At 42.3% G+C, this 116,557-nt stretch overlaps 1 protein-coding gene across 4 annotated transcripts; it reads right to left on the bottom strand.

Moving 5' to 3' along the window:
- Window positions 1-12,920: 12,920 nt before the first annotated feature.
- On the bottom strand, window positions 12,921-114,976 carry MAP3K13 (mitogen-activated protein kinase kinase kinase 13). 4 transcript variants are annotated; one of them, XM_063429882.1, is made up of 13 exons: window positions 114,683-114,976; window positions 38,506-39,063; window positions 32,493-32,676; window positions 27,359-27,550; window positions 25,530-25,688; window positions 24,702-24,860; window positions 21,731-21,839; window positions 20,300-20,409; window positions 19,680-19,796; window positions 18,859-18,996; window positions 17,909-18,677; window positions 17,078-17,446; window positions 12,921-16,844 (listed from the first exon to the last, which is right to left on the bottom strand). In XM_063429882.1, exons 2-13 carry the CDS (start codon window positions 38,963-38,965, stop codon window positions 16,743-16,745), a joined length of 2,868 nt encoding a protein of 955 aa, XP_063285952.1. In that variant the 5' UTR covers window positions 38,966-39,063; window positions 114,683-114,976; the 3' UTR covers window positions 12,921-16,742. The 4 variants fall into 4 exon arrangements, with proteins under 4 accessions (XP_063285952.1, XP_063285953.1, XP_063285951.1 ...); XM_063429883.1 differs by lacking the exon at window positions 114,683-114,976 and adding an exon at window positions 108,425-108,469; XM_063429881.1 differs by lacking the exon at window positions 114,683-114,976 and adding an exon at window positions 91,179-91,391.
- Between the last annotated feature and the right edge of the window lie 1,581 nt (window positions 114,977-116,557).

Here is a 116,557-nt window from a genome sequence, read left to right as displayed (position 1 = left end):
AAAACCAACAACACTGTGAAAAACAGGAGAGCGCAATCTTAAAAAGTAAATATAAATATAAATAAAAAAATTATTATACTACCAATATATTACCAAGCAGCTAGACATAAAGCAAAATTCCTTAAAGATCTTGCCCTAAATATCGTTTAGAAAATATATGAATAAAATGTCAGCGCTACATACGGTAGCCTTGCAATAAGGCAACCTATGAAAGATGTGTAAAAAATCAAACTGGTCTCTGTAAATTAGTGGTATACATATAACAACACCTGTATCCCACAGTAAGTTAGATTATACACAAAAAAATGAAAAACTTGCTTAAGAGTCCATAAAGTACTACAAGGGAGTCTTGAAGGGGTTAATCTTGTGTTGTAGTTGGAGATGTAACATCAAAAGATACACTGTAGCCTTTTCCGTAAGTAGTACCTTAAAAGGATACAAAAAAGTCTTGCATATTGTAAAACTGTTTTAATAATAAAAAGATACCCTTCCCCCCAAATAGAAACACTTACATTAGCAAGTGGTGATACTTGTCTCCAAGATATCACAAACACACATTGTTAAGTCAGAGGCTGAACAGCCGTTTACTGTCCGCTGCTCTCAGTAATTCAAAATTCCCGCCCGATCTCAGCGCTGATACGGTGGGGTATAGCATGCAGAATAGGAACGTCAGCGTGTGATCGATTCCAAGCCGGTTGCTTTCATCAGACCTCTGTATCCGATAGCACTTCAACGCGTTTCGCCCGCTCTGCCGGGCTTTTTCAAGATAGTGTATCGGCTGCAAGAAAGGGCAGAAGCCTTGAGGAGCTGCCTGCAGGAACTCTGAAACAAAGGGAATGATGGAAAACAAAATGCTGACAATTGCACTGGCTGCACTAATCCCAGGCACCATCGTAAAGTGACTCACACATCAGAGTATGGGACTGGAAAAAAAGGATAATCTGGTGAAAGGGAAGAAGTCCACATGAAGGCTGCTACATACCCTTTCTTTAAAAGCCTTTAACTTTAATCAAGTAAACATATATTTAAATGTGCAGTGCCAAGTCGGTTGGGGGATCCATTTTGCTCTGCAAAAAGCAAATATCGTCAGACCCTTTGAATTGACCTTGAAATGAACAGTCTTAAATCAATTCTCTGTGAACTTTTTAAGAAGTCTTTTTCTATGGTGTTTGGGAAGAGTCCACAATTTTGTTTGTGGTAAAGTTTATATTTCTAATGTATTTGTAATCTGTGCGTTTAGTGACCTTGATGTTGCTATGCTATTTAAAGGATCATGTAAAACATTTTCACAAACAGGAGGTGAGACACTGAGCAAGCTCTAAACACATCTTATTACACTTCTTAATTTTGAAATCGATATGATATTCTCCATTCATTCAGTCCGTCTATTGCAGTAAGAGAAATGTAACCCTTCTGAGTGATTTATTATGTATCGGATCATCGCTCCAAAGTAAAGGAGTTAATTAGTCATGATCATATGCTGCCTTAAAAAAAATAAAAAATAAAAAAAAAAATATATATATATATATATATATATTATAAATATAATTCTTTTTGTATAAATTGTTTGACATGTTGATCCAGCAATCACTGTCTTTGCCAGCAAAAGTGTGTGGTCCTTTACATAGTCATACAGTAAATACAACCTCAGATGAACAACACGTGACATATTACACTGTGTCATGATTTTTTTTACTCAAATTAAGCGCCATGTGTGAAAAGCTAAGTACACCTTACGATTCATTGTCTTTAGCAACAATAACTTAAAGTAATCGTTTTCTGTATGACTTTATCAGTCTCTCACATAATTGTGGAGGCATTTTGGCCCACTCTTCTTTAAAACATTCTTTACTTCAGTTCATTAAGGTTTGCTGGCATTCGTTTATGCACAGCTCTCGTTCCGCCACAGCATTTCATTAGGGTTGAGGTCGGAACTTTGACTGGGTTGTTGCAATACTTTGATTCTTTTGTTTTTCAGCCATTCTGTTGTAGATGAGCTTGGGATCATTGTCCTGTTGCATGACCCAATTTTGGCCAAACTTTAGCTGTCTGACAGATGGCCTCACATTTTACTCTAGAATTGCTTTGCAGAGGAGTTAATAGTCAACTCAATGACTGCACGCTTCTCCGGTCCTGTGACTGCAAAACAAGCAGAGATCACCCCCCACACCACACCACCATGCTTGACATTTGGCATGAGGAGTTTGCTGATATGCTGTGTTTGGTTTTTCGCCAAACGTGGGGCTGTACATTATGTCCAAACATCTGCACTTTGGTCTTGTCTGTCCAAAGAACATGGTTTCAGATGTTTTGTGGTTTGTTCAGATGCAACTTTGCAAACTTAATTAGTGCTCTAATGTTCTTATTGTAGAAGAGTCTTTCTCCTTGCAACCCTTTCAAACAAACCATACTTGTTCAGTCTTTTTCTAATTGTACTGTCATGAACTTTAACATTGAGCATGCTAACGGAGGCCTGTAGAGTCTGTGAATTAACTCTTTTGTTTTTTGCAATTTCCCTGTCAGGATCTAATCCTGACAACCAAAATTATGTTTCTTTTATCTGTTTCATTACAACAATTCCAACTTTCCACCTCTAGTGGCCTCCGTAACCACTAGGACTGAACTTTTCTTCACTCTACCTCACCTGCCTGGGCTGATTACTTTTCCTACAAAAGGCCACACCCAGCTCAAAACTGGGCCCTTACAATGAAGTTGATGGTCTACCTAAAAGACTTCTGTTCCTGACTCCTATAAACTTTGTTACCAGCCTGTTGAATACCAACCTGATCTACACTACCAAGCTTCTTTACACCAACCTGATCTATACAACCAACCTGCATTGTTACCCAACTGAACTACGCTACCAACCTGCTTTATATTACCAGCCTGCATTATACCTACCTGAACTACGCTACTAACCAATATTGCAAAGAGTAATTTACCTGCATGATCAATGCTCCTTCTAAACAAGGGGGCTGATTCTCTAAACGTCTATTTTACTTGACCTTACTGTTCTGTTTTTCTTGACTCTCTATATAACCTATACTTTCATCTATAGGTTTTCTTACTATCAGATTGTATCCTGTTAATAACCTCTCTGGAGTTTATTGCCTAAACTCTTTCTGTTATTTCTCCTCTCTCTTGCCTATGATTTCACTTATAGGTTCTCCTTCTACCTATTGCCTATCATTTTACTTATTGGTTCTCCTATCTGTACTTTCTTTTTTCCCCATGACTGTATAGTAACTAACACAACTTGGTTTGGCACTAATGGAATTAACCAAACATTCCCAGTGCCTGTGCGGGTATTTGGAGGTATTCTGGCCTATTCCTCTTTACAGAATTGCTTCAGCTCTGTTATTTTGGAAACTTTTACACCAACAGATTTGTTCAGGTAATGTTTTAGGGGTTTGATTGGGTTAAGATCAGGATTTTTATATGGCATTAAAAAAATAAAATCTCCTTAGACCGTTTTATTTTAAATGTACTTGCCATCATTATGTAGCTTGGCCCACTCTTTATGAAACCACTTACATGACATAATAGATTTAAACATAGTTTAAAATGAAAGTCATATATATTATGCTAACAAACGGATTTGTGATAGTTATACTCTTCACAAAACAGTGAATTACATACTCACAAAACCAGTGAATGTTGGATTGGTGTTTTCTGTAAACACATGAAAATGTAAGAATGTTTGTTTAATCAGATTTTTATTAGTAGAACTTAGATGACAATCAGATTATATTTTGGTCAAATGTTATGACGGAATACAGGGAATTGTGAAATGTTCAAGAATGATCCTTTACCACTGTATAACGAAATATCTCTGTTTATCTGAGCTCTGGAAACGTTGTTTGTGTTTTATTTATTAAATGGACCTGGCTTGGCTTACCTCCCAAACTACAAGCACAATCAAACCACAAGTACTAACTACAACCATTACCCCCAGAAATGAAACTAATAAATGGGGTGCAGTTACTATTTAGCCATCTCTAGTCTGCTTGTTCGCAGATCCCTTAAATAATGTCTATAACTAGAAATATCCAGTGTGTTGTAAGACATTTCAAAACATTTATATCTGCCTCTTATAAAGGGATTTTAAAACATATATGTTATACTATTTTTAAATAGCGAGTAATTGACTGAAATTTGACATGCTTTGTTTTATTTTTCAAACTGATCATCCCGGCACATCAGAATTCATCAGGACTTTATTTCTGTACAAATCACAATTTAAGATGTTTCCCAGCAAGAGCCGAATGTTAGTAAAACTAAAAACGGCTATTACTTCTTTTACAGGGTACATTAACCCCTTAAGGACACATGCCATGTGTGATATGTCATGATTCCCTTTTATTCCAGAAGTTTGGTCCTTAAGGGGTTAAAGGTGCATCATGACTTATTCAGGAACATCTGAAAAGTCTTTTTTTTTTATCATTCTGATAGGTTTTTAGCCTTGCTTCAAGAGCCATATGTGATCTCCTCATTGAGACAGGCCTTTCCGTGTTTTTTTTTTTGTGTTCTCCGGATATTTTGTTTTGCTTTTCTTCCCCAACTGAAATGTTTAAAAGCCATGCAATTATGTGAAATGAAGAATGGTTAACATTGTATTTTTTTCTGCTGTCTTCCTGCTTCACTGTGAAGCACGCTGGCAGTTCCAAAGTCACATGTTGCTTCCATAGTGAGGCTTTTCACAATCTGCTCTTTATCAATTCTTACAGAAACAGTGACTTTTTTTTTTTTTTTTTTAAATTCTTTATTTTTCTGGTGCGTGAGTTAATAACAAGCAGTTGAGAGGTACCCCAAAGGCCTTCCTCCAACGTAATGTCATATGAACATAGAGGTACATGTGAAAATAAGCACAATTTTTGTATTTAAGGATTCTCGTTATAGTTTAAGCAGGCTAGGGTTGCCACAGTAGTTTGTGATATCTAGCAAATTATTAGTTAAACGTTTACTTGGCAATAGTAAATTAATTGAAACGTGCTTGGCTCCGGTCTAAACATACAGTCTAAGTTAGTGCAGGTGTGTTTTAAGAAAAATATATGACAGGCTTAAGGCACAGTGGAGTAGAAATAGTGCTATGTAACATTAGCTCGTGGTATTACTGCCATTGACGCCCCAGTGTGTGTGGGGGGCCTAAGGCCATGTCAGGCTCTGTGCTTGTGGCTAACCGATGCCCATCTGTGGCTGTACATAGTCCGGGTCTGTGGAGTGTCCAACCTTTATAATGCCTTTGTGCTGACAAGCCCAAAGCCCTGTGCCTCGCTGTAACATGGCTACCGTCGGGCATGGAGGCTCTTGTCCTGGGCCTTGGAGACTTTTTTTTTAATTCCTCATGACTGCTTGATTTGGAACACTGCTCCCCACGCCTTTTCATTTTTTGATTCTTGTGACCCTCTACAAGGTACACCAAAAGACTCCCCAAAGTACAGTTGTGTGTCCCTGAATTAGCTCACCCAACTCTTACAATCCTTCTGTAAGAGTACGCTACGAGAATGCTTCCACAAACCTCTGTGCAATGGCAGCCGCAGTTGGCTGGGTGGGAGGGCAATTCCAGCTTCCACATGACGCCACTGACATCGTTTTGATCACCAGAATGCCTCACACTGTCCTGTACGAACCTCTTCCAATTTTATACATTCCAGTGTTGGAGGTTATCAGTGTCTCACCAGCAACAGGCCGGCTTTGCAGCCATATTCACACATACCCATCCTGATCCTCTGGAACAGGGGAAGACAATATTTGTCACTCCAGAAGTTTCAGACTAAATCTCTCATAATTCTCGTACAGTCATAATGCTGACAAGCATCATGGGAGATGTAGTCCGTAACATCTGAAACGCCAAAGGTTGCACACCCCTGCTCTAGAAGAACCTTGTCTGTGTAAAATGGTAAATATCTGCAAAGAGACCTACCTGTTTTATACTGGTGCAGCAGTGTGCTTAACATTTGCTTTTGTTTCTAGCGTAATAACCTGTATTTCTGTTCAAAGCCAATGTAACTATAACTCCCTAACAACCGTGCTTTGTCTGTGTGTCTGCTGGATAGGGAGTTCTAAAATACAGTTGCAAGCACGATTTATTTTTAAAACGTTTCCAGATCTTTTCAAAACACGAAGCTGAACAGGCTCTTTCGTAAACCTCCAAGCAATATATCATATTCTGCAATGTATAATAATAATAATAATAATAATGACTATCCAGGTTCTGGTGACTGTGGATGCTGCTAATGCGCCTGTTTTTGTAGTGGTCTTTCCGTTTAGAACCTAAATTGTATTGTAATATTTTATCTGTATGGGTGAGATATTTAATAAAACATTCAGAGATTTGTGTTTTTATAGCTAATGTGTACATCCACTTGCAATGCTGGGTGCCATGTGATAATTGATAGACCGCCAATGTGGATTTCTGTGCTGTTGGATTAATCAGAATAATGACCGCTCAAATCATAAGAATGACCAATTCAGGCAAGTGTTCGAGTTCCTACCTGCACCATTGATACGTGGCACATTTTTAGAAAGGTGGACTATTGTAAAGAAGAGGAATTTAAAGCTTCATTACCCAGTTTGAAGCTATAGGATTCATATATTCTGTGAGTCAGTCACCAAAGAATCTGTCCAATTGCTTAGACCAGAAGGATTTCTTGGAACATGGAACACACAAGGATCTTTCTCCTTTCTGCTCCCTCTGACTGTAAAATCACTGATAATGGGTAATTCATTGCAATATAATAGAAGTGAAGGTTTGTGCTATACCTAAAAGTGATCGACCTCTCATGCAACTCACTCAGCTTTTTTTTTTTTTCTTTTTCTTAGAGCAATTAGAATATCCTCCCATCAGTCGTAACACAAAACTAGAGCCTGTTAACCCCTTCAGTGCCAATGATTTCTCATTACAATTGAAAAGGGATTCACCAAACCTTAGCACTGCATGGTGTTAAAAGAAAAAAAAATTTAAATGGAGTGGTTGTTTAGGACCCCGACTCCCATCAGATTGAGGTGGAAAGGTGAGTTCACTCACCTTTTCTTCCTCCCTGCTCCGATTATGCTGCGGCTGGCCCTGCTTCCATGGTTGAGATCGTAGGAAAGTATTAGGAGGCTATTGCAGATGCACAGCAAAACACTGCGCCAATCAGCATCTCCTAATAGAGATGCATTGAATCAATGCATCTATATGGGGGACAGTCAGCGTCTCCATGCAGCGCACTGAGATAGGAAGCACGTCTAGTAGCTGTCTGCGTGACTGCCACTAGAGGTGTTCCTAGGCAGAAATGTAAACACTGCCTTTTCTCTGAACATTAAAACGCCTGCAGGGACAGGCTATAAACACCAGAACCACTACGTTAAGCTGTAGCGGCTCTGGTGACTATATAGTGTCCCTTTAAGTAAATAATTTAATTTTCAAATATATTTTAATAGCCAATTGCAATTATTGTACAAGTCATTTTTATTGTATCTATTGATCTGTTCATCATGCTGTTCACACATGTATAATAAATATGTTTTCTTATATATTACAAAATACTGTTACTTTATGACGCTGAGAAGCTGTCCCTGAAAAATCGTATTTTGAATCTAACAGCACCATAACCACTACACTAATCTGCAATGCTTATAATTGCTGACTGCAATCAACTGACCACACTCATACAATGAGCTAAGGCCTACACTGCAGGGTTTAGCTCAGGAGACCTAAGAGCAGTTCCTGCTTAGAAGCTTCAGGCTCTCTGGCGTTAGTGGTGGAGGTGGGCAGCAGTGCCTGGCAGTCCCCAAATAAGATGTCAAACCAATCTAAAATGGTAGTGCTTACAATAGGTAGGGTCCCAGTGTACTGCGGACACCACGAACTACAGATTGCTGTAGTGGTTATGGTACTTTTATGTTTCTTTAAATTCTTCCAGTGTTAGAGGTGTCTCTACACCATGTACAATGGAAGGAAAAGCTGCTAAAATAAACAATTTATTGTGGATGGTTGCCTGTGCTTTAAAGAATATGATGTACCTGTTCCAATCAATGGGAATTCAGTGAAGCATAGAGACAAAAATTAGACTCCCATTCAAGGGGTTAAGAAGCTTGTCGTGACGGTCGTGGAAAGATAACAGTGCTTCTTTTATTGGTAATATTAGATCTGTACATTATGCCAACCACATTGCAAATGTAACGTTTGTTGTCATTTATGTTTTAATGTAATTGTAAGAGATGCTGCATGTATAGGGGGAGGGGAGGTGGAACTAATTTGGAGATGGATATTCTTCCTTGGTAATAGGGAATTATCATTTCCTAGGAATTTGTTATGTTTACTTCCCCCTATATATAACAAATTGGTATTTATCAGGTATGAAAATCATCTTCCAAGTAGAATTCTGTGTGATTTTGGGAAGCAGATCCGCACATTCTATATGTGGAATGTTGAGACACACCATGCTAGTCACTATTTTAAATCATGGAGGACGTTTCAATATATAGAGGTCCTACAGCAGGGATGATTACCGTATATACCATCTGTGATAGGAGTCATTAATATACTGCATACAATTTGGACAGAACATCCTATCGTTTGCGAGAGCTTTCTAGTTATGCAGTACCTAACCTAAAAGAGCATAAGCACTAAATAAGCAGATTTTATAGTTGACCTATTTTGCATTTTCTTGGACTGTGTCCATTTCACAATGGAAAAGATTAACTACATATAGAAAAAAGAGCTGACAGAGCAGACGTGTATTCTATTAGAATTCATTTTATTGCTGTCCATTGAGACTGATGGCAAAGCATCCTAAGACTTTTAGTTCTGAAACATATGCTGAGCTTTTTCGGCTATAAAGATAATTCATGGAAAACTGTAGTACTTAACACATGAAATCCAAATCAGATCCATCAACTGGCTGCGTGTTCAGTGTCTAAATGTGTTTTTCATAGGATTCCATAAGTCAATGCATATTATAGGAGTTATTCGCTAGATAGAGAATCCAAGGGGAATACAAAATATATATTTTTTTTAAAAGGGAGACTATAGTCACCAAAACAACTTTAGATTAATTAAGTAGTTTTGGTGTATAGATCATGCCTCTGAAATCTCTCTGCTCAATTATCTGCCATTTAAGAGTTAAACTTTTGTTTCTCTTTATGCAGCCCTAGCACCTCCCCTAGCTGTGACTGACGCAGGCTGCATGATAAAAAAAAAAAAAAAAAACGGTTTTCAATCAGACATAACTTAATTTAAACGTTTTTTTCTCTTGAGCTTTAATTACATACAGGAGTCTCCTGCAGGGTCTAGCAAGCCAACAGAGCAAGAGATAAAAACAAATTCTTACATACATAAATTGCAATAAAGAAAGTGTAAACTGCAATTACTCTTTACAGGAAGTGTTTAGGAAGGCACATGCAAGTAGGTGTGACTAGGGCAGCACAAACTATGTGATCTAACTCCTAAATGGCAGTGAGACTTCAGCGCCATAATCTATACACCAAAATGACTTCATTAAGTTACATTTGTTTTTGTGACTATAGTGTCCCTTTAAGGTTAAAGTATAAGTCAGCTAAGTTTTCAGTTCGGCTACTCTGTCCTTAAATTTGAAATTCACGTAGAATTGACTTTGAATTCTAAATTTAGTAAATAACACTGAGGATGTGTTTTGGGACTTCCTTGTTTAGTCGAAAGCCAACAAGTTTTGGGTGGACAATATTGAGCAACCATTGCTAGGAATCGGGTCACCTTTCAATTAGCAAGTTAAACAAAGAAGACTATGTACCAGTACCTAGGTGAAAATTTTAAGTTAAGTCCTATGAATTTTATCGGATCTGAAATGATCTAATGCAATTTAACCTACTTCGCAACCAGAAATGGGAAACTGTGAATTCCTTGTTTATTTAAAACCATCATCAGCCCAATGATAACAATCTGAATAAAGAAATATTCTGCTGAAAGTATATATTGAGTAAAAATAAAAATAATAAAAAAATAATCGTACAACGTTATAAGGTACACTGGCTTTTAATTCCATGCATTTGTTTGCTTTGATATTCATTCTGATTTCCCTTTCCCATACAAACACAGTAAATGTCAGGCTCGTACCAGAACAGAGAAACAGGAAACTTAAGGAGTCGGGGAAAACATAACATTGATAGAAAATACATTGTATGGGATTTTGTTAAATTTGGAGGATTCACATTAGGTATCATAAAAATTACGAAGTGTGTTGCTTTAACCCCTTAAGGACCAAACTTCTGGAATAAAAGGGAATCATGACATGTCACACATGTCATGTGTCCTTAAGGGGTTAAGACACACTCTTTCAGTGCCAGAAATTGGCCCACAATTTTCAGAGTTGTAATGCAGGTTGTTCTGGCCCTGAAAGAGTCCTCAAACTATATCAGGGATATGCAACCTTCAGCATTGCAGTTTTATTTGCTGGATTCCAACTCCCATCATGCTTAGTTATAATTGCTGTCGATCACAGCAGATGAAATGTCACAAGTTGCGTACCCATCACTTTTATTAAACATACTTCTTAACAAATACATGCTGCTGGCCCTACTTCATTCGGTACATCCCTTCAGCTTGATAATTTAAAAGGCATACAGGTCACAAATTCTTCATACCAGTGCCTACAGTCTATACACATCTAATACAGCAGTTGTGCACATTTCAGATTTCCAGTACATTAGCAAATTATGGATGCAGGACAAACAGAGACAGACTGAGCGTCACAGTACAAGAATGAATGCGGGATGAACAGCAGGGTTAAGTTTGGATTGGTTGGTTATTGCCAGCTATGAGCATACTTTCACAAATAAAAAAAATTAAAAGATAGGAGACGTGAATGCAGATTTTTTTTTTTTTTTTTTACAATTGGTAGATCAGTAGAAAGCAGCCATGCAGCAATGGTTAGACAAACACTGAGCGGAGAGGAGCCAGCAACTGGGTGACGGAGTTTAGTGCAATATAAATATTTTTCCCAACTCTGCTATTTTGGCCTTACGCTCTGCAAGTGACTGCCAACTCAACTCAACACAACTTACTGTTAAGGAGAAACCAGGTTTGTTCCTCCATCTCACAGACTTCATTCGTGGCTTCATCCCTGCATTACGGAGATGCTGCATAGGGCACTTTGCAGAAGTCAATCAGGTCCGTTAATTGATAAAATATGCAAATTGAGGATATTAATGTAGTCTCCTTTGAACTAGTGGGAGAAACATGGGACTCTCTTTAACAGAGTTTGCAATGACATAAGTGTCAACTTTTCAAAAGTTCCACAGCTTGTTTTACATGGTTATTCCTTCCTATATTTTTATATTTGTATATCATTTTTGTTAGATTCAGTATCATATTATTGATATATGCTTGCTCTGCAAAGTGCATCACATTCTAATTTGTATACTTGGAATTTCCATCAGATTTCTGGGTCAGTATCCCTACCTGCTAGTGTTTCTCTTTAATGCTGTCCAATGACGGACGTAAGTTACAGGAGAATCTCAGTATTCCTACTAATCAATAGGATTGCCAGGAGCTATTAACTTTTATTCATTTATTATATAAACGACATCATTACATAAGGAGCTGCCATAAACTGGAATACTGACGCAGTGGCAGTCTAACCATGCTATGGCCCTAAAATAAATAACTTTTCAGAGCATTGTCAGAACAACTGCTGCATGGCGTATAGCATAGGAAGCAGAAATGAGAATGTGGCCGTGGAATATCAAAGTTATCTCCTAAACAAATATATAAGCCTTAAATTCACCTCATTAATTGCATCATAAATTCATCACAAAATCGTTTTGTTCACCTTCTGAATAAAGGAATCATTGTGCCAACAGTAAACAGAACATAACATTCCGATCTACAGAAATCAAAGTATTACAGAAATAATAATTAGAATGAGTCATAACTTAAAATCATGATGTAGTCCTGCTACAAGAACAAAACAAACAAAAAAATAATCAAATAATTTAAATTTCAGACAATACTGCTTCCCATAACAAGAAGACATTTCCCTTCATTCGTCCTAAGGTGCTACACAAGGTTTAACCCATTTTCTACTTGGTAGGATAGTGCAGCCCACCTTATAATAGGGTTACGTCAAGGTCTAACCTGTTTGCTACTGGAAAGGTATGGCAGGGAGATAACGTATACCAGCGATATGATGAAAAGGGTTTACATTGAGTTGGAGAAAGCCGATGTGAACTGTAGAGTTTATGTTAAGATTTAATATGTCCAAAACACATCACAACTCCCAGTTTACTGAAAAAACTAAATAAAGTACCAAGATCTACCCTTTTTGGTGTGTCTGAAGGCAGGGGTGTGAAAGGGGTGGTTAGAGAATGTATGGTACAATGCATTAAAAGGCATGCGATGCTCCTCACCCCAGCTGAAAGGGTAAAAAAAAAAAAAAAAAAAACTTACTAATCCGTACTAATCGAAATCTGCACAAAAAAATTGTGAAAAGAGGACACACACTTCACACCTACAGCATTTCAGCAAGCTAAAGTGCATTATGGGTCTGGAATGTCTGTTCAACTTTTCAGGTTTAGCTTTTTAAACTAATTGGTTTTTTTTTGTGTGTCCCTCGATCTCCCCTATAACTATAGAGTCAGCTGAAATCTTATAAATGGGGTTCAATTCTGCCTTTTCCTATCTTCTGAAGTTAATAATGAAAGTACCTGTGAGTTGGGTAATAAGATCAATTAAATAGCTGCTGATTTGCTTACTTCCCATTGCAAAGAAAAGTTTAATGTAAATTACATTTGAATCGTTACGAATAACGGGTTTCTGTCTGGATATTCGTGTTTGTTATAGAAAATTAGATGGTCTAATTCAGGGATAGGCATCCTTCGGCTCTCCAGATGTTTTGGACTACACCTCCCATGATGCTTTGCCAGCATTATGTGTGTAAGAGCATTATGGGGGATGTAGTCCACAACATCTGGAGAGCCGAAGGTTGCCTATCCCTGGTCTAATTGCATGCTAACACTGTGACAGAAGAAAAATGAATTGTATAGATATGCTAAATATTTTCTTATAAAATTTGACCAATGCCCTGTTCCTCCCAGCAGCAGACAGGTTAAATTCACAGAAATGTGTAAACATTTTAAAAAAAGATGTGCCAGATTCACAGTCATTTAGTAGACACTATATACTGGACGAAGCAATTCTTTGCCATAGCCCCCATGATTAAATATCATTCTAATTGAATCTGGACTGAGGTTTTCAGGGAAATAAATTACTTGTCATACAAAATACACAACTGAAAACATAAGTAAAAACACACAAGCAATATACATAAAAATACAAACTAAGTGTAAGAGTGGTCCATTCTATGGTGAATTCAGATTGGCTAATGGAGAAGTCGCCCTACTAATACCACAATGCTTTGACAACTGCTTGGGATCTACCTTTTGGCCACTCCTAGACTAAAATGACCGTTTATGGTTTAATTCACTCCAGTTTTTAATATCACAAAGAAAGCACTACTGTTTAACTTCTCGGCCATCAAAAAGAATTGAAAGGGACACTCCAGGCACCATAACCACTACAGTGTTATGAAATGGTCATGGTGTCAGAAATGCCCTGGAGACCACCACTGTAGGTAGTCAGATTGATTTAGAACAATTTGATTTCTTACCTGGCATCCACTGGGCCTCCCAGTAAAAGGAGACCGTAAAAAAAAAGGATGACAGTAAAAGGAGCTTCCACTAGCTCTCTTGAGCCAAGCCGTGCAGTTCAGGGATAGCTCATTGACAGAGTATCAACTGACAGATCTCGGCCAGGTAGGTAAACCCTGCACCACCCCAGCTTAGCTCAGTGAAGAGAGCTTCCGACTACAATGGATTAAGGGAAAGCAGCTCTTGGCGGAACCCAAGTAAGAAGTCAAACTATTTTAAAACAAGTTGACTAGTTACAATGGGGGCATTTGTACTCTCCTAGCACCCTAACCACTATAGCATGCTGTAGTAGCTATGGTTCTTGGAGTGTTCATTTAACCTGATAATCAATGGCATTCTCACAATATCATCTCTAAATACCATTTAACCGTATACGCATGGCAGAGTAAGATCTCTAAGGCAGTGGAGGCTCATCCATAGGGGCAGCACCGCACCAGTTTTTCTTTAAATTTAAAAAAAACAAACAAAAAAAATAACCCAATATAATTGGGGGGGGGGTTCTGTTGGGTTTTTAACTTTTTGGGGGTAAACTTACACCTCGGATATATGCCTATGTGATAAAAATATGTTCTGTTCCTTTAAATATAAGTGCTGCAGTTCCCATTGTCATTGCTCTCTGTTGCTGCTAGGTAGAATTTAAAAAAAAATAAAATAAAAACCTAATCAGATTGTTAGATAACATCCCACAAATTTAATTAAACTCCATGGGAAGTGCTCTACTCCACTATCATTGGCTGCCTGGCAGCCTCTATGGTTTCCTAATGGAGCTCATTAGGGCAGCAAATATGCGAGACAAAAATAGCCCTTAGTAGGCAGACCTTCCTACTGGGATCTGATTGGCTGTTTGCACCAGAGGGTGGGGTTGTCAGAACTCCACTTCCCCTTGTGTAGTTGGATGCTTGAAGTATGTGTCTGCTCTCTCCTCCCCTACAAGCTCTTCAAAACTAGCTCCAGCTCCTCCCCGGTAATCCGTTGGCGACATCTTGTGGCTAAAGTCTGTATTACACTTGTAATATGAATTAAGCCTCAAAATTGCCAACTTTTATAATTAATTAACAGAAAAATATCTGTATGGTTTATTCCCTATATATGGGATCATCCACATATTTTGGAGGTAATAGAGTCATATATAGATATTCCTATTCAAGCTTTAACACTTTTAGGGGCAGAATAAAATCTCCAGTCTGACGCCCCACCAACTTGAAATGTCACCAGCCTCCACTGCTCTAAGGATTAGACCGATATGTGGATGTAAACCATCATTAATCCTGAAATAGATAACCACAATAATTTTTCCATTAGCCAATATGAGACACTATTCCCTGCATGCCAGTTTGACATAGTCTTACGTTTTGGTAAAGGGATCACCAGTTTAAGTTAATTGACATGCAGTTCACAATATGTAAGGAAAGGCTGAAGACTGATATGTTCTTTATCACACCATTATTCCTAGCTTTTACCAATGGCATTCACCTTGGTACAATCCTACATTATATGTTTAAAATTGTAATCCCACTGAGTAAGATACATTTAATAACCTCCATGAAAGAAAGGACCATACCCTGAAACGAAAGACTTAGATGTATAGAACTACCCCATAGAGTATCTCTGGAATGAGCCTATTACGCCCAATTACCTGAATTCTGACCTTAAGGTCATCTCTAATGCCATAAGCATACAAAGGGAAAGTTAGGTTTCCTTCGTATGACATGAGAGTACACTCTCAATCTAATTTACGGCGTTCTCCTTTACATTGTGTGCTTTAAGTAGGTTACAGTACCGGATAAAAGGGCATTTTATTCTGCTCACATGGACAACAGGGGGAATGGGCGGTATTTGGAAAGAAGGGAAACGTTACAATCATTACACAAAAATATATATGGCTGGGATTGCTCCTGAGTGGGAAGGTGAGTCAACATTCGACTTCCTCAAGTCCGGTCTGTAGCCATGAAAAACAAAAACATAAATACACATCATGGGACATGTTTACAAGTGCTGGTGTCTGGAGTCTTCAAACAAAGTCTTTAAAAGCTTTTCCAAAAATATTTGCTCAGTTTTCTGGCCACCTTCTTCCTGTTCTAAGGTTTATTCTAAGGACAGAGCAGAGATTCCAAAAGCTAAAGCCAATTGACATTGATCTTTAGGGAGCTTAGGGCTAATGTGTGTTTTTGTTTTTCAAACACACACGGCCATTGATGATCTTAAGCATCATCAAACTATCTTGTTTTAAAAAAAAAAAAAAAAAAATTACATAAACATTGCCATGGTAAATCTCTGACACAATTCAGTTGATCTTTTTTGTTGTAAGACGACAAAATAATACAATTTTGTTATTCACCACAAATTCAATACCCTTCTTTGTGCAACGTTCCTTCATTTCACTTTGCAGTGGCCTTCCACTTCTAAGATGAGATGAGAACACTGTAGAAAGAAGTGGTCATACTGTGTATCCACACAAATGTTCTACAAGTTCCTGTTTTCAAACGCTTTGTTGTGAAATACACTTCTCTTTCAATATCGACATACAGAAAGCCTATTTTAAAAATCATAATTTTTTTTTTAATTACTATTTGGTCCCTAAAATAACAGCAGCAAAAACGTTCATATATCTGTGAGTCCATCGCCATCTTTTTTTACTTGATCCATCCTGTTAGTGCTTAAATTTAAGTCTGTACTTTTCACCAGTAAAAAGGGACCAAACACAAATAAAAGTAATAATAAATATGGAATTTTTACAGTACCTAGATTTTTTTTTAGTGAAAATATTTATCCCTGCCATTCTTTAAAATGCTTCCTTTAAGAAGCTTGTTCGTTTTGGGAGGATATTCCCATGAGTCTTTGGGCCCTCTTTATTGCAAACATAATATCAGTTAACCCTATTCCTGGGCATGGAGGGAAGGGAGTCAAGGACCAACAATGTATTGTTTTGCAGTGCATTGCTGTCCCTTGTATAGCATTGGAAGGGTTAAATATAAAGATGACGGACTATACAGGGTTTAAAGGGGAAATCGGGTCAGCGCCATTGGAATATGAAGGGGAAACGGAATACTGATCCTGGCCGACTGGTGTTTTTGTTACCAGTTGGTGGAGTTGCCAGGATGGTTGGTTCTTACAGTTGCATCAGAGCACTCTCCATCTGATGTATCACAGTCTGACCCCGGAAAGTTTCCACCGTTCTAAAAATGAAGAAGAAAATATTAGCTTAATATGAAAAGGATCCCAGTAATATCTACATAGTTATAAGAATTCTTGTTAATAGAATAGTCCAGGAGGCTGTATGTATTCCATAGTTTTCCCATATAACTATTTAATTGAACAAGTTGTAGGTTTGTAACCATATATGCCTGTGATGAAGACACAAGGTTAGAAATTGAAGATATTTTATTGGCATCTGTCATGCTGAACTCACCTCATAGTTGCGTTCCTCTGAGCAAAGTTTGCCCAAAGACATCTGAGTCTTGACTCGCCTCACTGCACACTCTTTGTCAGAAAGACCATCAGACTGCGTGGAAATCTCAATGGGAATCTCTGGAGTCTGGGACAACATGTCCTCCAATTTGTCGCCCAAGTGGTCTTTGTTGCATCCAGCCATATCATCTGGGCTGTTGGAATGGTCGCTGGTGTTTCCTTCTTCACCATCCGACACGGAGAAATTTTCTGAACTGAATGTTGAATACGACTGGCAGGTAACCATGCCTCTGGGAGGCCTGTGTCTTCTAGGGAACTCCACCTCACTGTCCACTTCTCCTTCCTCTTCTTCAGATGATTCATCACCATCCTGTGAAAAAGAAGATATTTTTATGTTACATCAAGGAACAATCCCTGCACTGCAGGGTGTAGCTTGGGAGAGCTCTTAAAAGGAGCTTCTGGCTTTTACTGCTACCTGCATAAGGGGAAGCTTGGCGGGCCTCAGCTAAGAAATCAAATCATTCTAAATCAGTTTTTACGTATCTCACATACACATAGTTTGTCAAGAAAAGGGGATCAGTAAACATAATATTACAAATCCTGGGTTGTGATGGGTCCATTTTAATTATATATGCCAAATTGATTTCTGTTTTTTTTTTTTAGACAAAATAAATTGCCACTGAAATTATATATCAAGCTCATTTAGAGTTTTTAATATTTTAAGTAACTGGTTTGGGTATTTTAGAAAAGATTGTAAGTTGTGTTTTTCTCAACAATGTATCTAAATTATATAACATAGTAGATACCAAAACTTGATATGCATTTTAAGTACCTTTCGCAGGGCTTGTATCCTGCGTGGCAGTGCAGGAGGGGTTGGTGCTGTCAGTGCAACCACACCCACAGTTGCCCTAATGTTGGTAAACTGATCGCCATCGCCTTCCAGAGTCTCAGGTAGATCTTGCATGTGGTTGTGCCTTGGAGAGTCTGGTGGATTTCCATCCAATCCCATCTCCATGCGCCCAATACTAGAATTGTCCCAATTTCCAGAGTCCAAGTTTTGATGAGCAGACACCTCAGCACAGCCAGGGCAGGGGTTATAAGTATCTTGTTGGCAATATTCCCAGTCATTTACAGAACTAATACGACTGTCTGCTTCCAGGGTACTGGAGAGGAGATCAGGGCTAGATCCAGACATACATCGTTGTGCATGACTGCTTAGGGGGCTCCTTAGTGCAGCTGCAGGGCCAAAGTAGCGCAGATTGTTGGCACATAAAGCAATGTTCTGGCCATGCACATTAAGAGTTTGTTGACGGGATGGTGTGGGTGGGGTATGTTCATTGTGAGTGCTGCTAGGAGTAAAAAGAGGAGAAGGAGGAGGATGATGATGAGTGGAAGGAAGAGAATGAGACTGAGAATCCTGCTGTTTCAGGATAGCTAGGAAGTCACTGTGACTTCCTTTACTGTTGCCTCTCCGGTGACGTGGCTTACTGCGGTACCGGTTTTTCCCTCCTGCTGTGATCTTTGGACTTCCAGAAATGGGTGATCCACTTGGTGCAGTCCCCTCTACACTGGCAATGCCATCTGACTTGAGGAGATCTGGTCTGCAAGTGAAAAAAGTAGTGTTAGACTGCAATTGAGCACATTAAGCAGTTTAGCGAGTCCCACCATGCTTAAGAATGTGTTAATAGGTAGATGTCAATAAGTAATTAGAAGCTTAATAACTGCAAGACAGAGGAACAAAAATGGTCAATGTTGCAGTATGGGTAGTGAGACGTAACTTACCTCTTAGTCTGTGAAACGGTCTTACAGGAAGCACCTTTCTTTTTGATAAGTTTCTCAACAGCATTGGGATGGACAATGGGTCGGACAGGATGGCGTTTATATGTCCCCGGATATTTCTTCTCTACTGCCTGTTCACGTCTGGTACAGGAAAGCCAGAAACACGTATTAATCCCCTACACCACTGATCGTTACTGACTATTGCTACAGCAGTTTCCAAATATCCCCACAGCTTTAAATATATCCACACATTCATAGATGTCGCTGAAGAATCTTTTGCTGTCTCTATCCAAACTACTTTTACGATGTGTGATCTGTAGACAGGCACATATTATAAGAGTCATAGGACTTTTAACTGGCTCCTTCACAGCTGTCTATGAGGATTCCGAGCCACGACCAAGCCACTGCAACTACTATCAGCTTAATCAACATGCCCACTCATCTCAACTATATTTTGCGTTGGTTTATGGAATATGTTTAATGCCTTAATTTTGCCCTTTTAATTTCCATTTGGTACCATTTGGAGTTTAGTGAATAACCCTAACAGTGTCTGCTTGGTGTGCTGAGCTGCTTCCTTGACTTTTTGGACGAGTAGCTAGATGTGTGGAATTATTGTGCTTATTTACTAAACTGGGAAGCAGGGAGAACTAAAAAGGAAAATACAACTCTTAGGTAAAACTAACCAAACTGGAAACTTTCTCACTCAGCTATTTTTCAAGCTCATCTATTTGGCCTAAAACTTGCTATTCCCTCGTCTTTTCTACTTAATACCCGATTCTGTGATTTGACGCCAGTGATGGCTAGATCTATATAAGCATACATACCTGACCAGCTCCTTCTCCCGCACCTCCAGCTGAAGCATGATAGCACTGAGCTCCATGTACAAGTTGTTAGCTCTCTCCAGTTTGCGTTCATAATGCTCGCGGATATCCAGTGCATGCCTGAAAAAGAGAACACCATTTACACAGTTTATTAAAAGAAAAATCCATAGTTCAGTAAGCATCATGATAAGTATGATAAATATAGCTGGCACTGATTCCACCATCATGTTTATGACTGCTGTGCTCAAATCCTGTATTCTTTATATGGAATTCCAATTAACAACACCCAACAGTTACAGTTACAAACCGTCATGTTTATTCACAAACCTGAGAATCGTAATGACTTGAGCAGAAAACTACAAATTTTAGGTTGAACTAACAGAATGGAAAAACATACCTAAGACTTGGTTAATTGTTATGAGATCATCAAAAGAGAGTTCACAAATAAACAGTCTACTCAACAACTATTAATGGCTTACATTAGCCCTGGAATATTACTCAATTTTATTAGGTAACCGATGTGGTGTGTTCCTTGCCATTTCAAGTCATATTGGGGTAGATCTTATACCATTACAAGGAACAATAAATGTTTTAATTCGACCTGAGAAGGATTAAGAACCCACCTCAGTTCTTCTCTACGCCTACGGATTAGCTCCTCATCTAGGCGATGAATGCAGGTTCCTTCACTTTTTATCTTCTCAAAGTGCTTTTTCACCTCTTCCCTCCACTCAGCCTAAGAATAGGATGACAGACCAAAAATATAAAGAACCACCTATACAAGAATAGAAGTCAAAACAAGAGGTTGACAAGTCAACATCATTCCAAATGCTTCTTTTTTTAAAATTTACATTTTGTTACGCAATTGTAAGAAAAGGTTCAACAATTCTTTCATCAATAATGTCAGTGACAAAATAAATACCCGTCTGCTATGTTATAATATATATATTTAGCAAGGGCCAAAGTTCTCCATTTGACCACCCCATAAATGTGTTAAAAAAATTTAAAAGCCCAAATCAACAGTTCTTAAGTAACACCACTAATGACCTCTGCTTCACAAATATGGCCCTTTCAACAAAAAAATCCTCGTTTGTGGAAACACAAAATGCAAGTAGTTTGACGGACACAGTTTGGAATGGTGTCTTCCTGCTAACATCTCTAACATTTTAAGTAAGACAGTAGAGCTTTATCAGTACTTTACGCTACAGTCAGGGTTAAAAGAATCTGCGAATTACTATGATCCTTTGTATTCATGGAGGACTGTAAATGGAAAGTGGATGTCGATGTCAAGAAATACTGAAAGTGTAGAACAAAAAAAATAATCTAAGGCATTGATTTAATAAGGCAGATAGGAGAGTGGGAGGGAGGCGGGAGTCTGCACAGAACGGAAGTACTCTAACATTAGAAAAGCCATTAAAGGCTCTTAGAGGAGCTGGCAATACTATACAGGTCATAATACGCTCACAAATGCTTTGGCCATTTGAGTCGTTATCAGAAAAAAATTAGCTATTTTTGGGCTCAGCTAAAAACCTCTGAGTCATGTTCATCAGAAGGAGGGTGGCTGCACTCTTCCATTATCTTGAACGCTGAAGATATGTGTTGAATCACCTGGGAAATTACGGCGGACGGCAAAGTAATTGCTACTCGTAATATCCACCCACCTTACCTGTAGCCTGCTGACAGTTTACTCACATTGTGAGCTCGGAATGAGGAGTGTCATTCTGATGGCTGTCAGTGTTCTACACGCACTCAGGAATAAACGCGAACAATACAAATTGGTAAACAAACAGCATCATGGCACTATCTAACTATGGCTGTTCATGGCCTCACTAGGGTAACATTATTTTGCTTACAATGCAAGAATAATGCAATTTCTGCTCCAATAGGTTCCTTGAACTTTAACTAGGAACATAATGTGGCATTTAGAATAAAACTTGCAGTAAGAAAGATGCTTTTGCCATTTATTATTAGACTCTATAAAGGTGTTTTTGCTAAATGGATGGTTTACTTGTGGATAAACTGGTGAACTGAGTAGGCAGATCAGGCACTACTCCTACCTGCGATTTAAAGTAGGTCTCCTGGGGAGTTCCCAGGACGTCAGAAGAGGCGATATCCAGGTGCATGAGAATCTGTCTGAATGATGGTCGGTTGCGGGGTTTGCTCTGCCTGTACAGAAGAATGAGCACAATACTTTGATACACTTATACCAGCAGCATCAATGAAAAAGTCTAATGTTTATATTCAACATATCCAGAACATTGAAACAGTTTTTTGGTTGGCAAAATAAAATGTTATTTGATAAAAATATTTATGTTATTAAATTTTTCATGAAAAAGTTATCTTACTTATAGTAAGAGTAAATAAATATAAAGAGGAACTTTATTCCAACTATTTTAACGACACCTGAGTGTTTCTGACAGGCTTCAATGTTTAGTGATGGACAGGATGCTGCTCGGGGCTTAGTGATGGACAGAGCGCTGCTCGGGGTTTAGTGATGGACAGGACGCTGCTCGGGATTTAGTGATGGACAGGATGCTGCTCGGGATTTAGTGATGGACAGGACGCTGCTCGGGATTTAGTGATGGACAGGACGCTGATCGGGATTTAGTGATGGACAGGACGCTGATCGGGATTTAGTGATGGACAGGACGCTGATCGGGATTTAGTGATGGACAGGACGCTGATCGGGATTTAGTGATGGACAGGTGGCTGCTTGGGGCTTAGTGATGGACAGGACGCGGCTCGGGGCTTAGTGATTGACAGGACGCTGCTCGGGTTTTGAGATGGACAAAGCGCTGCTCGGGATTTAGTGATGGACAGAGCGCTGCTCGGGGTTCAGTGATGGACAGAGCGCTGCTCGGGGTTCAGTGATGGACAGAGCGCTGCTCGGGGTTCAGTGATGGACAGAGCGCTGCTCGGGGTTCAGTGATGGACAGAGCGCTGCTCGGGGTTCAGTGATGGACAGAGCGCTGCTCGGGGTTCAGTGATAGACAGAGCGCTGCTCGGGGTTCAGTGATAGACAGAGCGCTGCTCGGGGTTCAGTGATGGACAGAGCGCTGCTCGGGGTTCAGTGATGGACAGAGCGCTGCTCGGGGTTCAGTGATGGACAGAGCGCTGCTCGGGGTTCAGTGATGGACAGAGCGCTGCTCGGGGTTCAGTGATGGACAGAGCGCTGCTCGGGGTTCAGTGATGGACAGAGCGCTGCTCGGGGTTCAGTGATGGACAGAGCGCTGCTCGGGGTTCAGTGATGGACAGAGCGCTGCTCGGGGTTCAGTGATGGACAGAGCGCTGCTCGGGGTTCAGTGATGGACAGAGCGCTGCTCGGGGTTCAGTGATGGACAGAGCGCTGCTCGGGGTTCAGTGATGGACAGAGCGCTGCTCGGGGTTCAGTGATGGACAGAGCGCTGCTCGGGGTTCAGTGATGGACAGAGCGCTGCTCGGGGTTTAGTGATGGACAGGATGCTGCTTGGGGCTTAGTGATGGAAGAGAATGCTTCATGGGGTTTAGTGATGGACAGAACGCTCCTCAGTCTTGAGAAAGATCCCTTGTGGGATCAAAACGCTGCACTTTGTTCCAATAAAGCTGCTGAATTGATCCTTGAGTGCCCGGAATACAACTTTTGTTCAACGATAGCCTCCCCAGGTCTGGTTGAACAAGGATTGTAAGTGTGCGGTATTCCTCTCTTTATTTGTTTATACACTGCTCAGGTTTTTAGTAATGGACATGACACTGCTTGGGTTTTAGTTATGGACAGGTTGCTGCTTGGTTTTTTAGTGATGGACATGACACTGCTCGGGGTTAGGTGATGGACAGGACGCTGCTTGGGGTGTAGTGATGGACAGGACGCTGCTCGGGGTTAAGTGATGGACAGGACGCTGCTTGGGGTGTAGTGATGGACAGGATGATGCTCAGGTTATAGTGATGGACAGGACACTGCTTGGGGATTAGTGATGGACAGGACATTGCTCTGGGTTTAGTGCTGGACAGGAATACCTCCAGGTTTAGTGATGGACAGGGCGCTGCTTGGGGTTTAGTGATGGACAGGGCACTGCTTGGGGTTTAGTGATGGACAGGGCGCTGCTTGGGGTTTAGTAATGGACAGGATGCTTCTCAGGGTTTATTGATGGATAGGACACTGCATTAGGTACATTAGTCTATACCTAACCAGCACAAACAATATAATGGGAGCATACATACATACACATTCACTGAGTTCTTCTTTGACTGGATCCACTCATTTAATAATCCTTGACTTTTGAAATTTGGGAAGTGAATAAAACCTAGATTGCTTTACTGACTCTGGTAGCAAATGGGATTTGCCATCCCTTACATACATTCTCGACATTCATAAACAAATGTCTGATATATGTCCCCACCATATTTAACAGCTGTCAATAGAAAGATAAGGCCCACTGAAAAAATCATTAGATTTTCTGAGAAAGAAAACCTATTGGTATCTAAATAAATATAGAGTAAAGGTTTCACCCACTAGCCTGCTTTCTGGATTTCTATACTTATGTTTTAGTGCTGGATACAAGCCATATCCAAATGGTGGATGTGTCACAAATTGTAGCTTGGTGAAGACCATGGCGTACAATGTTTGTTGAGATTCTATTACAAAGGCGTGAATTCAATTCTTTGTCAATATTTTGGGTTGTACTTTTTGTGTTATGTAGTAACAATTCTGTGAAATATCTGTTTATCACTAATATCATTAAGGATCAACCATTGTTCTTCACAGATTCAAAATGTCCATTAGTGACATTAGCTGCCATTATTTTTTTAGACAATTCTTTAGGGGTATCCCAATCCTTGGCAGGCAGACGGGACGATTCTTACACAACTGTATTGTTCATAGAATATGAGTTCACATGCAGTAACTAAGAAGAAAAGCCACCTCTATGAAAACAGTGTGTGATATTCAATCTATTCTACACAAGGTATGGACCATCTAATGATTGCATACCACCAAAAACATTGTACATTTCCACTTAATGACACCAACAGCCCCAGAATAGATCCTCTTACCATGTCTGCTTCATGAGGAGTTTGAAGCCATCGGGACAGGTTGATGGAACAGGTAGGTGGAGGCTGTTGCTGCCAACACCCCAAATTATGGCCGAGGAGTCTACATCCTTATAAGGAATCTCTCCAGTTAGAAGCTCCCACAGCAAGACACCAAAGGACCTGCAGAACAGTAAATATAAAAATGGATTCATATTGTATCAGTAGAGTACAAAGGCAAATAAAGGTGGTGTTCTAGATAAAAAGTGCCACATTTTTTAGTCATTTGACTGTGTTCTATGGTATATAGTCCCAGAAATACCACATGCCAGCTTTATTTCTTTGAAGTACTTGTAGCGTTGGCAAATAAGTAGAACCTACTTGTTACTGAAGATGTTTTAAAGATTGACTGCTTTCACAGAGCAAGGGAACCCTCAAGATGCACTGATAAAAAATATTAATGTATGTGTATACATTGCAAATGAACACAAGCAGGATATATTGCATGTAATATTTTATATTAAATACTAATTTATTATTTATTATTAAATCTAACGTCATCACTATGCATCCAAAGCAATCTCACTTGACAGATATCCACAAATGAAAAAAATCAGGATAGCCTACGTATCGCAAAGAGGTAGAACTCCATTATTGAACAATAGCTCTCATAACTCTCAGCTGGTCAAAAGCTACCAGCTTACCACCCCTAGGTTACACTCTGAAATTGTACACGGTGTTAAAATAAATGCTATGGCAGGTGCTTTATAACAAGCAGGAATGGAACATGCAGTAAAGTAACATATGATGCAGTATACAGACATTTATACAATAACGTGTATAAAGACTCACCAGATGTCTACTTTCTCAGAGACAGGTTCATTGCGTATAACTTCAGGTGCCATCCAGGCCACAGTGCCCGCAAAAGACATCTTGGTACTCTTATCACTAAGCTCTTTGGATGTGCCAAAGTCTGAGATCTTCACTGTATCTGTGTGGGTGACCAGTACACTGAAGGGAGAACGCAAAGACCAGCATATCAATGGCTAGTGGGCTTTTTAACACCTTGTAGCATTAAAACCATAATAATTAAGCCGACCTATTTATCCAGCTGTTTAAAGGAACACTATAGTCACCTAAATTTCTTTAGCTAAATAAAGCAGTTTTAGTGTATAGATCCTTCCCCTGCAATTTCACTGCTCAATTCACTGTCATTTAGGAGTTAAATCACTTTGTTTCTGTTTATGCAGCCCTAGCCACACCTCCCCTGGCTATGATTGACAGAGCCTGCATGAAAAAAAAACTGGTTTCACTTTCAAACAGATGTAATTTACCTTAAATAATTGTATCTCAATCTCTAAATTGAACTTTAATCACATACAGGAGGCTCTGGCAGGGTCTAGCAAGCTATTAACATAGCAGGGGATAAGAAAATCTTAATTAAACAGAACTTGCAATAAAGAAAGCCTAAATAGGGCTCTCTTTACAGGAAGTGTTTATGGAAGGCTGTGCAAGTCACATGCAGGGAGGTGTGACTAGGGTTCATAAACAAAGGGATTTAACTCCTAAATGGCAGAGGATTGAGCAGTGAGGCTGCAGGGGCATGTTCTATACACCAAAGCTGCTTGATTAAGCTAAAGTTGTTCAGGTGACTATAGGGTCCCTTTAAGCCTACATTTTACAAATTCACTCTACGTTCCCCAAAACTTATTGTAGAGTGAACAAATATATTTGTTGTATTCTTTCCAGCACCTATAGCAACAGGAACTAGCTGTATTACTGTACTAAGCTTTCTTACAACCGATAATAGTGATTTCTACAGCAACTGCATTGTGCTTTGCATAATTAATCCACATGACATAGATTTTGCCATTTAGATAAAAGCGTGGCAAATCCATGTTATTACTGTTTATTATATTCTATTAAAATGATTTTTATTAAACAGTTTTCAATATAATTTTTAAACAAAAACAATTAAGGAAGGGAAGAGTAGGGTAGGAAAGGGGAGGGGAGTCAATCAACAAATATACAAATTTGAAGTATGATAACTTTACATAATATGTATATAATAATGTAACTCATTGTGCCCTGTACTGTATTATCCTAAAAATAGGAAATTCTATTACTAGAAAATGAGTGTCATCCGTGTAAATGGACATTAAAGGCCACGGGTGGATGGCCATATTGGTAAACACAATGTGAAAATCTCAATATGGGTATGGCTTTAGCCCATTATTTGAACCTTAGAAGATTTTTCCTTTTTAAACACAAAACAGTCTCTTGTTTTTCTAACTTGCTTAATGGGTTTCATACCAATCTGCCGCATGCTTTTTAAGCCTGGCTCTGCAATCCATCACGTAAGAGCAATAAGCATTTGACATCATGTCATGGCAGGTGTGGAGATGTGTGTTTTACACGGATGTTGACGAGGAGAAATTAAAGTGAATGAATCAATTTGATAAAGCTAATGTGAGCAGCTTACTGTATTTAAATTGTCAACTAGGACCTTATGCATGTTATACTCTTAAAATAACCCCCCCCCCCCCAAAAAAAAAAAAAAAACAACAAAGAATCCAGGCATGATGCTGAAAAGCTACTGATCAATCTAATATGGAGACTGAACTTCATTGGAGTACAGTGAGGACACTTTCCAGAGTAGAACCAGCTAAAGTAGAACTTACTTGGGTGATTTGAGGTCCCTGTGGATGATCTTGTGCAGGTGGAGGTAGTTCATGCCCCCAGCTATGCCAGTTGACCAGTCCACTAGTAGCCTGGGGGTTACTTTTCGTCCTGCCCTGAGCACCTCATAGAGTTGTCCATGGGCACAGTACTCCATGATAAGGCAGTAACAGGGGGCCTGTGTGCAAACACCTCTGTAAGAGAGAAATAATTCATTATTTAATAGGAAGGCTTTCTGCAGGACAAGTGGAAGCGGTCAGGGTATTCTAGAGCAAAAACAACCATCCTGGGGCTCATCAGCCATTTTAGACTACTCCTCCCATCAGTAGCATCTGTAGCAGGAATGGTTGACATACAAGAACATCCACAAAGCCACAGGTTCTCAATATCTGCATTACTATTTCAAACAGGTATAGTCTACAAATATTTTGAATGATCTTACAACATTCAATCCATAAGAAATGAATGGTTTGCCAAAACGTATAAAATATATATGTTGCCAGCCATAAACCCATTACTTTTAACCCTCCTCAATTTATGCTCTTACACTTTGATAGACAAACAAATCTTATACACATTACTTCTGGCAGAAAAGGCAGTGAAGGAGTTAGACATCTAGCTCGGCTGTGTTCTACTGTGCAGTTCAATGATTCCTAAAATAAAACCAGGCAGCCTGTAATCTTCTTGTTATACTTTCATTTCATAGGACAGATAGTGGTGCATGCAAAAAGGTATATTTTGGTTTAGGTAAAGAGAATGAGTATTGCTATTCTACTGCCACGGGTACAGACACTGATTGATTCTGGAAATGTTAGGTTTTTATTTTCTTCATTTTAAGAGATTTGTTTTTGCCAATGTTCGATGGGGAAGACAATAAAATTCATAAGGTTTGCAATAAAAAAAAGTAGCATAGTTTTGCAGAGGTTGTTAGATGGAGCTGGGGATGATGCAGTACACACCTCCGTACATATTTTCACTAAAATATCTGGCTTGACTCGTCAACCTCTCACCTTAAATGAACCAAATACGTGTCATTTGTTGTTTACTGTTGAAGAGGCATGTACAAATCATACAGAACGAGAGGAGGGAGAGTGGAATGAGTGGAAAAACGAAACAGGAAGAGGGAGAAAAAATGTGCGAGAGAGACCTGAATCAGGCATGCAAGAGAGAACAAAAAAGGAGCTCAGAAAGGGAGGATATAGTATGAGACTAGAGAGAGAGTTAGAGACAATAAGGCAGAGCAATAAGGGGAGTTTAGCAGCTGTAGAGACAGCAACATCACAGAGATGGGCATGTAATAACTGCATGCATACAGCTCACCATGCAGTTGCTTAGTGATGTATTGTTAACTCACTGAGAGCCTGTAAGGACTGTCATGATAACAAGAAGGTCTCAAAATCCTGGACCTGATAGGGTTAACACTTGAGATCTACTAACAGCACATACCATAAGCAGGAAGAGCTTTTCATGTAACCCGTGGATCCTACAAGTTCAAAACCCACTGCAATAAACCTATTAAAGGACATTTCTGACCTTCAAACACACAACACAAAATATGGTACGGTTCTAACTGCCTGCATGATTCCATGGTAAATAGAGTTAGGCAGGTATCTATCCCAGCATAACTGCTGTGGCATCCTGGTCAATGTGCATGCATGCCTTTAATGCCCTTTTAAGGAATTGGCTCACAAAGTGACTACTACAGCAGGTGATGAATAGACCACAAAACGTCCAGACATTTATGCCCAAACACTTCTAGCCTTTGGCTCTTACACACATACTTGGTGGGACTGGCTTCTCATATCACTGCTCTACATAGGAACTGCCTTCTCCTTCCCATTGTTTTATAGATCAGCCTGATTCCTGCGCATTGGATCACTCTAATAAAGATGATCAGATTAATTTAGCTCATCAATAAAACTGCCTCGTTACTCAAACATATGGGGTCAAACACATGTCAACAGAGTTCAGCCCCCATGTCTTAGATTACAAAGAACATGACAGAGTGGGGGAGATTTTCCAAGGCAAAATGGGTGGTAATTGTTGATTATCATACTATTGATATCCAAGATGCTCCTTGCTCACCCCATTGCCTCACAATTCCGCTTGTTCTTGTCTTAAAAAATTCTCCCCACTTTGCCTATTAAAAAGACAATGGCATACTTACGGACACTACGGACAAGTTCTACAAAATTAGGTCACTTGGCTATATAAACATTCTGGTTCCAGCTTTGTCACAATCTTCACTACACCGTAGGATCCAACAATCTGTTCTTGCCATAACCAATTTCCTGTAGGCTTCTACTCAAGTACATTACATGGCACTCACATGAATCGTTTTCTATGCCCAGGTGCAATTCAGTGTAACTGAATTTGTGAAATGGGGGCATTATTCTTTATTTGGGTGGGAATAAACAGGATCAACGCGCTCATCTTCACCTAGCATTTTCCAGACACAGTAAAACTTCCATTTACAGCAATCATTTCGTAAGTGCTCAGTTAGTAACGGCATGTGATGTACATTTTGCAATGAATCAGGAGCACTCACAAACTATTTTATAACACATTTGTGTCCCCTAAGCTCTATTTGCAAGAGTAGACCACTGCAGTGAATGTTTCAAGGGGTCTGCTCTCAAAGGAAAAGTCTGCATGCCACTGGTGCATCATAAAAGATTCTGCAAGAATTCCTTGTTAGATTTTAGAAGATACAACGTTTAGAATATATCCACCAGTAGAAACAATAAAGGAATAATGAATATTATTGCAGGATTGTAAAGGTTTCAGTGTTATTACACATTCTCTGATTTTAGTTAGTAGTGGGAGTATGTCACTTATGAATCATCCACTTTCATGCCCACTGCAAGGTTTACGTATCACAGGAATAGACATCTCAAAGAAGGAGGGATGGAGGAATACAAGAAAAGAGAGAAAGATGGATGGATTTCCGAGATGCTGGACCTGGATTAGATGTTTAGACAGCAATTGGATAAATCTAGGGAAATGGTGAAGCGCTATATTTATATATAAGGTAAGGAAAATACAGAGAATCTTTGGGAATAAGTGGATATACCTTAAATATCCTTTTTCTCTCTCTTTTGAGATCTTAACCTTGATATACGGTTCCTTAAAAGTATAAACATAAAGAATATATCATAGTATAACACTGTAAGGTATATTTTCAAGTATGTATATAAGATTATTCCCACTCACACTTTAAAGAGCCAAAATGTTTTAGCTCAGTTCATGCGCTTATAGGGTCCGTAAAGGCGACCCTCTCCCTTCTTGGGCGGCTTTTGTTCTTCCTTTTTCCAATCTAGGACATAAAGTGCATATAGTGTAGTACCTTTGGTAAATGGCTTATATAAGTGTAATTCAGAATGGGGTACTCACAAAACCAGAGCCTTCAACTAGGCTCAATGGTACAGCATATGTGGTTAAGGACCACAATCCTTCTTTTTGGTAGCAGGAACGAGATTTTGCCAGATAGTGTCTCAGTAAAAATAGTAATTTTATTTGACTATCACTTTTTTAAAAAATATATCAGTATAAAAGTATCAAACAGTAAATATAAATACACACTATAAAGGCAAAAAATAAAAAGTCCAATAGTTACAGTCTTTTCCAGGACGCGTTTCGCCAAATAGGCTTCCTCAGCTGGATAAAAAGTCTTTGCAATATTCTTTGGATCCAAGACTTTTTATCCAGCTGAGGAAGCCTATTTGGCGAAACGCGTCCTGGAAAAGACTAACTATTGGACTTTTTATTTTTTGCCTTTATAGTGTGTATTTATATTTACTGTTTGATACTTTTATACTGATATATTTTTTAAAAAAGTGATAGTCAAATAAAATTACTATTTTTACTGAGACACTATCTGGCAAAATCTCGTTCCTGCTACCAAAAAGAAGGATTGTGGTCCTTAACCACATATGCTGTACCATTGAGCCTAGTTGAAGGCTCTGGTTTTGTGAGTACCCCATTCTGAATTACACTTATATAAGCCATTTACCAAAGGTACTACACTATATGCACTTTATGTCCTAGATTGGAAAAAGGAAGAACAAAAGCCGCCCAAGAAGGGAGAGGGTCGCCTTTACGGACCCTATAAGCGCATGAACTGAGCTAAAACATTTTGGCTCTTTAAAGTGTGAGTGGGAATAATCTTATATACATACTTGAAAATATACCTTACAGTGTTATACTATGATATATTCTTTATGTTTATACTTTTAAGGAACCGTATATCAAGGTTAAGATCTCAAAAGAGAGAGAAAAAGGATATTTAAGGTATATCCACTTATTCCCAAAGATTCTCTGTATTTTCCTTACCTTATATATAAATATAGCGCTTCACCATTTCCCTAGATTGTATTCCTTGGTGTTAAGATAAGATTTTGGTGTTTAAGCAGCTACAATTGTATGATATTGTAACCAATTGGTGTATATTGTGATTCTCCAAATTAGCGCTGGTACATCCATCCATCTTTTGATTACCAGCAATTGGATAAATACTTGCAAAAAGATAATATGCAGGGATTTAATTATTAATTAGTGGGGTAATAGCTGTTTGATCCAAGGAGAGATCGGACTGCCATTCTGGGGTCAAGAAGGAATTTTCTTCCTAGTTTGTTGCAAAATTGTTGCTTCCAACTGTGTTTTTTGCCTTCTTTTGGATCAACAGCAAAATAAATGTGAGAAAGGCTGAATTTGATAGACGCATGTCCCTTTTCAGCTATTGTAGCTCCAATTTACAATAGGCTTGGAACTGTCTCTTTGTGCCTAAATATGGCATTGAAGAATTTTGAAGGATTTTGTTGGAGCAGTAAAACCTAAAAAAGTCACATTAGCATCCATGTGCTCTACCTGTGACGTCATAGGTTTCACAATTAAATATCATAGAGATAGAGGACTGGTGTGCCCCATGACAAATAAGCAAATTATTGAACCCAAAATTATAATTTACATAATTTAGGACAAACAAATTAGTATCCATTGTTCCCTCAATTCATTTGCAATTCTCTATGCTTGAGGCAGGTTTGGAAGTACGTGTAAGCTGACAATCATTGAACAGTCAAGTAACAATCTTGTAACACTGCAACAAGGCGAAACCTTTCGGTGCACATCAATGATACATACTTAAATGCAATGACGTTGGGATGCTTTAACTTTCGTAGATGCTTTATGTCTGTTTCCTTCTGCTCCCTCACTTTCTTGATGGCAACTTCCTCCCCATGGAACTTGCCAAGGAAAACCGCACCTTGAGCTCCACTTCCCAGCCACTGCAGCTCTGAAATCTCTTCAAATGGGACTTCCCAGGTGTCTAAGGTAGAATACAAAACAGGGGTTAGACGCAGGGACTCCATACAGGCTAGCACAGTTGCATAGATATTTATATAGGTTAAGGCAGCATGGGATGGGTGGAGGGCAGCCAGGTTACCATATGCAGAAAAGGAATCACACAGACATGAACACATACGAAATACACATCCTTGCCTTAAAATATGTAATAAGCTTAATGATTTTTTAAATATATATATATATAGAATTTAAAAAAAAAAAACAGTTTTATTGCTCCTCAATTCGAAGCATTATGTTTTGATGAAAACAGGCCCCACTCATTACTTGCGCAAAACCATACCAACAGTGACGTGTGGTGGTAGCATCATGATTTGAGATATGTTTTCAGGAACTGGGAGACCGGTCAGGGTTGAGGGAAAGCTATACATAGCAAAATACAGAGATCATTTAATGGAACCTGGTCCAGAGCCTCACAAAATGGGGCAAAGGTGCCCCTTCTAACAGGACAATGACCCTAAGCACTAACACAAGATAATGTGAGAGTGGCTTACGGACACATGTTCTTGAGTGGCCCAGCCAGAGCACGAAACTGAAACCAATTGAACATCTCTGAAGCGACCACCAATGGTCCCCATCCAACCTAACAGAACCTGAGAGGATCTGCAGATATGAATGTCGGAAACACCAGATGTGCAATGCTTACCCTTTTCAGACCCAAAAAGACATGAGGCTGTAATCGATACCAAAGGTGCTTCGATGAAGTACTGAGTAAAGGGTCTGAATACTTATGTCAATGTGATATTTTGGCAATTGTAGCAGAAGGATGAAGCATAAAAACGTGAAAAAAAAAAAAATGAAGTGGTCTGAATACTCTCTGAATGCACTGTATGTAACGTTGTTTAACCCACTCCAAACTAACATTCAAGGAAAATTTTCTCAAGCCATTTAAATCATAATGAGCCACAAAAAATGAATCAAACTCCAGATTATGTCCAAGTCGTTTCTAATTTCTACAAATATGTGTATTGACTGGGCTATTTATATTCAATCAATTGAATCATTCAGATGTGATCGAAGTCCAGAATAAAGCTGTAATGTCATCTAGCATTAAACCTTGAAGCTAACAAAATCTGGGGACTAATAATTACTTGAAATAAACTGGATGTAAAATGTAAAAAGGTCCATTAATCATTAAATAAAATGCCAGAATCTGTTAACAAGCTTGGCCAGTATTAGACTCCTGGATAAGGATTTTGGCTTTCAACTTCCCACCTACTGAGTAGACAAACATGTATTTTCTGTCTTCCTCCACAATCCTATTAGACTAAATCCGCTCTATGTCAGCAATGCAAAGAAGAATATGAACAGCACCACTTCTCAAAAAGAAATGTAAAAAATAGGACAAACTACCAAACCAATATAAAACACGTATTACTGTAACACGATACTGTTGTTCAAAAATGAACTCCTATGTTTTTAATTCATTTATAAATAAGGTATCAAAACTAAATATGAAAATACAATGATAAAAAAAGTTTTGTGCAACGATTGGTAGTGCATCCGACTTTGCAATAACAATTCTGTCCTGTGTGGTGAGCGCTGATACACTGAGATATTCCCTAAGCTCTCTCGGCCTTTAACCAACATCTAGGTCGGACAAAGTGGATAATAAAAATTCTTCGTGGCACTGTTTGCATTCAGTATCAGACAGATCAGACTTTCATTTTTCTTGTTGGAATTTAACAGCTCATCTGTTATAATCTCTGGTTCTGAGTGGCTGCTTACATCACGCACGATCAGCATTTTATTTTAAACACCTTTTACTGCTTAAAAAATCTTGGTGCCACCTCCACACCAACAAACCACCAGTTCTCAAATGGCAATAACCGATCAACTTACAACTGTTTGGTTTAAACAAAATTCATTTGTTGGTATAATTTTTAAAACGTATTTCTGTAAAAAAAAAATTCAGGTCAGCTTTAATAATTCCCTTGGTAATATTCTACACAATTCCCACAGTACACACTATAAGCACACCATTAGAAAAGGAATGGCTTTGGCAATAAACTATGATCAGCTGTTGTTTGCATTGGTCCCACACACCCACCTTTCCCCCACTGGCCTTGCCCTGCACATGACCATCTGACACAGACAGAGGCTGACACGCACGCTGCTCACTCACTGACAGACAATAAACACTGTAATGTCAGACCTCCCGCAGCAGACAATGGAGATTGTGAGGGAGGGGATTTTTAACCATCTGTCCTGTGGCTGATTAAGAAAGCCTTAATAATAAACACTATAAATCATGAATCCTCCCAGCAGGTCTTAACGTTAAAAGGGGAAATGCTGAAATTAATATTAATACTGAAAACCAGCATTATCCCAGGATTTTGATTTTTAACATCATTTTGATTTTTAACATTTTCCTTTTTTTCTGTTTTTTTTTTATCAAGCTAGTGTTTTGTCAATATTTATTTATTAATTTATAAAATATTTTACCAGGAAAGATGCATTGAGATTTCTCTTGTTTCCAAGCATGTCCTGGGTCCACAAAACATTGCATTGATGCAATAGGGTACAATAAAATACAAAAACAATATTAATACACAATACAAAATTTAACATAGAACAGGTAGGACAGGGGTAGGCAACCTTTTAGCAGCACTGTGCCGATATAGGATTGTGATGTCCCGTAGTGTGCCGATCCTCAGGCCCGTCGCTACCAGGCAAGCTAACCAAGCAATTGCTTGGGGCCCCGAGCTGGCCTGGGCCCCCAAGCAGGGCCGGCCATTTCTATAAGGCTGCAGCCGCCTGAGCGCTCTAAAGAGAGCCTCAGGCGGCTGCAGCACTGCCTCTCTCGTCATCTCCCCTTCCCTGTAGCGTGGTCGAGCTCCTCTTCCTCCTGTCAGTCTGGCTGGGTACCACGCGGTACAGGAGATTTAGTTTCCTGTTCCCGGCCGGACTGACAGGAAGTGCACCCTGAGCTCGGCCACGCTACAGGGAAGGGGAGGTGAGAAGAACATAGGGAGGGAGGGGGGGGGGGGGAGTAAAAAGAACATAGGCGGGGGAGTAAGAAGGACACGGGGGAGGGGAGTAAAAAGGACACAGGGGGAGGGGAATAAGAAGGACACATGGGGAGGGGAATAAGAAGGACACAGGGAGGGTGGGAGGGGAGTAAGAAGAACATGGGGAGGGGGGAGAGTAGTAAGAAGAACATGGGGGGAGTAGTAAGAAGAACATAGGGGGGGGAGTAGTAAGAAGAACATAGGGAGGGGGAGGAGTAAGAAGAACATGGGGGCAGAAAGAAGAACATAGGGAGGGGGGAAGGAGTAAGAAGAACACAGAGGGGGGAGGAGTAAGAAGAACACGGGGGGTGAGGAGATGAGAACACAGGGAGGGGGTGAGGAGAAGGGGAGATGAGGAGAACACAGGGAGGGGGTGAGGAGAAGGGGAGATGAGGAGAACACAGGGAGGGGGTGAGGAGAAGGGGAGATGAGGAGAACACAGGGAGGGGGTGAGGAGAAGGGGAGATGGAGAGAACACAGGGAGGGGAGTGAGGAGAACACAGGGAGGGGGTGAGGAGAAGGGGAGATGAGGAGAACACAGGGAGGGGGTGAGGAGAAGGGGAAATGAGGAGAACACAGGAAGGGGGTGAGGAAAAGGGGAGATGAGGAGAACCCAGGGAGGGGGGGTGAGGAGAAGGGGAGATGAGGAGAACACAGGGAGGGGGGATGAGGAGAAGGGGAGATGAGGAGAACACAGGGAGGAGGGGTGAGTAGAAGGGGAGATGAGGAAAACACAGGGAGGGTGGGGTGAGGAGAACACAGGGAGGGGGTTGAGGAGAAGGGGAGATGAGGAGAACACAGGGAATTTTCAATTGTTGAAAATGTTCAAGTTTTATGCACATTATATGCAACAGCAGTATTTGCACTGTAAACCTTTATTATTTATATAAAGTGTGGGTGAACTTAAACTGTATGGCTATGCTGTGGTTCCTGTAGGCTTTGCGTGCGGGGGGGAGGGGGGGCACCATGTCCATTTTGCTTGGGGCCCCCAAATTCCATCAAATGGCCCTGCCGATCCTATTTTTTTAAATTGAGGTGTGTGTGCTGCCGTATTCTGCTTGTATTATTTATACTGTAATTGCTTTGTATCGTTGTATTTGTGCGTATATGAGCTATTATATTGTATATGTTCATTAGTAGTTTATGGTATCGTGTATGATACACATGAATGTGGGCTGTGTATGAGGGCTGCTTGTGGAATTGTGTGTAGATGGATATGTCACATTGTGTGTTAGGTAGTGTATGGGGGCTGTTTGGGGTTTTGCACGTGAGAGGCTGCATGTGGGATTGTGTGCATGTATGTAGATTGTTAGTGATGTTGCGTTTGTGGGGATTGTGTGTATGTTTGTGTGTGGGCTGTTCGTATTATTTGTATGAGGGGAGGCTTATTCTGCAGGTCTGTGTATATCTAGCAGTGTGGATGGCTTCCCTGGGTTCCAGTGGGGACCAGCCTGGGCAGGTACAGGTCAAGGACAGGAGCTGCAACATCAGCTGCGGGCTGCTCTACTACAGTGTGCATTCCCATTCACAAGTGCTGGGAGGAAGTGATCTGAGATCACTTCCTCTTAGTGCTGCAATGCATAAATTGAGGATTGTCCTTCACTACCTCTTTGTATTAGCAGATATCTGAAGTTTCACTGAGACTCCTGATAGGCCAGACCCTGTTTGGCTCTAGCAGCCTTGAGTGCCGTGGAAAGACACCTCGAGTGCCGTGTATGGCACTAGTGCCGTAGATTGCCTACCCCTGAGGTAGGAAATGAATAATCAACCATGACATGTCTATTAACTTAATATGAATTTGAAAATAAATTACAAAATGTAGAGACATTTTCCAACACAGGAACGTGAACAGTTGGCTAATATAACCTGAATTTTGCACGTTAAATTTCAATTCAGTACAATTAACTGTTTACAGAGATTGTCTTTGTGTAATCTTCTCTCCTATTTTGACACTAGAAAGTTTTGCTGCTACTGACGGCAAATGTCAGCGAATTAAGCAGCTGAAACTTTAGAGACTTTATGATTTATACAAAAACGCTTTCATTCACCTAAAGTTGTTTTGGTGACTAAAGTGTACCTTTATAGCCAAAATAACTGAAATGTAAAAATTCTCTGCTTCAGTCTTACATTTGAAATTTGCATTAAATTCTCAACAATTCCCACTTTAGTAAAAAACCCTGAAGCATACCTCACAACATTGGGAGGCATGGATTTGGGATGTAATTGGGCCCTGGGGGCGCTGTCAGTGATGCAACTTGCTTCATAATAACAAGAACAAAGGTCGAGTGGTTCATAAATATTTCTTACATTTCAAAACGGCATTACTGACCACTAACATACACTTCCTTGTTAGGTATAATTTATATTACATGATAGTTTTTGGCAAGGATTAAGGTTTTCGTGTTAGGGTAGTGTATAGATTGATGGTAAGTGTAGTCATGTTAGAGCTGTGTATGGGCTAAGGGGTGCTCATATGGCAGACAATGTGATCCCAATGTGGGCAAGGTTGCTAACTGAGGCAGTAAAAAGTGACTGTATCATACTCACCTTGCAATCACATTATAAGCCCTACTCATCTGACACACACCACTCTTTGAGGGATCTCTATTAAAAAAAAGTGATCTTCACTCAAAACTTGTGAGTACAAGGCAAAAAGAAAACCACATACTTGTAGGTGATACACATGCAAACATAATTAGCATATCATTGAATGATCAGAAAAAAAAAACTGGACGCATTTTGCGTCTACACCAACGCTTTCTCACTAGCTAACACCTACTCACCTTGCTGTTGTAGTTTGTAGTCCGTAGAATATGCTTTTCCAATGATATTCCACACAGGCCTTAAACAACCAAAAAGCCCCTCTAAGAAGCCTCCATTTCCACTCCCAGACCGGCTGAAATGTATCCTGATATCTTCTGCCCCACTGTTGCTTCCTCCGTCTCCTGAGTGACTACTTCCCTGAGGTGGGACATTCTCAGCCTCATCCTGGTCCCTTAGCTGCAGGACACTGTTCTCAAACTGATCTCGGGAGTCTTCACTTATCGATGTCAAGACAGCTGCTGTGACTGGGCTGCTAGCATTCTCTAGTTCATCACACTTATCATGGGTATCTTGTTGATGATTGTGGACGCTGGTGGCATGGTCACCAAATGCCACCATGTAGTCTTTATCATCTCGTATAGATTCCACAATGAAATTAGGGGAAGGGGACCAACTTAGAGGCTCATGTGGACTTGCCATGGTACCATTGGGGTGTATGGGGCAGCCAACCCCAAGACTCCACCTTCTAAAAGAATTGCTTCAACTCAACGTTGTCCTGGGGTGTAGGACACGTGAACCTGTAGAAAGAAAAAAATCATAGGATACATGATTAGAGATCATCGGTAAAATAATAGGATACATGGTTAGGTATCATTAGGGATCATCAGTATGACATAGCTATGTTTGAGAGAAAAAAAGATATAAAAAAATAACCTATTTTATCCCCTATCCCACCCCCTCCAGAACATCTGATCTTAGTGAAGCGTAACACTAAAATCACAGGATTCCACGTAATGCCGTTATCTAATAACATATCAAAATTTATATTACATATTAATTATAGTAAATAAACATAAAGGTGAAGAAGAAACAAGAACTAATCTTGTTTACAAGTACAAGCAGGCAGATAACGGGGTAAGCAAGTAAGGATTTACATTTTGAAAAAATTATTTCTACCATAACGTAAAAAAAAAATAAAACCAAACAAACAAGCATTGTGTAACTAGAAGTTATTCACATAAATTAATGTACTGAGTAGAACATGTGTGGCAATGATACTCTTAAACAGCCAAGGAAAGCCTCCATCAATAAATAAAAAAGTATTTGATAATAAAAAATGTGGTATCTTCTTTAGAACACTGAGTCAGCCGACCCTGTTCTACTGCTCACATTAAATTATGTAGAATGCACTGCGCAGAAATTAACAGAGCATGAATAAGTCAGAGCCGAACCTCTGGTGACAGCTGCCTAACACGGACTATCCTTGGGTGTAATAAACTTATTTGACTTGAAGTTCATTAGAGATGTTCTAAAGAATTACAATTTTATAAAGGCAGTCCATCTTAATGGCATGTCCTGCAGTGCTAAGACAGACAGCGAATAACTACACTCTCTGGATTTTAGAATGTGTGTTATATCTGTGCTATAATATGTGTTATATCTGTGCTTGTATATATAATGTGTGCATACACTCACATAAATATTATAAATATGATACATCATACTGAAGCAGGTTTATGGTATGGTAAAGTAATGCCACTGGGGGGTTCTGGATACATCATAATAAACCATGAGAATATTATGTCTAGGACAGGAGTAGGCAACCTTCGGCACTCCAGATGTTGTGGACAACATCTCCCAGAATGCTCTTATTGCCATAATGTTGGCAAAGCATCATGGAAGATGTAGTCTAGATCACCGGTATGGCATTATTTGCCCTTAATGTGTGATTCATCATTAGCAATCTGTTATATTCCAGGACTTTTAAAAATTAGGATGAGAGTTATTTTAATCTTAGGGATTAGATTAGTGGGAGTTACATTCCTGAAAATGGTCTCCTTAATTTAGCCCCATCTTAAAAATCGTATACTGAGAGAGGTGCTATGGAGGCAGAATCGCTTTGTCTAAATTAGCCTAGGCCCTCTCCTGTATGTACGTAGTAGGCATTGGATAGCATTCCCCTCATCCCCCCATAAAAACCATAACTTACCCCTTCAAATAACGACAGCCAACTTCTTGGGAAAAACAGGCCACAGCATTTATTAACATCACGAAATACTGTATAACTCCTTAAACATATAACATAATAAATTAACATAAACACTTTTATACAGTCATACTGTGGTGGAATCTCGGTAAAAATAAATTTAGTAGGCCGAGATTACCACGTGGCATGTGTACGTGCATATGCTGACGTATCGATCAGTTGGTTGCACGAGGCAAGATACGAACAGTAGTGTACGGAGCATGTGCAAGAATACAGGATGTAGTATTCCCCCTCCTCCATTGTGCTGGACAAGCCATGCGGTCAAACAGGAAGTTAATTCTTATTTGTGTTGATTGGTTAAGAGAATGTGCGGGTGGAGCTTAATATGGGAGGAGTTATGTGCCTATATAAGGAGCCTGCACTATTGTCCGGGGCTCAGAATTTGCTGTATTTTGGTGACGCTAGTCCCTCTGAGTCCCGATCGGTGATCCAATAAAGAATCTCTTCCTTCCTGAAGAAACCTGTGTCCATCTCTCTGTGCTTGGCTTCCGTCAGTTTCTCCGGTATCATTTGGTGCATTGGCCGGGAAGCTCATCGTTCAACGGTAGCTGAGAGGCAGAGGCGTGAGACGGTCTATCTTTGCCCACGTTCTCTACGGCTGCACCCCTGAACTTCTGCGTGGACCTCCCTTCGTCTCGGCGCCACTGGTCTGTTGTCCAGGAGATCATCGGCCTCTACGTGAGAAGTGCTGGGGTGTCCCCGTCGATGAGTGTGAACTCATCTGCCCCCTCTGTCGGAGGGAAGGAGCGAAGGCGCACCGCTCGATCGAACGCTCTTTAGTCAGACCGTTTGATTTTGTTAGTCAGGCGGGGTCCTGGTGTAAATAGCCCTAGCCGGACACCGGTGTCTTGTCTAGACTAGCGTTCTAGGGTGTATATTACGTTCGCTAGGTCGGAGGGACCGGGAGACTAAGCGGCGCCTGTGTAAATTCGGTTCGCTAGCTCTCAACCTATCTGGGCTAAGTGGGAAGGCGTGTAAATTTGGAACCCACTAGACTTTTGATAGTGCGACTAAGAGGCGCCTGTGTAAATTCGGTTCTCTAGCTCGCTATATGTGGTGATTGGGCAGTGTGGCTAACCAAAACGGGTGTATATAGTTTTAGGTAGTCCATTCAAGGTACTGGCCAATAGTTTAGTTGGGAATTGTAAATGTGTTAACGATTGTTTAGTAAAGTGTATATCTTGTTAGATAGCGCGAGCTCAGCCGTCTAGCGAGAGTGTTAATAGTGTGTTGCTGTATTATAGTGCACGGTACCATAACCCTGTATATTTACTGACACTGTATATAAGTACTAATCATTGTCGTCCATTGCATGTTTAACACCATAACCACTAATAATTGTATTGTGACCTTAACTTGTGCTTTGACCTATGCTAACCGTACTGTAACCGCTATTTGTAAAAGACGATGTTACTGGGGTGTGTTATAGACGGGTAATTCGTATATAGAGAATTATAGCGTGGGTGACTGTATAGTTACGCCAAAGGGCATAATATTGATTATATAGTGACTGGTGTAGCAGCTGTGTGTGTACGGGAATTCCCTGAGTGTTTATTGTTATTGTGTACGTTTCACTTGGTAACCGTACCACGTGGTGCTGTTGCCAGAGGAAACGGGTGTGACTGTTGAATAGTACGCGTGCATAGTATTCGTTGTCGACGACGTTCCATTGTTAAGTATGGGTGCATCGCAGTCAACGATTCCGGATCCCTTAGGTTGTATGGTGAAGAATTTTAAAAAGGGATTCAAAACTTGTGATTTTGGGGTTAAAATGTCTCCTGTACGTTTGGTCACTTTGTGTACTAGGGAGTGGCCTACTTTGGTTGCGGCATGGCCGCCACGTGGCAGTTTGGATCCAACTCTGGTACAGCGCTTACACGTGGCTGTATCAGGTAGGCCTGAACTTTACGGCCAGTTTCCTTATATTGATTGTTGGAGACAGGCCGTAAATGACTCGCCAAAATGGCTCCGGACATGCCACGAGGAGCAGTGTCGCCTCATGGTAGCTAGGACTTGTTCGTCCACTAGGACTGGTGCTAGGCCCATTTTGGACACGCCCCCTGAGTCCGAGATCCCTTTGCCGCCCCCTTACTTTCCGTTAAGAGGAAGTGACGCAAACGCAGGAAGTCCTGCAACCCTCCCCTCATTACCCTCATCCACTTCCGCTTCCTCCTCCAGTACAGGATCCACCCCCCCTCGTACTAAATCTCCCCTTCCGGAATCAGAACCAACCCCCATTAAAAACTAATATCCTGATTTGGCGCCACTTCAGACTTCCGGTCAAGCTTCATCTAGCTCGGCTCGAAGTGTTTTATTTACAACCTTTTCCCAAAACCAAGCTCCCACATCCCCATACCCTATTTCTCCCCGACTGGAACCTATGACTGACGCCCCTCCACGTAGCCCCATACAGACCCGACAGTTGACCGGTGCCCAACAATTAAGACACTATCCGATGCCTCTTCGTCTGAATCCTGGGTCAGCCTATATCGATGCCGCAGGCCAAATGGCACATGCTGACCCAGTCTTTGTATATGTCCCATTCACGACAACCGATCTTTTAAACTGGAAGACCCACAATTCCTCGTATACTGAGAAACCACAAGCTATGACTGATCTGTTCACCTCAATAGTACAGACACATAACCCGACATGGGCTGATTGCCAGCAGTTATTAATGACTTTGTTTAACAATGAGGAAAGGACAAGAATTAACCAAGCAGCCATTAAGGCACTAGAGGATAAAGCCCGTACTTTGAACCAAGCTAATCCAGCAGCATGGGCCGCAACACATTATCCCAACACCGATCCCGATTGGAATGTAAATGGTGCTGATATGGTTCAACTCAGAGCCTATAGAGACGCTATAATTGCTGGCATGAAAGCCGGAGGAAAGAAAGCTATTAACATGTCGAAGACAGTTGAGGTGATTCAGAAAAGCGATGAAGCGCCCAGTGTCTTTTATGACCGATTATTGGAGGCATACCGCTTGTATACCCCCTTTAATCCGGAAGACGCAGATAATTCCCGAATGGTGAACTCCGCCTTTGTCAGCCAAGCTTACGGAGATATTAAGCGCAAGCTACAAAAGTTAGAAGGGTTTGCAGGTATGTCAATCACCCAACTAATGGAGGTAGCGAATAAAGTTTATATGAATAGGGAAACAGAAAGTAAGAAAGAGGAAGAGCGCAAGATGCGTAAAAAGGCTGATATGCTAGCGGTAGCGATCGCAGGCGTAGATAGACGGGGCCCAGATAGAGGCGATAGTAGATGGAGTAGGGAGCCTTTGAGTAGGAATCAATGCGCGTATTGCAAGGAAGAAGGGCATTGGAGGAACGAATGTCCGCAAAGAGAGCAGTACGAGAGAGACCTACCCAGGGCAGGCTACGGAAACTTTAGAGGCAGAGCGAGAGGTAGAGGAGGCCCCGGAGGGAGTAATGGTAATAGAGGGAGTAATGGGAACAGAGGAAGTGTTAGGGAAGACAGGTATATTCCAGCAGCGCAAAGGTCCCGCGATAGAGAAGGTAGGGACTTTGTAGGATTGGCTGACACGGTCATGGAGGACTATTGATACCGACCGGGCTCCATCCCCCTTGGTCGAGCGGAGCCTATGGTCGATGTATCAATAGGGGGAAAAAGGAGTGCGTTCATGATCGACACTGGTGCTGAACATTCAGTGGTGACTAATCTAGTTGCTCCTCCATCTGGAAGGACTATTACTGTGATAGGAGCAACTGGAAGAAGTGCTGAAAAACCGGTTCTTAAAAGTCGACTCTGTACATTGGGAGGCCACGTAGTAAAACATCAATTCCTTTATATGCCTGAATGTCCAGTCCAATTGCTGGGACGTGATATGCTATCAAAATTACAAGCGCAGATTACGTTCCTACCAAATGGAACAACATCCTTAAAGTTTAATGGACCTTCAGGTATCATGACATTATCCGTACCAAAGGAAGAAGAGTGGCGACTTTATACAGTGTTGACTAGCCAAAACCCTAGGAGTGATGAGACATTATTTAACATACCAGGAGTTTGGGCAGAGAACAACCCACCAGGACTGGCCCGCAATATTCCACCTATAAAAATTGAACTAAAACTTGGGGTTTATCCAGTGAGCTTAAGACAATACCACATCCCGCAGAAGGCTAAGAAGAACATCCAATCCTATCTGGATAAGTTCATACGGTATGGTATCCTAAAATTCTGTACTTCCCCCTGGAACACCCCATTGCTGCCTGTTCAAAAGCCCGGTACAGATGAGTATCGACCTGTGCAGGACTTGAGAGCAGTCAATGATGCGGTTGTTAGTATACATCCAGTTGTACCCAATCCATATAACCTGCTTGCTTTAATTCCGGGCGGGGCTACTTACTTCACAGTCTTAGATCTCAAAGATGCCTTCTTTTGCCTCCGAATTGCCGCAGAAAGTCAATGTATTTTCGCTTTCCAATGGGAGAACGCTGTAACGGGCTCAAAACGCCAAATGACTTGGACAAGACTGCCCCAAGGGTTTAAAAATTCACCTACCCTATTTGGTTCAGCCCTAAGTCAAGATCTACTGGATTTCGAGTCCATCCCAGGAGAGTGTGTATTGTTACAATATGTAGATGACTTGTTGATAGCAGCAGTTACAAAAGAGATCTGTCAGCAAGCAACGCACGATCTACTACACATTCTCTGGAAGGCAGGATACAAGGTGTCTAGAAAGAAGGCTCAGTTGTGTTTGCCAACTGTCATATATCTGGGATTCCATATCTCTGAAGGTCAAAGAATTATGGGGCCAGAGAGAAAAGAAGCTGTCTGCCAAATACCAATACCCAAGAATAGAAGACAAGTGCGAGAATTCTTGGGGGCAGCAGGCTTCTGTAGGATATGGATTCCCAGCTATGCGATACTGGCAAAACCTCTGTACGCAGCTATCAAAGGTACAGAGCACGACCCCTTCTTATGGACCCAAGAACAGCAAACGGCATTTGAAGATGTGAAGAAGGCTTTGATGAGTGCCCCAGCATTAGGTCTACCTGATCACACACGACCATTCTACTTATATGTACATGAGCAAAGAAGAATGGCTGTGGGAGTATTGACACAGTACTTGGGATCATGGCAAAGACCTGTTGCCTATATGTCTAAGCAATTGGATGCAGTGGCCAGCGGACTTCCACCTTGTCTAAGAGCCGTAGCTGCAGCCGCCCTGCTAGTAGCTGAAGCCGATAAACTCACTCTGGGTCAAGAACTTTATGTACGAGTCCCACATGCAGTACAGACGTTGTTGGATTACAAAGGAAATCATTGGTTTAGTAACAGCCGTATGACCAAGTATCAAGCAATGTTGTGTGAAAACCCAAGAGTGCATTTAGAGACTGTAAACACCTTAAATCCAGCTACCCTTTTGCCACAACCTACTGAGAGTCAACATGATTGTTTGGAAGTAATGGATGAAGTATTCTCAAGTAGACCAGATCTTCGTGATTTTCCCATCCAGAACCCCGATGTTCAATATTATACCGACGGCAGTAGTTATGTGAAAGAAGGGATCCGCTATGCAGGATATGCAGTAACAACAATAGACAAGGTGATAGAAGCTCGGCCACTGGCGAAAGGAACATCAGCACAAAAGGCAGAATTAATAGCACTAACACGAGCGTTACAATTGGCTGAAGGTTTAAGAGTGAATATCTATACGGACTCTAAGTATGCGTTTTTAACCACTCATGCCCACGGAGCTTTGTATAAAGAAAGAGGACTACTGAATTCAGAAGGCAAAGAAATCAAATACGCAGCTGAAATCCTACAACTATTGGAAGCAGTGTGGGAGCCGAAAGAAGTCGGTATCATACATTGTCGAGCGCATCTGAGAGGAGATGGTGATGTAACCAAGGGAAATCGGATGGCAGATAGTGCAGCTAAGCGTGCTGCTGAATCAGGAAGACAGGAGTATGTGGGGCATATAGCTGCTCTTATACCAACTCCACTGTCCCAATGGACTCCAGTTTATACAGCTCAAGAAGAGGAGTGGTTAAAGACTGAACCAGGAAAGTATTTGGAGAACAAGTGGTATCAGCTAGAAGATGGAAGAATAGTCATACCAGCATCACTAGCGGTAGAAATTGTCCAAAATTATCATAACGGGACACATTCTGGGAGAGATAGTACTGAAGAATCTCTTAGAGAGCATTTCTACATACCAAGATTGTCCAACTTGACTCAGGCCATTGTACGAAGATGTGTAACGTGTGCTAAAAATAATGCAAGACAAGGACCAGTAAAGCCACCAGGAGTCCAGTTTATGGGGGGACTCCCCATGTCCGATCTACAAATAGACTTTACAGTGATGCCTAAATCGGGTGGACATCGTTACCTGCTGGTAATTGTGTGCACCTATTCAGGCTGGGTAGAAGCATGTCCTACTCGTACAGAGAAAGCAGGAGAAGTTGTAAGATTCCTGCTACGAGAAATAATACCCCGATATGGACTACCCTGTTCTATATGATCGGACAATGGTCCAGCTTTTGTTCATCAGTGCCTACAACAACTGACTCATATGCTTGGTATAAAGTGGAGGCTTCATACTGCATATAGACCCCAGAGTTCTGGTAAGGTAGAGAGAATGAATAGAACTATTAAGAACCAGTTGGCTAAAATGTGTCAGGAAACCCAACTTAAGTGGAACGTTCTCTTACCCATAGCTCTATTGCGAATCCGCAGTACCCCTACCAGAAGGATGGGCCTCTCTCCTTTTGAAATCATGTATGGGCGACCACCTCCCGTACTTGGTAACTTAAGGGGGGATTTGAGTCAGTTGGGAGAAGGAATTACCCGGCAGCAGGTTGTAGAGTTGGGTAAGACTATGGAGGAGGTACAGAAATGGGTACAAGATAGATTACCTGTGAATATTTATCCCCCTGTTCATAGTTATCATCCAGGAGATCAAGTGTGGATTAAAGAGTGGAATAATGTACCGTTAGGGCCCAAGTGGAGAGGTCCTTATGTTGTTCTTTTGTCTACCCCTACAGCGATAAAAGTAGCCGAAGTGACTCAGTGGATACATCACTCCAGGGTTAAACCAGCAGCAGTCGATTCTTGGCAAGTTACAGCAGATCCAGAGAATCCCTGCAAGATCCGGTTAAAACGCACTACTCAGTCGGAGTAACGAGGAATCGTGTGGATTACAAATTTTATTGTTACAGGGATTTGGTGCGTGAGTGAGAAGGCCATAATAAAGCCTGTCCGCTTACCAACACATAGTATATAAGCCAGGAAAGTCTCGAAGGGACACCTGTGAAGACGAGCAGAACTCCATTCCCTGCAGCCCTCACATCCTGGAAGCGGAGGCGCCTTCGCACGGACGAAGACTGAGGATGACGGCGAAAGATGTGCTTTTGATAGTGTTTATTTATATGTGTTTTTATATTCAGGAAGGTAGAGGTACCGACACTCCTAGCTGTGAGGTATGCATTAAGACTACGAGAACAGGTAACCATATTTCCCAAACCCTAATCTGGCATTCACAATACGAGTGTAAAGGAGATGTATCGAGATGTAGATACTTAAATATAGACTATAGTGTGTGCCATTTAGGAGTAGGAGAACCTAAGTGCTTCAGTCCAGAGTATCAACCTCGTACAATCTGGTTGACTCTCAGGAATGGAGATCCTCAGGGGACCCTAATTAATAAGACGGTGTTAGAATCCGTACATTCTTCGGGTGTTCTGCTATTTGATGCGTGTAAAGCGATATCGAGTGGTAGAAAGCCGTGGAATGTATGTGGGGATCTTAGATGGGAGAGGACGTATGGGTCTAATGATAAATATATTTGTCCCAGTAGTAAAAATAAATATGTAAGTCCTAGATGCCCAAATAAAGACTATAACTTTTGCCCATATTGGTCTTGTGTGGGGTGGGCGACTTGGGGACAGACAGTAGACAAAGACATGATAGTGACTAAGTTGCCGACTAGCCCATATTGTAAGTCTATGGAATGTAATCCCATCCATATACTTATAAATAACCCCGATAAGTTCTTAGACAAATATGGCAATTTATTTGGGTTTCAGATATACGGGACGGGTTTAGATCCTGGGACATTATTGTTTATAGGGATAGAGACTGATACGGTATCCTCCCAAACTCATCAAGTATACCATTCCTTTTATGAAGAGATGAGTATAGATAATAAGATCCCCCATAATGCTAAAAACCTGTTTATTGATTTAGCCGAAAGTATTGCCGGTAGTCTTAATGTTACCAACTGCTATGTGTGTGGAGGTACTAACATGGGAGACCAATGGCCTTGGGAAGCAAAGGAGGTAATGTCCGGTTCTGAGGCAGTTGACCAACTGATATCTACACAAGCCGATTATCATATAAGTGTTAGAAGTAAATCTGAGTGGAGATTAAAGACCTCCATCATAGGTTATGTTTGCATAGCAAGGAAAGGAATAATGTATAACACTTCTGTAGGAGAATTAACTTGTCTAGGGCAAAAAGCTTATGATGATGATACAAAAAAATACAACTTGGTGGTCGGCTTCAAATGTCTCAGAACCATCTAACCCGTTTGCTAGATACGCCAATTTAAAGGATGTGTGGTTTGATTTATCCATCACATCTACCTGGAGAGCCCCAGCAAATTTGTACTGGATCTGTGGTAAGAAAGCCTATTCGGAGTTGCCACAGGACTGGGAAGGGGCATGTGTGTTGGGTATGCTCAAACCATCCTTCTTCTTGTTACCGATTGAAACAGGTGAGACTTTAGGTGTTAAAGTGTATGATGTGAATCATAGGAAGAAAAGGGGACCCATAGAGATAGGCGCCTGGGAAGATGATGAATGGCCTCCCCAGCGTATCATAGATTATTATGGGCCAGCCACGTGGGCTGAGGACGGTACCTTTGGTTACAGAACCCCTATTTATATGCTCAACCGTATTATAAGATTACAGGCGGTGGTTGAGATTATCACCAACGAGACGTCACAAGCGCTCAATCTTCTAGCGAAGCATAACACCAGGATGAGGACGGCAGTCTACCAAAATAGATTAGCCTTGGATTACCTTTTGGCAGTAGAGGGAGGTGTATGTGGGAAGTTTAACCTGAGCAATTGCTGTCTTCAAATAGATGACGAAGGGCAAGCAATAGCTGAGCTTACTAGCCATATGGTTAAACTAGCGCATGTGCCTACTCAGGTATGGAAAGGGTATAATCCAAGTAGTTGGTTTGGTAGCTGGTATGAGTGGTTTGGAGGGCTTAAGGCAGTGGTAGGTGGAGTCCTACTGATTTTAATGTTGTGTCTACTCCTGCCGTGTCTTATACCCTTAGTAGTTAGGTCTGTGCAAAGCCTGATAGAAAATATAGCAGAGAGGAAGGCTGCTGCACAGATAATGGCGATATATAAGTATAAGGCTCTAAATCAGGGAGAACCAATGCAGGAAGATGAGTGTTGAAGATTCACATCATAAGATAAGTCTGGTCTGGTTCAAGGTAACTTGCGGTGTATGCAAACCAAGGTTAAGTGATGCCTCAAGTAATTGTGAAATATCAAGAGGCATCAAAGGGGGGAATGTGGTGGAATCTCGGTAAAAATAAATTTAGTAGGCCGAGATTACCACGTGGCATGTGTACGTGCATATGCTGACGTATCGATCAGTTGGTTGCACGAGGCAAGATACGAACAGTAGTGTACGGAGCATGTGCAAGAATACAGGATGTAGTATTCCCCCTCCTCCATTGTGCTGGACAAGCCATGCGGTCAAACAGGAAGTTAATTCTTATTTGTGTTGATTGGTTAAGAGAATGTGCGGGTGGAGCTTAATATGGGAGGAGTTATGTGCCTATATAAGGAGCCTGCACTATTGTCCGGGGCTCAGAATTTGCTGTATTTTGGTGACGCTAGTCCCTCTGAGTCCCGATCGGTGATCCAATAAAGAATCTCTTCCTTCCTGAAGAAACCTGTGTCCATCTCTCTGTGCTTGGCTTCCGTCAGTTTCTCCGGTATCAATACAGTAATCAAGAAACCGTCCTTGCCAATCTAACTTCCCCAAGGCTCTCACCTCCCCCCTTCGGCCTAATAAAAACCATCTTCCTTTTCAGGGCTCCCCACCAGCCGTTTTTCCGCTCGGTGGGGCCCAACCATAATGCTCCCCACCGGTCGACTTACAACACAGTGGGGACACGTCCAACCTGGTACCTCCTCCAGGTTCACCATAAGAGACAGGGGGAGGATGAGACCCGGCCATTAACCCCCTTTTCATCTAATCTACCATCCCTTATTTGGCAAGGACATGCCCCGCCTCGCTGTGACAACCACCCGGGCCCAAAGCAGCAAAGGGAGGGTGGGCGGGAAACTTGTTGCTGGCCTGGCTCCTAAGTGGCACTGAGGTCAGTCTGCTTTGTCACCACCCACTTCCTCACATCTCACACTCCCACACGTAGCACATAGCCAACCATGCATCATCCATCCCACACTCATACATGTGGCCCTGTCCGCTAAGCTGCGCACTCTCCCTGGGGCCTTATCAAATCATTATTGGGACAGGGGATAAATTAATAGCCACAATTCAAATAACAGCTGCTGCCTGGGAGTGTAACTCCTATTAATCTTGGGAAAATCAAGACATAGAAGAATGAATGGAAATGTCATCAGGAGTGCCACTGATATTAGCTTAACCATCAAATCCATCCATTCATAGAATTATTGCCAAGTGCTGAATTATATATCCCACAAACCCATTTTTTTTAAATACATTGACCGCTCCAAAATTCTGTACTCAAAACCACGGCTGATAGCTACAAGGAAAAAAATGGCCATACGATGCAGATAGAAATCATTAGGCACATATATTCTACTACATAGGGGGGAAAAAGGTGCCCTAACACCATCTCCTGGTCAAACTATTTAGGAATATCTCCAGTGTTACATTTCCATCATCCAATAAAAAAGGATTTAAAAAATAGGTCTACCTCATTCCTCTCCCCTTGAGTGCCACTATGGAAGCAAAATGACCCACAAGTGACAATTCCTCTTTAAAGGATCACTATAGTGTCAGGAAAACAAATCGGTTTTCCTGACACTATAGTACCCTGAGGGTGCCCCCACCCGTGGTGCTGAAGGGGTTAAAACCTCTTCAGTTACTCACCTTCTTCCACCGCCGGGCTCCCTTACCTCTACTCCCCCGCCAGCGGAGCATCTACTCCCCCGCCAGCGGAGCGGAATGCGCATGCGCGGCAGTGCCGCGCACGCATTCAAAGTGTCCATAGGAAAGCATTGAAAAATGCTTTCCTATGGAGGCTCTGCGTGATGGAGGCATTAAATGCCTCCAGCGTCACAGATGCGCGTCTAGTGGCTGTCCAGAAGACTACCACTAGAGGCTGGCTTAACCCCAAATGTAAACATAGCAGTATCTCTGAAACTGCTATGTTTACAGCAGGCAGGGTTAACCCTAGAGAGACCTGGCACCCAGACTACTTCAATGAGCTGAAGTGGTCTGGGTGACTATAGTGTCCCTTTAAAGATCAAAACAGAAAGAAAAGTGGGGAAAACATATGACAATTTCACATTAAAGGAGCTGATTGGTTTTGTTTTTATTAATCACACCTTGTGAAAAAAAAAAGACATCAGGGTAAAGGCCAATAAAAGTTCCTGGAATACCTGTACAGTTTGAGAGATACTCAGTTCCCACACACTCCTGTTGCACAGAGACTGTTAAAGAAATGTGCAAATAATGCAAAGGAGCTAAAGCGATAAGAGATTAGACAGACAGACACACAGACAGTTGGCTTTGCAGATAATAAGGTTTGCAGCAATGCTCTTGTATTTGTGTAAGTTTTATGTTTAACCTATATGCTGCAAGGAGTGTGCTGGCATTTATAGTGTGACCAGGTGTTATCATGTAAATACAGCTTGCAGGGCAGCCAGAACAAACAGCATGTGACTCAAATGACTCTACACAGCTTGAAGAGGTTGGGATTTCTACCAGAGGGTGGTGAAGGACAGCACGTGTTGTCATGATGATGGTGCACCTCGCTAACAAACAAAGCTAGCAACTTTCCATGTATCTCGTGTGTAGTGTGAAGCCACAGAACTTGGCGTACAGTAATGATGTTGGAATTGTGAGGGGTTTAGTCACTAGAAAGTGACTTCTATTAAGAAGACATGAGTTTTTACTTGCTTGGAAATTATATAGAACTGACCAAAGAATTTCACAAATTTTAGATCAAACTATTTGAACTAGGGAAACCTAGTATGTCTGTGACATTTAAAAATGGTGCAAAGACTGTGTTTCTTAGAAAATAATGTTTTTACATTTTTTTTATTATTAATTAATAATTTTGTCAGCAACCACTGGGAGCGATAAACCAACGATTTACTGTCACATGCATACACAATTTCCGGTAGGTGCAATGAAAGTGATGAAGGCCACCTATAACCATATCTCAGAGTCATCCTACATTGAGACAAACGGTCTTTGGCTAGTTCAGGGGTAGGCAACCTTTTAGAAGCACTGTGCAGAAATAAGATTGTGATGTGCCGTAGTCCTATTTTTTCAAATTGAGGTGTGCATGTTGCCGTATCCTGCTTGTGTTGTTTATACTGCAGTTGCTTTGTATCATTGTATTTGAGCTATTATATTGTATATGTTCATGAGTAGTTTGTGGTATTGTGTACCAATGAAAGTGGGCTGTGTATGAGGGCTGCTTGTGGAATTGTGTGTGGATGGATATGTTACATTGTATATTTGGTAGTTTGTGTGTGTGGGGGGCAGTTTGGGGAACTGCATGTGAGAGGCTGCATGTGGGTTTGTGTGCATGTATGTGGATTGTCAGTGGTGTAGAGTTTGTGCGGATTGCATTTTGTGTTTGTGTGTGGGCTGTTCGTATTATTTGTATGAGGGGAGGTTTATTCTGCAGCTCTGTGCATATCTAGCAATGTGGGTGGCTTCCCTGGGTTCCCGTGGGGACAAGGCTGGCCAGGTACAGCTCAAGGACAGGAGCTGCAACAGCAGCTGTGGGCTGCTGAACTACAGTGTGGATTCCCATTCACATGTGCTGGGAGGAAGTGACCTGAGCTCACTTCCTCTACTTGCTGCAATGCATAAATTGAGGATTGTCCTTCACCACCTTTTTGTATTGGCAGATATCTGAATCTGTTTTACTGGGACTCCTGATAGGCCAGATCCTATTTGGCTCTGGCAGCCGTGAGTGCCGTGCAAAGACACCTCGAGTGCCGTGCATGGCACACGTGCCTTAGGTTGCCTACCCCATGGCTAGTTTATCCTTCCTGTTGCATAGAAGACTGGAGAAAAGTACAAATATATGATCTCCATAATCCTCTATTAGCATAAACCACCTAATCAAATGTGACACATTATTATAATGGCATAATGCAAAAGGAGTTCAAATTATTTTCTACAGAGTTCCGAATCTAAGATTAAGGTACGATCAGAGACCCAAAAATATATAAATGAAAGTATTTTTCCTGTGTTATCCGTCTTTCAGACTTATTTCCATCTTGGTTTGACAACTATCGTTTTTTACTGCTTATCTCACACATTCTCCCTGGACCAGTTCCTGACTATTTTCCCATATTCTATAAGAGTTTGTCTCCCTGTTTTTCTTGCATCTCAACATATATATCCCATACCATATATTTCATCATATATCTCCTTGCAACGTCAGAGTTGTTTAATAAAGTGTTAATTGTTGGAAACTCAAAGCAAAACTCGAGTTGAATTTAAAACTTTCAAGTTGATCACTATCGGATATCGTTATCCGATCGATAAAGTCTTCTAAATTTTGGCAGGTACCATATGCGTCTCTAGCACATTCGCAATCCAAAACACTACATTCTCCTGTAGTCTGGCTCATCGCTCCCTGTATTACTAATAACGAAGATCAACTTTTGGTAATAATAGTGTTGATTTATTTGGACGGCACTAAATGGCCGAATGTGTTAGAATGCTCTTAGCCAATCAGTGCTGTCCAAATAAGGATGAAACTGATATTACGAATACGTAACTGTAACTTCTATATTAGCTTACTGGCAACGGAGGAGGACACAAGCAGAGACACAGCAAACCACAGATTTTGAGCGCTACAATTCCAAAATTAACCATTTTTTACACGTAAACAAAACGATCAGATCTTCCATTTGTAAAGACATTTCAATCTACTACAAAGTTTACTCTGCAAAAATATTAATAAAACAATGAAAAAAATAAATTGCAGATATTTTGGGACTTTTATTTTAAATAATTTCCGAATACAAAATGAGAGTAACATGCATTGCCAGCAGTGTTTTAAATAAAGACTTTGTTGCCAACACAGCACAGGAAAATCCTCTGGCACGCACTGCTATTTATCGTCTCACTGCGTGTGCATTAGCTGAATCCGGCTGATAAATTAGGAGGTGTCCCCTACTATACACAAACAAAACGGATCACCTGAGCAGCTGGTAAACAGAGGAACAAAAAGAGCAAAGACACTTCCTTCTACAGCCATGTACCCTTCCTGACAAGCTATTTTTGCTGACTTATGGGTTGTGAAGTCTACGGAACTTGATGCAATCCTAAATTTTAAATCATCATAAGGAGTTTATCCAATGTATCTCCCTTCAACCCTAAAGTCCATCACAGAACTTTTTTCACCCATCTGCCCTGGGAGACTAGTTTATACCAACACTCTTCCACATAACTAGTTCTTAGCTGCAGTTAACTAGTACTGGCACCTGCTCCCACAATGGCTACACGCCAGTGTCTAGACATGTTTACAGAGAGATAGATTGTGACAGCAGGTAAATACCAATTAGTGCTTTTATCTTGTCTATGATAACATTTTAGTAATGTATAGCCATCACAGTTAGCATTTTCCAGTTGGTGGTTTTAATGTTCCAAGCTAGAATGAAAACTAATTAAATTTTTGCCACTATTAAATTATTAGTATTTATACATGTATATTTCTGGGCAGGGCCAGATTAAGAGCACAGTGGGCCTGGTGCTAACAATTATGATGGGCCTAATTACGGAATCTTATCGACCAAAAACACTAAAACAGTCATACCTCCCAAGCGTCATGTATCCGATGGAGATGTTGCTGAAGGGAAACTCATAGGATGCGGCTATAAGAAAACACATACTCTATGCTAATCTCGCTCTAATTTATGCTTTCATCTTTCAAGTAAATCCATAACCCCTAACAGCAGTGTCCAGTGAAGCAGGAAGTCAATGGGCGGGGTAAAAGGGTGGGCCATTGGTGCGAATCACGTGACCAGACCTGCTAAAAGGGGAGAACATGCCCAAAAAGGGGGCATGTCTGTCCAAAGAATTTGAAGGACAGCCTGGCATGAATGCATGTCAGGCTGCCCTCCAATCCTGCAGGCTGTCCAACTAAGGGCATACTATGCAGGCAGCACCCTGAGCTTGACATAAATGTGTCTAATGATGCGTTCACTCCATGCTTTCTAAGGACTGTCCCCTAGCACTCACATGTCCACTTGTCTCCTTACTTTCTTACTAGCAGGCAGAAGTTCCTGGTATATAGTCTGGGACAGAGAAAATGTGTATGTAGTGAGTGTAGAAGAAAGGGGACATGCCACAGTGTTAAAAGAGACAAGCGTCTGCATTACCTAAACTAATTTTATTGTCAGCCAGTCCATACAAGTTTTGTTCCCATACATCCCTCTTAAGCTTCCAAACTTAAAGGGACACTATAGTCACCATAACAACTACAGCTTATTGTATTTGTTCTGGTAAGTAGAATCATTCCATTCAGGCCTTTTGCAGTAAACACTGTCTTTTCAGAGAAAATAACTCCACTGGCCACTCCTTAGATGGCTGCTAGAGGTGCTTCCTGGGACAGTACTGCCTAGTGTGCAGCACTGTCATTCAGTGTCTCCACCCTCTGCATGCAGACACTGAACTTTCCTCATACAGATGCATTGATTCATTTTATCTTTATGAGGAGATGCTGATTGGCCAGGGCTTGTGCTGGCTCTGCCCCTGATCTGCCTAGTTGACAGTCTCAGCCAATCCTATGGGGAAGTATTGTAATTTGCTCAGTCTGATGTCAGCAGACAGTCAGTTCAGCGGCAGAGCCAGCAGCTGCAGACTTGAATACAAGTTATATTTTACTATACTTAGGGAGGCAAGAAGGGGCCAGGGTGGTGGTTTTAACATAATAGGGTCAGAAATACATGATTGTGTTCCTGACCCTATAGTGCTCCTTTAAGCAAGAGCATGTGAAGAGTAGTTAGGGTTGCCACCTTTCTTGGAAAAAAAATACCAGCCTTAATCATTTGTATAATCACAAGGAGTGACATCAGAGAAAATTCTGTAAAATCACCAACAAACTACTCACAGTTTGATTCTGCTGTATAGATGGATTGCTCCCAGTGTCTGTCTCGCAAGTCACCCAGTGTCTCAGTGTCCCTATGTATCACAGTGTCAGTGTCCCCATGTCGCCCAGTCCCCTAGTCTCCCAGTGTCTCAGTGTCCCCATTTCTCCCAGTGTCCCAATGTCTCAGTGTGTCCCCATGTCACTAGGATACTGGGGACACAGTGAGACATGGGGACACTGAGAGACATGGGGACACTGAGAGACCCAGGGACACTGAGAGACCGGGGGACACTGAGAGACCGGGGGACACAGAGACATGGGGACACTGAAATATTTAGGGAAACTGGGAGAAATGGGGACACTGAGACACTAGGGACATAGACACTGGGAGATATGGGGACACTGAAACATTTGGGGACACTAAGACACTAGGGACACAGAGACATGGGAACACAGACACTGGTAGACTAGGGGACACTGGGAGACTAGGGGACACTGGGGGCACTGGCTGGGAGACAGACACTTGGGGACACTGGGAGACATGGGGACAGTTGTGGACATAGACATGTGCCCCCATAGACACTGGGACATATAGGGACACTGGGAGACATGGGGACACTAGGCACACTGAGACACTAGGAACACAGACACTGGGAGACATGGGGACACTGAAACATTTGGGGACACTAAGACACTAGGGACACAGAGACATGGGGACACTGGGAGACTAGGGGACACTGGCAGACTAGGGGACACTGGCTGGGAGACAGACACTTGGGGACACTGGGAGACATGGGGACATTTGTGGACATAGACATGGGGACACTGGGACATATAAGGACACTGGGACACATGGGGGCACAAGGCACACTAAGAGACATGGGACACAGACACTGGGAGACTTGGGGACATAGTGTCTCTGTGTCCCAATGTCTCATTGTCTCCCAATGTCCCTATGTCTCACAGCATCCCCATGTGTCTCAGCATCCCCATGTGTCTCAGCATCCCCATGTGTCCCAGCATCCCCATGTGTCCCAGCATCCCCTAGTGTCCCAGCATCCCCTAGTGTCCCAGCATCCCCTAGTGTCTCAGTGTCCCCATGTTTTCCAGTGTCCCCAAGTGTCTCGGTGTTTCCAGGTCTCCCAGTGTCTGTGTCCCCATGTGTCCTAGTGTCTCTGTGTCCCCATTTGTCCCCTAGTGTCTGTGTCCCCTAGTGTCTCAGTGTCCCCATATGTCACCTAGTGTCTCAGTGTCCCCATGTGTCCCTGCTGCCTTTCCCCCCATCCCTCTCTTACCTGAGCTGTAGAGCTGCTGTCTGGATTCTGTGCTGTGTTGCTGCTCCCCCACGGATCAGTAAGTAGTAGAGAGAGGCAGGGATATGCTGTAACTTCCTATCCCTGCCTCTCTCCACACACAGTGACCCCTACTGGCCGGTGCTGGTATTGAAGAGTAATCTCCATTTATTCTGAGAAAAATACCTGCATTTGTATTGCCGGTATTACTGCAATACTGGCACGGCCAGGCAGCCTCAAATATCAGTCTGGTGGCAAACCAGTAAAATACCAGTCAGGTGGCAAACCTAAGAGTAGTGTGTAAAAAAAAAAAAAAAAAAAAGTTTTTTTTTTTTTTTTTTTTAAATGGGCCTATTCCATGGGCCTGGGCCTGGAGCTGCAGCTCCATCAGCCCCTATGTTAATCCGGCCCTGTTTCTGGGGCATTAACGCCTACGCTTGGCAAAGGGAGCACACCTGCACAGGAACCACCAATGGTCTGGTGATGAACTATCAGCAGCTAAAGCCCCCACAAATTACAATTAATATAAGAATTGGGCGATCTGTTGGGAGACATTACTGGGTACGCCATTACAGAGATCACCAGGCAAGCTTGGCAGAACTGAGATCGGCAATAAAGCCAGCCAATCACAGGCAGGGGCCCCTCCAGCAGTCACCTGTTCACCTCTCCAATCATCAGGAAATAAAAGGGAAAGTACAGGTAAATTATAAGGAGTGAACATGCTAAAATTAGTAGAGTGTTTTTTATTTTTATTTTGAATTTAAATCATGCATTAATCAATTTAAAATGGATTAAAAAAAGTATGAATGTAACCCTTGTCCAGGGCCAGATTAACATAGGGGCTGCCCATGGAACAGACCCATTTAAAAAGAAAAGTTTTTTTGTTTTTTTTTACACACTACTCTTAGGTTTGCCACCTGACTGTTATTTGAGGCTGCCTGGCCGTGCCGGTATTGCAGTAATACCGGCAATACAAATGGAGATATTTTTATCAGAATAAACAGAGATTACTCTGAAATACCAGCACCGGCCAGTAGGGGTCACTGTGTGTGGAGAGAGGCAGGGATAGAAAGTTACAGCATATCCCTGCCTCTCTCTACTCACTAATCCGCAGGGGAGCAGCTACACAGAACAGAAAGTCCAGACAGCAGCTCCCAGCCTGCAGAGACAGACTACAGCTCAGGTAAGTGAGGGGTGGGAGGAAAGGCAGCAGGGAGACGTGGGGACACGGAGAGACCTGGGGAAACTGGGAAACATTGGGACATTGGGAGACACTGAGAAATTGGGACACTAGGGACACAGTGTCCCCAAGTCTCCCAGTGTCCCCAAGTCTCCCAGTGTCACCAAGTCTAACTGTGTCACCAAGTCTAACTGTGTCACCAAGTCTAACTGTGTCACCAAGTCTAACTGTGTCACCAAGTATCCTAGTGACATGGGAATACTGTGAGAAATGGGGACACAGACACTGGGAGACTAGGGGACTGGGTGACATGGGGACACTGACACTGTGATACATAGGGACACTGGGTAACATGGGAGACAGACACTGGGAGCAATCTATACACCATCTATACAGCAGAATCAAACTGTAAGTAGCTTGTTGGTGATTTTACAGAATTAATTATACAAATTATTAAGGCTGGCATTGATAAAGGAGATTGGTGGACCTGGAAGCGTCCCTTATGGGAATGGATATGCCTCAGTTTTATATGTGGACCCCTAAAGAGCACTGACCTAACATCACGGTGCCCTGTCCAGCGATTCTCAATTCCCTTAGGATATGGGACGCGGCCACTCCTAAGTATGACCTAATGTCCTCCCCCTCTCCGATGACTCCTCTCTTGAGGAACAAGGCATTCCTACCAGGAATGACGGCCCGGGATTTCAGAGGCATAGAAAGGGCTGGGCTGCAGAGAGTATACCAGCTGTTTGAGGGAGGGTCGCTTGTTAAGTTTGAGGATTTACAAAACAAAACGCCTTTGAGACCCTTTGATTATTTTAGATACCTCCAGATCAGAGCTTATGCCCAAAACACTCAGATTAAAAAAGCAGCAGAAACACAGATGACATTCTTTGAAAGAATGTGCGCGAAGGAACAATTCCCGAGCAGAATGATTTCTCTTCTTTACTCACAGTTGTGCAGTAAAACTTTGGAATGGGGAGGTCTTACCTTTGTAGACCAATGGGAGGCGGATTTGGGAGAGACGCTGGAGGGAGTGGAATGGCAGGAAATATGGGAGGCGACCGCGCAGTCCTCTATGTGTGTCTCGTTGCAGGAACAAGCATATAAGACGCTATTTCGTTGGTATGCTACACCGGTTAAGTTAAACCGGATGAACCAAACTACTATGGACTTATGCTGGCGGGGGTGCGGCCTCAAGGGCACGTACGTTCACATGTGGTGGGAATGCCCAATAGCACAAATCTTTTGGAGGCAAATTGCGCAGTTGTTGCGTGATATTTTTGAGCGAGAGGTTAAGCTAGACCCATGGGTGTTCTTGCTAGCTAGATCTGTAGATAACTGGACAAAAGCGGAGCAGACCCTATTGCATAAGGTGAATCTAGCCACTAGGAGAGCTTTGGCACAAGTGTGGTTGCGAGGTGAGGCTCCTGAACTTACTGTGGTAATTAGGAAGATTAAGGATAATTATCTCATGGATGATATAACTGCCCGGGTAAGAGGCACGACGAAGAAGTTCGAAAAAGTTTGGGGCCCCTGGGTAGCCAGCGCAGCAAGTGCTTGATGTACACACCAACGAGATTTCCCTGGATGGGATTAGTTCACTTGGACATGGGTTGGCCTGGCGCCCCCTGAACCTATCCTTCAACCCCTTCTTTACTTCACACACTTTCTAATTTCCTACTTACCCTTCTTATTCCTCTTTTCCTATCTTCCTTTTCCACGTGAGATCTACTCACATTAAGTGCACAATACCATGCAATATGTAAACAACTTACATTTTGAGGGGATATTGACATGTCTCCACAGGGACAAACGGATAGCGATTTAAAAGAAATTCAGATAAAGATATCTAGTAACCGCACATAAACGCATGGAAAGGATGGGACATGTCTTCTCTTTAATAGAATTATATGTATGGTAATTTGAAGCTTCTTTATGGCTTTTATGTTTGACCTTTTTTATGTTATACGTTAAAAACACCAGGAAGAACAGGGTATCAGCATTGTATTAAATGTTATTCGCACTTCAGGATACATTGATGCAGTGAGAGTGTACATGGCGTATCATTCTTCAGCTCTTAAAGATTTCATGGGGTTATGGCATGTGTAATGTTACTATATTTTGCAACGATCTGATTTGTTGTGCTTTAACTGTACTGTTCTACCTTGGAATAAATAAAGAATAAAAAAAAAAAAAAAAAGGCTGGCATTGATAAGGATCAAATCAAGTGTTTGATCATTTTGTGTATCTGCCCCTTTTCAAATTGGTTATGGTGCATGCATGCTTTCCAAAGTAGATCACACCAGACACATTTCCCGGTTGATGAAATACTCAGGAATGTTTAACCCCTTAAGGACACTTGACATGTGTGACATGTCATGATTCCCTTTTATTCCAGAAGTTTGGTCCTTAAGGGGTTAATCAGGGGGCGGGGAGCCCCTTATAAAGCAGAAATACATCACATGCATAATTACAGATAACAGAGAAAAACACAACAATAATTGGTTAGGTGTCAAGTGATGCATTTAATGTACATCCCAGTGGGTGTATTATTGCTGTTATCATGAAGTTCTCCCCCGGATTCCGGCGCCATCTTGTAACACGAGGTGATCAGACGATGGATGGGGTACTCCTGAGGGCCATTTTAGTAATTTACTAAATAATAAGGATTATTGTTATGCAGAGTAAATAGGCATTTTATTTTAGCTAATATTCTGTCCACAACAGCATTTTTTTCTAAGAAAGGTGGCAACCCTAACTACTCTTCACATACTCTTGCTTAAAGGAGCACTATAGGGTCAGGAACACAATCATGTATTTCTAACCCTATTATGTTAAAACCACCATCTGACCCCTCTGCCCCCTCTTGCCTCCCTAAATATAATAAAATCTTACTTGCATTCAAGTCTGCAGCTGCTGGCTCTGCCCCTGTCTGCATCTGAACGGACTCTGTCTGCTGACATCAGAAGTGGTAGTCTGAGCCAATTACTATGCTTCCCCATAGGATTGGCGGAGACTGTCAAGGAGGCAGATGAGGGGCAGAGCCAGCACAAGTCAAACACAGCCCTGGACAATCAGTCTCTCCTCAGATTAACTTAATCAATGCATCTCTATGAGGAAAGTTCAGTGTCTGCATGCAGAGGGTGGAAACACTTAATGGCAGTGCTGCACACTAGGCAGTACTGCCCCAGGAAGCACCTCTTGCAGCCGTCCAAGGAGTGGCCGGGGTGCTATCCCTAGGCTTTAATGTAAACAATGCATTTTCTCTGAAAAGACAGTGTTTACTGCAAAAAGCTTGAAGGGAATGATTCAACTCAACAGAACAAATACCATAAGTTGTTCTGTTGACTATAGTGTCCCTTTAAGTATGGAAGCTTAAGAGGAATGTATGGGAACAAAACATGTGTGGACTGGCTGACAATAAAATTAGTTAAGGTAATGCAGACTTTGGTCTCTATCACTGTGGCATGTCCACGCTCACTACATACACCTTTTCTCTGTCCCAGACTATATACCAGGAGCTTCTGCCTGTTGGTAAGAAGATAAGGAGACAAGTGGACATGTGAGTGCTAGGGGACAGTCCTTAGAAAGCGTGGAGTAGGCGCATCATTTGATGCATTGACTTCCTTCTTCACTGGACACTGCTGTTAAGGGGTTGAAAGATGAAAGCATACATTAGAGAGAGATTAGCATAGGGCATGTGTTTTCTTATAGCTGCATCCTGGGAGTGTCCCTCCAACACCATCTCCATCAGATACATGACGCTTGGGAGGTATGATTGTTTTAGTGTTTTTGGTCGATAAGATTCTGTAGTAACGCCCATCATAATTGTCAGCATAACTCCTCACGGAGAAAGCACTTCCTTTCAATCCAGCTGGGTACAGGAAACAGAACTTTTGTACTGCGGTCCTCGCCGCCCAGCCACGCTACAATGAGTGACCCGGTAGGAGGAAGCACTGTGTGCTTCCCTCCTACTGGGTCACTTAAAACTGGCACCCCCCCAGGCCAGTGCACTCTATGTGACTGCCTAAGTCGCCTATAGGACGTGCCGGCCCTCGGCTGACATCACATGAAAAGAGGGAATTAAATAGGAAAAAATATATGTATATTTTTTCAGCAATAAAAATAAATATCATGTTCTGCTATGATTAGCGCTCTTTTACATACATTTTTTATTTTAAAATCTGCAGTCTGGGAGATCTGCAGTGTCTGTGTAATGTGGCAACATTTAACTGACATTTTTAACCAAGACAGCATTCATTAGCATTAAATAACTAAGCAAAACAGCAGCAATCAGGCAAGGGTTCATTAAGGACATGCAGAACAAGCCAAAGCACACTTCAAACAGACACACTCTGAATAGGTTGCTCACAGACAAATAGATACATAGAATGTTCTTTATAAGATCCACAGGCTTACGCCTGGAACTGGCCCTAAAAACTGTGGTTTGCCAACCACGGACCTTCATGGTGGTCCATGGGTTGATCCAAGTACGTGACAGAAGCCCAGTAGGGTTTATTTACTAAACTAGGATTTGGGTGAAAACAAATTGCAAAATCTAGGACAAAAACAGCTAAACATGAAAAATAATTGTTTTTCAAACCTGACCTTTTTTGGCACAAAAATAGGCCTTTGATTACTACTTTTCATAATTTCTGGTTTAGTAAACAGAAGCTTATATGACAAACCACACTGTACCTTCTTCTTACAAGCAAACCTCCCAGCATTTCAGAAGGACAAATGGGATGCTTTAACTTTATGAGTGTGAGTCGGAGTGTGGTCAGGGACAGGCTGTTCTGAGATATTTTAATGGGACATTATCTCATTGACTCATTGGTCTGGGTGCAGTGTCCCTGTTTCAGGACTAAGACAGCCTCAGACAGCCACTAGAGGCACTTCCTGTTTGCCAACAGACTTTTGGTTCCCTAAAAGATACTGGACATCGTCACGCTCTGCAAGAGGACATGCAGAATCCAAAAAACCCCAAAAGGAATGCATTGAAGCAATGCTATGGGGAGGCCTATTGAGCTCAGCACATGCACATTAGACCATCCGTCGGATGATGTTGGAGAAGGTCGAGTGCCAACCCAGTGCCAAGGGATATCAGAGAAATGACTAAAGGTTTTTTTAACCCACTAGGTGCCGGGCTGAGGGGGCTGGGCACGAGAAAGGGGGTACCAGTGTTAGGAATACAGATTTGTTTTCATAACACTATAGGATCTCTTTGAATTACTTATTACTAAATTATGCAACTAAAATGCAATTTAGAACAAGAACTATGTATCTTATTTATACTGATTTTGAAACAACAGCATTCTTAGCACACACCACTCACAATTATACAGGATTTTCTAAAGCGCATAACCCTCCAAACACCCGACAAGATATCCATTGTGGGAGGCTTGCAAAACGTAGAGAATCCACGCTGTCAGTGGTATCCGGGTTTTGCATCCTCAAGGAAGATGTTTTACTGCTTTCACATGGACTCATGGAATCCGGCTCCGACTCAGAGACTAGTGAGACGTCTATTTACCCACATTACCTGGTAGCTGAACTGGACTGCCACATGTCCAGCAGTCCACAAGTCTTGATCGACTGGACTGCCTTAAACATGTCCCTTCAAACACTACTGCGGGTTGATACCACTAAAGCTATACACAGACAGAAACAAACATATTAGAGAAATCGAAACAAAGTTGATACTCTCTTACTGAGACGATTAAGCAAACAAAATCAAGATAGATAAATCGGCAGAATGCAGACGGCATCCATTAACACTACTAAGCTACCTAATCGCATTGCTCAAGTGTTTCACACATAATTCCAAAAGTTATACGATCACTCTCCACATCTCAGAGCAGACCCAACTTCAATACAACATAACTGAGTTTTTGAACAAACTCCTGCTCCCCTCAATTCAATTGGAGGCAGCTGCCTTCGTTGTGGAAGAAATCACTTCGGAATAAATACTGAAATCTATTAAAAACATCTAAACCCAATAAAAGCCCACGTCCGGATGTTTTTTCAGGCATATACTTTAAAACCTTTTATCAAAACAAACAAACAAACACACACACGCACACACACACACACACACTAGACTGTAAGCTCGTTTGAGCAGGGTCCTCTTTAACCTATCGTTCCTGTAAATTTTCTTGTAATTGTCCTATTTATAGTTAAATCTCCCCTCTCATTATATTGTAAAGCGCTATATAAATGGCAATAATAATAATAATATATTTAAATACGGTTTAATTTTGTTTTACAAGGCAAGCTTCCGACAGAAATGCTACAAGCAAACATATGCCTCCTTCCGAAACCTAATAAATTACACTGAAAACCAGAATACTACAGACTTATTTTCCTTCTAAATGTAGATATTAAGTTATTTACCAAAATTTCAGCTAACAGACTACAGCCACTCCTACCTAAACGCATCCATTATGATCAAGCAGGATTTATCATGATATCTCATTTTAATGCGATAACACATGCAGGACGATTGATAAGCTACCCATCGCCACATCCCAACACTTTGACTGTTATTAGACGCAGAAAAACATTTGACAGGCCCTCGCCACACGAAAGGCCAACACTAAAAAGTGGGAATTGTTAAAGGTACCAGACATAGAAGCGGTTATCCGCAAAGCTGGGGAGGCGATGGATATGGATAGATTACCAGCTTTAATTCATGATACCCCTAAACAATTTAATAAAATCTTGGATCCTCAGCTGTTGAGTTCACACGTAACATCTCTCTCATTCCTGTTCCTCTATTCTCTCTTTCTAACTCTACACTCTTTCCTCCCCCCTCTTTGTAAACTGTGTCCCCCAGCCCTACCCACACCCTTTGTTTTTGTTTTTTTAATGTTTTTTTATATTCTTTTTTTTATATATTGCTTTCTCCCCCCCCCCCCCCCCCCTCTTCTTTTGTTCCTTTTTTGACAGAACAAAATGTATTACAACAAATTTGCTATTTTAATACCTCTGATGAGTACTATTACCTAGCGTGTTGGTGGACACAGAGCAGAGGAAATCCAACCAGGATATTTTAGGTACTTCTTCAATGTGTTCATTTTTATTATATCTAGTTGCATTATCAACCTATTGCCAATGTTTCAATATATCTACTTACTTGGGATATTTATACCTCATGAAATTAACAATACATGTGTCACAGTTGCAAATTTATAACTATCCCACGGTCCATAAGCTGTACATCGTATATCATGTTTGTTTTGGTTTCCTTTTATGCAATGTTCCTTTTGCATAAAGAGTTTGTATCGTTAGAAATCTAAATAAAGAATGTTTAAAAAAAACTAAACTAAACAAAAAAAACTTTACTGTGACTGTTATTGCTAGGTATAACTCTGTTAGACACTCACATACCAACAATATGGAGTTCCAAGAAAAGAGGGACATTAGGATAGAGGGGTTTTGTCCCAAAATAGAGGCATTCCCTTCTAAAAAGAAATAGGTACAATTGGGAGGCAGGGAAACATGGATTTTTCGTCATCAAATGGTGTACACAAGGAATATACCTGTATATTTGACTCTGCTTAGGAATTAAATGGAAGCATGTCTGTTGCTTGCCTGGGATTTACTAGTGTACTCAAAGATGCTCTACATACCGGGTGGTAATATTTCATACCTCGCATCATTTCATAATGACAAAGAGAGGCTCATTTACTGTGGCACTCAAACTCACCAACAATATGAAGCTCATAGAAAAGAGGGACATTGGGATAGAAATGAGGGACAGAGGGATTTAGACTCAAAATAGGGACTGATCCTCCTTAATAGGGACACTTACAAGGTATGATTTTGCATATAGATGACTATGGGGGCAACCCAAAGTAAATATATTAGGAGATTTCTCTTTTTGCTTGAAACCATATAAAACAGAGTAATTACAGTGCCTTCCTACCCATCAACGCGATCATGTGCCTTAGTGCCGAAATCTGCAACTCAATGCACACTGGCTTTCAGACCAGAGCATTATTATGAGAGCATGTTCTGAGCCCATAAGCACTGATAATCCTTAAGAGAACCAGTCTAAGCAGCTTTGGTTTAGCCATGGCAGTGCTGGGAAAAAGGGATTTCACTAACCCATGTTACTATTGCTATATTAGTTCCCACAGTAAATATGATAAGGAGAAATGTGTGATTCAGAGAACCACAAATAATTAAAATGGGCTGCTTGGAAAAAGATTATTAAAAATATACCGATAAATTGGTTCAGTCCATAAAATCCACATAACGATAGACTAAGCAGATTAAGTAAAATACTGTAGCCCCATGTAGCCAAAGCGCAGCTCAGCGGAAAAGGGCCTTGACAGGGGTTAGGAGGCGGGCTTAGGAGGAAGCGGCCAGGACTGATGGGTTGTGGGTAAGGGGTTTGGCTATTTAAATAAGCAGCCATTTTGGAATCAGCACTTTTAATTACCTACCTGGCTGAGTTTGTGTGCACCTTCGGTGTGCGCTTGCTGAGTCGGGTAGGTGTCTCTCTCTTTTGTTTTTCTGCAGGTTGGACGAGTCGGAGTGGATGCTGGGGTCCAGGACAGCAGTGGGTCGTCTGTCCAGGTGGTGGCAAGAGAATCTCGAGTGCACGCGGGCGGCGGCGAAGATGGCGGCAGATGGGGGCATCCAGCACAAGCCAGGAGGCTCACTCATCGGCCGTACACGGGCTGAGGCTCTGGTGCAAGTGACTGGAGGGCACGAGGTGGCCGAAGCTAGCTGCGCACCAGGAGGCAGGCTTGGATGGCGCAAGGTCGAGGCTCTGCCTCCCGGCGCATGGTCGGAGCCCCCGGGGGGGTCGGCGTTCGCGGGCGGCAGCCCGGTGATCTGGCAGCATGGTCCCCGTGCGGGGGGGCCAAGCTTGGAGCGGGAGTGCCGCGGGCGGCGGTGAACCCTCAGGAGCTGGGTAAGTGACGGGGCCGTTCGGGAGGGCGGCCCCAGGCGGGAGCACTGTACGTTGCAGTCTGTCCGGCTCCAGGGCCCCACCCACGGAGCCGGGGGTATACAGCTCTGTGTGTGCGGGGGTTTGGGCTGTGGGTCCCCTTCGGGGGGGTGTAGAGGAGGTTTCCTGGGACTGGTCAGGGGGCAAGGGGCCACCCTTCCACCCCCCTTTTTGGCTGGCTGCACATCACCCCCCCCACACACCCCCCACACCCCCGTTCGGCAGGAGGGATTTTCTGCAGCCAGGCATCGGCCTGGTTTGGTGCAGGGGACTGGCATACCTCTCCCCCCCCCCTTTTCTGATGAGTGGCGGGCGGGGGTCCTGTGGCGCTACGTGGATGGCAGGCGGGTTATTCGGACCGCGCCTGGCCGCCCCCCCCCTATATGCATGGCAGCGCCGGTCCGGCTCCGGTAGCTCGGCGGGGGGATCGTTCTGTGCGCCCCGTGGTCATCCGGGGGGGCGGCGTTGGCTACCGCGCTGGTATCAGGCTCTACCCCCCCCCCCTTTTCGGATGATTTGCAGGCGGGGACCCGTGGCGCTACGTGGTTGGCAGGCAGGTTATTCGGACCGTGCCTCGGGGGGTTGGCGTCCAGCTGGAACTGCAGCGGCGGCAGGTGCCCCCTAAGGGTCGCACTTTGGCGAGGGACGGGTCGTCTGGGGGACGGGCCCCTCCTCTATATGCATGGCAGCGCCGGTCCGGCTCCGGTAGCTAGGCGAGGGATCGTTCTGTGCGTACCCGGGCACGTGGAGGGGGGCTGGCCATCCGGGGCGGCGGCAGGGGGTACCGCGCTGGTGTCAATCTCTGACTGACTTTCCCCCCCCCCCCCCACACCCACCCACCCCCCACCCCCTCCGGGTCGCAGCGGGAGGCCCTGGTGGCGGGCAGGTGCTTCCAGGGGCAGAACGGAAGTGCACCCTGCCCGGGTTTTCTCATTCTCGTTTCAGGTCTCGGAGCCGCTTCTGGTCATTTTCTGCATCGGCTGGGCTCCCCGGTTGGCGGGCAGGCAGCGGAGGTCGAGCTTCCTGGAGCCCATGGACTGGGCGGAGCAGCCCCGTTGAAGGGGCTTGGCCGGTGAGTCCCACATGGCACTACTCTTTCGCACGTACTTAGCAAGTTGCAGTTATTTCTTACCTTTAAGGGCCGGGGGTGTGCGGGGGCGAGCGCGGGCGCTTTGGATGCATGGGATTGGTGTTGAGGCACACGCGGGGTCGGGTGCAGGTATAGCGGCGGGGATTAGCAGAGGCAAGGGACGAGAGGATGGGCTGACGAGGGGCGTCCTGGAAGGGAGGTACATCCCGGGTTGGGGCAGGACCGGGTGCTTGGGGGTGGTGAATTTTGCAAAATTTTCGGCGTTCTCCGTCGGTGGGGCTTTATAGTCCTCAAGGCGGGCGGGGGGCGAGACAGATGTGGTGGAGAGTATGGTCACCGGAGGAGTTATCGTGAGATACTGACATCGTTCGGCGACTGGGGGCGGGCGTTGTTTGTCCTGGGTGTCCTCGGTGAGGACTCGCCGGGATTGTGTATATCGTGGCGTTGCACTCTGGAGGGGATATGGGATTCTTCTGTTGAGGCCATAGTATGACGAACTTGCGGGGTGGGGGGTACTGGGCAGTTTTGGCACGGGGTGGCAATTCCAGGTGGGCGGTGGTTCCATCGAACCCACCCCGCCGTAGGCGGCTGATGAGGGCATCGGAGGCGAAGCCTCCGCCTCGTTTGCTTCCTTTTTCAGGCTGGGTCAGCGTACTCTGGGGGCCTGCGGTTGGGGTCAGCATGGGCGGTTGGGTGGAAGAGGCCCCTACAGCCCGCGTAGGGGGTTTCTAAGGGGGTAAGTCGGGGAGTCGGCATCGACAGGTGTTGCGCCTGCTGTCGCAGGCTTCGCCTCAGTGAGGTTGCAGGGGACAGGGCCAGGGCTGCGCCGATACGTTGTTGGGGCGGTTGCGCAGTTGAGGCGCGAGGACTTCAAGCGGGTTTCCTTCTTTTCCCTGCTGGATAGGGTGGGGTCACGGGGGTCCCCTGCGGTGGTTCGGGTACGGTTGGACGAGTGGAACTGTTGGGCAGGAGGGCGGGCCGCTTTCGGCGTGCCATCTCTGGAGGATGTGCGGGGTTATCAATTGGGTGGCCCCAAGAGTGTAGGCGCCGGGGGCATTCGGCTCCTGCGCCGTCTCTATTACCCAAGGGGCGTCATCGCATGATGCCATCCCTATGGAGCTTTGCTCGGTCTCTTGCGCATCATTTGACCAGGCGGTCGAGCTGGTTGAGTAGGCCGGGCCCTGGGGGGGCTTTTTTGATGGCCACCGGGAAGTGGAAGCTGCATATATCTGGCTAACCGTTCGCTCGGTTAGCAATCCCTTGCTGGACTGTCTCTGTGGAGGGGGGGTGCCTGGTGGACTTGTGTCCACGGACGGGCTGTTTAACTCCTTGCCGTACTCCGTGGAACTTGGTTCCTTTGGGGCTGGGTACTTGGGATGGTGGCTATGGATGAGTTGGTTGTGCGTGGGGTGGATTTCGGTGGGGAGCCGTCAGACTCCTCTGCCTGCCCCCGCAGGTTGTGCGACCGCGATTGGTGGCGGGGCAGTTTGGTGGTCGCTGGCAGCAGGGGAGTGAGTGGCCGGAATAGAGTGTACCCATTCTGGGCCGGGGTGTTGGTTCTGACTCTGGGGGGCGTTGGCTGCCTCCGGGTATGCTGGTAGGGTGGCAGGGTGTGGTGGTTGAGGTTCAGCGGAAGCCGGATTGGGGCTTCGGCGAGGGTGCGGGAGTGCGGTTGCCGCACAATTTCGTTGTTGGGTCGTCACCGGTGCTAGCTGATCTGCTGGTGCGCGGGGCGGTGGTCAACGGTTTCGGAGGGAGGCTCCTCCTTGAGACCCGGGTGTTTGGAGGTTCTGCCCTATAGGGGTGGCTCTGGCATGTAGGGGGTAACGGGCTTTAGGCCCCCTACAGCGGTTCTTCTGGGCGGACTGCGTGGCAGTGGTGCACATGGTCGACGACCGTTTGTGTTGTTGATTCGGTGGTGCGTTTTCTCATGGTGCCTCACTCAGCGATGTGGGGCCCCCCAGGTGGTTGTCACGTACAATGGGTGCTCGTTTTTTTCGGGAACGTGGTGGTTGGTGCTTTCTCTCGGTAGGTACGGTCCTGGTTTTGGCGGGTGGCACGTGGAGGTTCTGCTTTTAGGACGTGCGGTTCTCAATGGCACTCGGGCTGCGGGAAGCGTCCTGCTAAGAGAATGCGTGAGAGCTTCGTGGCTCCAAGGGCCACGCATGCACAAGGCTGGGGAGCGCGGGACTGCGCATGGGTTGGATTGGTTCTGTCTCTGGTGGGTGGCTTGCGGTGCGATGCCGTACGATGGTTTACGCTCAGGTGGTTAGCCGGGACTTTTACGGCGGTGGTGGGCAGGTTTTCAAGGGGCGCTTCTCCTTGGGTCTGGATCGCACGGTTGGGACGAACTTCGGTGGAACTTCTTGATGTTCCGGTGCCCCAGAGGTCAGATAGGGCGCGGTGCTCTTGACGCTAGGAGGCCGGGGTCCGTGGGGTGTCGGGGAATCTCATTTGGGGTTACCTGATGTTGGCTTGGACAGTTGACCGGGGGGCTGCTGTTTTGTGTGGCATTTCTACTTTCGGATTGGGGGAGCGGGAGTGCTCCAGTCTGGGTTGATGGGGGGAGTTGGGGCGTCTGACGCACGCTCGTCGTCCGGTCCGCGACCAATATCGGGGGGTTAGGGCTTGGACGTGCTGCGGGGTGAACTCCCTGGTTCAGCGCTGGGTGCGGCTGCCTCGGCGCCGCCGTTTTGGCAGGGGGTCCATTAATTGGCAACGGGGTTTTTTCTGGTGTTGCGGGATGGTTCTTCCCAGTCTAGCTTTTGGTTATGACGGTTTTGCGTTAGGCTTGGCAAGCCAGGGGTTATGAACAGGTGTGTTGGGGTTGCTATCCTTCCGCGTTGAGGCGGTTTTCGGAAACAACACGGGATGGCCTAAAAGGGGGGCCTTGGCCTAGGGTACATGGAGCTCCCGCTTGCGCGTATGTCTGGGAACGGTTGAAGTGAGTTGGGGGGTCCCTAGGGGTCCGAAGGGCCAGGGTTACAGTTGGCTTGTCTCACCAGGATATGGTGATTTGGTTATTCGTCGTTCCCCGGGCCAAGAGGAGGGCTGCAGCTAGAGGTGAGGGTCAGCAGCTGGGCTTTCCGGTGGGTCGGGTGGTGACTCGGTGATTGGTTGCGGGGTATTGATGGGGGATGTGTGTCCCGCGGTGTTTCGGAGACTCTGGCGTGGTGTAGGCCTGATTTTCTTGTCCCACATGTGGGGGTGAAATCTGGATCCGGTACTGCAGCGTCGGCCAGCAAGATGGATGGGGTAAAGGGGTTTCAGGATTGGGAGGCCTGCTTCCCGTGACTTTGGTGGTGGTCGGGGACGGTTCCCTGAATGGCGGGGAGCTAATGTTGTACGGGAAGCGGGCGGCATGGTGGCAGAGGCATGGTCATAGGGACGGGGGTTGCCCCGTTTTCACGAGGATGGAGTTCTCCTTTTAAACAGGGGTGGGTCCTTCGGGCTCTGGATTGGCAGGGATGGCTGCAGAAGGCGCTGTTTCCTCGGGGTGGGGAGCTCAGACGGCTTAAGGGTTCAAGGTCTGAGCTTGTGGCGGGATAGGGAGCTGAATGAGAGGAAATAGGCTCCCCATTAGGAAGATTGATGGAAATGGAAAAATTGTGGTGATTGGTAAGTTGGTAGGTTTCGAGTCCTGTCGGTGGCTCAGAACCTGGTGGGGTAAGGGTATCCGGGTATACCCCTGCCATGGTTAATTATGTTTGGCACTTTAAGTTATGTTCATGTTGAAATGATGTTGGAAGAATGTTATATGTATATATATTATGTGTTATTTATATGGGGGTCATTGCCTTGTATATTAACTGAAGGATACGGATGAGAGGGCGGGGCATGGGGCAATGACCCATGTTTTTTCTATGTTAAGTTATTATCATTATTATAGTAGTATGGTTATTATCATTACATATATATATATATATCATAATTATTTAATAAAAGCTGTGGACAATTTGACCCATATACCCTAGTGTCAGCGTTTTATTGGGGAAGGTATGTGGGGGGCTTTTGTCCAAGGTTCCGACTGCCCATATGGCGACTATACACCGGTCATGTAGCCCCATGTAGCCAAAGCGCAGCTCAGCGGAAAAGGGCCTTGACAGGGGTTAGGAGGCGGGCTTAGGAGGAAGCGGCCAGGACTGATGGGTTGTGGGTAAGGGGTTTGGCTATTTAAATAAGCAGCCATTTTGGAATCAGCACTTTTAATTACCTACCTGGCTGAGTTTGTCCCACCCACCCTCCCTGGGATTTTGTTGGTTAAGTGGGTTATCCCGTTTTGTCACAGCGGCGGGATAGGGAGCTGAATGAGAGGAAATAGGCTCCCCATTAGGAAGATTGATGGAAATGGAAAAATTGTGGTGATTGGTAAGTTGGTAGGTTTCGAGTCCTGTCGGTGGCTCAGAACCTGGTGGGGTAGGGGTATCCGGGTATACCCCTGCCATGGTTAAATTATGTTTGGTGTGGGTAAGGGTATCCGGGTATACCCCTGCCATGGTTAATTATGTTTGGTGTGGGTAGGGGTATCCGGGTATACCCCTGCCATGGTTAATTATGTTTGGCACTTTAAGTTATGTTCATGTTGAAATGATGTTGGAAGAATGTTATATGTATATATATTATGTGTTATTTATATGGGGGTCATTGCCTTGTATATTAACTGAAGGATACGGATGAGAGGGCGGGGCATGGGGCAATGACCCATGTTTTTTCTATGTTAAGTTATTATCATTATTATAGTAGTATGGTTATTATCATTACATATATATATATATCATAATTATTTAATAAAAGCTGTGGACAATTTGACCCATATACCCTAGTGTCAGCGTTTTATTGGGGAAGGTATGTGGGGGGCTTTTGTCCAAGGTTCCGACTGCCCATATGGCGACTATACACCGGTCATGTAGGTGGGAGAGGATATGCTCTAGAACACTGAACTATGTGCACTAAAAAAAAAAATACAGCTTTGCCTAGCAGGGATAGGCAACCTTCGGCTCTCCAGATGTTGTGGACTACATCCCCATAATGCTCCTACACACATAATGCTGGCAAAGCATCATGGGAGGTGTAGTCCAAAACATCTGGAGAGCCGAAGGTTCCCCACCCCTGGCCTAGACGGAAAAAAAAAAAAAAAGGTCTCCCTTATTAGCAAAATGGCTTCTGCAGTCTGCAAATCTCCTCAGACTATGCTGGCATTGTATAAGAATTCTTTCATCCAGATGATTATATTTCCCATCCTACTAAGGAAAGGTGTAGAAAAATAGTATTATCACCTGTTTGTTTTTAAATGGAGTTAGGAAAAATTATATAAACATTTGGGTCACAGGCTATTTTTCCCCCCTTAAGGACACATGACGTGTGTGACACGTCATGATTCCCTTTTATTCCAGAAGTTTGGTCCTTAAGGGGTTAATCAGGCCTTAAATCGCAGGCATTTTTTGTTGGTTGTTTACCTGATTGAAGCCTGTGTGTGTGCTGGCTGTGAATATTTTCTAGGAACAGCAAATGTATAATTTTTGAGGATCTCATACTGATATAAGCCCCTCCATTGTGAGATTTAGTTCTTTAGAAATTCTTTGTGTACAGTTGCCCATTAACGTATCCAAAGCCAAGAAACGGACGGCAGCAATACATCCATAGTACTCACAATGTTAATGGAAAACATTCACATCATATTTTTCATTATTCAATTTGCTTTTAAATATAACTGTAAGCGTTCTAAAATACATTTTATAGATCAATACACTGTTCGGTTCACATAACATTCTATGCAGCTCAAACGGGTTTGTATTGTGCACCCTGATCTGCCATTCTCCTTAGAAGACCTGTACTGATTTTATTTGATTACATTGCCATAAACAGCACATGCCTGGATTTGTTCTTAAATCTCTAGATTTGCTCTGGGGAATACTGGTTTTAAAAGCTTAATGCTGAGCCTCTTGGGCATTTGAGGGAGTTAAAGAGGAAATAAAGTCTTCTGTCTCTCCCACTTACCCCATGCCCATAACGGTCAAGCATAGCATCAACAAAGGGGTACTCCACCGGTATAACAACGTGTATTAATGGGCCTCTGCAGTTTATTATATTAGTAATTATTGATTAGCAGGTGAGCACCATACACATCATGTGATTGGCTATCAATAAACAGAGTTAGTCACTAAAATGAGAATTGTAGGGGATTCAAATAGAATTTCAAATTGAAGGCCAAAGTAGCAAAAAGAATAACCGACTGGGAGAAATTTTCCCGTCCGGCCATTTTAACCTTAAACTTGAAATTTATTTAGAATTCCCTGCAATTCTCACTTTAGTGAATGACTCAGAAAGTTTAAAAAAAAAAAGTTGGCTGAGGCACACATTTCTAAAGAAATGTATTCTTTTAAATTACAGTCTACCAGTTTTAGGTCTGGGAATGGAAGTTTAGAAAGCATTGTGTTGTATCATATGCAAGGACTGCAGCATTATTTGCTGTTCTCACCAACCTTATGTGAAGGGGGGTGTTGGCCTAACAAAGAACCATTTCCTTTCCTACCTGTGTAGTTAATTTTTCCTCAGAGAGTGGGTCGATAAATGTTAACATGTGGTAGCTGACCAACTTTTTGGAATATCTTCATGAGAAATGATTATGCAGAATTTACTGCATGTGGAAATAACTGGATGCCATTTTACCAAGATGGGTGCAACATGTTCAGCCTACCCGCAAATAATATGATCAAACCGTCAGCAGACCAAAAGACCAAACCTTGCACTACTCAAGTCCAGCCCTGCCAGCTCTATTAGTTGGGCATGCCAAGCAGTATAACCATGGCACAGTCCAACCCATTCTGTGTTAAAATGATTACAAGCAGTTGGACACAAATCAAGGATTCCCTGAATGCCTGCAGTCCAGCCCCTTACTTGCCATATCGCAACTGTTGAAGTTACACTTCCGCATTAGGAATATCAATTCTGACCAGTGATTGAAATATATTCATACCCCGGGCACGAGACGGGACACTCAATAATCATATGACACAGAATTGGGATGGCAGGACTCTGGGCATGCTGGCCCCATAACCACTACAATGGGCTCTAGGACCTTTTGTGCCCAGAGTACCCCATTGACATTGCTGCTTTTTAGATGCAGACAGTGCAATTACCTTTGTTTGCAAACACATCAGAACTGTTACGCAAGATATCACTGTGCACAATTCCGTAGCCTGACAGAACCAGATAAATGCCATTCACTACAGTCAGGCACTTGAGTCAACATTGTAAGCACTGATTTGACAACAACCTGTGATGTTAAAAATCAAGCTTAAAAAGTCAATCAGCACAAAGGTATCAGATTATCACCATTCACACACTAGATCTCTATCAGTATAATCTCCATCTTCACACAGAAAGTTCAAGAATACAGATTATCCTAGAATACTCCACACACTGTTACATATACAGCAGTCTACACAATATTAATAGTGGCATAATTATGACGAATAACAATACCTACAAGCAAAATATAAATCCACCTGCTCTGGTTAAATGCTTTGATATTATCACAATTCATTTATGAAATCCAATGAACAGAATTTCAGACTAGTATGCAAAACAGCACGCTGCTAATTGATCTTACTTTAACGCTACATCTACAATAGTTTTATTGCTTTGATAGAAGACATACTGCATATATGTTGTCCTTATTGTCAAGTACTGTATTAAAAAAAGATATGAGCAGAACATGATGAAATTCAACACTGAGTCCCCAAAGGATGAAACTGAAAAGTCAATCCATGTTTCTCTTTGGTTCTTTTAGATGAGATCCCATGTTTTGGTTTAAAAGGCAGTGTTTTAAACATTGCTCCATTGCTAAGAGCCTCTCCATAAATGCAGTATAAGAAAATTCGATATATGATGCCTGTCTGTGCTCATTTGCATATGTAGTTGGGCATTCTGGAAGAATTGTGGAAAATAATTTCTCACAACTAGAATGTACAAAACATCTCATATTCCACAATACACAACATTAACATTATGTATAATGCTATGGCTTTCCACGGCTTTCACTGTTTATTATGGAAGCTTTTATGATGGATATCAACCCATTGCCCACTATAGCCACACCAAATTTTGTTTTTTTTGACTCCCCGCAACTTTAAAGGGTTCATTATATACTAAGGACAATGGGAATTTGCTTGTACTTTTCATCACAGTTGTAATTTGTTTAGTCTCCATAAAAGTGTTTTATTTAGAATTTATTTTACTTTATTGGCTTACTGAAAAAAAAAGTCAGAAAAATGACAAAATTATTGCAACCTGATAAATTTTGGGCCAAAATAACGCAAAGTCAGGTGAATTTTCCAGCAGGACTATTTTTGCCTAAAATTTTATATTTGCTTTGGCCACACTTATGAAATACATTATATACCGTAACCTTTTTTTGGTAGAACAGAAGGTCAATTAATGTGCGTAATACAAAATAAAAAATTTAAAAACTAAAAAAAGATTTTAAAAAATCCTTTATCGCCAGATATATTTGCAATTCCTGCTACATGAGTGAGCTAGAGATTTAACAGTCTGTTCCTACCCCCGTTCAGTTGTCAAACACAACGTAATCAATTAATAAAACTATAGGAGCAAATGTTTTTTATTCTCAATCATTCTTAGACATAACAATACACTGATATCCAAATTGTAACATCCAGAGATATAACTGCACTTCTAGCAAGTGTCTTCCAGGAAATGCTTCATATCCAACACTTTCCCCTAAGATGTCTTTGAACAAAAGAGAGGTACAGCTGGTGGAGAATTAACAAATCAATAGGGTTTAATTCCTTCCTCTCCCTCGTAAAGACTCCAGGGACTTTCCCATCCCAGCAGCTGCCCACTTACTTTCCATGAATCCATACAATAGAGTGTCAGCATGATTACGGGAAGGCGACCTCTCTCCAGCCCACCTGCAACGCAACTCTATGGAGGCACGGACACTTCTGTAGTCGTCAAAACAGCAAGATGTGCAGTAGATAACACAATTAATGCAAAATGTATGGTAATCACAGAGACATCAAGCTGTTTATTGATTTAGATAATCACTTTTCAATTAATATTATTAATCTTTTATGTATTTTGTTTTTTCCTCTACATGCATACCCACTAAATGCATATAGTCAACACCCCCTATTCAACTCCAGTATTAATTGGCCAGATGCCTGAATTTGAGCACGAGATATAGTACCTGAAACACTGTAAAGATTTATACAGAATAGGAAGACGTGGAAATAAAAAGTCCAACATACGTACTGAAGCATTGTTAAAGCCTACTATTCTCTGCACATCAATTTCTTTTATATCAGATCCTCAAAGTGCTTACTTTCACATACAGCATATATTATATAAATATATATTGCATTATTTGTCTGTTATTTAATGAGGAGATCACGTTTTCAGGTCCTGTGTTGCACAGTGGGGGATGTCACACCATATAATATAATACATATTGCATGATCTGGCTGGACACAGATATGCTGAAACAGAACCATTCTCTTACTAGGCCTCCACTTAGCATATCAGTAATGGGGGAGAGGATATAATAATGGCAGCAGATTCTACCCAAGAGTCTATCTGCCATAAACTTTGGGTAGGCCATGGCATATATGTCGTGGTGCTGCCTTAAGATTAGCAAAACTCTAAGCCCTAGTTGTAATTTAATAAATAAAGACATAATTTAAAAAATTGCGTATTAGGGGAGTGGTGGTATGTATCCTCTATCTCTATACACACACACAATATTGAATTATTCCAGCATTCCAAGGTATCCCAAAAAATCTTATTTATTCAGTATATTCCATAACAATCAACGTTTCAGTTCCACTCAGGAGCTTTCATCAGAACAACATCATTTTTTTGTATCTATCCACACACATGTGAGAGAATAATTGCTTGTATCCACAAATGAGCATACTGCAGCAAACTTATGTTTTCCATCAGAATGATTTGAAGTATGTTAAGTGAGCAAGATAAGTGGAATATTGTAGCAAGGCAGACAAAATGATAGGAGGGCATTTAATAGCACATTTTGTCATCACACACTCTCAATTGGAGTATAAACATCATCTGCTTATATTCCCAGGCAGAGGTACATTTCTGTCTGCGTCCCAATGTTATCCTTTGGAAAGGGTCCAAGCATTTCTGACAGCTGGGAATCCCGTGAAGAGTGAGGATAATTTATATCTGTGGGCGGGCACAGGGTCATATTGGAAATACATTAGGGGAATTGTGAATACATTGTAACAATAACGGATATCAGATATGTAACATTGGGAAAAAAACTCTTTAAAACAGTTTTTTTTTTCTCCTTCTTTTGGATGAACAGCAAAAACAGAGAAAGGCTGAACTCGATTGACGCATGTCTCTTGTCAGCCTATGTAACTATCAGATCTGTGAGACACAGCTGCGTCCTCCCACAATGCTCTGCACCTAACTCTGTGTGGTTGATCAGCAAGCATACTTGGATATATGAAGGTGGATGTGTATCTCGAAGAAATGTATTTATTAAAAACGTGAATTTGAGGGGGGGGGGGGGCAGGGAGCCAAGGTTGGGGGATTTCTAGTCTACAATTCGCAATTGACTTTCCAATTCTCCACAGACGTAACAGACATATTTTTACATTTGCTAGAAATTCAGTCTAGAACTGTAATGACGCAGACAGGTAAAATTTACACAGATAAAATTCTGAATTATGCATTAATTGTACATTAAAACGTACACAACATTTTATTAAAATGCCAAAATAGTGCTCAGCACTGTACACTGGGTGGAAGACAAGTAATGGCAAATAGTATAAATATTTGACTTACAAGGACAAAATGTGATAAGAACCCTGATAGACCTTAATAGAACCCTTGCAGTTCCAGGGGGATAATGGTGACATTGCTAAGGTAAAGGATTCTTACGGCCTAGTGCTACTCTGCAGATGTCATGATATTATTTAAACAAAGCTTCCAACCACACAATTATCAACTGAAAACAGGAGCTAAGCAGGACTGAAAGAACATGAATGACAATCTCCGCATTCCAGCATGACAAGAGTGGGTGTATTTCTGGGAAATGAGAACCTACCCACGAGGGAAATTCATGTCTATTGGACAACCATCTGGTTTTAAATTGATATTTCTTTTCTTCAAGATGAGGCAAACGGGCGCATGTAAATCGTTAACTTTTAGATTACAGCTCCTATCACGCTCAGGCAGCACAATGTCCCCAACATTTATTTATCATGCGAACATAATTTATTTTGCATTTACATTCTCATGTGTTAGCTTACAAACACTAACAGGGTTATTCAGTACAGTGGGAATTCAAAGTGAACTCAAGGAGAATTTCAAATTTAAGGTCAAAATAGCCGACCCGGAAAAATTCTGTCAGCTACGCTTTCTGTTCGGCTGCTTTTCGCTTAATTTTGAATTCACACTTTAGTGAAATACCCTATGAATTGTAAGCAACGTGACTAGGTTGTTTTTCAGTCACCAAATAAAAAGTTAGGCAGAAAAACGTAATCTCACAGGGAACTGAACAAAATATAGATTCCATTCTCTTTTATAGACATGCAATGGCCTATTGTATCCAAACACAAAGTTGATGATTCACTGAAAACAAGAGTTTTAGTTGTAATGAAAATCAAGGACTCGAATTGGTGTCGGAGTGCTCTGCAAATGCACTAAATGCAAGCAGATCAGAAAACTAAACTAAACCAAACCCGTATTGAGCGCAGTGGGGGATGTAGAAGAAGATAAACTTGCAGTAAAATTGTGAAAAGCATTTTGTGGCTTATTGGCTCCTCCTGTGACTGGTCAACCCTTTTGCAAAGAAGCTCGCAAAAATCAGATTGTAGCAAATGTTAGTGAACACTACCCAATTTTGGAGTTCAAATCAGATTATTAAAAACATTCAAGCTTATTTACTAAATAATGCACATTTTGACCCAAAAAAGTGTATAGGTGAAAATCTAAAAATAAAGTGATGATTGATTCCAACTCGATATTATAACTCAAATAAGTATACCCCTTAAAAGGTACACTCCAGTTTAAAGCATTTGGCCTAAAAAAATAATAATATCAAAAGGTTTGCGGTATTATCATATCATTATATTATTATTATCCCACCTATCCCATTGTAAAATGCTTTCTTATTGCTTGTTTCTGTACCGGTATGCAACTACCTTTCTGCTTATTTCTACTAACCTCTAGAGGTCTACAGCATACTGGCACATGGAACAGCAAAGATTTTCTGGTAGATGTAGTTTAGATAACAGCTTTCATAAGTAGACCAGGAGATATCTGAACTGCAGGTCCCATAAACTCACACTCCTAGCAGAAGGTCACATTTAGAGAGACTTAAAACATTCTAATCATCCCCTCTGCCTATACTTTAACTAATGTAAGGCTGAATTAAACATGTCCAGTAGCCCGCACTCCACAGACCAGAAATGGAGGCTGCCGATTGGCCAAGCTTCTTCCCGGTCTAGGCAAAGCTAAAGGCTGATGTGATGTTTGGGGAGTTCCACAAAAAAACAAAAACAATGTTAAACATAAGATTTTTTTTTTATTATTATTATTATTATTTTATTATTTCAAATTCGGGTTAAATAAGTTTATTTAGAAATATTGCAGATTTTGTGAATTTTTCTTACTCTATTTTAACCGTTATTTTACAAATGCAGTTTTCAGTTCAATGTTTAGTGAATCAACCCCACTTTAGTTCTCACACAGCTATTCAGCTCTTTGTAAATTTACTCATGAAAGCAAGGTCTAGTACTGGCTCTACAGTGAATAACAAGAGCAAACAATGGTACTATGTTTATCAAAACATTGGTTTCTAAGATCCTAGCAATGTGCACGCGCAAATCGGGTCTTTGATGTAAAGGGATCAATCCCCTTGGCAAATATTGTGCATCTTGTAAAATGTTTTGCCAGGTATGTAAAGTGAGGACTGCTTTACTTTTGTTTGACAATTCATAACATAAAAAATGGAAATACATGAGCATTGCTCTCTGAATTCTCTCTTATATGCAAATATTTCAGAAACATTCAATTATTCCATTGGGTTAAACTCAATGGTGTTTTCTCTTATGAGTCTTAACAAAATATGCAAACGATCCAAAAAGTGACAGAGCCCCTTTAAGCAGAATCCAAAGCCTAATATCCACTCTCTTTCTAAAAAATATCTGTAGGACAGGAGTGGGCTAAGAGGGGCATGGGTAAATGTTGGACTGCATCCTCAAACTACCATTTACTGTAATAGGCCCTTCACTATCTTTCTACAGCAATCCCACATAAAATGCCATTTTAATGCAATTACCACGTCTATAAGCCTTCCCAGCTCACTAACATAAACAGAAGAATATTACTTCCTCCTTTGTCGTGTGAGGGTGTTAAACCTGCTTGAGCATGCATAGCTGAAGCTAACAGCTCTCTCTTCCACTGGAGAGGCGGCTCAAGTTTGTGCTTTTGTGTATTAAGAGGTTCAGCAGATCCCGGCAGGTATACAATAGAGTTTACAGAATAAAAGCCAGCTATGTATAAAATAATACCAGAGACTTATGGCTTTTATAGTCTATGAGAATGCCAGGGGTTGACGGCGATCCATAACCTGCTGACGGAAGTCCCTTTAGGATTAAAGGGTACTTGTAAAAAACCCTGTAGACCAGGCATAGGCAACCTTCGGCTCTGTAGATGTTTTGGACTACACCTCCCATGATGCTTTGCCAGCATTATGTGTGTAAGAGCATTATGGGGGATGTAGTCCACAACATCTGGAGAGCCGAAGGTTGCCTATCCCTGCTGTAGACGGAATGCTCATGCTAATATTATCCTTACATTTCTTGGTGGTGGACAAAATGATTCCACTTGAAATAACCAATGAACTTTCCCTTTTAATTGTGAAGGATTTTATTTAAAAAATACATGGGAAAAAAATGTAAATTAAAATCATTGCCAAAAAAAAAAAAAAAAAGCCTTCACGATAAGATTACATAATTATTAATATATCCATATAGTTATGTAATGCTAAAATGCAAAACCAGTGTAATCCAACTGATATATTTGATAAGCTTGTTGTCTGGTAATGAAATGGTTAATAGGCAACGTGTATGCTCAGCACTGTAAATGCTTAGCAGTATAATTATTTTGTAACAAAGGGTTCACTGTCTGTGAGGTTTCAAGGCCAGCAGGTGTATGAGGAGCTGTCCTACTCCCAATGGGAGGGGTTTATCCTCCTCCAAATTAGAAGAGTCTACTTTCCTGTCAAGAGAATAGACAGATAACAGTGTATGTGTCACTGGTTTAGGGTGAATGGGCTCAGTATGCAGAGATGTATACGGGCACAGTCACTGGAAAAAAAAGGGTTTATATTAGAAAGGCAAATAAATATGTAGGCCTAGCAATAATGTAGACCTAGCATTGGAGGTCTTGTTTGGATCCTCGTAAAAAGGAATCAATAGGCTTTGAAGGAGTCCCAATTGTTTAGTAGAAGGCTTTGATTACATAGGAGATTATGGGCACAAGTTCTGGGTTCTCCTGTCATGAGGGAGATTACAGTTCTTATTTTTATAAAGTCATTGTGATAAGTCCGTGGCTTTAAAACAAATGGTAATTTCGCAAGAAATAATAAAGGCATCATACTTATTTCGATCTCCTGCAAATTGTTCAGGCAGGGGAACCTGAGGTTCAGGTGCATAAAGTTCATCAACCGGAAGTGGAGTCAGATGAGCTGGATAGGTAGGTGATGCCATTAGCTGTGACTGGTGACTGTAGCTGCATTTGTCCGGTTTGCAGATCCTGGACCATCTGACCCATAGAATTCATTTGACAGGTCAGAGTATTTAAAGATTCTGCAATCTCTGCGAGCTCCATGACTGGCTCAGTTATGTCACAGGTTTCTCCACACTGCTTCCAGGTAAACCAGCATGAACCCCACAGGGTTCTGTCAGCATTATTTATTTATTTATAAAATACTTTACCAGGAAGGATACATTGAGATTTCTCTCGTTTTCAAGTATGTCCTGGGTATGATGGAATCCTGGGGCAGTGTGGGGGTCATAGTACATATATTACTTTGTCTGTCCACCGGAGGAGAGACACACTGGCGGACAGGCAGAGTCTGTGCTCCTTCTCCTGTACGCCGCGATCCACGTAGTGTGGTCGCGGGGTTTAGGGAAACCGGAGCGGGACGGCCCGCCGTTGCGGAGTGGCGGAAACAACCAGCATCCGGGAGCTGGGTGGAGCATGTCTCTCACTACAGGAATGCAGAGAGACACGTGGCATCCGTGGAGTGAGTAGAACACGCCAAATCCTCCCTGTGTGCTGTGACAGTATGCTAAACCTGCTAATATAAAATTCCTTTTTTTTGGCTGGATGAACTTTCATACCACTAGCAGATTGACACTTCGGTTTACTGGCTTGATCCACTCTGCTCCATCAAGCACTTACCTTTTCCAACATCAAGGCCTAACAGATTGCCGACCTGGAAATCAGAAGAGACGGACGATTTCTCAACCGGGGGTGCACATTTTATAACAACTTTACTAAAGCCAAGCCCCATTACCCTTTCCTTGGAAGGGTGGGAGATAGCCTGGTCCCAATTGGGGAATCTACTCCCTCTGCACTATTGGAATACTCTCTCATTATTCTCAACTCTTCTGGATACTGCGTGGCAGGGTCAAGATGGCCATATCGTTGAAGCTTCCTGGCAAGCCTAGCAATCCAGAAGGACCAGACATGGAAGGAGCACTTTGAGGCCAAATTTGACAAACTTTGCCAGGAGTTCTGGCACTGTATGGACAGCTGACCTCTCACCTCAACTACCTTTGCTGAACCACCGCGCAAGCCAATATTTCAGTTCATGGCTCTTCTTCTTGGCTGTGGGCCACATCCTATCATTTGTTCACGTACTAGGAAGGCTCTATGTGATCCGGAGGTCTCCGTGATCCTGCCGTTTTGAGGGTGAATCCTTGGACATAAGGGAGAGGCTCCCGCTAAGGCCTGGGCTCTAGGAGGTGTGGAGCTGTGGCATTGTGGAATACAGTCTATGAAACCCAGCCACCCTTAAAGCGAAGCAAAGGGAAAAGCAGCAAAGTTGTGCCTGACTTAGCAACTGCCTTTCTGCTGTGGCCCACTTGCGGTATCGGATGACTCCTGCCTGAAGATATATTATCTTTTCTATAAGCATTGCAACGCGTTATGCTATTTTATACCTTGTTTATTATTTGTTCTATTCTATGTGCTGTTTTTCTTTAGTATTCCTAATATCCAGTGGTACCAAAGCTTAATTCTCGTAGCTAGTTGTCCACCATGATTTACCTTAAAATGTGCAACCTGCAGCTGTAAACTACTTTACGTATCTTCTAATTACTCTAATGTTGCACTTAAAATGTGGCAGTATGTGCTCTTCTTTACCTCTATATGTTTCTGCTATGCTACAGTAAAAATTATAAAATTGAAAAATATAAAAAGTATACAGTCTTAAAATGGTGGACCAAAAATTGGTTAAATGTAGTTACAGCAACATTACATAGCAAAGCTAGATAGGAGTGTATATTCTTTGACATTTTTCAGTATATCGCAACTAGAAATCCATGGGTGAGCACACGAACACAGATCATTAACCTTGCCAAAAGCACGTTCTTGGCGGACACAGCACAAAATTCAAGAGCGATTAATTACACTTTAGCTCCTGGACCAGATGGGATTCATCCTCTGTTACTTTGGGCACCTCAACCAGAAATTGACATACTATTATTTTACATTTTTATGGATTCTTTTTCGTGTGGAAATGTGTCACTGGATTGGAGAGAAGTGAATGTGATAACCACACTAAGAAAAGGAACATAGTCGGAGCCTGGAAATTGCAAACCCGTATCCTTCACATGCATGCTGGGAAAGCTATTTGAAGAACGGTTTAAAGATGCTATACAGGAAATTGCTTTATGCAACAGAATCATTAGTACGAGCCAACATGGATCTATGACTAATAGGCCACGTCAAACTAATTTACTTGCTTTTTATAAAAAATAAATAAATAGATTATAAGATCTACTTTAATTTAAAAACAAAACAGCCTCACTGAATGCTTTACTTGTTAAGTAAAAATGCATATGATGAGAAAAAGCCTTTTCACATGGGGAGGAAACCAATTTAAAGGAAGAATTCAAATATTTACAGTAAATGGCAATTTTTCTAGATGAATGAAAAGGCAGGGTTTACAGAAAAAAAGCCTGCATGAAACATCTACTCACCAGAACAACTGCATTTGGTGACTATAGTGTCCCTCTAAGCATTAAGGTTAGAGAACAGGGTTTAGCATGCGTAGGAGTTGGAGCTAAGGACAAGTGGTTAAAGCGGTTTCATTGGTGCTATTTTGGCAAATAGAAATCTGATGTAATCAGATTTGATTAGAATTGTAGTCCACAATAGCTTTATATAGCCACCATTTTAGCAGCAAAAACTTAATATTTAAAATGGCTATGGATTTTTGTTTTAATACAAATCCCTAAACGTCAATAGAATCACCCATCTCCACGAGAAGCTTTGTACTGGAAATTGTCCTTAATGTTTCCGTGTTGAAAGCATTTGACTGGTCCCTACTAGACAATGCCCAAACACTAACAAGGAATTAAGTATTGGGCAAAAAAGGGTTGCATCTTCATTAAATTTAGAGGCCAGTTCTGCAGCTCATGAAAGGTACGTTTTCAGTCCTTCAAAAAAATGTTTGGTTAAATGCATTTTTAAAACAATGATTAATTTTATAAATTAAAAATAATTATGGTAAGATACAAAAAAAAAAATGCGACTTTGGAATTGTCACCAGGAATTTTAATACTTTGTTACTTATCTTCTATATCTTCTTACAAAATATGTATTTGTGAGGTGTAAAAAAATTAATTACATGTATAAATCAACACCTCTGTGTCCTGAAACTGGGTGCCTCAATCTTAGCTACCTGTTATGTCTAATTGTTACAAGATCTGTCTTTTCTACCTGGCGGTTCCCAAAGAGAAAGCGTACATTGAAGAGGAGAAATAAAGCACTGTTTCTCTTTCTCCTCATTTGCATTGTGTGCCTTGGCTGTGCCTTGACTGTGCTTAAATGTGATGTCATTTTCTAAATCTTTCATGTAGGTTTAAAAAGAGGTTAAGATAAGTTATAGGTGATGTTCGTTGTTTTTTTCAATTGTGTAATTTTGATAGAATTGGCAGTTCCCCTTTAAATTGGTACAGAAAGAACCCGAACACAAATTATTTTAGATGTATGTGAACCCGAGAAGTGTGTATTATTTCTATGAAAAGGGATTTAACCACTTAAAATGCTATGCCGGTATGAAGTGTTTTGCATAGTTAGTGCTATAAGTGCCTGCAGTCGTTCAGTAAATCATTTCATTTTCGAACAGATCCTTAAACAACATAGGTTATGATAACAAACAGTCATGGGTCTTTAATGGGTTAAACATAGGGAGAATTGTGGTGCAACACAAAAAATAGGTGTATACATCTGTAGAAGAAAAATAAACTTAAAAATATTGAAATTATCTTCATTTATTTATGGAAACTTTGTGTTGAGCAGAACCTGGCAGTACTCAATGTCAATAGGTTTAGCATCTGCATGTAAGCTCAAGAGAGCAAGCTATTATCAGTTATGATCAGTACACTACATCAGAATAGAAAAGTTGGCTGTAGAAAATGTTGGTTATACACCTTGAATATGTGTTACTATTTGGGACACCAGTTCGTGTGAAATAACCGTTTTCTAACCACGTATGTTGTTATCTACTCTAAATAAGGGTCAATCATCCATGAGCAAAATAGAATAGTATGCAAGTGTAATCAAGACACGTTCTGCAGATGGCATTATGCTCAACCAAGAGAGCTACAGAGAAGTAAAGAAGCATGAAGCACCATAATCATTTGCTTACAGTTTGAGACAGAGAAGCTCCTGATAGGAGGTTTAGCTCTCCTACGTTAAACCCTGCCATGCTGGGCCAGCTGATCGCTTTCAGTCAATGAGCTAAACACTGTGCCAACATGCACGCTGCATTGATTATGGTCTTGAAATGTTCCTACAGTGGAGAGTGCAGTGCAGGTACGTAAAGCCAAGTCACTTGGCCTCATAAAGGCAGCTGCCATTCTCCCATGTTGGCTCACAGGATATAGGCAACTTCTATTGAATGGCGGGGCTGTACCCAAATTGAGTTGCATATGATGAACATTCATACATATAAGCAAACACAAATAACAAAACACACAACCAAAATCTAGCTTTTCATTAAATAATAGATCTTGCCATAAAGTGTAGTACAGCAGTTAATTCTTGTAAAATTAGAGTAAAAAAGTTTCAGGTCGTGGATGGATCTATTGTGAAATACTCTAATGAAGCTAAATTGTAGAATTCAGCAGAATTAAACCCAGAGAAGGGATTTTGCCTTTTCTTAAAAACAAAAACATATTCTCACTAGATATTAAAAATCTATTATTACAATAGAGGGTTTTTATTTAGCATAGAAGAACCTCATTGCATAACAACATTTTAAATGGGAGACTGAGCAGTAGAGATGTAAAAGAAACAGAATCAGTAAAAGGGCAGTGGGTAGATACCACTGTATACACATTGTATTGTGAAGCCTGTGGCCCATAGGCACACACTAGATTGCTGTGCCCTATTGGTTTGAGGCCCTGGACTGGTTATCTTTGGCCGAGTACCAGCACAGCAGAAATACATCACAATACAGTTGCTCTGACATCAGCACGACTGTATTTGCAACATTTATAGCTCCACTCCGGGCCTCTCGACCAATCAGAGGTGGAATCATTTTTCTCATGCCATTTGAGGGGCGGAGCTATAAATGGAGGACCAATCCTAAGAAAACCAACATTTCTATAATTTATACTGATCTTGAGATGCACTGTTGTAGAGTTACAGAAACAGAATACAAATTTTATATAACAGGAAGGGAGCATGTCCAAAAATTGCTGAGATTTTATTTTCTGCAGAATTTACTGGGCCATGAATTCTTGTACATCAAGAGCCGTAAGCAATTCAGCAACTGACTACGTGTTCTTTGGGATGTAATAGGGAAATTCTGCCAAGTCACTTTTAAAGGGACGAAACAGAGCTTGCTCTTTTTGGTCTGAAGTTATCTTAATTTCCTTAATAATTCCATCCCCCCCTTGCTTATTGTTTTTTTCCTCTAAAATAACCGCATCATAGAAACTGCTTATTGGTTACCCAATGCTGGAGGCCAAACACCCACTTTATGTTAATCGCAAAGAAATGCAGTCAAGTAATTAACACAGATACATACACATGCTTAGCTTTCACTAACCTGGTCCAAGAGAGAGGTGGTGCCACAACTCTTGAATTCACCGAAAAAATGGTAAAATATATTGACTGTCATCCTCAAATCCTTTAGCGAGTATGAATGAACCCTTTTTATGCCACAACATCTATTAGCACAGTCCTGCTATAGCCAAACTCATGGTGCTTATACCAGTTGAGTTACAACCCACCAACACAGCGATATCTAAAGCCTGGGTACTATTGACAGAACTCACTTGGATAAAATAATGCATTATGAGAAATATCTATGAAACTATAATAAAAATCAAATGCATCACATTACCATTTTCTACGACATGTAAAAATATCAGACCCTCCAAATTACTGGAACGTCCTTACATACACACAGGCACTCAATAAATTCACGTGATGTGTTTAACTCCTCTGGGAGGTCATAATATGGATCTATTACAGTTTCAGTAAAGCAAAAGCATGCTACATTGTCCTGCTTTATATACTATGTCCAGAAACGACAGGCATTCTAGTTCCCACAATATACTGAAATATTCTGTAAAAAAAATTTCCTGAACCAAAAAATCAATTATAAATAATTCCTTATCTAGCAGATAAAATCCATAGTGGATGTGCAAGCTCTGCAAGGCCCCAAACTGTAATGATCCATATTTCATTGCAAGTCTCTATGATAATCCGACTATTTAAACACACACACACACACACACACACACACACACACACACCTTTCCTGTAAACCCAACATTCTTAACCTGCACAGGAAAGCGTGATATAGATTGAATGCATATATTTAGGGTCTTATTCACTAAACATCAAACTGTAGTGATTTAAAATGGGAAAAAGGTTAAATTTAGGCACAAAGTGCTGATTTAGAAAAATACTCCAAATCTGTAATAACCACAGCATGGCTATTTTAGCCGTGTAGTTCAGATTTCCGTTTACTACAAATCAGTGTTTAGTGAATAAACCCCACAGATTAAAAGAGAACATACACCAAAATAATTCATGCATTACCGTTATGAATAGAACAGCAGGGAAACAAATACCTAGAACGCAGACAAGCTCCGGATTTTTCTAAATTTCTCAAGATATCTGTTATCTGTCCAAAGAATATAAGCAGAATGTACTAGCTTCTTGCTGTCTTCCACTGCTCAGCTGGAGATAGGTAGGGATGTACAAAGGAAATTTGCACTTCATTTAGTAGGAGCTTTGACAGGGAAGAAATTGCTACAATACAGCAGCTGAGCTTGGCTCATCCTGCAAAGGGAGGTATCAGGTTTCTTGTCCCACAGCATCATTTTGTACCCCGGAGATCTTATGGGACAGATGGATCTTCATTACCAATCCATCTGTCCTTCATAACACGGTCACAACAAGCCCCCACCCCCCTTCACTACATCTATGCTCTATTGTAAGGAATAAAACAAAGAGGTTGAACTGACAGATGATACTCACAGTGCTGCATGAGGCTGCTTTCCATGGTTAGCCTGTAGAAAATATCCACACACACAAAAAAAAAAAACCTAAGAGGAATGATGTGGAATGCACCAGGAAAAAGAGATAGAGTAAGATGTACGGGGGAATGCTTAGTGATATTAAAAAGGATGGGAAGATGCCACCCACACAATCCTGCAGCCCACTGCATAGGGAGCCCAGTGCTCCTCTGACGTCACGAGAGATTCATGAATGGAGAGGGATGGAGCCGTTTTAGGATTCAGCACAGAACTTGCAGTGACGTCAACAGTGAGCTGAGCTAAAAGGGGGGGCTCTGGGGCAGCCAATCACGAGCGGGACACACGCAGCAAACCCTCCCTGGCACAATCAGGGAATAAGCCCCGTCCACCAATCACAGGACCCGAACGCACACCTTGCAACTGTTACAAGGGCTACCAGCTGGGACACAGGATATCCACTGCTGCGGCTTGTACAATGTATACATACAATGTATCTATTTATAGAAAAGCCAGCTACAATATTAAAATATAGATTGTAAACTTGTTTGAGCAGAGTCCTCATCAATCTATTGTTCCTGTCAAAATCTGTTGTAGATTGTCTCATTTCATGTTAAATTATATTGCGGAATAAGTCTGAGCTATATAAATCCCACTACTACTACTACTACTAATAATGATAATATGCACATGTATACATACTTACAATGATAGATATATATCTATATATATATTTACATACACACACAAACACACAATTCCAGAGAACTGTCTTTGATGAGCAAGCATGCTCAGAATTTTGCTGGGGGCTCTGATTGACGGAGAGTGGATGAAAGTGCATTAGACACAGAACATTTTCCTTTGAATGAATGCGTTAGCAGATAGAGGCATAGCATGTACAATAATTCTATGCGAAGCTGAGATTTGAAAGGGGGCAGGGGATATGACTATTATATAAAAGTCCCACTTGTACATTACCCACAGTAAAAAATAAAGCAGGGTAACCATTTAAAGGGACACTATAGTCACCCAGACCATTTAATCTCAATGAAATTGCCTGGGTTTTGCGGCCCTGTCCTTTTAACCCTTCAGTGTAAAATATTGCAGTTTTTTTTTCTAAACTGCAATATTTACTTTGCAGGGTTAAGTCCAACAGCCACTAGAGACATTTCATTGTAAAACGAAGTACATACAGATTACAGGCACAATGACCACTTCAAATCACTGAAGTGGCCACGGTGCATGGAATAACCATTTAATACGGTCATTCTGGTGCATGCATGTTGCTTTTTTCCCCTCAGACATTTTAATACTTAACAGACATTTTGCCAAAATTATACCCCAGTGGATATCAGGTTGACAGCCACTAGAGGCAATTCCTCCTTATATTTGATTTTCAAAGTATTTTATGTTTACCTTCAAGTCATCACACAATGCCTGAGTACTCTGAATGTGACCTATTCTCTATCTAGCTATTTTGGCATCAATTATAGATTTTGTGGTCAACTGTAAGATCCTAGCTTAATGAATAAGCTTTCCTTCTTTTATACTGTTGCAGACCTCCATAATTCCTTCCCTTGGAATTGCTGTTTGGATCAGGGTTCAGTAACCACTTGTATGCCTGCTGCTATAAGCCTATCCTATGACCAAAACCTGAGAGTTGCAGTCATTGTGTGCTTAGAGCTGCCAGAGACTCCCAACTCCCAAAGTGTGTCCATGTAAGATGAGAGATATAGTTAATAGCTGATGGAGTACCACTTTGGAGAATCAAAAGTTAATGACCTAGTGCATCATCATAATGGCTGCAGTGATGCCAAAGCCAACTTCAGTCAAACAGCAGTTGTATTATCTTGTCTCTCAAGAGGGTTACCGAAGGGTTAAATGGTTACTCCAAGCATCATAACCACTAGTCCGATGTAGTGTTTATGGTGTGAGGAGTGCCCTGGCCCCATTTTCCGGTGGGGCAAACCATTTTGTAATGGTCTTATCTGGGTCCCTGCCAGGCACGTATTCCTTCCTCATCTGCAGACATGCATCTGTCTTCTGTGGTGCTTGAGAATATGTATTCTGAGGAAGCAGCGGAACACCCTGAGGGGGCCCACTGGGTGGTCTATTCAGTAAAGGACACTTGACGGCAATATCTCCTTAGGGGCCCGGTGAGTGCTGCAGCCCTTTAATAGTGCGACTGGGCCCTTGTGATATTGCCAGCGCTGACCGGTACCCTTTCGTGAGGTCAGTGCTAGGAGGAATTGAGTCGGAGTCGCGCGAGAGAGGAGGGAGCGGACTGGGAGATACTCCTACTCACAACAAAAAAATACACAGATAGGATAAGCGCTAGAGTGTCAACTGAGTATAGATATGATAGCAGGCAGCCAACACTAATAGTAAGAGTCACTCTCAACCCCTTACTGAAAGATATAGAGAAAACAATATATACAAAATATAGGTTACGCCAATATAAAGTCCAATTAGTCCACAATTGCTGGAGTCTGTTCTCAACTGGTAACCGTCCAGTCTTCAAATGGTGGGAGCATATGAAATTAAAGCAGAAAATAACCAGTGATGGTGCAGAGAGTATATGGAACTAGGTGCCGGACATACAGCAATAATGTATATGGTATATCACTCACATTTGAGAGAGCTATAAGACCAGCTCTGTGTTTAGCAGCATGCAGTGGTACAATCCCCACTGATGGATATGTAGATCTGGGGGCTGGTCCCTCAATGTGTGGTTTGATATAGAAAAGATAAAAATGGCAAATAATAGTGCTCACTGTAATCGATATAATGATGGTTGTAAAAGTAAGAATATTCTACTCACATGTGGTGGAGCAAGTGATCCTTCTCAGATGGTAGCATTTGGGTGGTATAATCCCCACCACTTAACATAATCATATCCCTCATGTACCCAAGCGCTAGTGTTTGGAGTATCCCTTTAAAAAATATTCATTTTTGGTTGATGCTTTCTCTTTAAGTTTTATGTGGGCTTGGCTGAAAAATGGCAGAGGTCACTGGGTTATATGACCACCAGATTCACAAGAAACCCACAGAGCAGATGCCTGGATATTTAATCCATTGGAGACATAGTTCAGACTTCATTGCAGGACAGCTGAGCAGAGAGAGACACCAATACAGCTCTATGAAAACTGCCTTTTGGTTAGTAAATAAGCCTCTGAAATGAGAGCCTGTCTATAGGTATGGGCACATAATTCAAAGCCTCACAGGTCTTCAATAGAACATTATATTTTTACTTCTAAAACTTCAACATTAACAAATTAACCAACCGTGAACATTATATACAGAGAGAAATTAAATTTGCCTTACTTACATCTGGTTAGCATTTAAATATTTCTAACTATTTTAGTTTGTATTAAATTGATTTTTCTTCTATACTTTGTATTCTTTATATAAAAAATGCTCTGGGCTAGTGTTTCCTAATTAGTGGCCAGAACTAGGGTTCCGCCATGATTTCACCACATTCAACATGGCTGCCGCTCAGGCAGTAGGGGAGGGGTCTAATTCTAAATCGGTTTTAATCTCAGTCTTTACACGTTAAGCTAGAATTATATTGACTACACTCTACACTTTGAACGTGTTTAAACATGATAGACCTTCTGCCAATGTGTGTACAAGTAATGTGAGCAGAGGTTCTAAATGTTTAAAGTGTATCTGGTTTGCTACAGTGTTACACTACTGATTCTATTGTAGATCTGTATATTCTTCACAGATAGGAAGAGAAGTCCAGAAGCATACAATATACCTATATACCATATTCTTACTGTGCATAGTTTTCTAAAGCTTCTTAAAACAATATAAAATGTGTGTGATCTATAATTCCGGTAAAGCTCAGCCAGCACTTAATACTAGGTGAATTAAAATATGTGTTGGGGGGCGGGGCCTGACCGCTGCAGGGAGAGGACGCAGACCTGGTTAGCTCCTGCCCTGCAGCAACAATTAAGCTGTTTTAAGCCACCTATACGGGACCTAATCGGCCCAAAAAGGCTACCAACCGGCAGGTGACATCCAGGGGCACACAACCATGCCACCCAAACGACAAAACTGGTATACACCGCCTGCCCTACCTATGAGGCCTAAACGCATGGTCGACGCGAGGGAGACGGCCGCTCCCCCGCTGACACCCACGGCAGACAAGCGGAGACCAGACCCTCGTTCCCCCCCCTCTGGACCGGTGGGGGTTATCCCGGTCTACCCTCGAGAGACCCTGGCACGACCCGGCGAGAAAGCTGAGGGGACACAGGGGCCTGCAACTAGCGATGGCTCTACACCTAAAATGGCGGAGACCACATGCTCCCCCTGTACTCACAGCGAGCAGCAAGACATAGGGCACCGGCTGGACAGAGCCTTCCAGGTTTTCTGGGACAAGCTGGAAGCCCTTATGTTCCCGGAGAGCACCAAGGCAGTGCCTGCCATCAAGCCACATACACACCCAAACGAGACCGCACAGGTGCAGGCACAGACACCTCAAGTAGAAGGTTGGAAGCAGCGAGACACTCGCCAGCAACAGGAGACCGAGGACCGGTCAGATGGCAATAGGAGAAGGCAAGTAATCATGCAGAAGCACACTAACCTGACCTCCCACCAGCCTCACAGAGAGGGCTTGTCCCCAACGAATATGGCGGCAGTACTAGAGGAGAGGGAGACCTCACAGCATGTACCCCCATCAGCGACCCTTAACCTTAACGCCAAGTACAGCTCAACTGGGACTATTCAGCTTAAAGGGCGACATGCCACCCCAGTTCCCAGACCACAGTGACAATACTAAACCTCCTAATATGTCTATCTGTTGTTTAGTCTAGTCTGTACCAGTTCCTTCACCTAGCACGTAGAAAGCAAGCCAGTCCCTACTTCATGTATACATCTTCTAGCAACTGTCTCACTGTGACAACCAGCGATGTGTTTTGAGCGTTTATATTTTTGTTCTCCTGTTATAATGCTATAACCCTATAATTTTAATTCTATAAGCCTGTTATTTAACTTCACTGAGCAAAATTATCATTATTAAGCGATGTAAACATATTACACATATTATGCATATATTGGATTTATACTCTAAGGCTAGCATGACAACCATTTAGTCCAAGCTTAGCTAGACTAGAGCTTTGTCTGACCAACTCGCTATAAGCTTAGGTTATACTTACTTGTACAGCTTTGCTTGTATAATTAATTCACTTACCTAAATCGTGAACCTACACTGCTGAAATATTGCTATATAAAAAAAAAAAAAAAAAGTGCCTGAATAGCAAATGCCATGACTTGTATTATCCATGTTTCCTAATTGTCCCTGATGTCGCTGTTGTGGCGCACCACGGCTACTTGTTAACTTTGTGCACAAACAAAATAAAGAATTAAAAAAAAAAAAAAAAAAAAATATGTGTTAAGAGGTGCTTAAAAATGTGTTCTGGGGGGGGCGGAGCCAACAGCCGAGCCGACAGGTCGCATCTACAGAGAGCTCCGAGACATATTAGCACATAAAGCCCAAAAAATGACAAATTTCACCCCCAAACAGAAAACGAAGCTGACCTGCATTCACAGACAAGGCAGCAATGGGCAGGAAAACTAAAAAACAAAAAACAGAAATGCCCCGACCGGGCACAAGCATTGGGGATCTATGGAGCCGAGCACATGGTGCCCCAGAGCCCATCATGGCCGACTACATGGACGAATTCGACGACTCTGACCAACTACTCTCAGACCCTGAAGACACAGGCTTACTCACAGCACCGACACCAGTACAGCCCAAACCGCAGCCAGACAAGGCACCGGTCACGAAGGCCGAAATGCGGGAGCTGCTGGCCGAACTCCGCCAGAATATCCAGGCCGATGTGGCAGACATGAGAAAGGACATTAAGGGCCTGACAGACCGCATGGGAACTGTGGAGCGAGACTCCGGCAACCTCACTCGGCGAATGAATGAGTGCCAACAGGAGATAAACTCACTGCATCAACAGCACCTGATGGTGGAGCAAAAAAATGGCGGCTATGGAGGACTTGCGCCGCGCCCAAAATATTAAGATCAGGGGCATAGTGGAGTCGGCCCCGGATACTGAACTGCCTCATATCATAAGGCGCCTCATAAGCAAAATACTCCCTCCGAAGCAAGCCAAGGGGGTGAGCCTGGATGGCGTATTAAGGATACCTAAACCAACGACGGCCCCTAAAGCGGCACCCCGAGACCTCATTGTAAAATTCCAAAAGCGTCAGGACAAGGAGGCTATCATGACCGCCATCAGAGGCAATACTCCATACGCCTTCGAAGACATGTCCCTCTCTTTTTATGCAGACCTGTCCAAAGGAACAACGGCCTGGCGCGCAACACTTCGGCCCTTCACCGCCTTACTCTGTGCACATGGTATCAGGTACCAATGGCGCCCACCCCACAAACTGCAGGTGATTCATGAAGAAACCACGTATTTAATAACAGATCTGCTGGAGGCGAGAAGGCACCTAACAATTTTGGGCCTTCCACAAGACTCTATTTCACAACACCGCAAGCCCTCAAAGCCCCATGAATGGAACCCTGCTACTTCTGAGACATTTGTCCCACGAGGGACCACCCAAGATGCACGGAAACCGGCCCATACCTGAGGGACCCTCAAAGACTGGCAGGGCTAAACCACCCACTTTTAATACTGCTTGCATGGTTGTAAATATGTTGGGGAAACGGTATTACTATGCACCCTCACATAGACAGCACTTACACGATAGGTGGCACATCATGGCTACTGATTAACACATAGCCATACACATCCCCCCTTGCAACCACGCCATCAGGGCTGCTGAGCCGCACAACCGCCCTCACCTAGCATCACTGACTTCAGTTGCTATAGTTTAGCCCGACATCTGAAGCACCATACAGGTCCAGGGCACTCAATGTAAGTAGCGAGGTTCACCTCACCACTAACCACATCACACACCACAGGGATTAACCATCCCTCTCCACCAAAGACACTCAGGGCAACTAACCTCACCTGTATGCTATCCAATTACTAAATCCTACAGGTTATCTGCCGAACACCCATCCACACCCCTCAATAATGCAGACCCAGCCTCTAAAGCTATAACAGGCATCTTTATTTTATCGGGCGGCACACTGCATTAATTTAAGTTATAATTTATTTTGATCCTGATCTCTTATGCCTCAATGTTCGCCTTCCATACACTTGTGCTCCACGGCGGGACCTGTACATATGTTTTTTGCTGTTTTGTGTTTGCATGTATATTTTTACAACGTTTTGCTCACTGCACACCTTGTGCAACCTTAAACAGGGCAGAAGCCCTACTTAACTAAAGCAACAGGTCTAGCCGAGATTACACGCACTATATCTAACTGTATACCACGGTCCAATGTCAATGCTAAAGAAATATTTTAAGTCCAGATACAGGATGCTGCAAATGCCAGATAAACCTTACTGCATAGCGCTCAGACCTAAATTGTTATGTGTTTAATTGTTTAAAACTTTTCCATTATATAAAAATGTGCACCGTCTTCCATGCCAATGTTCATAAGGCAATGTTCAAGATTACACTGTTGTGGCGTTGTGGAACCTATCTGTAAAACATGCACAATAAAATAAAGAATTTAAAAAAAAAAAAATGTGTTCTGGTGGTAAAAAACATTTTAGTGATTTTAATTGGCTGCTCTTACACTCTCAAGTTATTCTTTAAAGGGACACTATAGTCATCAGAACATCTACAGCTTAATGCAGTTGTTCTGGTGAGTATAATCATTATATGCAAGCTTTTTAATGCAAACACTACCTTTTCAGAGAAAAGGCAGTGTTTACATTGCCCCTAGGGACACCTCCAAGTGGCCATTACTCAGATGGCCACTGGAGGCGCTTCCTGGCTCAGTGCTGCACAGTAGGCAGCAGTGCCGTTCAGCATCTCCACGCTCTGCATGGGGGCGCTGAATTTTCCTCACAGTGATGAATTAATTCAATGTATCTCTATGAGGAGGTGCTGATTGGCCAAAACAGCATTTGGTCCCGTCCGCTTGCCAATTTTATCCAAGGGGACGGAGCCAGCGCCCCAAAATAAGGTGAGTTTTATTGCTTTTAAGGGGGTTGGGGGGGGGGGGGGGTCGTCAGGAATACATGGTCGTATCTCCAAACGATCGGTCCTGCCGGTATTTCTTACTGTCCCCGTCCACTCACCGGACTCGACAGCATCTCCAGGGTCCCTCCAGCATCCAGCATTTCATATTCATACGCGGTAATCAGCTCCAGCCCGGGTACCAACTCCCGCAGGTCACACGGTCGACCTATTACCTTGCTTGCACTTCCGGGTCGCTCCTCCGGCAGCGAGGTCGCCGTTCACATAAAACTTACCGCACGAACCGTTCGTTCCCACGCTTTCCACACAGTCTAAGTAATTCAACCGACCAATTAGTCAAACGTTAAGGTCAAATCACTACCGCACTGCCATCTAATGGTCACATATGGGTACTACAACATTCGGGATAATCCCCTATGCATAGAGAATTTGGTCCTTTCACTCCTAATAATACTTCTACTCCCATCTTACTTAGACTACTGTTTTAAATGTTATATGCACATACAGTTGATGAATCATGTCACGCAGCCTCGCAGAGCTGCCATGATCATTACGTCTCTGCACCAACTATCTCACCATACGTATGCCAAATCATTTATTTCCTCGTATCCAGGTCAACCATTATTTCCGTACTGATTTCAGCAACCTATAAGGCCAATATTTACGGTCAGTAAACCAAACATCTTCCCCTCAGAACCGTAAAACGTAAGTCCGCCAATTTCCTTAACATGATGTCACAATCATAAAGCTGCTCTATTTCTCAACTAAACTACCACCACCATACGTTCTTCCATATACTCTTGTCTCCTAAGCCACCCTAATGGGTATATATCTATACCAAACTAGGTGACACCTACGTCGCAAACTATCCTCCCATCCTCACAGCAACAGGATCCACCTGGTACCACGATTCAGGTATAGAATTGCCCTACGTTGTGGGGAGGGCCCAAACGTTACTAGGACTACTTTAACCTCACCTCAGAGGGCCGCCGTTCTTAGTAACACGCTCAAACCCTACCTAACCCATTACCGGCTAATTGTCACTCCTATATTAGTATATGACCGGTCCTTCTATGTCATCCGTGTTCTCTTTAGGTACTCCCTAAAGTTCAGACAACCCTCCCCCTCTCTTCTCATGTCTCCAGCAGTGTCATATGACCTAGGTAAGTGTGCCTTAAACCCATGGCAAGTAATCCCGCATCCCATTCTCACCTGGGAAACCCTTCCCCTACCCCAGCCAGCACTAAAAGTGTACCACTGGCTACTTTGTTAAAGTTAAGCCTTGTTTAGTCATTTAAACTAACCTTGTAAAGCATGCCCCCCCCCCCCCACCCCCATACTCAACCCTATACATAGATAAAGCTTCACATCTTTCCCTATAGGATAGTTAGGGGCTGCTCCGATCGTGCCCCCTCTCTCTTAGTTGCTTAAAGACGGAGAGAATACCTCTCCCTGTGACCGAGAGGCCCTCACTTAAACTCATGGGTAGAGCCTCGTGAAACCACTCCGCATTAACGCAGGCCCTATCACCCCTACTAAGACGAGGTAAATTCAACATGCATATTTACAATAGCTAGCTAGTAACCAGTTGGCATAGGCCGGCTCAGCCCTGCCCAAGACTCACTATTAAATTCTTCTATTGTAGAATGTCACAAATACCAGTAAAAGAAGAAGAACTCTTTCTGCCTGGCACCCCAGTCAGACCCCTCACCCAACCCGGACCCAGTACCCCAACAGATCACCTAGAGACAGCTAGCCTTGGCTCCCTCCGCTCCTGGACTATCCCTAAACTCGCCAGCGAGCTGAAACGCCTAGGCATTCCTTTCCCTGCCACTGGCCGCAAAGCCGAACTGTACCGCCTCCTAACCTCTAGTTCCGGCACTCCCAGGCCTTGTGCTACAGTGCCACTATCCAATGCAGACAACTTCACTGAAGTGAAGAACATGATGGTAGCCCTACTAACTTCCATCAACACCGTCAGCGTCAGACTAGAGAAACTGGAGAATCCTCAGGCGCCTATACCTTCACCTGTAACGGAGCTCCTCACCCTCTCTCCTTCACACGGTAATCCCATCTTTTTTGACCCCACTCCCGGCACTTTCACCCACATAGTCACCCCTGTGCACCTAATACCCCCGACCGTTCGAAAGGACATCCTGGAGGGCAAGGACGTCAACTTAGTTTCCCTAATTGCATCTTAGGATGTCATGGAGAACAAATCATACAAGTATGGGGATTTGTCGGTCGTACTAAAAGCCACAGTCTTAATCGCAAACTCACTATCCCTGAATTCGTGCTCGCCTTTGGACTGTACCGTGACGTAATTTGCACCACCTCACCTCACCGTAGGGAAGAATTGGACTTGTAGATGCACAAGTTGGTGGATCTGGGACACAAGTATGGTGGTTTTGCATACTACGACTACCATAAATCTTTTTCCGCCAAAGCAGCAGCTTCCCTAGCACAAATTAACATCCCCACGAACTGGAGTAGGCTTGACACTGAACTATTCTGTCGCCACTTCGCGGGTCTGAAGCCCCCCCTCTTGCACCATATGCGCTTCCGGGTCCCACTCCACCAACTTGTGTCCAGCAGATCCAAATCTCCCTACCACCAGCCGTACCCCCTTCGTTTCGTCAGCCACAGAACACAGAGGTCTTAAAGACAAATTGGGCAGGCCTATCATATTCCTAGGAAAGGCGCAAATCTGCAACAATTTCAATTCTGGCAGTTGCGGATTTAGCTCATGCAGGCTACTGCACACACTAAAACCATGTGCCCTAACCGTCTGTATCCTAAGCCATGACTGACCGAAGTAAACATAGACAACCTGGCACACTATCTCCACGCACACCCTTCACCCCCCTTGGTAGACTTGATTCAAGTTTTCATTGTAGGTTTCCAACACAGGTATAATTGCACTCCCTACTTGCACCCAGGAATGTCCCAACCTACAGTCAGCTTTACTTGACCCCCAGAACACCAAAGCTCTGATCAAAAAAGAGCTAGACAATGGCTTCATACTGGGACCTTTAACTCACCCACCATTTTCCTGTTGGCGCACAAACCCCATAGGCATCGCCACGGGTAAATTCTCCAATAAACGACAGCTCTTTATCGATTTATCGGCTCCACATTCATTGTCTACTCAGAGTATCAGCTCATTAATCCCCTCTCCAGAGTTTTCATTATACTATGCCACAGTGGATAACGCTATCCATGCCATATTAAGAGCCGGGGTAGATGCGTGGCTAGGCAAAACAGACATCTCAAACGCCTTCAAGCTCTTACCTATACACCCATCCCTATGGCCTGTGCACGGAATCAAGTGTGGGGGGGAAATACTACTTTGCCACACGACTGACATTCGGATCAAAAAGCAGTCCGAAACTATTTGACGTATTTGCAGACACACTAGGCTGGCTCCTTCTCAACATATGCAATTGTCCATCCGTGATCCACTATCTGGACGACTTTCTCACAATAGAAGCCCCACACACAACACCCACCAGCATTAACAAAACAAGGGCGCTTTTTGCTACACTAGGGATACCACTCTCTCAGGAGAAGACAGTAGGGCCTACCACCAATTTGGTTTTCCTAGGAATCCGTCTAGATTCCATAGCGCTACAAGCTAGCCTCCCGAGGGAGAAAGTGATCAGGATCACACAAGCGGTGGAGTCTTTTTTGAAGGGAAACAAGTGTACGAAAACTGAGCTGCAGTCTTTACTAGGTACACTCAACTTTGCAATGAGGATAATACCTCAAGGCAGAGCATTCATATCAAGGCTCTTGAGTCTTCTCCCCCAACTAACAAATGACATCAGCACCATTACATTAGATGAACACGCCATAGCCGATCTCCGCATGTGGCTCAGGTTTATGTCCCACTGGAACGGTAAAGCGATGTTCATACCCCCCGTTTCAGAACATTCTCCCGCTATCTGGACAGACGCCGCAGCACATACCTGGTTGCCGCTATTTACAACAATGCCTGGTTTAGAGACAAGTGGCCACTGGAGACCTCAAATCTGCCCTCTATCTATACGACTTCAGCTTTGTTTGAAATATACCCCATAGTTGCGGCCGCCAAAGTCTGGGGGCGCCTATGGGAAGGTAAAGCAGTAAAATGCTTTACAGATAACAAAGCTGCAAGCGACATTCTAAACAAAGGCAAATCCTCCTGGCTTGCGCACTTTACACTTCCATGTCACATGCTTCCACATACCAGGACACACTAACATTGCAGCTGACGCCCTGTCTCGCTCTCAATTTTAGAGATTCTTCTAAGCCCACCCGTTAGCCGACAAAATGGCAGTGCCAACCCCCTCGTTCCAAGACCTAATCCTGGACTGACCCGCTTAATGGCGCACAGCAGGTTCCTGGCTAGCGCTGCCCTTTCAATCAACACCTCCAAATCATACAATAGAGCCTGTGCAGTATATAACAAATTTACCTCTGAATATCAAGTTGCAGATGTTCATTCTCTGGATACTATAGTAGCATTTATATCCCTTTGCCACCTTTACTTAAAACTGTCCCTAAACACCATAAAACTCCAGATCACTGGTATACAACATCATATATTAAGTGCCTATCCTAGCATCAAACCATTTAGGTCCTCCTACCCAGTGAAGAATATACTCAGAGGCATACAGCGTCTAGACAACCCCACTACAACTAAAAGACAACCTACAGACGGTCCCAAATTCCGGGCACTATCCGACCTATTAGACACCAAACCCTTCGAACCAAATACGAATCTCACCATCAAAACTGCAGTTTACCTGGCATTTTATGGGTTCTTGCGACCCAACAAATTCACCGCTGACAACATCACATTATCAAAAGATTATCTGAAAGTATCCGATCTAAACAAACATTCAGACCATTACGTTCTCACCATCAGTCACACTAAAACCAACCAATCAGGACTACCTACAGAAATAAATTACTATCCCACGGCCAACAAATGGTGCCCAGTGGTAATAATAGACCAGTATGTAGCATCACTCGTTGATACAAATCCTAACAAAACCAAACTACTCACCACAGCCAAGTTAATTTCATACATCAGAGCTCTCTTAACTAGGCTGGGTCTTAACCCCAATGCCTTTACAGGACACTCATTCAGAATAGGGGCAGCCTCCGCCGCCTCAAGACAAAACGTTCCAGTTCACATCATTAAAAGATTAGGATGATGGAAATCCTCAGTCTATTCCACATACATACCACAACCAGAGCCAGAAATAAGACAAGCCTTTAAGAATCTTTCCATGTAAAAAGATGTATAATAAAGTGAATTTCATTCAAACTGTTTGCCCTCTTTTATTACAGGCCTACCCGATACATCAGTTTCGGCACACCATAACCGACTTCCTCAAATGTCTAACCTGTTATAAGTACGGCTTTTTGTCCCCGACTACAAACTGGAAGGCGGAGCCTGAAGTTGTGGGAGGGGTTACCCGGCTATATAAGCACAGACCCCCTACTCCACAGGGCTGATGCCTCCGGGTTCAACCCTCCCACCACTCCCCTAAATATTTATATACATACCATTACCAGGTGGGCCCTCTTTTATTACAGGCCTACCCGATACGTCGGTTTCGGCACACCACAACCGACTTGCTCAAATGTCTAACCTGTTATGAGTACGGCTTTTTGTCCCCGACCACAAATTATATATATATATATATATATATATATATATATATATATATATACACACACACACACACATATATATATATATACACACACACACACATACATACATATATATATATTATATCTATCTAGAGATTGTAGCCGTATTAGTCCAGTGATGTAGATGTAAAAACCAGATAAAATGTGTATCTTGTAATATCTTTTTTTATTGGACTAACAGAATTTTTTAAAGACAAGCTTTTGGGAGAACCTCCCATTCTCAAATCTGAAGCCTTTCTGAGCAAGACGACACATAAAATTCAAAGTTGAGTAGTGATACAGGGGTTAAAGCGACATGAGTGCAGATAAGACACAGGTTTGATAGAAAATAGACAACATTCTTGCAGAGGGTCATAAATATCTATCTGAAGATCAGAGTTAAGGGTGGAGAGAGAGAAAAAACAAAAACAAGCAGACAGTGCAGAAGATGGTACACTTTATACCTACACACAAATATATGTAGCACAAATATTTGTGTGAATGTATAAAGTGTACCATCTTCTGCACTGCTTGTTTTTTGTTTGTTTTTTCTTCAGAAAGATATATACGACCCTCTGCAAGAATGTTGTCTATTTTCTATCAAGCCTGTGTCTTATCTGGCTACTAAAAAAGACTGAATATACCCCATATTGAATACCCTGGGTGGTCTACTTTAAAAAAAATATATGTACATATGAGGTGTGATTCAGAGATATATGACAGATAGCAGTGTTACAATGTCACTATTGATACATTTTAAAAATATATATTTTGAAACAGCAATGTCCTACTTGTACTTATAGCCCTATGACTTGCAAAAAAAAAAAAAAAAAAAAAAAGAACATGTTTACATTTGGGTATTTCTAAACTCAGGACAAAATTTAGAAAATATTTAGCATGGGTGTTTTTTGGCGTTTGTTGATGTGTAACAGAGTTTGGGAGTCAAAGTTAGAAAAAGTGTGTTTTTAAAAAGAATTTCATCATATTTTATCATTTGTTTTAGCGTAAATTATATGATATGATGAAAATGATGGTATCTTTAGAAATACCATTTAATGGCGAGGAAAACATTATATAATAGGTGTCGGTACGGTTAATGAGTAAGAGGAAAATTACAGCTAAACACAACACTGCAGACATTTTTAAACAGCCCTGGTCCTTAACGGTAAGAAAATTGAAAAACGGTCTGGTCACTACGGGTTTAAGGCCACACTTCGAGATTTATGTTGCCTGTATACCGGATATTGGTTCCTGACAGAAAGCTGCAAAGCACTATATGGACAAATCATGTATAAATGTTATATATATTAATATACAATTACTCACAATTACCTTAGAGCATTTACATGGAAATAAATGTACATATGGTTTGGAGTAAGCATTTTGTGAATGAAGAACATTTTTGTATCTTTGGTAAAAAGTAAGTGCTCATTATATCTACAGATGTTTACACCTTTCTCTGTCATTCCAACTCACCATTAGATATATCACTTTTTTTCTTTGCCACAAAAGCTTATTGAAACGTTACAGTCTCCTTCCAATGCCAATTTTAGGAACACAGTCAAAGAGGTTTTGTTTTTTTCATATTTTAATGTACATTAAACCTAAAGCACAAGTCATTTATCCATTTTTAAAATAAAAAAAAAATGGATTTCCATAATTGTCATTTCTTTAAAAAAAAAAAAAAAAGTTTAAAATTACTGTTCTAGAAGTAGCACTGTAACATTTAGTCTTATCAGAAAGGATAGTGTGTTGATTAACTCCGCTGAAAAACAACAGCTTATCAGAGCAGCGGCCAAAGGTTGAGAAGAGCAAAGGTAGTCCGGTAAACCCATTTTTATGTACAATTTAATAGCAAATACAAATGTAGGCCCTTGCTCCCCATTAAAGGTAAACAATAGCATTAGGAATACAAACACGTTTTAATCTACCAAATTTTGGTGTCCCCCCTGCAGTGTGAGGGTTTGAAAGGGGAGTATTACTTACTATTTAGCCCTCACTGAGCCAGTCTCCACAATGTCGCTTCACCTCTTTGGTGGAGATCTTCAGTGTTGCAGATCTCAGTCAGCCCAATATTTCCCCTGGGGGAAACACTGCTATTGGGGTGAAAGTGCCTCTAGTGGCTGTTTAGAAGATACTGCTGTATCTACTAAATGACAATGTTTTAAAAGCTTACCAAACCCTTATACATTTTTTATTTTTAAGGAATAATTCCCTATTTGGCATTACTCTTTAGGTACCACCACAAACACTGTTAAGAAAAAGCAATAAAATATTTACACATCTGAAATCCAGCACTGGACAAAGCGCTTGTCAGAGAGAAGCCTTTGATTGGACCATTGAGCTTTCTCAGAGCGCATGCGCATGCTCCGAGCCAGTAAGGGTAGGGGGAGAGGGAGTGTGGAGGGATTCTGAAAAAAAACAAAAAAACAATGGAATCAGGAGGGCTAATGGGAGAAAGGGGAGACACAAAACTAAGCAGATAAACTGATTGCGTCTGTTGTCAATGTTCAGTGTGCACGGACGACAGACGTAAAATATGGACAGAACTGACATTAGGCATCTGGAACCAAGTTCTGGGCTGCCTAAGTAACATGTGGAAAGGGTGCAACTACAAAATACTCTTGTTGTGCAGTGTCTGAAGCTAAAACACTGCACATCTAGATTCCTTACTCCATGATCACTTCTAAAAGCAGAAGTGGTCATGAACATTTGAGTACGCCTTTAAGTTGTAGGGTTAAAAAGACAGGGGTATGGCACTCAGAACACTTCACCAAGATCTCTGACAAGTCTCTTTGAAATGTCCACTTTCTGTGCCCATTTTAAAGTGGACAATTTATTCCACACAATCATGTGTTTGTGTGTATGTATGTATGTATATGAGAGAGAGAGAAAATTAGAAACACGATAACCCCCTTTCACATGAGATACAATGTTTTTAATTGGATAGAATGAATGCAGATTTTTTTTTTCCCAATGTAACATGCGCCGGTTTCTAAATCAATTTACGTGACACTAAAAATGTAACACATAACTTTTATAGCAATGTTAATTGATCTGAAGCACATTGTATGGCCCCATCTGGCATGTAAATGGTTCTTTAGTTGGCAGCACAACTGATGTCCCCCTAATCTCCCGCAGCAATTCTTACAGTTTCATCGGACACATGATAGGCTTATAGTTCATGGCAGGAACGTAACAGCTGCCTGATAGCTCTCATCCTGTACAGTTCTCCCATAATTGGTCTTTCTCACCATAAAGCACATAGCTATTTGTGCACAGCTGGTTAACTAGGCATGAGAGGGGCTTAAAACTCCAACAACTTTGAGGGTCTGCCAATTAACCTAGTAAGTTCCACAGGCAATGCTACAACTGGATATACTCCTTTACCATCAATAAAGGAACTCAATGAATTCAATGTCCCACAGGTTTCATGACCTTTTCAAACAGGAAAATAAATGCTGCATGTAAATAAAGAATAGCAAGTCCTACCTACTGTATCTAGGTTAGTCACATCCACCACGAACACATATTGTCCTTCATGTGTATAGGCAGCTTGTGAAAACCGCTGTCTGGTAGTATGTAGCATTCAGCTGCTGTAAGATTGAAATTTTAAAATGGTGATTATGACGCCAGGAGTAGCCTTGCTTAGATCCTCGGTAATGGGGCAAACTTTTTTTTTTCCAAAGGTTTGCCCACTTTCCTGGGCACCTGCCAGGCACGAGTCTCATGACTAATGACGCCCCAATGACACTGCTTGGAGGTGTAATTACACATCCTGCAGCAAAGGGGTTAAACTCTGTATGAGTAGCGTTTCATAGCAAAATGCTGCACCATGACCACTTCAAATCACTAAAGGGGTCATGGTGCTTGGAGTAACACTTTAAAGGAGCCCCTATAACTAGTTCATCTCAATAAAGTCATTATTGGGAATGGAGGACTTAGCTTTCACCCACAAGATAAAGCATCAGCCTGGACCTCCAGCCACATAGCGACTTCAATGAGATGAAGTCATTATGGGGGCTGGAGTGTTCTTCAGGAGGCCTTCTTCACTCATTCATTTTGTTTCCGTCATGCATTAGACAAAAGATACATAATACAAAACCGCTCATTTCACGTATTGTCCAACCACATGAAGAAGTGATGTGGCCACATAATGATAGATCTGGTGACCCTAAATCCATCTTATGTTTTACATTCAAGAGCAAGGAAGATGGAGATTTTGGAGAGTACAAATTTGCATCATTCTTTGTTCTAATACTGCGTTCACTGTTTAGTCCTGTATTGTTTTTGTATTTTACCAACAGCAGTGTAAAATCATCACGCACACTGAGAGCAGCAGGCTTGGGTGAACTTCCGCCAATATTTCATATATTAGATGTGCCTCGAAGGCAAAATGCCAGATCAGAAATCTGCTGAATTTAAATCTTTCCCATCCAATAAATGTTAGCAAATCATCCATGCCCATGACATTTGGTTACAAAACTAGACTCATATTTAATCACACAATACGGTACAAGAAACACGGTTTACTGACAGATTCAGGGCTATTTACTAAAGTGAGAATTCATAGAGAATTTTAAATCCAAGGCTAGAGAAGCCAACCTGAAAGCATAATTGACTTAGAGAATAATTCAAGTTCGGCTATTTTGACCTTACATTTGAAATTCACTTTGAATTCTCATGTTAGTAAAAAAAAACCTGTAAATAATAATATACTGAAATCATTTAACTACCCATTTGTTGTGTGCTTGTCAAATCGCGTATCCCACACATTTATCAGGGAGAGTAAAATGATAGGCAACTAATTTTATGGAGTGCGTGTAATTTCACCCCAGAAGTTATTGGAGCATACAGGCACAACAAAGGACATATAAACAGTGCGATTGTCACATTCATTTAAAATGACCATTTAAAATCTGCAAAAAAGAAAAAGGAGGCTGTAAACATGCAAGCTAGGACCTAAGAACCTACGGGTTTGTTGTTTGCTGTCAAATTAACTCAAGAATGATAACAATGATTTTAATAGCTGTGTGCACAAGTACAGAGCTTGAAGTCCGCTACCCATAAGCCAAATGGTCTTTATTTGCCATTAACACCCAGCCAGGAATTCTGTTTGCCACAATGCAGCAAAATACGGCCTTGTTGTCTTTAATCACAATCGCAGAATTTGATTTACAAATGAATAAAAGGACTATATAGTGCACTAGATAACAAAATAGACATGGCCATAAGATATTAAAAATATGATTGCATGTCAATATAATGGTGTTGAGATACTTACCCTAAGCACTGACCTTCACCATCCGGGTTCCAGAGTACAAACGCTGGAGGATGAAAGGGACTCCAAAGACCTAAACCTCCAAAACCAACAAGAACAGGTGCGCAAACACACCTACTTTCTAGCCCAATTCCATAGACGACTAGATGACCTAGATATAGGGGGTCGGAGAAACAGCTTGAGAATCAGGGGCCTCCCAGAACCCCCTATTAACACCAGAGAAGATCACACTCACCCTACAGGCTTTGTTTAATAACATTTTTGATTGCCCTGTAGATACACAGGGCCGATCCTGGGCGGGTGCACAGGGTGCACTGCGCCCAGGCACCAGGAAGTAGGGGGAACCGCGCGGAGCAGGCCGATGGCCTGTCACAGGGAGTCCAGCAGACGGCCAGCTAGCCACCTAAGGGCGCCCCCGGAATGGTGGTTATATAGCAAGTTAGAGTAGGCACCTGCTTATCCCAGACGACAAGTGCCTACTCTGCAGCAATATACCGGCCAGGTGAGGAAGGAAGCAGGCGGCGAGGAAGCACTGCTTGTGCTGATGATTTTCCTGCTCCCTTGCGTGCCCTCTGTGGTGATGCCGGGAGCCGGAATATGATGTAATTCCAGCCCCGCATCACTAAACCGTGCGAGGGAGGAGAGAGGAGAGGATCATGAAAGTTACTGGATCCCAGGGAGAGGACCCAGAAGACTCCTAAAGGTAGGAGCAACAAACAATACAATTAATTTCTGAGTATGTGTGCAAGACTGTGTAAGTGTGTATGTGTCTATCAGTAAGTGTGTGTGTCTGTGTATGTATGTCAGTAAGTGTGTGTCTGTCAGTGAGTTAGTGTATATCCGTCAGTGAGTGTCCGTCAGTGAGTGTCCGTCAGTGAGTGTCCGTCAGTGAGTGTCCGTCAGTGAGTGTCCGTCAGTGAGTGTCCGTCAGTGAGTGTCCGTCAGTGAGTGTCCGTCAGTGAGTGTCCATGTTTTGGTCAGTAAATGTATCTGTCAGTGAGTGTGTATGTGTCGGTCAGTGTTTGTGTGTGTGTGTGTGTGTCAGCGAGTGTGTCTGCCAGTGAGTGTTTGTGTGTGTGTTTTTGTCAGTAAATGTCAGTGAGTGTGTGTGTCTGGCAGTAAGTGTGTCTGTCAATGTGTGTGTCCGTCAGTAAGTGTGTGTATGTTAGTGTTTGTGTGTGTGTCAGCGAGTGTGTCTGTCAAGTAAGTGGTTGTCTGTCATTGAGTGTGTGTGTCTGTCAGGGTTTGTGTGTGTCAGGGTCTATGTGAGTGTGTCATTGAGAGTGAGTGCCAGTGTGTGTCAGCAGGACCAGCCTTTGGGGTGTGCAAGCTGTGCGGTTACACAGGGCGCCATGACAACAGAAGCGCCCAGCGGCCAACACAGCTTGCAAGTTGTGGACACCAGCATATTATATTTAAAGGATTCCTTGCTGGTCCACTGGTGCGCACCGGTAGTAGGTGCATTTAGATCATACTCTCCATCGTGGTTCCGGCGCTCAGGTAGTGAGTCAGAGAACAGGCTCAGAGATTCTCAGCCTGCGCTCTGACAAAATTAAAAGCCAGAGCCGTGAAGGAGTGGGTCTGAAACAGGATGTGCGCTTCCTGCTATTAACCACTTGACTGCCAGGGAAAGGATATAGGATTCCACTGGACCACCAGGATCATATGAGGGGGCATTTGTGACCAAGCACTAGAATAAGGAGGGCGCTGTAGGGAAGAGTGTCACAGCTTGGAACACGGTAGGACTCAAGAGAGTGAGCGGCTGCTTTAGAATGTAGCCTTGAAAACTTCCCAGCCCTAGAAACTCTCCCCAGTATGTAGCTGGCAAAGGAGCTGCTGTGTAGGTGGTGTTACACCAACAATACTCTGCTGAGTAACTACCTACCTACCCTGTCACATAACACACCTGAACACCAATTCAATTAACCTATCAACCAACCTGCTATACATAAGCCTATGTGACTGCGTGTGTTGTGTGTCTATGTATGGGACTTTGTGTGTCTTTTAATGTATGTGCTTCTGTGGTTTTATTTTTTTTTTTATAAATGTTTGTAATTGTGTTAATGTGTGTATGTCTGTGACTGTGAATAACCCGGTATGTATGTGACTGTGTATTTTGGTATGTGCCTCTGTATATGTATGTGAGTGTGCACATGTCGATATATGTATGAGTTATGATCTGTGGATTTATATGTATGTGTATTAATTTGTGTATGGAGTGCATACATCCCTTGAAGGAAAGCTATTTTACATAGAAGCTTTGCATTAAAAAAATATTTATATAAATGAGTTTAGAGAGATAATTGTTTTAAAGAGGACTTCACCAAGTCTAAAGCTGCTGCCGCACAGAGGGGAAGCAGGAAGGAATACCTGCCTACCACTAGACACCCTGGCCTCCTTTCCTCCTCCCAGTGTTCATGACAGCAAGGACTCTGTGTATGTGACACTGAGAGATAGAGAGTGTGTGTGTGTGACTGATACAGTGTCCATATGACAGTGTGAATGTGTGTGTATTGTATTGTGTGTGACTGTCTAGGTATGCATGGGGCAGTGTGTGTGTAATTGTGTGTTTATGTATGATGTGATTTAAAGCGCTGAGTGCTGGACTTCCTTGTTTTGTGTACCACTATGTGTCTGTCAGCGAGTGTTTCAAATTAATGAGATTGTGTATCCAGTGGTGTACATACTGGGGTCCCCGCCGCCCTGTGACCCGGCATGTACCCAGTGTGGCCAGCCTCTTCTCCTGGGGGGCCCAGGAGCCGGTCACCTCAGGGCTCCCCGCGGCTGGCCCTGGTGTCACCGGGCGGGCAGGCTGGCGCGTGCGCAAGGGAGCACTCTCCCCTGAGCGCTCTCTGCCCAGCTCCCTCGCGCACCACACTGATACCGGAGCTGGAATATGACGTCATATTACAGCTCGGAATCAGTATGTGGCGCGCGAGGGAGCTGAACAGGGAGTACTCAGGGGAGAGTGCTCTATCGCGCGCCCGCCAGACAGCCAGCCCACCAGGTGACACCACTGGACCCCAGGGAATCCCCTCAGCACTCCAAAAGGTAGGGAGGCTGTGGGATTACATTTTTAAAAAAACGTGTGTGTGTTAGAGTGTATGTTAGTGTTAGAGTGTATGTTAGTGTTAGAGTGTGTGTGTTAGTTTGTGTGCGTCTGTTAGTGAGTCTGTTTGGTGTCTGTTAGGGAGTGTGTGTTTTGTAAGTGAGTGTGTATGTGTGTCTGTCAGTGATTGTGTATGTATGTCTGTCACTGAGTCTGTGTCTGTCAGTAAATGTGTGTGTCTGTGATCCTAGGATACATATACTGTTGTGTCTTGATGAAAGTTCCAAATTAGGAACTGAAACGTCTACCATTTGTGCCAATAAAACTCAAACTGCAAATCCAGGAGTGCCGGCAAGTTTCCTATTCTGCTACCTACAAGTGTGGCTTGGCACCCGGTGTCATTTGGCTGGAGGTAGGAGTGCCAAGGCTTGGAATATTATATATATATATATATATATATATATATATATATATATATATATATATATATATATATATATATATATATATATACATACATACATACATACATACATTTTGGGTAACACCTCTGAAAATAACTCATATCTCCAAATCAATATTGACCATTTTTTGCTGAATTTAAATTTGTTTTGTTTTATATTCTTGTGTTTTTTGGGGGGAAAAAAATAGCCAGAATAAGCACCTAGAGATCAGTTAGTGTCTATGTTATATTGAGTTTCTGCTAGCCGCCTTGCCATGTGAACCTGTACTCATTGTTCTGCACGTAGTCAATTGATCTGTTTGTAATTTGCTGATCCTTGTTGTAATAATGCCTGTACAATATTTTTGCAGAAAAAAAAAAGCTCTTTTTATGGAAAGAAAAAGAAAAATCTAAATATGCATGATATTCAACTAAATTGCAAATAGATGGCAATTCACAAGTCAGTGACAAAGAGATTGTGGCCAGAGACACATACAATGTAAATACAGTCTAGGCTGCACAACCCTGACCTATGTGCTACAGCAGGCTGCTTAGTTAATAAGTCAGCTAATCACTAGACTATGCTGAATATGGTATTGCACATCCAATTAACTTATTTAGCATACCTGACCTGGCCTGTCTGCTGGAATTAACATTACTAAAGCATATCTCAACATCCAATTGCTACAATGTGCTGTCAGAGGCACTTAACAAAAAGCACTTTGCCTAAATGGATGCAAGAGAGCCATTATCAATGAGTGATGTGTTATTTGCTTCTTAGCAACTGATAAACAATATAGAAATATTAACTGCAGGCGATAATAAAGAGACAATAACAAAAAAACCATGCCAGCTATTTTAACCGGCTCTGCAATGTGTACCTGGGCCCTGAGGCAGCAAGAGCAATAGGTTTATGGGCGGATCTTTAAAATGTAGGTTATTGTTAGCTGCCAAAATCTCCCAGAACTGATTTCTTACCTGATTTTAATCCACAAACATATTTTGATTGCTAGATTTCTTTGAAATGCCGGTTAGAATACTTTATTTGTTTCCCAAGTTCTGGACATTCCATTACAACTTTGTAGTCCAAACTGTCAGCTGGGGGGTGGTTCCATGTACAGCAGGTAGAGCGTGGCTTAGCAGAGAGAGTTATAATCCAGAAAGCAGACAATGGAACCACTAGAAGACCCAGATCCAAAGCAGCAGCAGGTGATCTCAGTCTGTCAGCCTCCCTGTCAGTGGTGAGCCAGCTCTCCGGCATTGCCTGGTCACAGTAAGGAGGAATGTGGGAGGGGACACGGGGACGTTCACCTGCGTCTGTGTGTATCCAGCGACAGGGACCTGGAGGGGTGGGAGTATGGGGCTAGGGATGGGAGGGGTTAATATTTGCTTCACTCTCTGGACTGGGGGCAGGTATGGAATTCTCACACAGAATGGTAGAACTTCCACAGAGAAACAATGTTACACAAGAAAGAGATGGAGTGCAGGATGCACAGACATATTAAACTCCAGTCTGTTATAAACTACTTTCAGTCCCACCCCCTTGAAGAAATCTATGGAAACTGACAGGGTCGTTCACTAAAGTGTGAACTAGCAGAATTTGAATTGATGTAAAAAAACACAAGGGGGCCCAAAAGGTAGATCCCCAGATGTTTTAAAACTACAGTTTCCATGATGCTTTGTCATTCTAAAGCATTCTAAAGGCATGCAAAGCATCATGGGAGTTATAGTTCTGCAACATCTGGAGAAGTACCTTTTGGGCACCCCTGCTTTAACATTTCAAGCCAGACTGAATAGTTTCAAATGAGCTACTTTGGCAGAGGATTTCCAGTTCAGTTTTAAATTAACAGCAATGCACTGTTTAGTAAATAATGGCTTCTTTTAGCGTGGGTGCTAACAAACAAATAAAACAAATACTGACAGCCACAGGAGGCGCTTCTGCTGCAACGACCAAGTTAAACTTGTTCATGTGATGTTGCAGCTCATTGAAGCATTGCATTCAATGCATACCTATGAAAAGCATTGGATGCGCAAATAACACTCACTGCGCATGGCATAAGGTCCCCAATGCTCCTCTATGAAGAGGATTGGATCAGTGATGGAGTGAATTGGATCCTTGATGATGTGGCAGGGGGTGGAGAGACCAGTAGCACAGAGGGATTCTCGGTGCTGAAAAAAATTATGTAAAAACCTTTTTTTATAAAAATATTTTTAAGGCAAAGGTGGGTGAGGGGGGTTACTATAACTAGGGACAGGATCAAGCTAGTGTTAGGATTTTAAACCAGGGGTGCACAAAAGGTAGTTCCCCAGATGCATTCCATAATGCTTTGTCATTCTAAAGCATTCTAAAGACATGCAAGGCGTCATGGGCTTTGTACTTTTACAACATCTACCTATTGGGCACCCCTATTTAAAAGTTTGCTCTGATTGTCTAACATGGCGTTCCCTTTAAAGCTTGCTCTGATTGTCTAACATGGTCTACCTTTAAAGCATACTCCTATTGTGTAACATGGTGTTCCTTTAAAGCATACTCTAATTGTTACTTTATAGCATAAACTTTATATATAAAAGTTATTCCCTTTTTTTGTTAACCTTAATTTTATCCACTATAAAAAAAAGCAAGTCTATGAACATTGAGTCAAGGAGAACTCCTCCAACACACAGTCACACCTCCAAGCATGGAAGGGCTGACAAGGGGGGCATTGCCCGCTTTGTTACTAGCATACAATGCTATGGACTGCAGCCTTACACTATTCTTCTACTGATTGGGAGGTATGAAATCAGGCCTGGGTAGGCCAAGGTGGCGTTCAGTGACTAAATTTGTGCTACAAGTGATGCCCAAGACCTGAGCAT

Source organism: Pelobates fuscus, chromosome 8 (assembly GCF_036172605.1).
Source record: "Pelobates fuscus isolate aPelFus1 chromosome 8, aPelFus1.pri, whole genome shotgun sequence".
Classification (NCBI taxonomy): domain Eukaryota; kingdom Metazoa; phylum Chordata; class Amphibia; order Anura; family Pelobatidae; genus Pelobates; species Pelobates fuscus.
This window is presented reverse-complemented; position numbering and strand designations above follow the sequence as displayed.

Coding starts and splice junctions, on each gene's coding strand:
- MAP3K13 (XM_063429882.1), bottom strand. CDS start 38,965: ATGGCAAGTCCACATGAGCCTCTAAGTTGGTCCCCTTCCCCTAATTTC. Junction 25,689..27,358: donor AGGGACCTCAAATCACCCAA/GTAAGTTCTACT, acceptor TTCTCCCTTCAG/TGTACTGGTCACCCACACAG. Junction 21,840..24,701: donor CTCCTCATGAAGCAGACATG/GTAAGAGGATCT, acceptor TCTTCTGTACAG/GCAGAGCAAACCCCGCAACC.